At 36.5% G+C, this 132,299-nt stretch overlaps 11 protein-coding genes across 26 annotated transcripts in view; 8 read left to right on the top strand and 3 right to left on the bottom strand.

Moving 5' to 3' along the window:
- The first annotated feature begins 3,202 nt into the window (after positions 1–3,202).
- c25h11orf96 (chromosome 25 C11orf96 homolog) lies at positions 3,203–4,998 on the top strand. Its single transcript, XM_058767855.1, has one exon. The coding sequence runs from the start codon at positions 3,852–3,854 to the stop codon at positions 4,218–4,220; it is 369 nt and encodes a 122-aa protein (XP_058623838.1). The 5' UTR covers positions 3,203–3,851; the 3' UTR covers positions 4,221–4,998.
- An 8,607-nt stretch (positions 4,999–13,605) lies between these two features.
- Positions 13,606–26,525, top strand: ticrr (TopBP1-interacting, checkpoint, and replication regulator). Of its 2 annotated transcripts, none has more exons than XM_058767364.1 (22): positions 13,606–14,677; positions 14,774–15,026; positions 15,879–16,105; positions 16,440–16,668; positions 16,784–16,928; positions 17,717–17,853; positions 18,005–18,196; positions 18,334–18,479; positions 18,783–18,883; positions 18,999–19,089; positions 19,222–19,304; positions 19,398–19,625; positions 19,710–19,797; positions 19,880–19,955; positions 20,038–20,175; positions 20,260–20,350; positions 21,356–21,414; positions 21,501–21,635; positions 21,781–21,926; positions 22,037–24,068; positions 24,151–24,264; positions 24,533–26,525. In XM_058767364.1, the coding sequence occupies exons 1-22, from the start codon at positions 13,991–13,993 to the stop codon at positions 24,625–24,627; spliced, it is 5,493 nt and encodes a 1,830-aa protein (XP_058623347.1). In that variant the 5' UTR covers positions 13,606–13,990; the 3' UTR covers positions 24,628–26,525. The 2 variants fall into 2 exon arrangements, with proteins under 2 accessions (XP_058623347.1, XP_058623346.1); XM_058767363.1 differs by having other exon boundaries at positions 24,530–26,525.
- Positions 26,260–31,387, bottom strand: pdia3 (protein disulfide isomerase family A, member 3). The gene is made up of 13 exons (XM_058767365.1): positions 31,047–31,387; positions 29,919–29,997; positions 29,105–29,222; positions 28,915–29,022; positions 28,669–28,798; positions 28,434–28,550; positions 28,166–28,291; positions 27,596–27,778; positions 27,403–27,511; positions 27,187–27,315; positions 27,020–27,099; positions 26,859–26,916; positions 26,260–26,758 (listed from the first exon to the last, which is right to left on the bottom strand). Exons 1-13 carry the CDS (start codon positions 31,181–31,183, stop codon positions 26,648–26,650), a joined length of 1,485 nt encoding a protein of 494 aa, XP_058623348.1. The 5' UTR covers positions 31,184–31,387; the 3' UTR covers positions 26,260–26,647.
- Positions 31,388–32,494: 1,107 nt separating this feature from the next.
- On the top strand, positions 32,495–37,828 carry LOC131533974 (cation channel sperm-associated protein 2-like). Of its 6 annotated transcripts, none has more exons than XM_058766505.1 (10): positions 32,495–32,768; positions 33,202–33,372; positions 33,456–33,524; positions 33,714–33,796; positions 35,057–35,218; positions 35,298–35,422; positions 35,511–35,686; positions 35,957–36,053; positions 36,341–36,609; positions 37,698–37,828. In XM_058766505.1, the coding sequence occupies exons 1-10, from the start codon at positions 32,564–32,566 to the stop codon at positions 37,757–37,759; spliced, it is 1,419 nt and encodes a 472-aa protein (XP_058622488.1). In that variant the 5' UTR covers positions 32,495–32,563; the 3' UTR covers positions 37,760–37,828. The 6 variants fall into 6 exon arrangements, with proteins under 6 accessions (XP_058622488.1, XP_058622487.1, XP_058622485.1 ...); XM_058766504.1 differs by having other exon boundaries at positions 33,702–33,796; XM_058766502.1 differs by having other exon boundaries at positions 33,624–33,796.
- Positions 37,402–63,562, bottom strand: ckmt1 (creatine kinase, mitochondrial 1). 4 transcript variants are annotated; one of them, XM_058766508.1, is made up of 15 exons: positions 63,443–63,562; positions 55,528–55,610; positions 52,806–52,877; positions 52,504–52,712; positions 52,320–52,421; positions 45,921–46,203; positions 44,050–44,246; positions 43,127–43,325; positions 42,943–43,038; positions 41,604–41,825; positions 41,445–41,530; positions 39,526–39,649; positions 39,073–39,207; positions 38,830–38,955; positions 37,402–37,937 (listed from the first exon to the last, which is right to left on the bottom strand). In XM_058766508.1, the coding sequence occupies exons 7-15, from the start codon at positions 44,199–44,201 to the stop codon at positions 37,824–37,826; spliced, it is 1,254 nt and encodes a 417-aa protein (XP_058622491.1). In that variant the 5' UTR covers positions 44,202–44,246; positions 45,921–46,203; positions 52,320–52,421; positions 52,504–52,712; positions 52,806–52,877; positions 55,528–55,610; positions 63,443–63,562; the 3' UTR covers positions 37,402–37,823. The 4 variants fall into 4 exon arrangements, with proteins under 4 accessions (XP_058622491.1, XP_058622493.1, XP_058622494.1 ...); XM_058766510.1 differs by having other exon boundaries at positions 52,320–52,418; XM_058766511.1 differs by lacking the exon at positions 55,528–55,610 and having other exon boundaries at positions 63,443–63,461.
- ahcyl2a (adenosylhomocysteinase like 2a) lies at positions 48,666–55,790 on the top strand. 6 transcript variants are annotated; one of them, XM_058766495.1, is made up of 17 exons: positions 48,670–49,043; positions 50,932–51,043; positions 51,160–51,303; positions 51,389–51,489; positions 52,334–52,436; positions 52,549–52,643; positions 52,752–52,858; positions 52,985–53,101; positions 53,196–53,259; positions 53,393–53,481; positions 53,568–53,638; positions 53,728–53,822; positions 53,932–54,030; positions 54,252–54,320; positions 54,582–54,660; positions 54,771–54,891; positions 54,989–55,790. In XM_058766495.1, the coding sequence occupies exons 1-17, from the start codon at positions 48,756–48,758 to the stop codon at positions 54,993–54,995; spliced, it is 1,761 nt and encodes a 586-aa protein (XP_058622478.1). In that variant the 5' UTR covers positions 48,670–48,755; the 3' UTR covers positions 54,996–55,790. The 6 variants fall into 6 exon arrangements, with proteins under 6 accessions (XP_058622479.1, XP_058622478.1, XP_058622484.1 ...); XM_058766497.1 differs by lacking the exon at positions 48,670–49,043 and adding an exon at positions 49,085–50,392; XM_058766500.1 differs by lacking the exon at positions 48,670–49,043 and adding an exon at positions 49,086–50,335.
- ppp1r3ab (protein phosphatase 1, regulatory subunit 3Ab) lies at positions 56,462–62,691 on the top strand. The gene is made up of 4 exons (XM_058766807.1): positions 56,462–57,228; positions 57,506–57,558; positions 57,645–57,709; positions 58,536–62,691. Exons 1-4 carry the CDS (start codon positions 56,462–56,464, stop codon positions 60,006–60,008), a joined length of 2,358 nt encoding a protein of 785 aa, XP_058622790.1. The 3' UTR covers positions 60,009–62,691.
- Positions 63,563–64,021: 459 nt separating the features above from the next.
- bmt2 (base methyltransferase of 25S rRNA 2 homolog) lies at positions 64,022–71,978 on the top strand. Its single transcript, XM_058766513.1, has 5 exons — positions 64,022–64,315; positions 67,364–67,505; positions 67,584–67,712; positions 67,805–67,919; positions 68,982–71,978. The coding sequence occupies exons 1-5, from the start codon at positions 64,177–64,179 to the stop codon at positions 69,609–69,611; spliced, it is 1,155 nt and encodes a 384-aa protein (XP_058622496.1). The 5' UTR covers positions 64,022–64,176; the 3' UTR covers positions 69,612–71,978.
- Positions 71,979–72,862: 884 nt separating this feature from the next.
- tmem168b (transmembrane protein 168b) lies at positions 72,863–79,645 on the top strand. Its single transcript, XM_058768089.1, has 4 exons — positions 72,863–74,661; positions 75,874–76,016; positions 76,133–76,407; positions 77,380–79,645. The coding sequence occupies exons 1-4, from the start codon at positions 73,525–73,527 to the stop codon at positions 77,925–77,927; spliced, it is 2,103 nt and encodes a 700-aa protein (XP_058624072.1). The 5' UTR covers positions 72,863–73,524; the 3' UTR covers positions 77,928–79,645.
- Positions 79,646–82,019: 2,374 nt separating this feature from the next.
- znf277 (zinc finger protein 277) lies at positions 82,020–89,114 on the bottom strand. Of its 2 annotated transcripts, none has more exons than XM_058767439.1 (12): positions 89,033–89,114; positions 88,036–88,252; positions 87,831–87,919; positions 86,615–86,697; positions 85,300–85,391; positions 84,432–84,542; positions 83,860–83,992; positions 83,698–83,765; positions 83,526–83,622; positions 83,371–83,413; positions 83,113–83,287; positions 82,020–82,362 (listed from the first exon to the last, which is right to left on the bottom strand). In XM_058767439.1, the coding sequence occupies exons 1-12, from the start codon at positions 89,064–89,066 to the stop codon at positions 82,176–82,178; spliced, it is 1,329 nt and encodes a 442-aa protein (XP_058623422.1). In that variant the 5' UTR covers positions 89,067–89,114; the 3' UTR covers positions 82,020–82,175. The 2 variants fall into 2 exon arrangements, with proteins under 2 accessions (XP_058623422.1, XP_058623423.1); XM_058767440.1 differs by lacking the exon at positions 89,033–89,114 and adding an exon at positions 88,863–89,025.
- A 125-nt stretch (positions 89,115–89,239) lies between these two features.
- Positions 89,240–132,299, top strand: part of dock4 (dedicator of cytokinesis 4) — a 76,278-nt gene continuing 33,218 nt past the window's right edge. The window contains 20 exon segments of the mRNA XM_058767528.1: positions 89,240–89,407; positions 106,232–106,315; positions 107,026–107,066; positions 107,226–107,281; positions 107,765–107,861; positions 109,289–109,437; positions 110,879–110,963; positions 112,883–113,034; positions 114,815–114,896; positions 115,783–115,843; positions 116,515–116,647; positions 116,756–116,844; positions 121,275–121,400; positions 122,329–122,453; positions 123,319–123,481; positions 123,616–123,722; positions 124,004–124,160; positions 127,410–127,507; positions 127,622–127,705; positions 128,295–128,395. Of these exon segments, the coding sequence (XP_058623511.1) occupies positions 89,371–89,407; positions 106,232–106,315; positions 107,026–107,066; positions 107,226–107,281; positions 107,765–107,861; positions 109,289–109,437; positions 110,879–110,963; positions 112,883–113,034; positions 114,815–114,896; positions 115,783–115,843; positions 116,515–116,647; positions 116,756–116,844; positions 121,275–121,400; positions 122,329–122,453; positions 123,319–123,481; positions 123,616–123,722; positions 124,004–124,160; positions 127,410–127,507; positions 127,622–127,705; positions 128,295–128,395 (2,027 nt within the window). The 5' untranslated portion in view covers positions 89,240–89,370.

The following is a 132,299-nucleotide window of genomic DNA, read 5'->3' as shown; positions in this document are numbered from 1 at the left end:
AATTTTAAAAAGCTATGAGAATACTTTTTGTGCGCAAAGAAAACAAAAATAACGACGTTATTCAACAAGTCGTCTCCTCCATGTGACCCTATAGCGCCATTTTGGAGAGTATCACATACGTAAACAACGTATGCAATATATGTACGCGGATACGTTGTTTACGTTCAGATCAAAGCGTAAACGACGTATCTGCGTACAGTGCTGCTGACACAGAACAGCATATGTTGTTTATGTATGTGATACTCTCCAAAATGGCCCTATAGGGTGACGTGGAGGAGACGAATTGTTGAATAAAATAGTTATTTTTGTTTTCTTTGCACACAAAAAGTATTCTTGTATCTTCGTAAAATTACGGTTGAACCACTGATGTCACATGGATTATTTTAACGATCTCCTTGCTACGTTTCTGAGCCTTGATCGTGTTAGGATCCTTGTAGTCTATGGGAGAGTCAGAAAGCTCTCGGATTTCATCAAAAATATTAAGTAATTAAAGACAGAATTTTCATTTTTGGGTGAACTATCTCTTTAACTAATCAAAACGCTATACTTTTCATCTTTTATATCTTGAAGCCAAGCTGACATATTCGAGTTTGTTCAAATAAATAACCTGTTGAGGTAATATAAGTAGCTTATGTTTATGTGCTATCCATTACAGGACTGGAATATTTTGGTGCGTGGTGGAGAAGTCAGTACTATGTTGCCTCTGCTAATTTTGGATGTTGTGTTGCGCGAGTGGCCTTCATGGGAATGTGTCTGTGTTGTGCTATAAATACATGACTTTTCGGACGCTGTAATGTATTCTAGGCCAAGTCCAAAAAAATTAATAGAGTGGCTTGTGGTATTTTCACCTCTTTTTATCATGTTAACAGACTCACTGCTTAATGTGAAAACAAATTTGTTTATCCTACTTACAAGCACAAGAGAAACAAATCAAGCTGCAGTGGCCCTGAGCCAACATGGACATTTATAGCTTTGGACAGATATCACTTTCTTACTGTTACTGTATGTTATTATTTAATGTAATGTATCCACGTATGACTAGTTTGGTCAAACATGACATTGATATGTATGTTACATAAACTAAAAGCAATACTAGACTCCACTTTTGTGGATTCCATTTCCTGTTATTCGCTGTGTAACTCTACTTCTTTGCCTGTGGATATTTATCCCAAAGGAATGGACACAAATATGTTAATTAATAATTTTTGTGCTACATAAACCAGTGTTTTTCCTTCAGTAAGGCCAGTTCTCAAACTTTTAAGGCTCCCCACAGTCAAAGATATATGCTATTTTAAATTAATCACCTTATTACCAGTGAATTTACTTTTTGTGTTTGTGATTTAATTATTTTTTTTTTACTCACAAATTTCTACCCAATAATATACAGTATATGGTTGAAAATACGTAATTTAAAAAACCTGTTTAAAAAACAAACTGATACAGGAAAATATAAGTATTTACAAAGATATTCGTGCATTGTGATTCGCAAGAAAACGTACAGTTTGTAATCAAAGATAAGTGTGAGCAAGTCGTACAACAAAAACGTACAAATGAGATAAAGTTGCCACCAGTTTAGCAAAACAGAAAATAGTTGTGAGTTATCATGAGATAGTTGATTTGTAAACCTTTTGCTTGCTTCTGTGACATTGAGGTCTGAGCTTGAGGATGAAGAGGGGCTCCTGTTCAGTTTGTTCAGGATTGCCCAGCTGTCCCGTGCTGTATTTATTTAAAGTATTCAAAATACCAGCAGCTGTTGCTGATCATGCAGGTATAGAGGGCTATGGCTATAGACCAGTCTATAAAATGGTGTATATTAGTTACATAACAGTTTCTAAAGAAGGTGGTTTATTGTTTCAAAGGCATCGTGTGACACCGGCGCATATGTGCAATTTGTTTTGCAAAAATGTGCGTCTTTGCTGTCTTGTACATCCCTTCTGTATTAGCCTAGAAACAAGCTATTAATCAACTTGATGTGTTCCTGCAAAACGTGGTGTGTGTAGTTGTCCTTGACATCATTACATGATGTCACCTGACTGATAATACCTTAGCGGTTGGATGAATGTCTGCAAGAGCTGGCTTCTCCGTCCCAAAATAGATGTTACTCAGAGCAGACTTTACGGTAACCCCTTGATGTCTGATATATGGGACGAGTAGGAGTGAGTTGAGAGGGTGAGGTGGCACCATTAGTTTCCTGTTTTGCTTCTAAAGGGTCATCCTCAGGGTTCATGACAAAACCGGAGCCACCATGGTGTGTTACGTCACAATGTCCAGCCCCCAGTTTCACACACTGCTCCCAAAATGTCTCTGGGCTCATGGGACATGCCTGGCATGGAGCGTTCGAGGGTTAATGACAAATCTGAATGGCACAGGAAGAGAGTGAGAGGCTGATGAAAGCTAAACTCATTATGATGGTGAGATCATGGTCGTGGCACTGCGGAGAGATTCCTGACATGTACATGATGCTGAGCTTACAACACAGAAAAATAAAAATATAGTTCATAGATCATCAACCCTCCATGTCCTTGTCCTTATCTGGCCGACTTGAAAAGGTGGCATCATCCGTGTGGCATATATATTCTTTTTTTTTTTTCAGTTTTATTTTGTCATTCAGTTTTATTATTTTATATGTTCTTGTCTGTCAACTTGAAAAGCTGGCGTCCTCATTTAATTTCCTTAAATATAATACTAATAATAATATTCTATATGTGAGATTGACCTATTTAAGTAAAAACTAGTCTTTAAAAATCTGTAATAATAATAATAATAATATGATATATAATCTCTGTTTTCTATTTTTAAATTATTATTTTAGGTTCCATCAAATATAAATGAAAATAAATTTTCAGGACCATTGTTTTTTTTTTTTTTTTTATGTTGCATTTTCATGACAATTAGGCACATTTGTAGTTTAAATTATTGTCATAAAAATATCCTTCCCGTAACTGTAAAATAAAAATATATATATTATTCAAATTGTTATTTATAGCAGTAGTTTTGGCACTGGCATAAATATATATATTTTATTTTTATTTTTCACAGTATAATGGTAATTCAGAAAAATGAGAATTGCAAATAAAATGTCCAGACATGTTGCATTAATTTTTTAAGGGAAAATGTGCTTAATTTTAATAAAAATGTTTTTTAAAAAAGATAAAATTTTGTAATGCAAAATATCTAAATGTCTTATAACAGCTTCATTATTATAACGCTATTTTTTTTCTTCTTTTCATTTTGATAAGACCTGAACATGTTTTTGTGAGATTCGCCCCACATGTATTTGTACAGTATGTTGTGTACATTTCTCCAAAGCTTCTGGTCTTCTAACTATCTTTTGTTTATCTCTCCTTTGTCCGTGACCTCTCACTCCCCATTTTTCTGTTCCTGGCCATTTGTTTATTTCTCTCTGTTCTGATCCATCTGTTAGAGCTGCGTGTATCTTCTTCCCTCCAGCCACTCCCGCCTCGCTGTTTTCCCAACTCCCTCTCTGGCTGGCATTTATTTCCAGGATCTGATTCGGAGGGACTGGTATGGCAGCCGGAACCGTGACGCCTCACAGTGGGTGGGCGGAGCCAGAGCGGAGTGGGGAGATGTTAAGGGAGTGAAGCAGTATAAAAGCCCAAGCTGTCAGTGGCACGCTCAGAAACCACAGACAGAGAGAACTCAGATTCCCCTCACTCGTCTTCTGGAAGCTGTCTTCTCCAGCCGCGTGTTATCTTCACCTTCTGTCAAATACAGACAAGAAGGATACAAGGAAAGTGACTTCAAATCCTTCACCACAGGGAGACCTGGAGAACTGCAAGCCTCTCCAAACATCTCAGAAGCCGAACGCCCAACCCTTGCCATCCAGACACATGGCTGCACGTCCGATGGAGACGGTGGGTTTCGCCGTTCTACCCGCACACATCTTGGCATCCGCCATGGAGGAGTTTCCCCAGCAGCTACCCGTCCCCAAGTGTCTGGCTCGGGGCCGAAACCGTCCCCGGCGGCCCCGAGACGCCCGCTTCAAGACCCAGCCGGTGACTTTTGCAGAGATCGCCGAAGTGGAGGAGGAAGGGGCTTCACCTTTGGAGGAAGAAAGAGCGAGGCGGTCCTTCCTTCAGTCGCTGGAGAGCCTCAGGAGAAGCACACAGACTTTGCAACACGCAGGATCCACGCAGAGCTGCCGCACCGCGTCTGCACAGGCTAGTCTGGACTCCAGTGACTCAGACTCGGCACAATGAGAGAGTGAGAAGAAGGTCTGAAGGATGAAAGGACTGGAACTCAATTTATTTCGCACATATCTTCCTGTTAAATTCCTCTTTCACAGCCGTTAACCTACAGTAGTTATGCATTTATGTGCAGATTCCAGTTGAGTAACACTGGCACAGCAATTGTTTAGCTCCTCTGCAAAGAAAAGAGCAAAGTTGTAGCATGCTGGAAGATTTCAGAAACCACTTAAATGCTTACGCAAATTCCTTTTTTTTATTGTATGAGACTCGAGGACTGGTGAGGTTTCATCTGTAATGAACTTGAGAAGAGAGGACGTACCATGTCTGATTCCGTTTTAATAGACTAATGTTACTCGTATCCCTTGTGCCTGCTTACGATTGCACAGTTGAATGGGCTCTTCACTGCTGGGCAGGATGTAGACTGTCACATTTCATTATAACTCATTGCTGTGTTGACGAACAAACTAAAAGAGGTAAAACAGAGATGTATTTTTACAGAAAATAAGGTTGCAAACCCTGATGTCTAAGTCTGCCAGAATGGTGAACTTACTAATGATCTTGATGTGGAGCAAATTATTGTACTTTTCAAATGTATCTTATATTTATTCGCAGATTATTTTGTTATAACATAGTAATTTTAGAGAATTGTTCTGTTGACACTGTGGACTTGTAAAGTCACTTATCACTGTATGTGAAAGAAAAAGCCTTTATACTTCGATTTGACTTTATCTTTCTTAATTTGTTTCATACTTTCTTTCGTAGTTATATAAATAAACTTTTTAACATTGGATTCATCGGCTCATTTGTCTTTTATTTCTATTTCTATTTGAGGTTTATTTGACAGGGACAATGCACATAAATAATACATAAATGTACAATGTGCCAGAATTAGCCAAAAGGCTATTTTGCATCTGCAGTTTGCAGTAAAATTGTCACCCTAAATATATAAAACAATTAATCAAAACATAACGAATACATGCTTCTAAATACATATAAAAGTTACACAAATCCTAAAAAATCTACATCCGTTTAAAAATTATACTATACCTAGAACCAACAGATCAATACCAGCTCATGCAAACACACACATAATCCAACAGTCAAACAAAATAACCAATGTATCACTAATCCATAATATCTATATGCAGACAAGTAACAATAGCAGTGATCATTCAATCAGTACTCAACCAAACAACCTCATGTACAGTGGGTACGGAAAGTATTCAGACCCCCTTAAATTTTTCACTCTTTGTTATATTGCAGCCATTTGCTAAAATCATTTAAGTTCATTTTTTTTTTCCTCATTAATGTACACACAGCACCCCATATTGACAGAAAAACACAGAATTGTTGACATTTTTGCAGATTTATTAAAAAAGAAAAACTGAAATATCACATGGTCCTAAGTATTCAGACCCTTTGCTGTGACACTCATATATTTAACTCAGGTGCTGTCCATTTCTTCTGATCATCCTTGAGATGGTTCTACACCTTCATTTGAGTCCAGCTGTGTTTGATTATACTGATTGGACTTGATTAGGAAAGCCACACACCTGTCTATATAAGACCTTACAGCTCACAGTGCATGTCAGAGCAAATGAGAATCATGAGGTCAAAGGAACTGCCTGAAGAGCTCAGAGACAGAATTGTGGCAAGGCACAGATCTGGCCAAGATTACAAAAAAATTTCTGCTGCACTTAAGGTTCCTAAGAGCACAGTGGCCTCCATAATCCTTAAATGGAAGACGTTTGGGACGACCAGAACCCTTCCTAGAGCTGACCGTCCGGCCAAACTGAGCTATCGGGGGAGAAGAGCCTTGGTGAGAGAGGTAAAGAAGAACTTTTTGGCCTTAATTCTAAGCGGTATGTGTGGAGAAAACCAGGCACTGCTCATCACCTGTCCAATACAGTCCCAACAGTGAAGCATGGTGGTGGCAGCATCATGCTGTGGGGGTGTTTTTCAGCTGCAGGGACAGGACGACTGGTTGCAATCGAGGGAAAGATGAATGCGGCCAAGTACAGGGATATCCTGGACGAAAACCTTCTCCAGACTGCTCAGGACCTCAGACTGGGCCGAAGGTTTACCTTCCAACAAGACAATGACCCTAAGCACACCGCTAAAATAAAGAAGGAGTGGCTTCACAACAACTCTGTGACTGTTCTTGAATGGCCCAGCCAGAGCCCTGACTTAAACCCAATTGAGCATCTCTGGAGAGACCTAAAAATGGCTGTCCACCAACGTTTACCATCCAACCTGACAGAACTGGAGAGGATCTGCAAGGAGGAATGGCAGAGGATCCCCAAATCCAGGTGTGAAAAACTTGTTGCATCTTTCCCAAAAAGACTCATGGCTGTATTAGATCAAAGGGTGCTTCTACTAAATACTGAGCAAAGGGTCTGAATACTTAGGACCATGTGATATTTCAGTTTTCTTTTTTAATAAATCTGCAAAAATGTCAACAATTCTGTGTTTTTCTGTCAATATGGGGTGCTGTGTGTACATCAATGAGGAAAAAAATTAACTTAAATGATTTTAGCAAATGGCTGCAATATAACAAAGAGTGAAAAATTTAAGGGGGTCTGAATACTTTCCGTACCCACTGTATATAGCCTAAAATTCTCAACTAGTGAAACAGACAAAATAGGAAGGCAGTAGAACTTAGTTTCTAAAATTAATGTTGACAATACTAACTCTCAATTAACCACTTCTTTAAGTGAACCTTAAGAGAGGCATAAGTATTCAAATGTGTAATGTTAGTTGGGATTGATTTTCTTAACTGAACAGCAGTTTGATCTGCATACATCTGGATGTTAGAATTAAGACAAACATTTGGAAAATCATTTACATACAGAGGAAATAAAAGTGGGCCCAAGATCGAACCTTGTGGGACACCTGCTGACAAAGAAACAACACCTGATTGATAATTCTTCACTCTAACCAACTGAGTCCGATGCGTTAAATATGATTCTACCAATTTAATGGCATCTACAGAAAAATTAAATGCATTCAATTTAGATAAGAGAATTCCATGATTAATGGTATCGAAGGCCTTTTTTAAATCTAGAAAGATGGCACCAGCAACCCCTCCTCGATCCAACAATAACTTCACTTTTTCTATAAAATAGCAATTAGCTGTATCTGTTGAGTGATTAGTATGGAAATCAAACTGATGTGCATGTAAAGGATAAGCACTGGTATTTAAATGATTTATAATTTGTTCTGCAAATAGTTTTTCAGCCACCTTGGAAACCACGGGCAAAATGCTAACAGGTCTATAGTTGCTGGTGGATAGACAATTACCTCTTTTAAATATGGGAATTACAGCAGCTAATTTCCACTCATTTGGGAACATCCCATGAGTAAATGAAAGGTTTACAATTTTTGTAATCGGGTTAACTAATACTTCTGAAAGCTCTTTCAACATGCATGTATTCAACCCAATGACATCTTTAGCTCGAGATGGCCTGAGGGATCTAATCACTCTCATCACATCTGACTCAGTGATAGATACTATGTTGAAAGCTGGTTCTGTCTGTTTAACTTGACAGAAAGTGGTCTTATATTCAGGAGTAAAATACTTAATGATATTTTCTACTGAATCAACGAAATAATTATCAAGAGCATCAGCTACTTCAGCTGGCTTATTCTGAAGTTTTCCATCAACAAGCAGTTCAAGTGATTTAGGATCTATAGAATTATGTCCCATTAATATTTTTAACTGGCTCCAAATAGACTTAGTATTGCCTCCTGCTTTTTCTATTATGTTCAGAAAGAAGTCAGCTTTAGCTACCCTAAGTTCTTTAACTACCCTATTTCGTAACATCATAAAAGTATATCTATCGCTGCTTACTTTAGATTTGACTGCAACCTTTAGGGCCATATCCAAAATTTGTAAAAATTAAAAATTTGTATGTTCATCCAAGGAATGGTGTTCTTCTTCCTACTTCTTTGTCTGCATGCAAATTCATCAATTAAGCTCAGCAGTTTATCTGTGAATTTTTTGCTGTCTTCTTCTGGTGACTTTCCTAAAAGCACTGTCTCCCAATTGATGCTCTGGACAGCACTTATAAATTGACCTTGCATATTTTTGGGAATATTTAACGATTCCTGATCTTGGACAAATGGAGTGAAACTTTATTGGTTAGCTTCCTTGCTATCAGAATCAAATTATGATCTGATAGTCCAGTCAACAGCAAACCAATTTACAGAGACTTTTATTAAAAAAAAAAAAAAAATTAGCTAAGAAGTGGGAAAGTGTTACATAAATGAACATAAAGTGATGAAAAAGTGTGATTTAAAAAAAAAAAAAAAAAAAATATATATATATATATATATATATATAAAATGAATGCTAAATGAGCAAGAGACGAATGAAAATAAAACAGTAAAGTCATAACTTCTTAATCTAAATATGCATTTGTACGTACATACATATATATATATATATATATATATATATAATTTCTTTATCTTTTATCGTGTGAATAACATTTTAATACTCTAAAGAACCTTTTGTACAATAGAGAGGTTTCATTGATGTTAAACATTTTTTTTATGGAACCATAGATGACAATAAAGAACCTTTATGGAAATAAATTTACTAAAACAAGAAAATATTAAAATGGAAATAAAGTGAGCATAACATGGAAAAGAAAACGGAAGTAAAGTCCATTTATGACTCCTCATTACATAGTATAATGAACGGTCATGGCTTCTCACATAATGATCATGCATAATCTCAGATGTGAGCAGGCGTTTACACTGTGTCCACATCACAGCACAAAAACACATTTCATCGGTCTCTATCTGGACTCCCTCAACGTCTGATTTCTATCAGCCAGTACAGATGCCATGTAAAAATAGCATCTCTCTGACTTGCCTTCTGATCTAGTTACATTATAGGAAATCATGCCTCACCATCCAGCTGGGGATTCTGCAGTGTTGTGAAAGATTGTGCTTGGCACCAAAACGGTGTGTGACTGGGTTTATTTATGTGTTTTAAGGATTACCCTTCAACCCACTGAGACAGACTACTTCATCTCTGTCCTTTCTGACTGGAGAGACAATATTGCAATTAAATAGTATTAACATTAAATGTAAAACCTATAAATTAACCCAACAGATGTGCAAAAAATAACTGTTTTCATACTGGTTTCCTTATAACACCCACTTCTGCTATTGGCCCAACAAACAGATAGCCCCGCCCCCCACACTCACACCATTGGTTGAGTCAAGTGTGCTTACATGCACTCCATTGATTCAGGCTAGTTTTTGTTTTTTTTAATCGCTGTAGACAGCAAAAATCAGACCAGTCCGGTTTAGGCAAAGTCGGAAAAACAGATCTTGTGGCTCAGCTTCATCCAGCATGTTTACACAATAAACTGGAAGTTCATAATTTATGAACAGAAATAATTCAGACACTGAAAAAGATAGAACTTTCTAATGTGTTGAGCGCCTGTGTTTTTGAAAAGCTATGTGTTCGCATCAAATCTTAAGTATACCTTGGTCTTTTATCATACAATTGGCTTCGGCGTTATGCGCAAGCTCCGAAACACAAAATGTGTATTTAATACTTAAAATATTTCATTAGACTTGGTGTCATATATACATTGACAGACTAATAAAGAATATTGCCCAACTATGCAAAAACATACTGTAGCGTAATTATAACAGTGCATATTACCGTGTTTAATGTAGCTGTGTCCTTTTGTGATTGTCAAATGTTATGATAGCGCCACACTGTCTGGTTGGGGAAAGTTGCTTTCAAAAGTAATGCATTACAGTATTGCGTTACTCCCTAAAAAAGTAACTAATTACGTTACTTAGTTACTTTCTATGGAATGTAACGTGTTACATTGGAGTTACTTTTTAAACCTGGGCAGGGCTTGCTTGTTTGTTTTTAATATAAAAAGTTTTTTTCTTTTACAAATGTAAAAGCCCTTTTCACAACAAAAGTGAAATGAATAAGCGTGAGGCTGAAGGAAATGTAAATTCATGTCTGTACAGTAGAGGGCGCACCTCAAACAAACTTCATGAAGAATACGAAGTTGGAGAAGAAAGTTCAACACTATTCAGCAATAACAAAAATGAAACGCAGATGTGTCATTTTTGCTTAGTATGGTTGAATTGGATCATCGAAGGTCAGTAGCAAAGAAATTGATTAATTAAATGGGATTAAATACATCAATTATATTTGTCTTTTTTAACATTTATTTATTGTAAGTTTGTATAATATTCTCAGTTAGCATTTGACTGTTCTTATTCATTTTGAGGAATACGGAATCTGTTTTTGTGCAGGTGAGATGAGATAAATACATGTTCATATTTAGTCCTGAACTACAGTAAACATCGTGTTCACACAGCACACAACGCCTCTGCACTTAATCCCGATTTCTCTCAACTTGGCAACACGAGAGCTGTCAGTCAAGACATGGGAAACAAAGTAATTTATTATTTGTAATGGATTACCCCCAACACTGCGGAAAAATCATCCTACGAAACATACAAAATCACCTTTAACTGTTTTATTCCTTCATAGGAAATCTCCTTGTTCATCTCTCCTTTCTGCAGCGAAGCGTCTCAGTAACCTACTTTGCTTGGTGTGGTTGCCATGGTGATAGTGAGGCCAAAGAAATATGATGTTTTGAAACAGTTTTGGAAAAAAACTTTATGTTCACTTCCACCAGACTTGTCTTGTCTCCTCCTATCCATTCCCTCTCTCTTTCTTAATCAGTCGATTTACATTTAGGCCTTGCTTATTGCATCAAAGCTAAATACACCCTTTTATTGATATGCGTTATTTCTGAAGCTTTATTTTCAGACGCTTTTCAGAACTAACACCATTTTTGTGCTTCATAATTGTTAAAATAAAAATATGACGCTGCAGATTTATCTGAATGCGGGAGTGCTGCCCAATGCGTAATGTGCAGTGAACAAAAACAGCCTTCAATTAAAAACATCATGTTCCCAGCAGGCATTTGGACTGGCCCCACTGTTCTTGGTTATATAACAAATTGGTCTTATGGCTTATTCCTTGCTGAGAGAAGATCTGATGAAAATTTTCCTGAAAAGGGAGTGCGTCAGGCTTAATAGACTCCTTCCAAGTCTATTAAATTAACACAATTGAATCAATTGTATTTTGCAACACATCCTCTTTGTGTTTGCGTCCTCAACTCGAAATATATGTATATAATCCTATTCTGTGAAGACTGTTTATTTCACTGTTGACATGGCAAAATAATTCAAGTGAGTGGGCTTGAAATGTGACTGAATCATTGGAGGAAAACAGTGACTCATGTTTACAGGCCAGTGTTTATTAAATATATTGCTAGTGGCAAGTTTTGCTGATGGGCATGAATGATTAAATACTGAGGAAAATTAGGGATTTGTCCCTTTTCTTCAAAACTATTAGATCCACCTTCACGACATGGCACTCGACAGACGATCATAAACTAGATTTTGGGACAATGGTACAAATGAGGAGTGTTTTACATTCATTTTCCTGCTCGTTCACCTGCTTTTGCGTCTCTGCTTTGCATCACTGAAAGTGTTGCCTGTTCGAGGCTGTCTGGGTTCTGTCTGCAAAAGTATGCGTTTACTGAATCCCTGACCTACATTCTCATACGCTGTGAAGCAGAACCCTTTGGGCTTTGGGTCAGAACCAAAAGGCACATAACTGGAAGTGCTGTGTTGCCCTTGTTCTCCCAGTGTTTGTCTGTTTCTCTCATTGATCTGTCTTAAAATGTACAAGGATACTGAATGAGCAGAGGGTAACCCATTTACACACTCTCATTTCCTCAAACCATCAATGAGGGCGGTTGGCAATTGATGACATGCAAGAAATTATTAATATGTGTGTCAGGGGAAACAAATAGATCGATACTTTGAGTGATTTATGGTGTTGTACCTCATTGTTACCATATAAATAACCGTCTAATTCCATTCTGTGTAGATGCAAGGAGGTTTTTGAGGCTGTTGAGTTTCTGACATTTGTGAGACTGCTGAAATTAATTTCAGATTGAAAATGTTTATCTAAAACCATCTTGTGTCTGTTATTATGACAGGGAACTTATCTGGGCCTACTTTTAATGCGCTGCTGACATTTCCATTTTGTGTACTGACGCAGAGATAGCCTAGTTTGAGAGTTTTGTGCCAAAGCAAACAAGTCTATTCTCCAATGAATTGATGCGATGTAAAATCTTTCCTATTTTACCCTGCCCTTCACCCTGGAAGTCTCTTTACAAGAGCACGGGAAAATTTTTGCGCAGAATGAAAATGATCAAATCTGGAGTCACTGACCTAATTATCCTTAATATCTTATTATAAAATATTAATGTAATTAATGTGCTTATTATAAAGATTGGGTTTGTGTTAAAGATAAAAAGGCAGTTTGTGCTTTTATGCAGATGGTTTTATCTCCACTTTTGGTTTTGTGTATGGAGAAACACTAAAAGCAGCCAGTTATATTTTTTAAACAGTGTCTGGGCTAAAGAGCTATTACTCGGCACAACTTGTTCTCTTTTATGTTTTTTTTTACTTTTTTTCCTTAACAGACCCAATGACTAATGCTGTCTGGTCAAACTAAATTGTCTCGATCATCTAAAGAGAAACACGTAAGAACTTCAATTTAACCCATAAATGGTTTCTGTATCCTGAGTATACAGCCATTTGAGAGGATGGGGGTGAGACAGACCTAATTTCTGAGAAAAATATATTAAAGGAGGCCCTTTCAAATGCTGTTTATGTGATATGGTATAAAAAAAAAAATGGCATCAACTCACCATATTTATCTAAAAATATGACCATGAGCAATAAGCAAGCCACTGTTCTTGAATTCATTATCTCTTACTAATAATAATATCGTTTACTCTTATTTTCATTTCAAGAACAAACTATGAAATTGGAAATTAAAGCAGTACATAAATCCGTAATGCTGGGTTTTAAAACAAGAAATTGTAGTTTTTGATTCCTAATGTGCATCGGTTTTATTATATCACATATTACTGTGATCGCTATACATACAATATTGCCAAAGCATCAATTCAAAAGCTATAGCAAAAAAAACTACTGGAAATTGTGATTAATAATAACACTGACAACACATTACAATACATTAATAAGCATATACAATATATTTTCTGTGGTATTCCACAGAAAGTTGTTCATATAACTTTGACTTCTGTCCAGTAGATGCCAGTAACACATGAATAATGCTCTGCATACTAGGCACGAGAAGAAGCTCTTTTTATTGACGTGACTGTGGACCAATCACGAAGCGAGAAACGATTGACGTCTTTGTATTTTTTTATTGCTGGAGCTCTCTGGTCCAATCACACGACGAGAAATGATTGACGTTTTTAAAGTTCGTTCGCTCCAGCCAATGACATTAAACGAATTCTGAAGCGCGAAGAGTTTAAGGGAGAGAAGAGAGCTATGGCTAACGGAAACTCTGAAGTGTAACAAAACAATACTTTCAAAATGCTGTTTTTTTTAAATAACTTTCCGTTATCATTAACCGTATATTTATATGACTTAGTTCATTTCTAACCGTTTCGTGTTGTTTTAGCTCAACAGCGACGGGAATCATGGCTCGTTCGTTCGAAGCAGCTGCTCTTAAAATGTTTCTTGGTTAGCGTTCAAATGCGTTTATTGACGTTTTAAAAGACTCGATGTCATGTTTAGTGTTTGTTTTCTTTGTCTAATCTAGTTCTAAACGTCTATGCGTGTGACATTTGATCGCTGGAGGCGATAGTGTTTTGCATGACAGCTCTTTAAGTCCAGTTATGGCCTCGCAGAATGTGGTTTTTGCCATCGATGTGGATTATCGGCCAGAAGAGACCAACAGCACGACTAGTGCCTATCAAAACCACCTCAAACAGTGGATACTAAGAGTCCTGCTCAGTTTAGGACACAAATATGGGCTGGAAAAAGTGCGATGGGGTTATAAATTCTTCCATTCAAGGACTGTGAAAAGTGCAACACTTATAACCAGAGGATCTGATTTCAAGGAGCTCCAGGAGAAGGTGTTCAGTGACTTCGAAGAGGAGCTGCTTGTCAAATTTGGCGTGGAAGGAAAGTCACCCAAAAGTCAGGAAAAGTCCAACAAACTGAAACCCAGCCCGGCTAGTTGTGTCCAGAATGCCTTGAAAGAGATCCTTCTAGACTTCCAGTGGGACAGACCTGATCTAACGTCTCCCACCAAAGTCACACTGAGACCAAGAAGATCGAGTAGAAGTGGCAGAAATATCCCTCTGCAGGACTATGACATGTTAAGCGTTGACAAAAATGTCCTTTTTGTTGTGTCTGAATGTCCACGGTCCAAAGCAGAGTTGGAAGACTACATGTCCATCCGTAGGGATGACAGTAGACTTCATGGAGACATACATGAGCAGGTGCTGCCCAAAGGTCTGATAGATATGCTTATGCAACGCAAAGTGTTGCTTCATTGGGCTGATTCGGGTATATTGAAGGTAAGTGGTGCTCTTATAAAGTTCCTATGTATAATTGGGGTTTATATCAGTGTTTTTGACTACAGTATGTTTTTTTTTTTTTTTTTGTTGAACCAGGCTAATCATGTGGTGGAGGACTCCACTGGCATGGAGACATTGGCAGAGCGTCTTGGGCAGGTTGGTGGACGGGTTGTGCCCATGCTGTCTCCTTGTTTGCCATTGATGGACCAGCATTCTGACACAAGCCCTTCACTGGATTTGGGAATAGATGCCTTTCCTATAGATTCAACCAATAGCTACCTTCAGTTGTCGGAAAGAATGCACCAACACGTCTTTCCTCCTTTGGGTGGATGTCTTTCCTGGATTGCAGGTAAATAATAAAATACAAACACACACACAAGGACAAATAATCCTAGTTTTTTATGTTTTTGAAAAAAGTCTCTATGCTCACCAAGGCAGCATTTAAATAATAAAAAGGGAATATTGTGGGACATCATTACAATTTAAAATAATTGTTTTCCATTTTAATATATTCTTCAATGTAATTCATTATTTCTTGTGAAGGCAAAGTTTTCTGCAGCATTTCTTATTATCAATGTTAAAATGTTTGGAGCATCCAGTTGAGTGGTTGAAAACTGCTTCATATTTTTGTAGAAACAGTGAGATTTTTTTTCAGAATTCTTTGATGGAAAGTTCAAAATAAAAGCATTTATTTGAAATAAAAATCTTTTGTAACATTACACATGTCTTTGTCAATTTTGATCAATTTATTGTATCCTTGCTTAGTAAAAGTATTATTTGTAAATCTTAGAAACTTTTGAATAGTAGTGGATCACATTTTTCACAAAAATACTAAGCAGCACAAACGAACACATTTTCTTGAGCAGTAAATTAATATATTAGAATGAATTCTGAAGGATCATGTGACACTGAAGACTGGAATAATGGCTTTATAATTTATATATGTATAATATAAATGTATGTGTATAATATATCTATCTCTCTCTCTCTCTCTATATATATATATATATATATATATATATATATATATATATATATATATATAGATATAGATATAGATATAGATAGTAGATAGAAAGTATTAGGCCTAATTATAATGAATAATATAATTAAAAAATAATTGAATTTCAGCTTCAACTTTTTATTTGGGCTAATTTTTCCAAAATGATCAGTGATTTATACATTTTATTTTTTGTTGCAGATGGGAACAAATGTTCCTATAGTGTGACTCTGGAGCCGGTATCATGCAGGCAGAGGTTCTTGCGAGCTCCTGTGGATGTGGTTCTCAGAGGTGTCCTGCAGGACCTGGACTCCATCTCCCTCTCACGTTCAGCCTCTGAGAGCTGGATAATTCAGTGCACAGATGCTGAACTGGGTCAGGAGGCTTTTCAGCGCTTAAAGCAGATATCTACTGGAGGACCTGCCATGGTAAAATGACTTCATCTATTATGTTGTTTTATATTAGGATGGTTCCAGCTGTGAAATATGATTGAAGTCACATGCAATGCTGTTTTGTAATAGCTAAAATATACAGACACCTGTGTATATATACACACATGCTCCATATCTATGCCTTTGGTCCTTACAAGGTTGTAGATCCTTAATGTAGTGCATGGACTTTTGTTTTTTGCTTTGTGTTTGTAAGTGTTCTGTAAGTGTTTACATTGTCCAAAGATAAAGGCAAAAATAATTTATTGTCCCTGTGTGGGTAATTTGAGTGCAAAAATGTGGAGAACAATATATTTTTTCTTTATTGACATAGCTAGCAGAAGTGAATGAAGGAGGTGTGGTGTGTTCAGCGGTGCTGTCGGTGCTCTCCTCCTGTACGGCTCAACTCACTGTCCTTCAGCCTCTGGTTACTCAGGAAGACCAGCTTCTGCCCACACACGTTGTTCCCTTGGACACCACAGACATCTCCAGTGACCTACCTGATGTTGTCAGCAGTGTTCTGAATGCCATGTATGACATCATGGAAGATGAGGATTGCTCAGGTGTTTGTTTTTTTCTGAAATAATCTGGGTTTTTTTGTGCCTTGTGCATATAAACAGACAAACACAACCTTAAAGTTTTGATCCTGAGCTTAAAAAAAATTATTGCGTTTTCCAGATGAAGGAAAGTTGACAATTGTTCCTGACTGGGCCAATCAAGAGCTCAAGCAAGGGTCTTATTTAAGGAGAAATGAGCTGGTGGAGGGATGGTTTCCTTTGTCTGACCAATCAGGAATCAGCTGCCATTTAATGGAATCAATGAGGTTTGGAATCTTTCACTCGTTTTATTTGACAAGATTATAGCAGATAACAGAGAAACTGATAATCGTGATTATCATGTGAGAAATGTATTTTTACTTAGTATTATTGCATATTCAGTAAGCAAAAATCACGAGAATCAGCTTGTATTCACGGTTTAATTTCCTTCATGTAGCTTCATGATTTATTATATTTAGTTTTCAGATCATCAGCACTTTTTTCTTATTGAAAAGAAAGTGCATGTGCATAGTAGCCAGATTGGTGAGATTAAGTGATACTGGACAGAATGTGTTTCCATTGAAAAGAAAAGCTCTGACTGGAGGATTTAATCTTTTGATATCTGGCAACCCTGAACATGAACACTTGTGGAGGCTTGTTACCAATGAAAGATAATGCAAATGTCAAATGAAACTCTAAATCATAGTTTAATCAAAATATATTAAAAACATATTATTGAACTGCTCTAATATTAATGCATGTAGACAACAATTTTATTTAGTAGGATTTAGCAGGAAAAAGCTCTTTCCTGAAAACGTAGTAGTTTTTATCATATGTACATTTAAAGCATCTTGTGTAATTACAATCTGTTTTATTTTGCTTGTTTTGTTTTATTGCATATTTACAGCTCCTATGTAACTGAAAGAAAATGCACAACACAACTCCTGCCATGAAACCCTTAGCTGCTGAAATGGTGTTAAAAGTTTACCCCCCAAAAATTATCAAAATGGCACATATTATATTTGTCATAGGCTATTTTTATTTTGGTACTAAAAGATCTGTCTTACATGTACAGGCTCCTGCATGCAGCTCCAGAGGAAGAGGAGAGGGAAGAGGAGTACTCAGATACTCAGCAGGAGATCACCAGCAGTCTCTCAGAGCTCTATCAGAGCAGCACAGCTGGATCCAGTGGCAACCTGAGGTCCAAAAAACGTGAGTACAAAATGGTACTCGATGAAGTGATTGTTGCATCATAAAATTTACTATATACTTGCAGTGATTTTGTTTGTCTATGTCATGAACACACAACAAACAAATGCCATGTTTTTATTAATGATTTTTGGCCTAATTTTCTCTTTTTCAGGAGGTACACAATGCACACCAGTAAGGCAGAAGATGAAGACTATGAGTCGCTCTCTACAGATGCTGAATTTTGCTCGCTTGAATGTGAAAGCTCAAAAGACTCAGGGTGATAGCAGTTCTGCTGGACCTGCCAAAGCAACTGAAAAAGGGGGCAAGAGATGCTCTGGGGATCGGACCAAGCCTGGCCTCTTGCGTGAGTATCGAGTAATTTATTTGAAAAAAGCCTTAAGTTATAATGTCCAAGGTTTAGGATCTCCATGAAGTAAAAACAGGACTGTTTTTTAACTTTATTGTAAATAAATTGTTAATGATGTTCATTGACTCAAACAGATTTCAGCAGTGAGGAAGAGCTGCTCTCCCACCTGGGACTCTCTTTTCAGAAAGCTGTGGAGAACAGATCCATGTCTGTTCCCTCTCAAGTCCAGGATATGCTTTCGGTTGTTAAGGCATTCATCAAAACTAACACTGATGTGGAGGTGAGTCAGAGGAACACATACATTAAAATCATACAGCTGTGTTGCCTGGTTGCAGGCAACTGCAAAACATGGTCTCCATGTACGTGTTTATAATAAACTCTGTTTTGCCCTTAATTAGATTCTAGTCTAATTAGTTAATTTTGTGTTTGTAATGTTAATATGTATGCTTCTAAGAGATGTTTATTGTTGATATGAAGGTTTAATGTATCATGTGAAGACCAAAGTCATGTAATCATTTAGGAAACTTGATATGTTTTTTGTACAGTTGTTTTTTTAATTGTACATTTAACCATTTCTCACCAGGCTTCATTCTTGGGCTTGGTGCAGAAGCATCTGTTGAAATCCTGTCAGGCTATTCGTCAGCTTTACGGAAATTCTTCAGATGAAGAGAGTAAAATCAGGGAGTAAGTATTCAGACCAAATTAAATCAATGTCCAGATGAATTGACCGTAAGCTTGGAACATTTTAATAAAGGTAATGATAAGGTAATGGACTCACAAATCATTATTCCTTATACAGATGCCAGCTGCAAGCAGTTATCAGACTTGAATTGTGCAGACAACCAGAACAACAAGAAGACGAGGAGGTTGTGGAACAAAGAGTTGAGGATGTAAGGAGACAATCAACCTTTTAAAACCTCAGTGTCATAACCAATAATTTAAATTTAATGGAATGCAGAAATCTTCTGTGGTTTGTGGTTGTTAAATATGATGTTGGTAATTTTTTATAAACCCCTTTCAAGGTGGCTGATATGCTCCGGATTATCTCCCGGAGTAAAGATGCTGTTTACTTATCCAAATTCATGCAGGATGAAGTTCTGCCAGTGTAGGTTATCAGCAACTCAGGAATATTCATGAAAATGCAAATTTTATCCAAACCCAATTAATAAGATGTGATCTCTGATATGGTATCTCCCAGGTTCCTGAACAGCATCCCTAAAGTCCTGGCAGATGTCTACCACAGTTTAGGAACTCAGTTGCCCGAGGCGCTTGTTGCTGTCCTGCCCTCTGACTTCTTCAGTGATGAGTCGATGGCTAAGGACAGTGTGTCTGTGAGTCCTTCACCTTTCTCTGCCACACAGAGCAATTTATCTAGTGTCGGAGATCATCTGGAGGAACTCCGCAATCGCTCTGCTAAAAAGAGGAGGTGATTTGTCATAGAAAAGAATGTGTGATTATATCAAGTGCTTTGTGTGTAAGTGGTCAAATAAACTCTTTTGTCTTTTTGCAGACAGAACATGCTCACACGCCACAAAAGCATGACTGAGGCTCCTCAGGCACTTCGACAGATAGAGATGCCAAGAAAGTCCTCACGGCTGGTGAGATTTCATTATTTTTATTCTATTACTTTCCATCTTGTCACAAGAACTAAAATACTAACTTGCCTATTTTGGAATGCAGGCAAAGCCGAAACACTGTGTCCCAGTAGAAAAACCTGCTGTGGAAGAACCACCACCTCCAAAGCAAGCAGTTCAAGGTAATTGGCCCATTCCATTTTAATCTTCATGCTGTCCTATAAAGTTGTCATCTGTTGTTGCACCTTTTTCTTTTGTTCACAGAGGTAACAAAGGTAAGGAGAAATCTTTTCAACCAAGTGGCCATATCGCCCTTAAAGAAGTCCAAAATGCCACGGAGTCAGTCTGTGTCGGCAGTAGAGGGACTTAAGAAACGCAAGCGTTCACATATGGACGATGATGGTAATTTTTATTTTTGATAGTGAGATATTGTTTAATTGTTTAATGTAGTGTGTGAACTTAAAAACCTTAACTTTTAAATTTCAGAAAGACACACTCTTCTGACAAAGAAAGTAACTGAAACACCACTGCATAAACAGGTGTCCAATCGTTTTCTTCACCGGCAAAGGACTGGCAGGTGAGTCATGTGTCCTGATTTTTAATTTGTTATATTTGTTCACTGATGCTTGACAATTGACCTATCGGTAAGCCCCGCCCCCCTTAGTTACTGTTGCACCCTCGGACAAACAAACAGAATTGCTCACTGTCTTACAATGACAGCTGCAGTGTGAAAACCTTGTCCCACGATGTTTTTGCTAAATTTTGGACACAGAAGGCCACCAAATGGGAATTAAATATTCCATGGAGGGATTTATAAAATATTTAAAAATAAATATGGTGGGTAACTCGAAGCGATGGTTTACAGATCACAATGTAAGCGGGAGAAGTCTCATATTATGGTCGGTCATCACGATCGCAGATCAATACTGTTCATGTATCACAGGGTATGATTAAATTAATGTACATTTAACCAGTTTAATATGGAGAGGCACTGAAATGTAGACCTTCGTTTATGTGTTTTTGAGCTACACTGTACAAGACGCGAGAACAGTCAGCTATTTAGGTTTGTACATTAGCATGGACTCACTAACTTTAACGTTATTTAGCCAGAGATACCTTGCTAAAGCACAAGATAACATTGACGTTCTGCTTGAGCAGATGAAAATTGTAACTTAATTAGTGTATGACAACCAGAAAATGAACGTTTTTGTTTTCATTTGTATTGGGGTGAATACTTAGGGACATTTTGCTCTGTTTTGTTTGGATTCAGGAAATGTAATAAGATAAATTATATTGGCCATCCTCTCAGGATACCTGGAATCAGTGTTACAAGTACCCCAGGCACATAGTTTTTCCATTTTTGAAGCATAAACCCCATAAAACCGATGCGAGCTTTGGATCTTCCGATGTTTCTCTATGGCGCTGAAACCTAAAGATGTCCGAGGTCCGCTCCCTGTGCAACTGATAATCGACTGCCATTGGCTAGTCTGCGTTTGAGGGGAGGGGCTTACCGATAGGTCAATTGTAAGGGATCCGGTTTGAAATCAAATCTTTTGTATTTCTCTTGCTCTCTTTGTCACAGAAGATCTGTAGAATCTGATGTGTGCATTATTGAAGAGTCTCCTGTCAAACCAACTGCTGGTTAGTGTCTAAGATTTTGCTACAATGTCAAACATAGAAAGACCACTTACTAATAGAAAGTACTCTAATAAATAATTTGTTCTTAGACTTGAGGAGGAGCCCAAGAATTAAAAGCCTTACCAGGAGACATTCCAGTTTGTTCTATTCAAGCTCACAGCCACGTTCCCGAAACCTGGACCGTGCCATCTCCTCCTCTCAACTCTGCCACTCTGAGGGTAAAGGTGAGCAGGAAATAGTGAAATTGTTTCAGTGACACAGTAAAAATAGATGTCATTAAGCTTCTGGACATAAAATGTTTAGTTTTTGAACATTCTGTGAAGGTGAATGCTGGTGCATTCTCTAAGTAGCCTTGTATTCATTTTGCAGGAGGATTCAATGTTAGTTCTGTTAGGTCGCCAGTTCGGCTTCTTTTTGGTGCTACCCAGTCCCCTGGTCACCTACGGCACATTACAGCATCCTCCTCAGAAGATCAAGGCAGCAAAGAGTTGTCACTTAGGTCTGCAGTTTTTGAGGTAATATCCCTTTCAGTTTACAGTTAATTAAAATATGAAATGTTGAAGGAGTTTTGAGTGTATAAGTCCTGTCATCTATTTTGCATTAATGTGATGCATTTATTCTTCAGAATCAAAATAAAACTCCACAGAAGTTAAGATCTGATCCAGTAGGATCTGCAGTTGGGTGCAGAGCCCCTCGGTCCCCAAGAACTCCAAGCCAGGCAGTTGGAGAGAATGGGATGACCCTGCGAGGGAGCCCTTTTCGTTCACCTGCTGAGAAGAGTCTAGTGGTAGAGACACCCACGAAAAGCCCACTCAAGGGGATACTCAAGACCCCAATTAAAAACCTCTTGGATTGTGTTTCTCCTAATGGCGCTTGGCTGAGGAGCCCAAATGGTAAAACGCCAAAGAAGAGTGTGACATGGTCTCCATCTCCACGGAAACGCCTGACAGAAAACCCAATCAATATGCCGGAGTCTCTGACGTTTACAAAAAGATGCTCACCAAGGCTGCTTACACCTGGCAAAAATAGCAGCTCAGGGGAAAGAAATGTTTGCAAAACGCCTGACAAGATGCCCCAAAGGAAATCCAAGGCATCTCCTGGAACGATGCCTAGGACACTTGAAATCCTTGGAAATGTTGATCCAGAAACATCTCAGTCCATTACGAGATCAGGAAAAATGAGGAGGACACTGAGCTTACCTTGCAAGATTACCGAACAGTCTGGCGAATTTGCTTCCATTGATTCACAAGAATCTGATTCCGGGCCATTTCCTCTCTGTGCTTCACCATTAAAACCAAATATACAAACTCCTGTAAAAAGCCCCAGCTTAACACACAGGATGTGCACTCGCTCTGGTAGAACACCTGTAAAAGAGTCCTCGTCGCTTCCTGAAAAGTCTCGAGACGTTGCAGGATCCAGCCCTTCGCCTCGTAAAGGTCTGTCTGCAGCAAAATTAAGTGCATCACCATCCTCTGTTCCTCCTAGATCACACATTCACCATCAAAGTAGTTCACCCACTAGTAATATGGGAGAATTTCCACAGGATAACAAAATGATTGGGCAAAACGAGATCAACCATGGAAAAGCAGAAGAGGCGTCATTTTCCGACTCCCAGCAGTTTGATTGCTCTGAATTCAGCATTACCACAGATGATGAAAGCATTGATATATCTGAGGCCTCAGTGGTGAAGACCCAACTCACAGGGGGCATTAAGATGAACATCGCTTTCTCAAGGAAACCCTCTAGATCCTCAGAGGTTTTCGAATTTAAGGGAAAACAAGCCACCCCCGCCATTACCACACCGAGCCGAAGCTACGGCTTCCGTCAAACTCCAGACCGGCGCCAACGAGAAGCAGAAGCACGTCTTGGATACTCCTCTGGAACACCAAAGATCTCCACCCCAAGAACAAGGCGAACTCCTGCATGTGGAAAGAGGTCCACTCCTCAACCACGTACTTATGAAGTGGAGATGGAGATGCAGGCATCAGGCCTGCCTAAGCTAAAGTTAAGAAGGACCGATTCTTTCAATGCAGGTGAAGCACCTAGTAGTGCAACCAAGGGCGTGGCCTCACATCTTGTGCACTGTAACATATCAAATGTGAAGGTGCCACAAGTCGACATCCCTCTTGCGCAATGTTCTAGACATCCTGGCTGCATATCACCATCACTCTGCAGTCGAGGAACCCCTGCCAAATGTACACCTGGGAAGGGTGTACAGACGTACATATGTCAGTCGATCACTCCCACGCATTATCCGCCAAGTAGCCAATCCCCATTGGCGTCCCCACTGACTCCGTCTCCTCAAAGCAGAGGATGGTCAACCCCGGAGAACCTCAATAGTTGGCCTCGTAAGAAAAGAGCTCGGATTGAGGCTTGCGGGAGCAAAGAGCAGGTCATCAAAGGGGTTCCGCTCCTGGAAAAGCCTGGGGTGTTGGAGGACCCAGAACTTGAAGGTGTTTTCTGTATTCAAGGGGTGGAAGAACTCAAGGAGTCGCTGAGCACCCCAGTCAGTCAAAGAAAACTGGGTTTGAGATCAAGCCAGGTTATAGACCATCAGTGCTCACCGGAAGGCATGGATTGGACTGAGACTGCGGTTCAAGAATGTGATGATAGAGACCCTACAATGTCTGAACAGTTTGCATGGATGGGCAGAAAAGGTACAGTAAAGCTTGTGTGAAATTCATAGTTTGTTCCTTGTGTTTTCTTGTTCGTAAACGTTGTGGCTTGAATCACTTTCAGTGGACACCCCTAAAGTAAAGAAACCTGTGTCGGCCAGTGGAATCTTCGCTCTCACGCAATCACCTCTGTTATACAAGAAATCAACTGTAATCAATGAAGCAACACAACCTAATGGTGAGACAATGAAAAGTGTATGTAGAGCTATAGTTCAGAGTAGATGCCTTAATTAGACATTTATGCATGTGCTTCGATACGTTTAGCTTTGGTGCTCATGCAGATAGCAAAAGATGTATTCTGAAATCTGCGCTCATGTTGTCTTCTAATAGTTATCGGAATAAACGTAGCAAAATGACCAAAAACAAAACAAAGTGAGGAAAATATCAGATCAGGTTTTGTTCATTTGAAGTGTTTAATAATAACAATTTATACTTTCTCCCAGCAGGATCAAAGTCTGAGCTGGATATATCTCCTCTTTGCCAGCCGAGAAGGCGAAGGACACCTAGTAGGACATACAGCCGAAAGAAACTTCTAGACTAAGTCTGTCATTACAAAAAGTACTTTTGGTTGCCTTGTCTTGCACTGTTCCTTTTAGAAAAACAAAAGCTTTTTATAACTATTTTATTGTCTGTTTTAGCTAACTTTATTCTCATTTGCTTGTGTAATAATGCATTACTCAATATTGTATATTTTGTATTATACAAACTCTACACTGTATGTCATATAGCATCAGTTAAGTACAGCATAGCATGTTTTAACTGGTATGAACATTTCATTGTAAAAATAAGGTGGAAACATTTTTTCTTTTGCTTTTTTCAGTCTAATGAAATCAAGCTTTAATTGCTCTTTGTTAGTGATTTATTTATTTGTGCTGCTTGTTCTGTGGATTTTTTAAATGAAGCATGTGTTTCTTAACAGTTTGGCAGCTCGCTCGCGACATCTTTGTCAATGTGAAATAAATGTAAACAGATTATTTTAATAAAGACTGTTGTTCTTAAACTTCCGCATGCCACTTGAATCAATGCTGGTGTTTTAGTAAAATATCTACACACTTAAGCCAGCTTAAAAAGCAAGGTGAAATGTTTTGTATAGAAGGGGCTATTAGTCGTAATGCTAATATATCAGTTATGTTTGCCAGTAAAAGAAAATTCAGTATATAGGCTTTCGATATATAGGCCTCGCAGTTTGTCTTCGGGTAGATTTAAAATTATGGGTCAACTACTGCTAAATGAACTAAACCAGTTGATGCCAAAACCAAATGTGGTACCTCAGAGTTTTCTTGCCTGATCATGAGTTGCATAGCCCTGTGACTGCCAATAACGTAACAGATTTTTGCTGTGATTTGCAGTCTGGACGAGTCAATGCTAGTTGCCAAAATTCAGAGCATGTCTGCGGATATTAGCTTCATGCTATGATTTCATCCAGTCCGAGGATGTTTGATATTTTGATCCGATTTTAGAACACCTTTTCATTTGTCACGTGTTTCCTAGTTTCTGTGTGAATTTGTGATCAGAACAACTTGGAAGTCTGGTAGTGTGATCTTCAGTTGTTCTGTTTGTGATGCCCAGTTATTCTCAATAACTATTTATGTAGTTGACAAGTATGTGATGCCAATTTCCCATGTGCTTTTGTGAGTTGATGTGTAAACTGCACCATCTAGTGCATTACTAGAGCACTATGTGGATCAGTTTCCAGTTCCATTTCATTTAAGTACAATACCATGAAAACCTGCTTGGTTATGCTTTAGAGAAATATGCTTGGCATTTTTTGACAGTTAAGATTTGCCTTCCTGATAAAAGCGAACAAAACTGATTTACAAGAGAGCATCATTTGAAATATGATCACATGTAACAACAGCTCTACAACCCAAGGAACATCCTGGAACAACTGCTGAAAACATTTCATCAGTCTTTAGATGCTTATCTTTAGCTTCTGCAGCTTTTTATAATTCTGGAACAAATACATCAACAACAGATCAGCCACAAAAGTACTTAAAGCGGTGATACAGATTAGGATATGGTCAATTTTCAGTTAAAACAAACCAATGGCTGAAAGCATTGTTAATGGTGGTACAAGATTCACAGTTTCTTGAACTGCATATCTACAAGTTTGTTGCAGCTGCAACATGCAATCATTGTAATTGAATGAAAAAAGGTTCAAACCAGCACGATTGTAGGTTTAGTGGGCCTTTTATTTCACAATCCTTCCAAACGTACAAAGAAAAAAAAAAAAAAGAAAAAAAGTACAAAAAAGGAAAAAAAGAAAATTCACCAAATCCCCCTTTTCCATGAGAAAGAAACATGTAGAATTGGTCTCAAAAGTGCATCTCTCCAAGGTACAGTGTAGGGAAAATCTCAATTTGACAGCTCTGTACCTCTTTCACTTATCTAAAAATCACACGTAGTCTGGCCGTCACAACCTTCCACAGTGTTCCCAGAGCAGCAGGCCCATGAGTGGACCAACATTGTGACGTGGGTCAGAGCACTCGCTTCACTAAAGATTGGAATATAATTTACGTCTCCTGCAAAAATTCTCTCCTTCCTTGTTGGGCTGTGATTGTTTATAACTCAGACTTCTTCTTCTTTGATTTCTTCTCATCCTCTTGGACCACCACGGTGTTTGTGGCCTCTCTTTTCAGGTAGGAAATAAAGTCGCTGACTTCACGACCTCCCTGATGGTGAAACAAGACTGATTACATTCACATTTCTTGGTAGAATGAACACTGAATTTGAGATAAAAATACAAATAAAATAAAAATTGAAAACACAAACCTCATATTTCTTTGGATTTTGCTTCTGACCAGCAGGGGAGAAATAGATTGTGGGGAATCTGAAAGCGAAAGGGTCAGATTGCGAGTAAACCAATTAGCAACAAATCACAGAAAAAGCACTAGCATAATTTCGGCGGAAAAAAATGGATAGTCACTACATACCCTCTAACTTCATATGGAGAGGGGACATCGTTAGCGGTGGCATCCATCTTTGCGATGACAATGTTTGGATTGTCTGAAAGCTGTAAAATAAAGATAATATCTCTGAAATGACCTTTCAGGTCAATATTTCACAGCAAACAATACAACATCAAGCTCTAAAAACTTACCTTCTCTCCGAGTTCTTTGTATTTAGGCTCCAGGCTCTTGCAGTGTCCACACCAGGGGGCGTAAAACTCAATGAGAACGTCTTTGCTCTCATCATTTACAATTGAGTCAAAGTTCTCAGCCACAATAACCTGGAATAATAAGGACGAAGTTCCAGGTTATGTGAACTAGTATTTAAAATGTAAATATATATGTAGAAACAAAATTGCCTGACGCACCTTCACAGGGCCATCATTGTTTTCAGGAATGGGCTCTGATTTGAGGTAACGCTTCAGGTTTCCATCAAAATAATCCTGCAGGAACTTTTCCAAGGCCTTTCCATCACGACTGCAGACAAAAAAGGATAGATTTTTTTTTTGCTGCTTAAAACAAGGTCCTTTGTTAAAGCGAGAAGAAAAAAAAAAACCTTACGAGAACTCCTCCTTCATGACGTATTTGTCTCCCTTGGCAGTACGGATGCCGACAAGAGGCAGCTCTCCACTGCTGCCGTCCAGACCCAGCTCAGACACGTCATGGTTGAAGCTGTTCTTACTGGCCACAGCGAAGCTGAGCTTCTGCCCCTGATCCAGGAAGCTCTTGGCCACCTTCATTACCCTGGAGAGAGAGACACAAGGACGATAAGAGTCTGATCTCAGATCACCATTTAAATACACTGCTTCACTGAAAAGTAATATTCTATAAAACTTGTGTTTTATAATATGTTTGATAACACTTTTCAACATGGAGACCAAAAAATACTTCCATAAAATGGAAAAATTTACATTCACTATAAGAAAAAAAAAAATAAATCCATTATTTTTTTAAATGTAATATTTTGCAACTTTTCCAAGCTTGGGCAAGAAAATAAACAAGTAAAATATATATATACACACACACACCATATTTCCATAGTATTTGAAATGTACTGAAAATAAATGCCACTTCTATATACATAAGTTGCAATGCCCCTGAAACAAACTAATTTGCAAAATAGAGTTGTACCTGTTCCTCCAGTAGTTGGAACCCTTGGGGTTCTTCTCATAATCCACGTCATAGTAGGCCACCAACAAGTCTTTGCCTTTCAGCTGGTCTTTGTTGTCATCAGTCATGTGGGGACAGATGCCAAAACTGTCATATGGGGAAAAAAGACTTTAATATGACATTCAACCACCAAATCACACAGACAAACTAATAGTAAACAAAATGCAGATATTAGCAAATGAGTGCCCTACTTTACGCATTGTAACAGTGATCATAAGCTAAAACGTACATGTTATCCTGAATAAACTTCTTGATCTTTGCGCTTGTGAATTTGTCCTCAGCGAATTTCACACTGCCATCTTCAAATTTGTTGCTGAGATGAGGTGGTCGGAACAAAATAACACCCCTGCAACACACATTTAAAAAAAAAAAAAGAAAAAAAGAAAAAGAAAGAATTAGAAACAGGATGAATTTCTGTGCAAAACTGAAACCAAAATCACTAGGAACAGAAAAATGCCACATACTCTCCATCAAAGTCATGCTTCTTCAATAAGTCCTCTACGTTAGTGTGGGCAAAACGGTAGGACTCTCTCAAAGCGCTGGCAGCCTTCAGGAACTCTCCCTGAGCAGCACTTCCTCCATCAGCGAAGAATCCTGGACACACAGATAACGATTACATATAGTCAAGAGCACCGATGCAAAAAAAGTAATACAGTACAACCAGGTCTAATGTGAGACAGTAAACGTTCCTGTACAATACCATCACTTACCCACAACACTGGCATCACGGTCCCCAACGAACTTCTGATATTCAGCCTCACTTTTGAGCTCCACAGAGGCTGGACCTGCCTGCTTCTTCAGGTGGCTAACAATTCCATCTGTCGGATTAAAGAAACAGCAAAGACATTAACATCTGATGAAGAAACTACATACGGCATCACACAGGATACAAGAACACACCTGCTGTCCTGGGACCATCATAGCTACCAGAGTCCTCTCCATCTCTGAAAATCTTCAGGGTTGGGTATCCGCTCACGCCATATTTGCCGCACACGCTGGAACTGACGGTACAGTCCACCTAGATCACGTTAGAGAAGAACATTAAGAGCAATCTTCCACCAGACCCAAGTCAACCCTTGTGAAAAGAAAGTACACTACAGTATACTTTTAGCAGACGAGAATATAAAAGAATATGCTGTGTGAAACGAATGCAATGTTTTTGAAGACTTTTGCGTGTTATTTGCAATTAAAGGGACAGTTAACTCAAAAAGTTACTCACCCTAAAGTTGTTGATTACCAAACAGTTGCTGGTAGCCTTTGACTTAGACTCTAGACAATAGAATTTTTCCCCATACTATAGAAGTCAGTAGCTACCAGCAACTGTTTGGTAACAACTTTTGGAGTGAACTGCCCTTTAATTGCCAATAACATTGCATTCATTTCACACTTATACTCACACAGCATGTGACAGAATTTTCATTTTGGGGGTGACGTTATATTTTGGCATTACTAAAAAGTGAGCTTAAATTTAAGAAATGTTATCTTTCTCCAAGTACACTTAGGTGTTTTTTTATTTTATTTTACTAATATTATGTTATCAGTACACTACAAGTGCACATTGAGTACAATTAAGTGCACTTGTTTTTCAAAAGGGAAGTCCAAATCATTTCAGATAGGTCTTAAAAAAAATATAGCAACCTGAAAAATATGAAAGTCTATAATGAGACTATGTAAAATGTATTCCAGGTAAATTTGCAGGGTTTGGTGAGAATACCTTAGCAAGTGGGACGACGCCTTTTAGTCGAGTGGCGGCTGCCTCATACTCAGGGGCAAGACGTTTGCAATGGCCACACCTAAAAGTAAAGATGACAAGAAGTTTATTACTTTGAAAAATTTGTCTTCTATATACACTCATGACAGACTGGTGGATATATATATAAAAAAAAATTTTTTTTTAGGCAAATTACCTCTTAACTACCTATAAAATCTGAGGCATGGTAAGTCATTGATGAATTAGGTCTGAAGTTAGTCAGTAACGCTGAACTACGTAGTCTGCGTCAGCCAATCACACACGGCCAGCGAAACTTCATCGACCAATCAAAACGTTACAACGGAGGGCCGCCTAGCCTCCAAACATCCTTGTTACGGCCCTTATCTGCGATTACTATCTGATATACTTTCTTTTGCCGCAACTTAAGACAAACATTAAATCCGTTCGACACACTGAGGTTTAATTCTGTAAATCTACAAATTGCTCTAAAAATCCAATTTCACACAGAGAACAAACAACCACTAACGTTGGCCTTCATGTGCAGAGTGCAAGTTCTTAAAGAGACAGTTCACCTAAAAATGAGAATTCATCATCAATTACTCAATCTCATGTGGACTCAAACCTGTATGACTTTCTTTCGCCCCACATAACACATTAAGAGACGTTATGCAGAATGTGAGCGACTGACAGGCAACTAATCCACTACATAGCATTAGCAAATAAGAGGAAAAGCTACAAACAGGAAGTGATTGATATAATTAGTTTCGTCCACAACTATGGAGTTGCATGGATTCATTCAAATCCCAGCGAGCGTTTAAAAGCCCTTATCACTCCATATACATTCCCAGACTCCTTATTAGCATCTCATGACCTTCTAACTTGACTAGAAAAGCAGCTGAAGCAGTTACTTTCGCTTTAGCAAACTAGCTTTGCAGTGTTATTCAAAGCCCTGATCATGCAAGCAGTTCCCTAATACTACATTATAGGGTAGGCATCTAGAAAAAAGCTTAATAATAGACATTTCGAATTAATATTAATTATCTAGAGTAAGTGGTAATGCACCAAATTTTCTAATGTCCAGATTTTCTAAATTGCATGAAGAAAAGCTCGTTTAAATAGTCAAACACTCACCAGGGTGCGAAGAACTCCACCAGGATAAGGTCATGATCTCCGATTTTGCTGTCAAAATCATCATCTGTGTACTCCAGCACATCACTCGCGCGCGCGGCCGCTGCAAAAGCAGCGATAAACAGCACAACCAGCATCATTTCAAACCCTTTTCAGTGCAAAAGTGAAGGGAATGATTAATATTCCGGTAGCCCTCAATTAATTGCTTCTTTTTGAGGTGGTGTTTTGAAAGGAAGGATTGCCCAAAAGAAAGGCCCGCTGGATGTGGCACGCTGCACTCAATGAAAGAGAAAGCGCAGACGGACGCACGGATGTGCAAACCGGAGCTCTTCAAAGCAACCAAAGTGTGGCATCTCACTATTGGATTTTCAGCAGCGTCATGCTGTTGCAATCAGCCAATCAGAACTCGGGAAACACACACTTCCGGGTGAGGAAATCATCTTTGCAGGCTACAAGGAAAAATAGTTGACTTTGTTGGTTGTAAAAGTATATACTGTCTAAACTGTACTACTCAGAAAATTCTAGGTCACTTATCAAATTACCAAATTTGTGAAATGAACTCCATGAAATGACCATGAACTCCTTGTGGATCACTCTCAAATCATGCTAAAAAACATGATTTTGAAATAAAAAAAACTGTATTCAACACAAAATGCAAAATAAAAAATACATTTATTAGTGCTCTCAGACTTCACAATAATTATTCAGCAATTATGCTAGGCTATGTGTATTTTTTTTTCTTTTCTTTTCCAGCTATTTACAATAGAGCAATGATACATTCGTGAATGAATAAGATCTGAAGTTGTTTGCGATTCAGTTCTATTCACTCACAAACTGAATCGTTTTCAGCGGATTCTCGTGCTCAGAAATAGTAACACTTTTAAAACACAGAAGAAAATCCTTGTGTTTTTATCTTTTTATTGGAGAATCCAACATTCCAACACATTGTGACAGTCATCTTATGGAAGAAAATCACTGAAGGGAACAAAATTAATTGTCTCTTTATTGTGTGTGAAGCTTCTGATCAACTTTGCAGGTAAAGACAATTTAGCCTATATCCATACCCATAAAGAGATCAAAATAGGGGGATTTTAAATTAATTATTCATTGTCTCTAGGAGCATTATTTATTTATTTATTTTTGACAGACTGCAGGTATGTAGCCTAAGAGAAGTAACCAATGTTACAGTAATATTTCTGTGGGGAAAAAATTAAACCTGACAATTTGGGTAAATATTTTCACTTATGAAAACGTCTTTGAGTTTATTATTTAAATGAAAAGGATGAGCCCACTCAACCAAGTCACCTCAGTTTGCCAATTTATATTTTAGTGCTATTGACAAACCCGCAAGACATACATACATACATACATAAATAAATAAATAAATAAATAAATAAATAAATGGGTCACGTCACCTAAAGCGATAAAGTTCACATCCTTTGACCGTTAAATGTTGTGTGACGTCATGCTCGCTGCAAATTAGTCGGTTGAATTTAGTTGTACTTTTTGCCACATTTACAATGAGCGGTGTCATTAAAGGTCAGGAAAATAAAACCTGTGAGTCAAACCAACATGAGGACAACATTTCCAGTGAGAAGGAACACCTTTCTCCGAGAGCGCAGATTATTCGATCAAAACTCATCAACATGGCAGATCTCTGCGATCTTCTCCCGGAGCGCGAGGAGCACAAAGACAGACCACAACACAGCGTCAAGGATGTGACTGGTATGTAATACAATCAAATCATGTTTTAACTGTTATTAAATTGCAATGTGTTGACTGAAGCTATATTAATACGCTTTAATATATATTAGGGTACAAATATATTTGTCCTCAGGTAACGTTAAGGTTAAAATTGACATTGTGTGTGCTTCTTCAAATTTAGAGAATTACTTATATTTTTAGAGATTACTATTTAATTAATAGTTGTGAACTGTAAGCCATAATGGTAACAGGTTTCACAAGTTAGAATAAATTAACATAAAAAAAGTGATAAAAATGAGTGCACTTAAAAGAGTTCACTTCCTAAGGGCATGATGGTGTCATGATGACCAACAGATAGATATGATGGTAACAGGGTTCACTTTCAAGGGGTACAATATCAGCTGAAAAGAACAAAGGAAATAATTTTCTTTTTAAATGCATATTTGTGTCTTAGATCTGGAGCGATACACCAGTCTGGAGAATGAATATAATCACTTGGTGAGGTTTGAAATCAGTCGACACAGAAAAGACAGCATTACTCTGGATCAACGCAGACTGAACCGTGTGCTGAACCGCCATTCAAGATACCCTCCTCTGAATATGTTTGCACACTGGATCTTAGAGAGTATCCTTTTATACACTGTTTTAGCACAGTTTTTAAATTCGAGACTGTCTGAAAGTGTACTTTCCTTAATGAAAATACATTAGGTAGTGTGTTTAAAGCTATTATGCTTATCCTTGTCGTTTTGAATGTTTCTTTACTATCAGTAGAAGCAGGTGAGAGGTCAGCTAACGATTTTTAAGTTGGTCCGTATTATAGGTTAAAGGAGACCAATATGTAAATCACTCATGAGCAGTCTCTGTTTGCGTATTCAGAGTTTCATGACTATAAGGATCCAAGCATAAACATCCTTTTGGTGGTTCTACAACTACTGAACTGGTCTATACTACAAGTTTACGTTTTAGAAATCATCCTGAAGTGGCTGGACGATTTCTGGCTGTTTTGGAAAAGTCCGTGGAACGTCTTTGATTTTGCTGTGACTCTGATGGTATGAATGCTTAAAAAAAATCTTCTTTGTCTTCTTTAGTCTGGGTTACAGTGAGACACTTACAGTGGAAGTGAATTGGGTTGATTTGTAATCCGTAAAATACTCAATAAAAGCTATAGCATATAGCGTGATTTTTGCGTGAAAAATTGCTCACTACTATCTTTGTAAAGTTATAGCAAAGTTCCACCTTTTGCAACACTGTCAAACATTAACCCTCCTGTCCTATAGCATTAAAAAAACTGTATACACATTCACGATTAATTTTGACCCATTGAAACGTGAGATTGTCAAATAGTCATAACCCCATATTTTTTTTTCGACTAAAACCATATCTGATCAGTAACACCTTATTAATTATTTATTGTGCAAAAATGTCAAAGTTTTGAATGTTACCTTGTTTACTGTTATTTACTACATTTTAAAACAATTTAGAAATTTTAAATTTGACAAAAATTACAGCAAATATATATAAAATTTATAAGAAAAAATTCAATGATGATTACCAGAATTAACTCCGTTAATGACTAATGACTTGTAATTTCAACTTGTAAATCATGCTGCTCAAAAACAGTCCCAAGTTTTCAAACAAAATATGTTAATTAGTTAATTAATTTAGCTTTAATAAACTTTCACTTTTAGATGGAAAAAGATGATCACCACCTGAATCTGCAATGCTTCATCAATAGGTGGCAGCAGAGTGACATGCAGACGTTTCCTCTTTTTTGTTTTCAAATTTAGACCGACTCTACCCTTTTGGGCTGTGGTTCATTAGGTATAGTTTATTTGTTGTGTCAGTTACATCTTTGTGCATGCATATTCAATTTTACCAACAAAATTCAATTCTAAAAGTTCACGTGAGGTTCAGGTAAGAGGCTAAATGTATTTTGCAGAAGTAATTTGAGGCAAATCTAAGTAAAAGATCATGTGTAAAACCACAGCTCCCGCTACTGCTTCGGGGTTAAAAATGACCCAAATACTGTTCCTTTAAATGAAATATTACTTGAACAGCTTTACAGCTTGTGCTTTTATAAGATAACAATCTTCACGTTTCTGCTTTTAAATCCTCCAAATGTACTCCATTCACTTCAATAGTGAGTGCCTCAATGTAACCTCAATTCTGATCATTTAAAAAAGGAAAGAGATGTTTTTTTTTTGTTTTTCACTATAATCAAGTGCTATCAGTTGAAGTACTGAACCTGGAATACTTTCAAAATTTACACATGTGGTCAACAACTTGACGTAATACATTTTTTCTGTTAGCCTGTTCTTCCAGCGATTGTCCCCGAGACCTTCAGAGGTGCGTTAATATCGCAAAAATTTCTAAAACTTCTCGTCCAGTTTCGTGTCCTCCGATGTTTGAAAATCGTTTCCAGATTCCAGGATATTCGTCTTATGTTGCAGATAATCTACCACGCATGTGGGGTATGCAGTTATCCATAAGCTTGTACTGTGTAAGAAACAATGTTTCATTAAAACTAACAATGCTAACTACTTTCAACAGACCGTGAAATTGATATTTCCAGTGCTGGTAATGAGCTTTTTAGTTTTTGCTGCGTTTGGAGTAGTTCTGTTTGAAAAATACACCAACTCCAACGTTAAAGGTCTGCTCTACAAGAATGATTTCAAGTGAGGGCATTTTCATTGTGAAAACTTGAACAGTTTATTTTATAAGGTGTGGGCTATTCTTAATGAATGTGCTTCTCTTCTTTTTTAGAGATTTATCCAGTGCATTCATCACACTCTTCAGTTTTTTCACCTTGGAGCACTGGCTTGATGTACTAAAAGACATTCAGAGAGTTCCAGAGCTAAACCATCGACTCTGTGGTTTGTTCATTATGGTGTGGTTTGTTTTCGGAGCCTTGATGACCTGTGTGTTTATGACCCTCATAAGTAAGCATTCTTACAATATATAAAGAAATACTGATTGTTCTAAACCCAGTGATTTTATGTATTGCATGATACACTAAATTAAACCCAGAACAAGGTGAAAATAATTAATTGTGTTTTAGTGCATTTCTGGGTATATTTCTTCCAAATTATTTTTTTCCTCTATAAAAAATTCCAACTTGAAAATTACCGACTACCGACCCCAAACTTTTGAATGGTAGTGTATGTATATTCTTAACCGTAACAATTCATTTGTTTCCTTTATGTCCACAGTTGATGATTTTCAGGAAATTCGTAACAATCTCTCCAAAGAGGTGCAGCAATTGAATATCCTGCGCAGAGCAGAGATGTTCAAAGCAAGTCATATGGGGTGAACAAATAATATATTTTGATTTACTAGATGCATGTAGTTTATGTTGGCTTGTCAAACATGTTAAAACAGGGGTGGGCAATTTTGGACTATTGTTTCTGTCACAGTTACACACTCACGTGACATTGCTGTGCTACGTGATCATGAAAACTTTTCGTTTGCACGCATTTTCAAGCATTGCGGTTTAAAAACAATGATTTTAAGCTGTTGAAATGCAATGAGCAGCGAACGAGAACACCTCTCCCCACCCCCTAACACCCAACCCCAACTTTAATTTGTGATTTCAGGGCAATAAGCCAAACAAACCAACTGAAGGACCACAAACCTGCCAAAGATGAGGAAGAACAACCAAGTCAAAATGCTAATTTGGACGGTTATACCTCGAGACGTGAGCTGGAGTGGGACATGGGTCTGGAAGCGTTTATTCAGGCGGCTGAGTTTCAGGATGACTGTGAGACAGAGTGCTGGCGTGAAGACCATCTCCACAGGTACTTCGAGCTGATGGAAAAGCTCCAGCACAACCAAGAGGAGATGGACCGGCTCCAGGATATATTAGGTGGGTATCCATGATAAGCGATTGCAGTGGCAACATTATGTTTGATCATGTCTGGATAGAGATTTTCATACAATGCTGCAAAAATGTTTAACCCCCTTTGTGACTTCCTCTTTAATGGCTTTTAACTTAATCATAATTTAATTTAATATAACAAAAGTCACTAGTTAATTTTTATCTGTTATGACAGTTCAGGGTTTCCTTAACCTGCATGAATGCTGAGAAAAGTAAGAAGAATGCATCAGCAAACCTGCTCTGTGACTTCTGTTCTCCGTCACGAAGACTGAATGGGGGCTTTAATTAAAGATGTTTTTTTTTCTTTCCAGTTCACACTCATTTCTAATAAAATGTATATAGTTTAATTACTTTCTAAAGTGACATTAGTAGACATCAGTAACATTTGCATTAGTAAGATAATAAACCTTTTCATCTTTATGATATATTGAAATGGTACCTGCTTGTTAGCAATTGACTGTTTTTAATTAATTTGATTAAATCTATCAATCTGTCTGTCTGACTTAATGTGATGTGCAAGTCTTGTGACTTCACCTTAGATACTACCTAATTAGCTAAAGTGACTTTGAGCATTGAACTCTCTCAAAAGTCACCTTGGCACTGGCACCAAAAGTTTATTGAGTCGCTTCATGGGGGCGGTCACTTTGAAATCACATAACTTGCTGGACTTGTACTTATGGAATCAATCAATCATGGCTGACTGCAAATAAAACGTTTCTGCCATGCTTCATCCACACCACTAGGTGTCAGTACAAGACAACTCCCAGTGCAACATAAAAATATGATTGAGCACCTTTAATGTGAATTATTTCAGTTATAGTTTTGCTTTTCGCTTACTTCATGTAAAACAACAGTAAAATGTACAATAAAACACTCTCCGAGTCCCTTCAGCAATTTATATCTTCAACATCTTCAGCAAAAACATCTGCTTAATTCTCTGACACCTGAGGCAAATCTTGAAAATGGCTATTATAGTATTATTGCAACACAATCAAGTAAGTTACAATGTGACAAATCAATAGCGCCACATGAACACAATCATGATGTACGATACATTCACTCCTGTTTTATACTAGAGTGTGGTTTGTCTGGCGAAACACAGAGGCATGCTTATGGATCAGAATCAGCGGAATATTGAAGGAGGAAGGAACACACAAGAGGGAGGAGTCAGGAGAAGGGAGGAGCCAAGCAAGACTGCCAGTCTATTTAAACTGGCTGATGGGGGCAGGGATTTTGATGTCTTGTCCTCTCTCCAGTTTCTTCTCGCATTCGATGAGATAGTTCACTCCATCTATCACAGTCTGAACCAGCTGGACCTGAGTATATATTGATAGAGACAAGAAATCATGGTGAGGTAATTGCATATTTTTTTGTTTTTGTTTTTTTCCAGTTTTTAAAGAAAGTTCACCCAAAAATGAAAATTCTGTTATCATTTACTTAACACAATATATTGGTACCCAGGGCCTGAAATTAACACTCGCCAAGTGCAAAATTCGACAAAAAAATCATCTTTGGCGAGTATTTGAAACACCGTTATTCACCAGTTGGCCGGTAACTTTTTTTAAATAATTTTAACAATGCCTGAAAGCGCAATATGGTTTAGCGTGATTATGAAATCACAAAGACTGCATTGTAATTATACAAATATGTAATCTGATGTGCTGTTATCTTTTCACTGTTCACAGTAAAGATGCTTCTCACAAAAATCGATATAAATTAAAATTATGAAATACTTTGCAGTTCAGTAATATTATAGTGATATTTATTTATTCCTTAACTTTTATAATTTGATTAAATAATAATAATAAATTGCAATCTGTTTTCCCAATGTTTTGCCTCTTTTTAACAAAATAATGCACATACAGATATTACATATAAATATAAAAATATTTATGGACTGTAATTTCTCTCACGTCAATGGCCCTTGGCAGGTGTGTGTATATATATATTCAAGCCTTCATCAAGTGTATATTAAGCCTCTCACACTCACTTTAAAGCACTAATAATTTGATAACACTGTTAAATGTAATCTCTCACAAAATTCATTTTTCATATAGTACATTATATAATGTTGTGATGCCTAAATTTACTTGTAACATTTAAAATCTTTTTTTTTTTTTTTTTTTTTTTAGACAAAGTAATGAAGAACTTGAATATCATTATCTAATTTCTTAAAAACTTATATTTATTTATTGTGACTCCACTGACCTCTGATTGGCCCAGCCTGTCCAGATTGGAAATATCAAAAGTGTTTCCAACAGCTGCGGTGTCCACTCCTCCAGTCCCCCTTTTCTGGAGTCGCAGGTTATCCAGGATCTTAGGGAAACGAGGGTCCTGCAAGAAAAAGTGAAAATATATATTGAAATGCATTAATATTACCACGCATGTGACATACAAGGTGCAAAATTGTTAACATGACATAAGTTTATAATGTATTTCTAGAACGAGGACCTTGCTGAGGCGAGGAAGAGTAACATGGACGCCAGCTCGTAGCCCTGTGCCCAGGTTTGACGGACAGGTGAGAATGTAACCCAGGTGCTCGTTCCACATGAATTCCCAACCCCTCTCCTGAATTAGTCTCTCAACCTGAGGGACAAAGAGAGAGTCTTGTGAGAAAGATACAAGACTGATCTGTTTTAACTAAAAACAATTAAAAATAAAACATACGACATATATTTATGATTCCCTTTTAGAATGAGCAACAGACTAAGACAGACCCACACATACACACAGATGCCCATCTGGTAGGACAATGTGTTTACAACTGTATGTCCATAAAAGGGTATTGCTCTGAGCTGCAATAAACACAGCTGCAGCATCTCTGCTAGATAAATAATGGAGGCTTGTGCAGTTTTAACAGTGACTGAGAGCCACACACTACACAATACACATGCATGACCTCACCTCTTGGAGACCCTTGCAGAAACGCTCAAAGACCCTCTTCATGTTGCCCCCCTTCTCCATGGAGATCACACGAGTGTGGTCTTCCTCGTTGACCCACACCAGAAAGGTTTTCTCATTGTTGTGCCTGGAATTGACAGGCATCTCATTATAATCTTCTGCAGAAATATTGAAGCCAATGTCTTTGGCCTGTAAATATATGCATGTGACGACAAAAGTTTTTGAATTGAATGAGGCTTTTGAAGAGATCTCCACCATGTGCATAAATAAAACAGTGTGTGATGCTGAGATTTGAATATGACAGATTTTAATATTCAGTGAGAAGAGTCCTTCTACTAACTGAAAGAACAATTACATTAACATTTTTTGCACTTAAATTGCATTGCATAAATATAAAAATTGCAATGCATAAAAAATAAATGATTAATGACTTTCATTTTTTTTAAAAAGGCGACATACCCATACAGTATATTAAACAATAATATTGACAAAAAAATGTGAAAATATGGTAACACTTTACAATAAGGTGTCATTTGTTAACATTAGTTAATGTATTAACTAACATGAACGAACAATGATCAACACATTTATTACAGTATTTATTCATCTTTGTTAATGTTAGTTAATAAAAATACAGTCGTTCATTGTTAGTTCATGTTAATTCACAGTGCATTAACTAATGTTAACAAGCACAACGTGTGATTTTAATAATGCATTAGTAAATGCTGAAATTAACATTAACCAAGATTAATAAATGCTGTAGAAGTATTGTTTAATCTTAGTTCATGTTAACTAATGTAGTTAACTAATGAACCTTATTGTGTTACCGAAAATATATTACTTATTGCTATTTATAAAATACCACTGATAAAATGTGTATCTTTTGCCACACATTACCATATGAACAATTTGATTCAACATAAAAGAAAGACTCAGAGTCATTTACTTTGGAATTAGACTACACTGCTTGTCCTGTATGTTTTTGATTCAGTCAAAAAGATCTGGAGATCTTTGCATTTGATCTGGAGGCTTGACTATATTGGTTTGAACTGTACATTTCTTATTTTCTAACAACAAATGAGTCAGTCATTCATTCGAGAATCGGACTCCACTGATTGCACTGTATGATTCTGATTCTTTAAAAAGGACTGAATCATTAAATTCATTCATTGGGGAATCGGACTACACTGGTTGCATTGCATGTTTTGGATTCAGTAAAAAGGACCGATTTATTGGAGTCATTTGTTTGGAGTTCGGACAATACCGTCTGTTCTGTATGATTCTGATTCAGTCAAAAGAATCGTCTCAAAGGCCTTTGATCTGGAATTAGACTACATTGGTTGCGCTGTATATTTCTGATTCTGAAAAAGGATTGACTTAGAGTCATTCATTCGGGAATTGAATGGCACTGATTGCACTGCATATTTTTTATTTACTAAAACAACCAATTGATAAGAGTCATTCAGCTGGACTACAATAGTTGCGCTTTTTTGTTTCATGCTTGTTGCGTAATTTAATATGCCAATACGTCCACATTGTCAAAATGGTTCTGTTATTTTTAAAATAAGAATCTGTTCTCGTTTCCCAAACCTAGTTACCCTTGACCTCATTATATTTTAGTCTCACTTTTAGTCTCAAATGGTATCAGAAGTGCTTTGTTAGCTCGAAAACCATCAGGGTATTAAATCAAAGGTAATTTCCAAATTGAGTCTGGCAACACTGGCACACTTTCCCTTGCAGGCAGAAGGAAGAAGAGAAAAAAAGAGGATGAATAATACAGGAGATGTAAGTGAGCCATGGGTACACTCCGTGATCGATATCAAACCACAGCACGTGGCCGTAGAGGTTGCTTCAAACTATTTCTGGATGAAACGCAGTCCTGTCAGAGGACATCATTTGCCATCAAACCACTCCAAACTCACCAGATGCCTCTTGCGTCGGGCCAGTCGCGAGCCATGCCTGCACATGTCAGCAGGGGCGACACAGGCTTATCAAACAGGAAGTGATCCTATATAGCAAAACGAAAGGTCAGCATGAAAACTTATTGAGTTACATATCATCACGTTTGTGAATATACCCACATCAATGAGCTGCTGCTGCTCTTGTTCAGTCATCAGAGTGAGGCTGTAGTATTTTCCAGCCAGATCCCCTTTTAGGCCTGCTAAGGCATCGATCACGACCCTCTCCACCTCTCTGCGCTCAGCACGGGTGCAGGCCGGGGGCAGACTCAGGCCGCGGATGCTCCTACCTGTCCTGACTCGAGACGACAGCACGTACTTATCATCGAATTGGCCTCCCCGTATCTGATGGGATGAAAGTAGGATGAACATAATGGATGTAACTTGAAACTGTAGGACTTGTGTTTGTGACCTGCCTTTCCAGTTAAAAAATGGAAAAGAATGCCAAACTGTCGGCGCCAATAGCCTCGTGGCAGTGCACAGATATATAGTGCTGTTGGCTTCAGGCGTCCCAAGTTCGAGTCCTGGCTCATGGACCTTTCCCTAACCCGCCCCCTCTCTCTCCCACTTTGCTTCCTGTTAATTAACTGTGCTATCCAAATAAAGGCTAAAAATGCCAAAAAGTAAATCTTAAAAAAACAGAAATACCAAACTATAGTGATATTATATAACTGTGTGCACTTTTTTTTTTACCCCACAGTGTAATTTGGTGGTGTAAATGGCATTTTAAAGTTTCAAATTGAATTGCAAATGTATTTTTTCAAAATATTTATTTTTCTCAGATTAAACAAATCTGAGTATTAAATTAGAAAAAACCCAAAGCATTTAAAACCGAAATGTAAAATGTAGCTTTTAAATTAAAATTAACAAAAATAAATATATGTTTCCTTGATTGTAGGTCATTTTCACCAGAAGATCCATTTTTTTCAAAAAGGTAAAAAAAAAAAAAACAGAGATTAATTGTTTACATTAAGGTCTATAACATGCATTTGAAAACAGATAGGGTGAATGTTTATTTCATGCCAACTTTTTTTCATGCAATTTTTAGAAAAAAACTGGTGACATGCCAAGGCAAATTCCATGGCTAACATTTTATGATTCCTAAATACCCACAATTAAATAGTATCTCTTTATTTTTTGATATAATGAAATATCATTTCAATATCATTTTGAAGATAGATAGATATGTTTCCTTGTTAAAGTGTAATTACACCAATGAGTTCTAAGTAATTAATTAACAACATGTACTGTGTTAGTTGCTTGTAATTGTGTACAATATACTGTTATTACTAAAGTAAATACTCTTAACATGTGTAACAATGTTTGCAATGTCTGAGTCTGTGACATGGTTAAAATCATACAATTTATCTATAAATATATTTAAAAATATCTATAAAATCTACTTTAAAAAACACATTTGAAAAGTGTGAAAAATGAATTATGAAGGCATTCCGAGACTTACCTTACTGGAATCCAGGTCAGTGGGATGCTTCATGTTGCAGGGGTCATAACCATTGTGCCTTTCTTTGATGACTGGGTTAAAGATGTCAGCAAAGACCTGCACAAAACATATTTGATTTACTTTTGTGCTCCAAAAATGCTAACCTCTTAATATGCCAAATCTGTGATATATAATATCCTCTCACCTCATATGACTCCTCATCTCCGGCCACCATTCCTACTGTCTTAATAAAGGGGTGGCCTGGGTTGTCCACGCCAGTTTGCATAGCCTGGTCCAAAGTGTAACCATTCGGAGTGGTTTTATCACACAGCTTGGCATATACAGCAGGAGTCAGGTGACTGGCCATACAGTTATTGTGCTTCCGCAAATCTGGATATTCAGCACTGTTGGGATAAAGAACTGAGCTGAAAATCAAGGACAACAAGCTGCCTACCAAGACAGTTGTTCATCACTGCCAGGCTGTTATTGAAAATATAACTTGTTCTTAATTAACTTGCCGGGGCAAATAAAGGTTAAACAAATAAATGCAAATGAAAATTAAAATAGCGCTTAGAGCGTCATAACCGCATTCAAAACCTTTTGAGCCGCTCACAAAAAACGGCGTTCTTGAATCTCATAGACGCGTTCTGTACGCGTTAAAACCTGTTTTTTGACACAGCCAACGTTCAACCACTACATGTGCACTTTTAAGACAAAATGTGAATTATGATATTAAATGCATACAAAAAAAAAAAAAAAAAAATTTTGCATCCATCATCATCATTTTGTAGTAGGCTACATGAAAGGTGTAAAAATAAAAGGGTTCATTCTACTGTATTTAAAAGATCTAAACGAAACGATATACAATAAAATTTAAAAGGTATAATATATATATATATATATATATATATATATATATATATATATATATATATATATATATAATGCTTATTTATCGCTACGAGACCGTGGAACTGAATCATTCCTTACTCATAAAATGAACATATTTGACGCCCACTTAGGCATTTTTGCAATACAATGCATGGTTTGTTTGGCATTCTCTCACAATATTTCATTGTTTTATGTAAGAGATTGTCGTTATAAAACACAGGACATGGCTGTAGTTACCTAGCAGGATAGATTCTCCGGACGTGCGCTCCTGCATTGACATGCTGCTCTCTATTCAGGAAGAATCCCACGGTCAGAGATCCTGCACCGACCAACGACAAGATTCCCACCTTCCTTTTACTGGACAAAATCCGTGCGAAGCTGCTGGCCATTTTAACCCTACAGAAGCAGACGAGGTCTCTCCAGATGAACGTGGACTTGGAGAATGGACAGACAGAAGGAGAGGCACTGGGATTACTGGAGGATGCAGGGGAATGCTGCGGATATCTGCCCTTCTCCCAACACAACAGCCGTCTGATCACCCTCCCCTCCACAGGCAGCAGATGATTCAGATTCTCCCAACCCTTACAGTAAACAACCTTGATGATCCTTACACTTAGGCTATTTCATAAGGGTCCCAGTGTGGTTTAATTTTATTGACGTCTTGAGTTTTAAGGTACCAAAAGGGAACGATAAATGTGTTAACCATGAAGCAACTGACACTGACAGCTCATTTGAACCTTGTACGTGACTTTGAAGCCCATTGGTTCAGCTTTACCTGTGAAACAACATACGCCGTCCGCAGTACGCGCATGCGCGCTAGGGATTGGCTGATGAGTGGCCCCGTTGCATAAATTATATGGTTATTTAGATATGGGTTGAGTTTTTTTTTCTTCTGTGGTATGATACTATGAGTAGTTTAATTGCACTCAGGAGCCTTACAAGTTCACTTTGGGTCTTAAAGTGAAACTAAGAAGGTTAAAAAAATGCTCAAACGGATCCTATTTCTGGTAGGGACTGTGTAGAAGGATGCCACAAAAATATCGTTTTAATAAAACCGTGTCCTTAATGTTATAGCTTAGCTTATAACTTATTTATAATATTGTTATATCTTCATTTTTAAAAAAGCAAGACATTCAAGACTGTGCTATATTGTGAATATTACGCATTTTAGCCGCGTTACAATGTTCGTTTATGATTGCAAATAAATGCATGAAGCAAGTATATTTGCTTAAATATGTTTTTGGTCATATATCACCTTCAATAAGTTTTCCACACAATGGCTAATGAATTTAACCCAGCATTTCACATTTGTGATTCAAATTGCTTTTCAGTTTGAAGGGTCTGAAACAAGTTGTAGCTATTTTAAATATAAGTAAAAGAGCATATTAATTAAAATTTTACAAGTGTGCTGTAAGTCACGTGACCAGATACTGTATATGACCTCTGTCTCAAGACTCCATTAAAGGAAGCACAGATATAGATAGGTTATATAGGATAATATTTGCTATGATATTTAAAAGGACTGTTATTAATATGATATTAAAATTCTCTGTCATGATCACTTGTCAGCTGTCAGATTTATGCCTCATATTGTCATTCCATTGTTGTAAAAAAAAAAATGACATGCTCTTCGTTTCATATGTGCTAATGTGAACTGGAAAACATTTGGGAACAAATGGGTTAACCTAAATTCATCATAAGCCTGCTTTAGGCCTAACCATTATGACAAGTTCATAGCATTTACTGATCTTAGTTGGGATGAAAATCCCTGGTTTAAACCTTTCCCCTAGGATACAATGCAGAAATCATGTGAAAAAAACAAGAGAATTACTGTAGGCAAAACAAACTAAAGCCTGTATAATAATCCCTTACTGTTTTGTACAGCAAGCTGGTCATTATTGTGAGATTAAATCAGTGTTTAAATGATGCAAGGCAGAAATGCTACTGAGTGAATTGCAGACTTTCTATAATACAGGGATATTTCCATTGAAACGTGGAATGTTTGAACAAGTATGTCATTCATCAAATGTAAAAGTACTCTAGCAGCGCTGGAAAACGAATGATACATTACACTGCCTGCATATTTGAAATGAAATTTTAAAGCTTACCAGATACTTTTAATCCGCCGAAGTTGGTCTTATCTTCTGACGTACAGTAGGAACCAGGTACAAGGGCAAAGTTTTTACTTTCTTCAATGCAGCAGAGCAGAAATAGGTGTGTCGTCCTTTATTACAGTGCCATGGCGTGGTTAAGACTTCCTTTTGTTTGACCTGCCACTGTAACGCTCAAGTAGCACTGTGCCATTCATTCATTGGCTGGCTAATGCTGCCTAATGTTTCCTGGGAACAAAATCATGACTGGATTCCTTATCCGTGTCCGGAGTGATCCGAGCTGGGTATGAGATAATGAACCCACAATCAGTTCAAAGGTCACTGGGACGACGGGATAAATGACACGTCTCTTTAAAGTCTACCTTACGACACTGTTACCTTGATGTCGTTAAAATCAACTAAACAATGTAACAAAGAAAATCTACACTATGCAAAAAAAAGGCCTTAAGGCCATTATTGTCTTAATCATCTGTATTGTTTAATAACTGATAAATGTCTAGCTGCTGAACTGTTGAAGGCCCCTGAAGTCTTAATCGGAAGCAAAAATGGAAACTACTTACAAATACACTCAAAGCAAGAATTATATATCATACCAATGTATATGTGTGTGTGTGTGTGTGTGTGTGTGTTAAACTTCTTTCAGGCCTTTAACAAAGAACAGCAAAAAAACAGCAAATTTTCTTTTTGTTCTGTACATATCATTTAACCAGGTCAAATTAGTCATACAAGAATTGGATTAAAGTTCTTATTTCTTATTTCACTTATTGTACGAATAGTTCTTTAGGTAAAATCTATAGCTAATATCAAACTACTTTAGTAGACCTTGAAGCAGTTTGATTTGATTTCTCACATTTGATTTGTTATCTAAAACTATTATAACAACCTTTATTTAGCCAGGATAATCTCCATGATTAAAAATCTCTTTCACAGGAGAGTCCTGGCCAAGAATAGGCAGCAGTTACAGTTACAATCACAAACTCACAAAACAAAACAACAAAAAACTAAAACAACTAAACACAATTGCACCTCATTCTTCTTCAAGTGACCGAATAATAGATTTAAAATGTTCACATTGTATCTTGCTGTATATATATACTGTATCACTGCTCTCCCTGGTGGAATTATTCTGCTATATACAAACATGGAAAATTATTTTGGCCCGTGTTAATAGGGTTTATAGCACAGCTTTATTTAAGAGCTTTTTCGAACTGTATTAAGATCGTCTGCATAGCATGCATGTAATAAAAGCCTGAAAATTAGTCCGGCAAAGAATCCAATTCCAGAGTTCCAAACAGCGCTAAATGAACTCACCACAAGGCGGCGTTACTTTCCCTGCTTCCACTGGAAGGGGGCCACAACTGGAAAAAGTTGAAGCAGCTGTCCATTGATTTTGATCTTAGATATTGTTTTTATACTGATTTTATATATATATATATATAAATAAAAGCTTTTATAAGCTATTATAATATATTCCTTTACATTAATAATTAATGTAGAATTATTGTTTTTTTGAACATTCATTATGGTAGACAGAATGGTTCACCTAATTACAGAACCACCCATATATATTGTTAAGCTTTTTTTTGTTGTTGTTATTGGAGAGCTCTTGGATATGTCATAGTCTGCCTATGCACTGATTTTCAGCATACCATGTGTCCTGTCTGAGACTCATATTTTAGCCATGATTTCATTTAAAATGAAGGTCAGGACATTCAAAAGCCAGCTAGTGATAAGGCAGTATCAATAACCATGAAAGGTGCAATAGAAAGGGGCAGCTACTATTTATTTACACAGCCACCTTAGAATTTAGAGATTTATGGATCAGTCAGTGAAAAATGTCAGTCTTAAATCTCTTATAAGTTAGCAATTTCTAGCAATGAGAATCCAGCCTGTTGCTATACACTTTTGAATGAAACTAAAACGAAAGCAAAAACCTGTTAAATGGGGCAACCTTAATCTCAGGAGACACATGATTTCGGTCACTCTGTATTTAGTCAACACAACAGGCGAGTTTCCTGTAAACAGATCTTTCCTCAAACATTGTATTACTTTAATGATAGTCTGAAATCTTCTGGAAATAAAAAAACAACACCACTATTATAGCTATATTTAAATCATAATGTCATACACAAGCACTAATTTGAAAGTGAATCTGAACTGGCGAGTGAATATAAGTATATTAAATAAAAGGTTTCGTTTACCTCAGATAAAACCCATCACTTTCAAGCAAACTGAGTGAACTCGTTGCTTACTTGAACTACCATTCAAAAGTCTGAAAGTTTTTTTTTAATGTTTTTGAAAGAAGTCTATTATACTCACCGAAAATAAAATGTATTTGCTCAAAATACAGTAAAATAGTTATACAGTGAAAGATTATTACAATTTAAAATAGCTGTAGGGGTGAATTCAGATAAATTAGGATACTTTTTGCTATTGAGATGATTGGGAAAAAAGTAACCCAAAGTCCGATTATAAAATGTAATTTATTCCTGTGATAGCAAAGTGGAATCTTCTGCAACTATTACTCCAGTCTTCAGTGTCACATGATCCTTCAGAAATCATTCGAATATGCTGATTTGCTGCTCAAGAAACATTTCCTATTATTACCTATATTAAAAACCGTTGTTCTGCTTAATATTTAATATAAACAGCAACACATTTTGCTAAAAATAAATTCAAAAAATACTTCATACCCCTCCCCTCTACCTTCATGCCATTCACACTGTTTCCACAAGCAGTTAACATGAAGGCAATGTTTATAGACCTTTAAGACCCACATCTGTTCAAAAGAGAAACAGTCTGTAACTTCAACACTCAACTAAAGACATTCAAATGGACAGCAGTCTCAACAGCAAACCGGAGATTCAGTCTCCAACTCCACCAATGGAAGACAACAATAGCATGGAAGATAGTAGCCATAATGACGAAGCTGCAATTTCTTCTGCTCTGGAAACAGCTGGAAATGGAGATTCCTCACAACCACCAACAATTAGCTCCAAGTTACTGAGAATGCTGGAAGCAGCAACCAACCGGCGACCTGTGCTCACAAAAATGCAGAACAGCGATGAAGTGTTCGATGAAAATGATGGAGTCGTCAGTGAAGCACCAAGAACAAAAAGAGTAAGTGCTACTGAAGCTGAATAAATACAATGGATATTAAAGTATTGTTTAGTGTTGTGCATTATAATGTAAAAACAGACAAAATGTAAGACATAAATACAATGAACTAATTCTATAAGTCTCCCATATTTGTAATATTACTGTGTTCAGTGTGTTCCTGTTTCAAACCTTGGCTTGCATCACAAAAGTAATGTAAACTTAGGAAAGGAAGAATAAGGAGTTATTTGGGTTCTTTACCACCATTTGTCCTTGAACAATGTACTTGATCCCTCATTTTTTCAACAGGAATGTCCCTATAGAGATAGAGCTTTCCTGTTTTATACCAGATTCTGAAAGGGATAAATGTCAGTTCTGGTTATTGGAGGTCATAGAAGTCCTGAGGTCAGACTTTGGAAAGGGAGACCCATGAATCTGAATCCTGTTGAATTCCCTTACTTCCATTTTTGTCTTTGAGCACTTGTCCATAGGTTGTGTCAAGGAGACTGTCTCTGTTAGAAGCGAACTGGTTGATTTTTGTTTTTTTTACAAGGTGGGATGACGGTACATATCTGGTGTTGTAACCTAAATGCGCTGCATGGGTTTAAACCGCAAAAAGCCACGAATCTGAGAGCCATTGAATTTCCATACCTCCACTGTGTCCTTAACAACTGACCCCAGGTTGTGCCAAGGGGACTGTCTCTGTGAGATGCAAACTGGCTTCTTTATGCCACAATGTGGTAGGGTTAAATAGAGTTTCTGGTTTGATAAATTAAATGTGCTGGGTTTAAACCCTGGAAAGCATAAGCATTGAGTTGCCTTGCCTCCATTTTGCCCTTGAACAAGGCACTTGACCCCAGGTTGCTCCAAAGGACTGTCCCTTTAGTAAGAGAACAGCAAGTCATTTTGGATACAACATGCCTGCTAAATGACGTGTAACCGAATAACCTGTTCTTGATCATCATTAACAACCCTGAACAGAGACACAGGCTGAACACAGACCAGTGCTCTTACAAGTAGCAGCTCAGTGGCACTGGGCCAGAATTAATAAATGACTTGTGGGAACTTTTGTGACCTCACAGACTTTAATCATTGTCGAATCACGTAAGCGGACAGAGAGCTCTGAATTTATCGTACAGGCTTTGGTCTCACAGTGTAGGATTTCATCTGACAGCGGACCCATGCTTCTCCAGCCTGCTCATTTAACATCATGGCATGACAATTACTGTTGTGGTTCAGCCTTTAAATGCTTACGTGGGAGTTATTCTACGCATTTCTCAAGAGGATCAGACACCATGAAGAAAGTCTACAGCCTGGTTAGTCACACTAAAAACAGGGAATCAAAAGATGCTGTGTTGTCTCTTAACATCAAGGTATTTCCAGAGAAGTTGCTTTTTCTTAGAACTAGGTCATACAACTTTTTTGTGGGGTTTTTTGTGATTGATAGAAATTTATATTCATTAATTTAGTCATTTTGTCATAATCATGATGCCGTGTTTAATTTCAAGTTTTCTTTCGTTATTTGTTTGTTTATTGTGTGTTAGTGAACAAGTGAAAGTTACTGCATATTTGGTCTCTTAGATCCCTTGTCTGTATCTTAAACATGTGTCTATGTATTTATTGCGTTATAATTTTTCTGCTATTTTGAGAAATTGCTTTAAGATTTTGGTTTTCTGCAGGAAATGGATACATTCGCATTCAAATATCAAGATTTGTAATTAGATAAAAGATTGACAACGCTACTAAAAAATTAAAATGTTTTGGTAGTAATGCATTTGTATAAATCGAATACTACATACAAAAATATATAAAATGCATTTTTATAAAAAATAATTCATATTTGAGGCATTTTAAATTGATTTTATATTAAATATATATATATATATATATAATATAAAAAAATTTTCCTTAGCAAATCCCGTATCCAGAGCAGACACGAGAATTCGACAGTCGATTAACAAAGACGGGACGCCGCTCCCTGTCCCACTCTATTTCTCATTCCTCTACAGACAGCAACAGCTCAGGTAGGTGCTACACAAATTCCCTCAAACTGGAAAATTTATATTTTTGGTAGTTCTTTGCATTTTCATCGCAATCTTTGATCCCATTTTACGTTCTCGTTTCGTTTCTCATTTTTCAGGGGGTTCAGATGCAGAAAATCCAGAAGATGAGGTCTCTCCTCGAGACATACAACAGATTAACTCTAAAGGGAGCAGGGACTTCTGCATCAAAAACATCAAACTGGCAGACTTTGGCCGCCGAGAGATAGAACTTGCTGAGGATGGTAGGCATACAGTAAACACATATAATCATTGTACAATATTCAAAAAGAAATGTAATAAATTTGTGTATTTTTTTATCAATTAAAGAGATGACTGCACTGATGGCCTTGAGAAAATCTGCCCAGGGAGAGAAACCATTGGTAGGAGCTAAAATAGTGGGATGCACCCATGTCACGGCCCAGACAGCTGTAAGTGTCATCCTTTCACTGCATTTTAAAGGTGTACTGCATCATGCTAAAAGAAAAAAACAAAAACAAACAAAACCTGTTTTACAAGGTCAACAGCACCAATGAAACATGAAACCCCCAACACCTCCCATATCCCCCTACCTCAGCTGCTTATACAATACAAAAATAGATAAATAAGTAATAAATTAAAATGCTCCATCGGGACAAGACCACGGGAATCAGATAAGCCCTTTATGCAATCTGACATGGCTGCGGTTGGAATTGAACTGCGGGTTTCGTCTGGTCAGAGGAGAACTGGCCCCCCGGCTGAGCCTGGTTTCAATAATGAAATGCCTTTAACTAAAAATTGAGTGTTTAATCTTATCATTATACATTACTGACACTCTATCCTCCGATTTGATACGGTTAAGTGCTTTGACAATCTGTATTTTTAAAAGCGCTATATAAATAAAGGTGACTTGACTTAATAAATACATATTTAAACTACTGTTCAAACTACTGTTGTACTGTTTGGGATCAGCAAGATTTTGATAAAAAAAATTTTTGAAAAAAAATTAATACTTTAAGCAAGGACACATTAAATTGATCAAAATTAACAAGTAAGACATTTATAATGTTACAAAAGATTCTATTTCAAATAAATGTTGTTTTATTCAAAGAAAAATGATCAAAGTTACCACAAAAATATTAAGCAGCACAGCTGTTTCTAACATTGATAATAAATGTTTCTTGAGCACCAAATCAGCATAGAATGATTTCTGAAGGATCATGTGACACTCAAGATTGGAGTAATGTCTAATATATATATATATATATATATATGCACATACCTTTCCATAAACAGGTGCTGTTTGAGACTCTGATGGTATTAGGGGCTCAGTGTAGGTGGGCAGCCTGCAATATTTACTCCACTCAGGATGAAGTGGCAGCTGCTTTAGCAGAGCAAGGTAAAAGAAACTCTCAGTCTAATTGTAATTCTTTTTTTTTTTTTTTTTGTGGCATGTGATTATTTACCTTCTTTGATTTCTCCCTTGTCTTGCCCTCTGCTCTCCATGGCAGATTTTCCAGTGTTTGCATGGAAAGGAGAATCTGAGGATGACTTCTGGTGGTGTATTGATCGCTGTGTAAATGTGGAGGGCTGGGAGCCAAACATGGTACAAGTGCCTTCAGTGGGACCACTTTCCCTTCAAGGATCAATAGAGTCTCTTATCTTGTGTTTTCACCTGTAAATAGAAGTTTGTTAATGGTCTTTTCTTCTTTAGATCCTCGATGACGGAGGAGATATGACACATTGGATATACAAGAAATATCCTCACCTCTTCAAGAAAGTCAAGGGTATTGTTGAAGAAAGTATCACAGGCATTCACAGGTTGGGTCCCTTTCCAATCCTGGTTATATGTCACATTTGTGGAGAGATGATTACACTGAATTGACACTAGGGTGTTCGACAATGAAACTTACAGCTTTGCAAATGTTTTTGCATCACGTTTATCAGACTTCATCACCTCTCTAAAGCTGGAAAACTGTGTGTGCCAGCCATAAATATGAATGACTCGGTCACTAAACAAAAGTTTGACAATTTCTACTGCTGCAGGGAGTCCATTCTGGATAGGTAAGATAACAATACACGTGTTTCTCCATTAAATTCACAGTATTTATATGATTAAACCTTAAACCTACTTTCTGTCTTATTCCTATTCTCTCAGTCTGAAAAAGACTGCTGATATCATGTTTGGGGGAAAGCAGGTGGCTGTATGTGGATATGGAGAGGTACGTCTCCTGATTCCAGTAAATGATAGTTTCCTATTGTCAATATGCCACTTGAGAGCAGTGTCCATCATCTGCAGTAGTTTAGTATTGGCCTCTGTTTTGTGTGCGTAAGTGTAAATATTGGTGCCCACAGGTGGGAAAAGGTTGTTCTGCAGCTCTGAAAGCGATGGGATCTGTGGTGTATGTAACCGAAATCGACCCCATCTGTGCTCTACAAGCATGGTAAGATATTAGTTATTGAAAGAAACTATCCAGAGAGTTATATTTTCCACAGTATCACTCCTGACAGCCAACTATATTTCAACTAGTATGGATGGCTTTCGACTGACCAAACTAGGTGATGTTATCCGACAAGTGGACATGGTTATCACCTGCACAGGCAAGTTGCGCAATATCATAAAACACAAGTCTTTGCTGTAATATTACCTTACATTGTTTGCTTTGACAGCTGACCCTTTGTCTACACAGGTAACAAAAACGTTGTTGGGAGGGAACACATAGACCTAATGAAGAATGGCTGCATTGTCTGCAACATGGGACGCTCTAATACAGAAATCGATGTTGTAAGTGGTTGTAGGACACGATATAACACACGATTAGTGATGACAACTGTATGTTTGTAATTTAATTGGTTGCATTTCTTTTCATTTGTGTTAACTTTTGAATTTTCAGAGCAGTCTCAGAACCCCAGAATTAGTATGGCAGCATGTGAGACCGCAAGTGGACCACATTATTTGGCCTGATGGCAAGAGAATAGTACTCCTTGCAGAGGTGAGAGAACACAGAATACTATTAAAAATATAAAAGAGAAACATTTACCTTATCTTTCAGGAAGTTAGGAACAATTTGTGCTACAAAGCAGTTGATCTAAGAGCATGTCCTACTTGTGTAAATCATGTTAAGCTTTAATCTACATTTCCTCATTACAAACCTCATGGCATATTGGTCATTAATGTTAATGGCATAGTTACTGTTTTACCATTTGATTCTAGGGCCGTGTCCTTAATCTAAGCTCCTCCACTGTACCCATATACGTGCTTTCCATCACAGCCACCACACAGGTATGAAAGCAGTTTGCTAATACATTAATTTAAATGAGGTTTTAAGTTGATAGCCTAAAGGCTAGTTCTTTTATGTAGCCTAAACATTAGCTGGGCATAGCAATAAAACTTTTAAAAGAACATTTGCATTTAGTACAACACAATGTAAATGGGAAGCATGCCAGTCTTGGGCTATAGTTGGGTTTATTGTTTTGTGGATAGTGAATGGATAGGTCGTCTCCCTCTTGTTTACATGTTTAGCTTTCTGTATACTTTTTGAAGGCTTTGGCATTGATCGAGCTCTTCAATGCCCCTGAGGGCCGTTACAAGCAAGATGTCTATCTTCTTCCCAAGAAACTGGGTAACAACGCAATGGCCAGAATTCAATATTATTCATCCATATTTCATAATGTACCAAATCATATTTGGATAAAAATGACATCAGAAACTGATTCAGCATTTGTGTATCAGATGAGTATGTTGCAAGCCTGCACCTGCAGACCTTTGACGCACACCTGACTGAGCTCACCGATGAACAAACCAAATACATGGGCTTGAGTAAATATGGGCCCTTCAAACCCAGTTACTACAGGTGATGAATGCTTTTAAAAATAAAAATTAAATTATTGCATTATAGATATGTAGTGTGAAACATTTAACACCGGCTTTGTGTTTTGGTTTGTTTTTAGGTATTAAGTCTCAATGTAACTCATCATCATCATCATCATTTAAAAGAAAACAGATGGATCTATGGGCAGAAACCGATTTGACTCAGCGGGGATTTCATTCATCCTGCTCTTCACCAACACATGATATTACAGGCTTGACCATTAAGGGTCAGAGTGTACAAATATAAAGTAAACTATAGCACTTACTTACAACTCTTGCTATTGTACGGCTAACCATTTTAGAGAAGGTGTCCATTCTGGTTACATTACCACTAAACTTCCACAAAGTAAATAAATACATAAAAGGTAAAAGAAAATGCAATAAAAGAACATAGCATGCTACAAATATGTTATTTAGACCCTTGCATGGTTCTCTAATAAGACACTGTATTCTGATAAATTTGTTTACTTCAAAAATATAAAACCTGATAGGGCAAAATCACTGTTTTTGCAACGAATAACACATAACATTATTCTTTAAACACTGAACTTAACATTACACATGAAAACTGGAAACACAAACTGACACTATAGAATGGAAAAGGGCTTGGTGTACTCACTTTAAATCCAGTAAAGGGGTAAAGGGTAAGAATTATCTTCTGTCCTTCAATCTTGAAGTAGGGAACAATTCCTTAATGTGCCTCTAGATGGAAGTCATGTAAAAGAGAGTAAGGCTTTGGCAAACAAGTCAAAGAATGCCAGGGATATTTGCTTGTCTAGCGGCAAGAATCTTGTTGTTTGCTAGACAGAAATTTTGGTGATTATACTTTTCCTCCACTGTATCTTTGGTGTCCAAGTAGTTTAATAAAGGTATTTCAAAGCAGCACAGCCTTTGCTTTCTGAAAGTTGTGGTTTTCATGTGCTACCAAAGCTTTGTTTTAGTTTACTACTGATAAGCAAAAGAAAGGGTTTGGTAATTCATTTTGGTAAGTAATTTCGTGTAATATCACTCTATATTTTATTATATGAAAATTGCTTTTATAAACAGAAATTATAAATATATTTATAAATGACCACAAATCCTTTAAAACATACACAGAAAGAGCATGTGCTTTTTTAACATGCAGAAACTATTTAGCATGTGCACTTCTGACTCAAATTAAAATTCTGTCATTATTTACTCACCCTCAAATATTGCAAGAAAACAGTTTTGGAATGACATCAAGGCAAGTAAAGGGAGTAATCAGTAAGTGATGACAGGATTTAAATTATTGTGTGAAATATCCATTTAATCACCTCCTTAATGACATTGACACATATATTTGCTGTGTCTTTGTATGCATAACAATGTTATGTTGTTTGAAGCGTGCCTCTAACATATTTTTTCATGGGTCCCCTGAGCTCTGACTACATAGCTCAAGCTGTTTCAGCTCTAAATATAGAGTTGGCTTTTCCCTACAATGTCAAATGTAACTTGATTCCATAAGTTAAGTCACAGCACGTCAGTTGCTGGCTGACCGGCTGAGTTCCTCTCACTCTGTGCCACACTGCCTGATGGAGTCTGTGGGAGTGCTATGCAGCCCCACTGGGGCCAGCTCCAACCTACTGAGCTTGCCGGCATCCTGCCCCTGGGACGAGGCTGAAGATTCACTGGGTCTGGAAGGAATCAAGCCCAAATCTTCACCCATACCGAGACGACGGAGTTCAGCGTCCTCCGATGACTCCCTGCTTCCCCCTTCCAGCAGCCGAAGAGTGTCCTTTGCTGACACCTTCGGTTTGAGTCTTGTCTCAGTAAAACAGTTTGATGCCTGGGGAGTAACTGACCCATCAGGCTCTCTGGAGAGTGACTTGAATGAAGATAAGGAGTATTATATGGTTCCTTTCTTCACTCTTCCACAGACCTCTGAGGAACTATCCTTGCGGGTTCATGAGCAGAAGCTAGAACTGGAGAGTTTGGAGTTGCTTTCTGGAACTACCACCATAAAAGGAATCATTCGTGTCATGAATATTAGTTTTGATAAGATGGTATATGTACGTACCTCTTTAGATTCATGGAAAAGTCATTTTGATCTGTTGGCAGAGTACGTACCTGGGTCAAACAATGATGGGACGGATTGTTTCTCCTTCAAACTCACACTAGTACCCCCATTTGGAGAAGAGGGTGCTAGGATCGACTTCTGTTTGCGATATGAAACATCTTTAGGCACTTTTTGGGCAAACAATAATGAAAAGAACTACTCTCTGTTTTGTTGTGAAAAAATGAAGGAGAAACCCCAAAATGAGAGTGAAAACAGAAGAAAAAGCTGTCTGAAAACAACCAGGTGAGAGGTCACCAACACATCTGTTGCATAAATAGTATGAATGTCAAAATAAATTTCTAAAATATTAATATTACTGTACTTTTATCAAATTTAGCAATAATGCATTTCTTGACAACAGTCTTGACAATTTATACAGTTTTTAAATGCAAGTCAGTGACATGCCAGAGTTAATATATGTTTAAAATTACAATACTAAAGTGGAACTCAAAGAATTATGGAACAATATACATACTGCCTTTTCCCCAATTCTTAATTTTATAATTGTATAATTTTTCAGCCCAAATGTCTCTGCTTCGACTGTTTCAGCAACAAACAATGAAGAATTTCCTGGTAACTGACATTCTGAAAATTATTTACAACTAGATTTGGAAATACTATAAAATTCTGATAAAAATACATGTGTTTTGTTTCCCCAGATATAAATCTAAATTCTGGATCTCTAAATGAAAACTCTGAGAAACTTGAAAGCAAGGAATTAGTGGTGAGTTCTAAATTTTACCAAAGATTCATCCACCATCAACTAATTGTGTGTTTTAATGAAAATGCATTTTAGTGTAAAATTATAGTGAAAACTATTTTATAAATTGTTCTGTGACACTGGCTGCTCTTTCTGAATGTCATGTGGTTACTGATGTTAGGCTTTGACAAGTGTTAGTGTAACATTACAGTATGTACTGTCCCAAACAAGACACTTGATAGGTCATGCTGTTCAGGGTCTCTCTGAGACCATCAAGTTCTGTTGTTAAAAGTAAACCCAAGTCAGTGGGCCTCATTCACTAAGTATGCGCATTGCATATGCACAATATTTTTTTCCGTGAAACCTGCATATGAACTTTTTCACAAACAAATCATGATTCTCTAAAACTTTCATAATAAAATTTATTCTAAATTTAAGAAAAACCCCCCAAAAAAAACCAACAACAACACAGGAACAGCTGAAAGCACATTGCACGTCTGAAGACAGTGCGCGTGATATGGGGTTGCGTGGATTATCTTTGATGAGAGTGACGAAAGGCTGTAAGGAAAGCGTGTGTGGAAAGTCCTTGTATGGAGACAGCATGTTTTACGCAAATTACTAACCTTGTGCATGCAGTGGCTCATTTAGAATACTCCAGAGTTCTTGTGAGAAGTTCGAATGGGTGTATAAAATGCGAATAATCTATGCAATTATTAGTGAATGAGACCCAATGTCTTAAAAGTTAAAAAAGGTATTTCAATAAGATCTTAAGAAAAGTTATTATTTAAATTGTATTTACTGAAGTCAGCATTTCATTCGGTATTTTTCACATCCATCTCTTTGGAAACAGGAGGAAATTAACAGAAACCACAGCCGAAGAAGCAGAAGAAAGGCTGCACGAGTAGCAAAAGTCAAGGAACACTTTGCTAAGAGGGAAGAAGAAAAGAAACAAGGGACCAAGACCAAAGAAAGTGAAGGTACAGCAGACACCAGCATGCAGGAATCTGCATCATTGCTGGAGAAGACACCATGCAGTTCCCTATCACAACAAACTGCTCAACCACCAACGTGTAACCAAATATCACCCTCTCCAGCTGAGTCCCTTAAATCTGCTGAGTATAGTGGAGATTCCACAGACATCGTCGGCCAAGCTCTAACACAAGATGAAGACGACAACATAATCCACTCCAAGACTAATTTATCCACAGCAAACACAAATTTACCCCTGGAAGACTCCATCAGTCGTGATGAATCAATTGCATGCTCGGCTTCTGAGGTCTTGGAAGACATCCAACATACCGAGTGCATTATTGACCAAACAGTTTCAATCAATCAGGCTGCTCCTGTATGCCAAAATCCCGACTTGTCTATTAGCAAGAATTTTGAAAAAGCATGGAAGGACTTTGAGAAGGATGCTAAGCAAAGAATTAAAAGTTTGGCACTAAGCTCTAAGATGCATGAGGACATGAATATTAGCGATGAGAAACCAAAAGAGGATGTGAGTTTGAAAACTAATTCAGAGCCTCAGCTGTTCTCCCATGGCTTCACATTTGGGACCATTGTAGCTCCACTTTATCATCAGGTTTTTAAAAACATGGAAACAGAGAGAAAAGACTTCTTTCCGAAAGCTTTAGATAGGTCATTTAGGAAACTAGCGGTCACAGCCCCTGAGACCACAGACATTTGGCCAGAGTCTTGCATATCAACAAAACAGACAGTAGATTATATTAATGTTGGCGTCTGCAAAGAATCAACAGAACAGAACTCACAACTTACAGTAAATCCAACCAAAAATCCTCTTCCTGAGCCAAATGAGAGCAAACATGTTGAAAACACAGAAGCTTCTTACAATCAAAATGATTGTACCAGTGGTATTAGAGAGTACCCAAGAGACATCACATTTACCAAAACAAATCCTCCAAAAGTTACTTCCAGGCAGCCAGATCCTCCACTAGAAGACGTTTCAACCATGTGCACAGTCACACTAGCTTTGACTGAATGCTCTATCCAGGATGATCCTTGCCAAAGTCTGTGTTTATTTCTCCAACAAGGACCAGAAACTTTAGTCACTACAAATCAAACAATAGAGTCAGGTACTGACAGCCTACCTGAACAGATTCATCAATCACCCACAGCAGTTTTGAAAACTTCATCATGTTTGGATAATCAGAGGTCCTGTATAAAAACTGAAAAGTCACAGAACCAAGAGGACCCTACAATTATCCACACCAAAGTGGAGAATATTTCCGAGCAAAGAGAATATTCAATCAGCAATTCTTGCTTTCTAGCCCAAGCTCCAGAGATCCCAGAAGAATCACTTTAGGTTCCCCTGATGATAAATTAGAGGCTGACTGCTGTGAGATGAGATCGAGCATTGAAAAACTTGAACTTTCTCACTTAGCAATAGCAAAAGCTATGCCAATAGAACCATATACAGAATTGGAGAACTCACAGATAAATATGAGCAATATTTTGGAGAGCTACCAAATGAATGAAAAGGAGGAACAAACGCTCATGGGTTTTTCTACAACGACTTTAGAGACCGAGAGCTCAAATATTATTAATTTTGATGCAGAACATAACACATCAGTGATTAAAGAGATGGAAGAAATTCACAAAATGAAAAATGATGAAAGCCTGGAAGAGCAAGAAGAGGGAAATGGAAATCAAATTAAGCAGATGGAGAAGCAGAAACAAGAGAAAGACCAAGAATCAGAAGAACAAGAAGGTGCAGAAGAAAAACATGAAAGTAAAGGAGGAATAAATAGCATTGAAGAGGAGTTGAAATACATAGATGATGAAGAGGACTTGGATGCAATGCAATCTGAGAAAGAAAAGAAACAAGCAGACGCAGATGATCTGCTTTCTCTTGAACAAAATTCAGAGGAACAGAAGAAGATCATTAGTACCAACACTCTTGAATCATTACCACATCATATTGACTTAAAAGAAATAGAAAGTCTAGGTGAGTACTCCGAAAAAGAGGACAGTCACGTCAACCTTGGATTAGAGATCTGTGAGGAAACTGCTACATTTCAAAAGAGTGATATCGAATTCAGTGGAAGTACGCAAGCTATGGAGAATGATTGGAACCGTTTCGAATTTATTGATAAAGAAGAGAATGTGTCCTATGAAAGTATGAAAAGTGACTGGAAAACTATTGATGATGTAAAAAATATGCTGGACAACATGGGATGCCTGGCAAAAGACGGAGATCTTGAAAACGTTGAAGACAATACCTCAACAGAATCGCAGATAGATGACGAGATGGAGCTGTACCTGAACAGTCTGAGGAATTCACAACAGTCAGTATTCAGAGAAGGTGCAATGAGTGGAAGCTACTGCAAAAGACCCTCCTTGAGCAGAGGGAGGCCATTAGCAATGCCTTCAATCTCAGAGTCTGTGGACGAGGACCAGTCGAATAGTTCACTAGAGGATTTAACAAATATGGAGTACAACATGGAGCTGGCGAGAGCTACACTGCCCCAAGTGGATGGGAATGAACATGTCATTGGACGTAATGTCTTGTGGTGGAAAGAGTTTCTGTCCTATGGCAATATGTCAAGGGTGACTGGATACACATTTTTGTTGATAGTGTTTTTAGTCGCAGCATATTATTATGATTTCATTACATGTTTTGCCCTATATATTATTACAGTGTATTGGCTGTTTCGTCAAGGGGAGGAAGAACCACTGAAAAGCTCTCGGAAAGGTGAAAGAAGACTGCAGTAAATGATTTACTCATTAACATTTGTTGGAGAACTTAGAAATGTGGAAGTGAATCCAAATATGTGTTGTACACAGAGTTGCTGTACAACAGCATTGGATTATGTGGGGTTATTTATCACACAAAATTTCATAATGGCAAAGACACGATAATAAGATGACTTTTATATAGAATGAAGGATTGTGAATAAACTTTCACATTAATTTGTCATTTGATATTACACAAGTCAATAGGTATATTTCCTTGCTTTACAGACAACATAAAGTTTACATACAATACCACAATGCTCTTTAAAAAGAGCTGAACATAAAGCAAGAGATCATATGGTGTCTATGTATGTAGAAATGGTTGGGTTCTGTGCTAATGGTGCTTGGTGATGTTTAAAGGACCACTGGGTGAGTGAAAAGTTTGACAGATTCTAGAGGATTAGTCTTGAAAAAAGGATACTTTTATGCATAGCTTTAATTTCATGCCCAGTACCTGATTGGATTATGATTTATATACATATAATGCATATACAAAACACATAACCGGTTAACTATAACCCTTTTTTTTTTTTTTTTAATAATCTTGTTGATTTTTATGTCTAATATAGCTTGGCAAAGAAGGCAAGAAGATGAATGCCCATGTAACATATGAAGTGATGATAAAAATGTTGCAATTATTTAACAAACATTTTTCCTTACTTGGTCGTACAAGTTTACTAGAGTTAATTTGTTTGTTAATTTGCCTGGTCTATTTACAGTAAAACTGTTTGAGACTACCTTTTTCTAAAGACATCAATGTCCTCTTTTGTTTCAATATACCAAACATTCTTAACATCTCCAAACTGACCAGATTTTGCTTCATATGGACAGAGGTGTCATATGACACAGGTGTGTAAACAATGAATAAACCATGTAAAATAAACCATAATTTCCATCAATGTGCATTCAAAATAGATAAGATTTATGGATTTTTTTTTTTTTTGTGGTGTTTGTAAATTTGCTTTGTCCAATCAACAGAGTATTTTATTGTAATTCAATATTGTGCACCTGTTATTATTTTCAAGTTGTCCTTATCTTGTCCATTTATTGTTAGACATCATTCATGGAACTGACTTTCAATGAACAAACAAATGAACTATGATCTCATCTCCAGGATATTAGGCTCTGCAGTCCACAGAAATAAATCTGACCACAGATCTCTCCAAACAGATTCCTTTTTTAGCAGTCGATATTTTAGGAATGTTTCAATTGCTTCTGGCCATACAGTGAAAATCATTGGGATCCATAGCAACATCAGACCCAAATAACTTTAATTGTATGGAGAAAAAAAAAGGCAATTAATTAATTACTTATTTTTCAAGTCATTTTTCAAAATATTGTCTTTTGTGTTCCATAGAAGAAAGAATGCATACATGAGGGTGAGTAAATCACATAATTTTCAACTTTCGGTGAACTTTCCCTAAAGTCAGCTTTAGAACACTATAATTTCGTGGCAAGATGAATGACTGCATATTTATAAACTGATAAAATAAGAAACATTGCAGTTCATGGAGAGGAGTTTGTACAGTTGAGCATGGTAACTATTATGGGATTATTACTCCCCATGACGACATTTTCAAACCCAAAGGGACACACAATGGCATTGTGGCTCCAGGTTTGCTAACTAATGCTTGATGCACCATGTAGAGTACTGACAAGATAATATACTTACATATATGGTTAATCCATTTTTGACATTTTCCCAATGTTAAAAAGTGTCCTACTTTACCTAAATTCACCTATATATATATATCTTTCGCTATAAGAAATTGATAACAGCATCACCAACGTCATACTGTACATTATAGTGATTTTGAATAGTTTTAACATGATTCATCATAATTCGAAAAAACTACTGCAAAATAACTTAACGTAAGTTACTGGGTCATATCAGAGTCGTTGAAAAACGTTTCAACAGCTCCGGGTCAGACTAGTTCTGGTATCCACTGGGTTTAGTGAGTAACCCAGACCTGATTCTCACGACCAAACGCTAAAAAGACCTACCTTACGTGGATTATTTTTAGCAGTGGGACTCCCTTCTCTGACCGCCCTTTTTTCGTAATCCAGTGTAAATGTAAACATCTACTATGGAGCGAAGGAAAGCTGTGAATGAACATCTTTTCTCCTCACGCCACACTAATTTAAACTACAGGTAAATTGTTTACGCTCGGGCCCAGCCAATCACAGCGCGACAAAGTTTTCTTTTAAATTAATATTACGTTTGTTAATGTATAGTCTTATTAGTCTAAATGTGGCCTATAATGAAGGGCCTTAAATTAAGTATTCCTATTTTTAATTATTTTATTAACAAAGTGTAACCATAACGATCATTAAATTATTAATTTTTAAAAATTATATTTCAAAATAATTCATATTACATTTTCAAACACCTATATAATTAATTGCATAGAATAATACATAATAATCATAATGATGGTTATTAATAATAATAATAATTATTATATGTAAAATAATACAAGTTATCATTAAGTTATCAACCCTTCGGAGAGTTTGATTTGAAGGTTGCCAACAGCCAATAAACACCAAAGAAAAAGAAGAAGAAGAGTTTGATTTGAGTTTGAGGCGTTTCATGTTCAGAGTTCACAGATTGGACGCGCACTTCCGGCACGTTCGCTGGAGAGGCGCAATCAGGCTGCGCGTTATTGCGGTGCGTGCGTGCCTGCGTGCATGCTGACGGACTGACGGAGCCGGTGCGCCGGTAGCCTGAGTGCTGTACTATGGACCTGCGGAGCAGCGCAGAGACAGAGTCGGATCTCTCCGTCGCGACGGAGCTGCAGTGCAGGAAGCAGGAGCAGGAGAAGCTGTCGGGGGTGGTGAAGAGCGTGCACCGAAAACTCCGCAGGAAATACATTGAAGGTAACTTACTGCCTGAGATGCGTAGCTGTGTAGCCTAGCCTAGACCAGTTTCTGTTGTCTGGCCTTATCAGAGCTGCGGACATTTAAACGACGGGATAACAACCGTGTAGCTACGAGAACAAAAATGGAGTTATTTTAATGTAAACTTGTGTTTTATGACCGTTGACATGAACTGATTTCATACTCGTTTTAGAAACCATTGGCTGTGGCTCAAAACCTAGTAAGCTGCCTACATAGACAGCATTTCGGGTAACATTTCAATGGAACGTTCCGAACGCACTTAAATAATGTTGTCTAGGTAACAGTTAGGCAGCACATTAGGTATTGAAACAGCCTCTGTCTGTGTGTCTGTCTGTCTTTCTGTCTGTCTGTAGCACGACTTTATAGTCTAGTCAGCAAGCCTGTGCGCGGTCGTTCATCTGTTCCTGTTTTGCTCTTCATTGATCCGATGGCTGTGTTTGAAAGCATAAACAATTTTTAATACACTTTAGGGAAGAAAAAGGCAGTAAAGCAAACATTTATGAGCATGAAGCCTCTGATTTAAGTGTCCTGACTGTGTACAGGTGACAAGTGTGCTGACGTCAGTTATGTTGGTTTCAGTGTGACAGTGTCACTGTGGTTATGAGCACTTGTGGTGTAAATCTGGATTTTTTTTTTTTTTAGTTGCCTAATCTTTAGTATAGCTCACTATAGCTTCTCTCCACAGTTGACTTTCCTATTAGAGATTTTAGCATGTTCTTTTTAAAGTGTACCTAAAAAAACTAACAAAATTCACTGATAGTGTTCTGACTTAAATATCTGCATCCAGTCCTTTTTTGGCAACCTTAGAAGTTTTGGCCTTCTCCACTGTATATAAAACAAACATGCAACCAAACATACAACACTGTCAACATTAATCTGTTGAAATGAGACTAAAATGAATCAGAAACTGATTTTAATTACTTTTGTCCAAAAGTAATTAATCTTGTCACCATGTAAAGAAATGAGGGTGAGTAAATGAAGACAGAATTTAGCTACATTTTTGGGTGAACTATCACTTTAAGCACAGTCTATCACGTTTAAAAATGCCATTTTTCCGGCCATATTTTGTACCCAGTTTTTGTAAAGTGCCTCTTATTATGTCTGATGAAGACTAAGTCCCAAAAAGCGATGCGTGCACATTTTTAAAAAAGATGTAAAAAATATTATCTTGAGAATTGTTAGACAATTCGCTTTTTTATTGATAGAGATAATTGACTGTGTGAAGATGTTATTACATTTCCTGTTACAGTCTTGCACTGCAGTGAGCTTCATCCAAGACGGATATCATGACAGAGATTAGTGTTGTCAAAAGACCCGGTACTTCGGTACCAAGTCGGTACTAAAAAAATGAAAACGTCACGGTACCAGGTTTTTTTAAGTACCGGTGGTACCGAGTACCCGGTCAACCCGGTTCTTGATGCGTACGGCCCAATGATTTCCGCGATGCAGAAAACGCGGACGGAATCTCGGAATCCAGTTATAAAAACGGAATTTACAGTTTAGCACGGAATGTCACGGAATTTGTCAAAGTTTGGATGAATTGATCAAAAGTAGGTCATTACACTTAAATCAAATCGCGACACGGACTAGTATCTGTAAATATTACGCCGCAAAAGTCGGCTCAAATATGAATCCTGCGCGTCTCTGTGTGAGTGAATGAAAGGCAGAGACGCGCGGTTTTTTTTTTTTTTTTAATACATACACTGAAGCGCGTGTGACGCTCGCGGTGATTTCAGCGCCGTCTCAGTGAGGACATAAATACATAAACAACATCTACAGAACTGCTCTGAGAGTCACTTCACGAGCATTTTACCGTTTCATTGAGTAAAACCAGCATCATATCATATAGCTACACACAGAAATTTAAAGGTATTCACGGCAACCCGTCAAAATAAACGTTTATTTTAAAGACACTGTGCCAGAAATATATTACTATTATTTAGTAGAATGTATGTGATACTATTACTACTGTTGAAAAAAAATTAATAAATATTTATTTTTAAAGAAATCACACAATATTTCTTCCATATTTTAATTTTAATAGTAAATCTCCTTTATTTACCCAAAAAATAAAATGTCTTTAAATTTAATTAATTAAAAGACAAATCAAATTTGGGTGAAACTTGTTTACTGTTTTTCATACTTTTATTACTTGCGGAAAAACTTGAAACACAATTTTCATACATTTTATTTTTGTTTGACTTTATTATTAAAAATAGTGCGTTTTTTGAATTAGCATGTGGTACCGAAATTGGTACCGAGAACCGTGGATTTTCACTGGTATCGGTACCGAATACTGAAATTTTGGTACCGTGACAACACTAACAGAGATTATGAAATGTTATATTTTTGCCTGCAATCAGTTGTACCCGCAGGAAGCAGAACTTAATATAAAATACCACCACGTTTATACCGTCTGACTTTAAATGTGTTGAGTTTCTTATGGTTCAGACTAGCTTTATCGAATCTTCCCCCGAGAGGGACGAGCAGCGCTATAAATCCCACACACAGTAGTCTATTCACTAGACCCCGTGATGGGTTAATAAGGAAGGCGTGATCTGGTCGTCTTGGCATTGTACAGCAGCATTCATATGTAACGGCGCTGCAGACTCTTCCCTTCTTGTCTTATTCTCTGTAAATCTGATAAGGCCTGTATTTTCCATTCTGTCATGGGACTGCTCAATTTTTGTCAGTTCTTGCCCTCCCGAGCACTCTTGTAGGGTAGCGGTTGCTTTCTGGTGTCATCGGCGTTATCAGCAAGTTTGTGAAATGTGTGTGAATCGGCACAAAAACGCTTTGATGATACAGTACTTTTGAGCTTGGCGATGGAGTTTCACTGAGTTGTTGAAGAAATCGGACTGTGTTTTGTGAGCCGTTGGAGGCTACGGTTTCAGAATTGAAATTTAGAGGAAGCACAACATCAGCTGACTTCTGAAAGTAGGCTTTGTGAAAATGTTCACTTAGTTATGCCATGCAGAAGGATCAGTCATGACTGTACACTCCTCTGTTCTGTCTTTTCGGCTGCAGTGGGAGATTTCGAGAAAATATGGCGTGAACATTGTGAAGACGAGCAGACTCTTAGCGAATATGCCATGGCCATGAAGAACTTGGCTGACAACCACTGGGCGAATAAATGCGAGGGCGAGGGGCGCATCGAGTGGTGCCGCAGGTATGAGTGCTAATGGTTAGTATTTTATGTTGAGAAGCTGATTTGGTATTTATTGCTGTTAAATCTCTCTTGCCGCAGTGTTTGTCAGGAGTACTTCCAGGATGGAGGGATGAGGCGAATGTTGGAGAAGGATGAGAAGAGTGCTAGGCATGCTGCAGCTGGGAATAACACATCTGCAAACTCTCCACCACAATCTTCCTCTTCAAGGTGCTCTAGAATGACATATTTTAACAGAATTTAACAGATGGTAATGAGTTCATTGACTAAATCTTAAGCTTTTTGTTCATGCTTGGTAACAGCTCAACGTTCCAGCTTGGGAGGATACGACTACTGGATGTGGGCAGCTGTTTCAATCCCTTCCTGAAGTTTGACGAGTTTCTGACTGTTGGAATCGACATTGTGCCAGCAGTGGAGGTTTGTGTTTCTTGAAGTTATATGAGACTGTCGTCTTGTTAATTAACTTAATAAATAAAGTATTGTTGGCGCCAATAGCACTGTGGGCAGTGCACTGACATACAGCGCCGTTACGCAACGGGCGTCCCAAGTTCGAATCCCGAATCGAGGACCTTTCCTGATCCTGTCCCCCTCTCTCTGTCACTTCCTGTCAGCTCTGATCTGTCCTATCATAATAAAATGCCAAAAATAAATCTTTAAAAAAATCTATTTTTTCTATGAATCTATTAATTTATTTATTCAAAACATCAGAAATGTGGCTTAAATATTCCACTTTTCATTTTGATGTTTTTTGGGCATCAATTTCAAAAACCTGTCCAAAAATGTCAGGGTAGTACAACCATCCTGGCAATGAAATATTTTATGCTCACCAGGGTTGCATTTATTTAATCAAAAATACGGTAAAAACAGGATTATTGTGAATATATTATTACATTTTAAAATAACTGTTTTCTATTTCAGTGTATTATAAAATGTAATTTATTTCAGTGATGTAAAGCTGAATTTTCAGCAGCCATTACTCCAGTCTCCAGCGTCACATTGTCCGAAAAAATCATTTTATATGCAAAAAACATTTCTTATTAATGTTGAATACAGTTGTGCTGCATCGATTTTGTGGAAACTGTGATATGTTTTTCTTAGTATTTTTTGATGACTAGAAAGTTTTAAAAAACAGCATTTATTTTAAATATAAATGTGTGTATTAAATATGATAAATGTCTTGACTGATTTTTATCAATTGAATGCATTTTTTTCATATAAAAAAAACTTTTGATTAATAGTATAATGGTTACACCACATTTTATTGTCATTAAATTTAAACTTTTGCAAAAAATGGTATAAATGTTTTTCAAAACCAATATGAATACAAAAAGTACATTTCTAGGAAATTATTATGTAATGCATGCATTTATATCCTTTATCTTGGATACTCTTTCTGTCATTGACCCTTGTACAAATTTTACCTGTCCTGCTGAGTCAAGCTAAATGTTCAGATTTTTTTGTTCCTCTTTATGGTTACAGAGTGTCTACAAATGCGACTTTCTCAACCTGCAGCTGCAGCAGCCTCTGCAGCTGGCCAGCGATGCCTTGGATGCCTTCCTGCGGCAGCTGCGAGGCCCCATCGATGCTTTACCTGCCCAGCTATTTCACGTGGTAGTCTTCTCCCTGCTTCTCTCCTACTTCCCCTCGCCCTACCAGCGCTGGCTCTGCTGCAAGAAAGCACATGAACTCCTGACCCTGAACGGCCTGCTCCTCATCATCACCCCCGACTCCTCCCACCAGGGCCGGCACGCGCTTATGATGCGCAGCTGGCGAGTTGCAGTGGAGTCTCTGGGCTTCAAGCGCTACAAGTACGTCAAGTTCTCCCACATGCACCTGATTGCTTTCCGCAAGGTGTCGCCAACCACCAGCAGCGACCTAGTCAGCCGCAACTACCCAGAGATGCTTTACATCCCGCAGGACTTTAACACGCTCGACGAGGACGGATTCACCGATTGCTACGAACCTCCGCGCTCCGATTTCGAGGACGACCAGTTGGCTTGTAGCTTCACGGAATTGCCAGACACACCGTACGATTCGGACTCGGGCGAGAGCCAGAGCAGCTCGGCTCCCTTCCACGAGCTGGAAGACCCTATTTTGCTGCAGAGTTGAACTTGTTTACTGCCCCTCTTGATATTTAGTACCCTACCTTCGTGCTGCCAAAATTGCTCCGCTGCGTTTGTGTACTCGACCCCTTTTTAAGAAGCAAAAAGTTTGCACAGAGTGAATGAGGACGTTTAAGTGGGCGTTGATTTTTAAGAGCGTGCAAGACATCCTTTTGAACACAAATGTACACACTAAACAATCTTAACTAAGAAATAGAAGTGATGTGGTTTTGTAACAGAAGCAACTGAGTGATTTCAGGTCGAGGAAGATTTTGCTCACCCACTTTGGCTGTTTTCTCATTTAGAATGACTGGACAAACCTTTTCAGACTAGCTTAACTTATAGCTTAGGCGTAGTTATCGTCAGTGTCAATAGATCCAACCTTTTGGTCAGTTACCATACTGCTTTGGACTTTTTCAGCTGTATTTCAGAAAAGGATAGTTCGCCCAAAATGGCATTTCAAACCTGTATGACGTCCGTCTTCTCTGAAATGCATATATTTTGAAAAATGCCTCGGTGTAATTTTGTCCAATTGTAACTTTTAGTAACAATGAAACTCAATGGGGTCCAAAACAACATCGTTGTTACATTTGAGTTACATTGTTACTAAAAGTTACATTGAAACGAAAGTGACAGTGAAAGTTATTTTGGACCCCATTGACTTCCATTGTAAGTTAAAGTAAAAAGGTGAATAAATGATGACAGAATTTTCCATTTTTGCGTGAACTATCCAATTAATAGTTTGATTCTTAGCAAGTTTTCACTGGACATTTTAGATGACAATTTCAGCCATCTGTTCTCTACCGACTTTTTGGAATAGCCTTTATCAATTATATTTGTAGCATTTTAAGTGTCTGCAGAACTTGTGCGTGTTTGGTTATGTGACATTGTAACTGTGAATGTGGATTTCTCGCTTCAACAAGGTACAAATCATGCAAAGTAGACATAGTTTTTCAGAACAAACAATCTTGCAGGTGACTGGATTGGATGCATGTGTTGTGGCAATGTGTTTCTAATCTTGCGATCAAACGGCCTGAAAGTAGCTGCGTGTCTGCCTTCGTTTTCGTTTTAACCGCTATTATAACCAGTAATATCCGATTACTTGTCAGTAGTATGTAGTATGGAACAGGTTAGATTTCTCTGCATTTCGCCATAATGTGACTTTATTGAGTAGGATGATTGTTTACTCTTGACTGTTTACTCTCGAAACCTTCGTTTGCTCTAAATCTACTTCCTGTATCGTTATCTGGCGTATATCCCATTGAGTTTTTCAGTACATTATTTTAGTCTCCTGCTTTCAAAATAAAGCTTTTAAGGTACAAAAGTTTGAAAAGTACTCTGCCAAATGTTGATTTAAAAGTACTACAAAAAGATTGTCGCGTATCACTGTACGTTTTTAGCTTCTATGTGTGTGACTGTAGAATTTGCAGCTTTTTTATTCACTCCAGGTTCTTAAAAACACTATTTTGACTGTCCAAGCACATATTTGCACGTTTTCGATAACACCCTTCGTAGGGTTGGCAAAATATCGATATTGGCATCAGCACTTCATTAGAATAGCAATACGTTCATAATCATAAACGGTCAAAAATTCCCCATATTACTGTAACCTGGCAGTTATATCGAGGAACTGATATTAGGCACTGTTTTCTATTGTATTCACGTGGTTACCGTTTGGTAAACCTGATGACATGAGAATATGCTGTGATGGGTCTTTACTCTTGAAGGAGTGTGTGAGATGTACATTGGGGTTCTGTTGAAGTATCTATGTGAGGTTTTGGTGTTAGGCACTTTAAATGTGTTTTAGGGGTGCCAAAAATAAGTGTGGAAAGATTTGAAATGGTGATAGAATTCAGTATGTGATCTTTCAGGGTATCAGGAAAAAAAAAAAAATCCTCCTCAAGGTGCCTTCAAACCCAAATTGTATTTTTGCATTTGTGATTATATAGATTGGATTCAAGAACAGGCTACTGATTGTCATAAGAAAATGCGATAATTTCTCTCCCACAGTAAACAGTTACAGTACATGCTTTCAGCAAATTAACCAGCACCCGAAAAACAATTACTGAAATACTGCCCTGTTAGCAATAGCAGTTAAAGGCTTTCTTTAGTCTGTACTCGATTTATAAATCTAAGAAAAAATGTTTTAAAACATTTAAAAAAAATAAAAAAAGATTTGTATTATATTGTTTACTTGGTGGTGTGTTCAGATATTCACATATCAAATGTCTTTGTCTTCCCCAGGCTCTAATCTGCTGTTTGCATGATTGATTTTCTTTATCAGTGTTAAGATGGTTGACTCCCACAGAACCGGACTATTTGTGAGGAATATTGTTATTCATCTTTTATAAATAAAGGTTTTTGTCGCCTTTTATCTCTGGTCTTTCATTTGCCTATAGCAGGTCGCTTTAAATGCTTTACAGCTATTCATATATGATTATATGTGTTTCATATCTGACAGAATACATTTTAAATGTTTATTGTAGTGCTATTTAATGTACACAAAAGTTTGGGGTCAGTAATATTTTTTCATTCAGCAAGGAAGAATTGAAATTTATCAAAGGTGTCAGTAAAGATTGTTAAAATAATTTTCATATAATGGATGGATATAATGTTACGCAACTGTTTTGATGTTAAGACACTTTTTTGAGCAGCATATTGGAGTAATGGCTGCTGAAAATTCAGCTTTGCATCACAGGAATTACATTTTAAAACCAGCTATTTTAAATCGTAATAATATTTCACAATATTGTTGTTTTTACTGTATTTTTAATCAAATAAATGGTAAGAACAAAACATTTCAAAAACATAAAATCTCACAATAACACTTTACAATAAGGTGTCATTTGTTAACATGAGTTAATGTATTAACTAACATGAACAAGCAATGAACAATGCATTTATTACACTATTAATATTTGTTAATGTTAGTTAATGAAAATACAGTTGTTCATTGTTTATTCATGTTAGCTCACAGTGCATTAACTAATGTTAACAAACAACTTATGATTTTAATAATGCATTAGTAAATGCTGAAATGAACATTAACTAAGATTACTAAATGCTGTAGAAGTATTGTTCATTCTTAGTTCATGTTTACTAATGTTGTTAAATAATGAACCTTATTGTAAAGTGTTACCCTTTATATAAACAAAAATTATACCCTTGTACAAATTTTCCAGTATTTTTAATATTGTAAAAGCAATAAATAACAGTGGTGTAAATCAAACATTTTATTCCATTCATCCCTGTTTCACTGAGACGCTTTGTGTGTCCTGTCAGGGACTCCGTAGCGGCTTAATACCGATGTGCAAACATGGCGGACATTGAGCGAAGTTTAGGCGATGGAACGGGATATTGTGCTATAAATTTCCAGTTTTAGTTGTTTTTCAGTAAACGACAACGATCAATCAGTTGTATATCCACTGGCGTACTTCTTTTAGCTTGATTTAATCGATGTTACTCTCGTCGTGAACAGAAGAAACACATTCTGTCAACTTTCTGATGCCGGTAAACGCACTGGAATCTGCTCGACTAAACCAGACTGACAGCACATCAAAACTCCTCACCTCTTATATTTACCCTGATTTAATAACTTTTGATGAGTTTAGCACATCTACTTCACGCCTTCGTTATAACATGACCTTGAGTTGAACAGTTCGGTTCGTTCAGCAGTAACAGGTGGATATTGACAATCCACTATTTCATTGTTGATGTTACTCTAACGTTTGCACTGAAATGTCTCTATGGACGGATTAGTTTTAGTTTGACCTCAAATCCACCATACAACATGCCCTTCTTACATCCTTTTTGCTGAATAGTTATGTCGCAAATAATTGTTCCTGTTGTGTAAATTATGTGACTCGGGACGTCGAGTCTGCAAGTTTTTCTGCTGTTGTGCGAGTTTTAACTCTTGAACGATGTGCAAGCTGCTCAAGTATTGCTTCAGTCACTTCCTTTATGCTGCCATGACCCGCCTGGACGAAGCCAACAAAGGGGTCAACATGTGGTCATCCATTCGGTACCTCGGTTACCTGTCCAGCCTGAACTCCCTTGTGGCTATTTGCCTGGGAATTTACGTACAATGGGAGAAAACTGCAGACACTATCATCTTGGTCATTTTCATTTTGGGCCTCTTCGTTCTTGGGATTGCCTGCATTCTCCACTATTACTTCGGTATGGAAAGCGTCAGCCTATTTCTCCTGCATCTGTGGTTTGGTTTCCTTCTGGGTTTGCTGTGCTTCATCAACGTCCCGTCCAAAGAGCCCGATGTTAAGGAGCAGGTGGCCAACTATATGTTAATAGCGAGTATTGTGATACGAACCCTATGGGCTTTGGTTGGAAGAATGTGCGGTTATACCCGACATCAACCTGCTTTCCTCACCTCAAGGGAAGCTTTGGAGCTCACAGGCTTCGCTGTGGCCAGCACAACCTTGGTCAGCCAAAAATGCATAAGCCTTGTGGTCCTGTCACTGGCTTTGGCGGCTGTAGTTGTGGATTTGCGCATGAAGTCCCTCTTCGCGATCCCAAACCTGGTCTGCTTCTCGGTTGTTGCTGCGTTCTTCTTCCAGGAGTCTTTAGGAGTGTCCACCAACCCCTTCGCCTTGTCTTGCTTCTTCAGCCGTCTCGTCTGCGACCCAATACTGGACGTGTACTTCAGCGGACTTTCGGTCACCGAACGCTGGTCACCGCTGCTGCTGAGAAGAGGCCTGTGGAGACGCTTAACGCTTCTTCCTCTGGTCGTCATGGAGGTGATGTTTTCGGTCGTGGCCGCTCTGAAGATGAGAGATCTGGATCGGTGGTACCTGCTCATCCCGGGTCTTTCAGTATCTGCTGTTTTCTGGATCATCTGCCATCTGGTTTTTCTCGTCACGCTGTGGGGTTTTCACAGCAAGCTGAGTGACTGTCAGAGGATGTGCATGCTGCACACGTCAGAGGCTGGAGAGCTGGACAGGGTCATGGCGTCTAAGGGGATGCGGCACTTCTGTCTCATATCGAAACGCCTAGTGCTCTTCAGCCTGATGTCCACCATCATACTCGGGGCTCTGGGTTTGCAGGTAAGGCTTCCTTTGAAAATCTTTCTTAGTTCTTGTGTTCATGGTGGTTTCACATGGTTTGAAATACATTTATACAATTTTCAAGAAAGGTTTAGACATAATAACTATAAATAAGTAAAAGTAACATGTTTTTCTTATACATTGAATACACGTGAGTGACTGTCAGTCCTTTCAAAAAAGCTTACAAAATATTTTAAAGGGATAGTTCACCCAAAAATTCTGACATTAATTACTCACCCTCATATTGTTCAAAACCTGTAAAGTCCTTCATTCATCTTCGGAACACAAATTAAGATATTTTTGATGAAATTTGAGAGCTTTCTGACCCTGCATAGACAGCAACGCAACTGACACATTCAAGGCCCAGAAAGGTAGAAAGGACATTGTTAAAATAGTCCATGTGACATCTGAGTTCAAGCTTAATTTTATGAAGCTACTAGAATATTTTTGTGTGAAAAGAAAACAAAAATAATGACTTTATTGAACAGTTTCTTCTCTTCTGTGTTAGTCTACGATGCGCGTTTAAAAGAGTACCATGATGAGTAATTAATGACAAAATTTTCATTTTTGGGTAACTATCCCTCAAGGTATACAGTATAGTTATTTATTCATATATATATATATATATATATATGTGTGTGTGTGTGTAATATATATATTTTTTTACTAATATCAAATGAATATTTCATAAATATTCCACATTCTTTTTTGGAAGTCACACCAGATGATGGTGTACATCTTATCACCCATAAAAAGATCAAATTACAGTCACGAGGGTTTACAAGAGTCCTCTCAATGATATCATTTCCTGTTTTATGGTTATTTTTCATGCTTATTGGTTTCACACCATGACTTTGATTTGGCACACAAATATCTTTCAAGCAATAATATGTGGTAATGCACCTAACTGTTATAAATAACTTTTCTATTTTGTAAATGTATAGAATATAATTTATCGAATATGAATATTGCCTGAATTTATATTCAGTGACACCTTCAGTGTCACACAATCCTTCAGAGATCATTCTAATATGCTGATATGCTGCTTAAGAAACATTTATTATTATCAATGTTGAAAGTTGTGCTGCTTAATATCTTTGTGGAAACTGTGATATATATATATATATATATATATATATATAAAATCTTCGTCAAAATATTCTGCCTGGTGATAATTTTCTTTGGTCCTTGATGTTTTGTTTTCTCCTACAGCCGTCCAACAGTCTGTTTATTGCGTTGTTTCTGCTGGTGCTGCCTCTGGAGTCACTAGCCCACGGTCTCTTCCATGAGCTGGGAAACATCCTCGGAGGAACCTGTGTCGGCTACGCCATGGTGATTCCTACCAACTACTGCAGGTACTGGAAACATATACACTCACATTTCACTAACTCAGATACTTCAGGTCAGTTTATTAGTCAGTAACTTACACAGAGCGTCAGTATTTCATCCTCATCCTCTCACTTTCTCTCAGCCCAGATGGTCAGCCCACCCTGCTCCCCCCAGCGCATGTGCAGGAGCTCAACTTGCGTTCCACAAGGATGCTTAACAACGTGCAGCGCTTCTTCTCTCATCACATGATCGAGACCTACGGTTGTGATTACTCCACGAGCGGCTTGAGTCTGGAAGCCCTGCAGGCCAAGCTCCGCATTTTCATGGAGGCACACACGGCTGACGGCCCACGACACGACACCTACGTGCTGTATTACAGCGGACACACCCACCGCAGCGGAGAGTGGGCTCTAGCAGGTGGGAGAATCATTACATAACATTTTTTCCTGTAGAAACAGACACAACAGAACTTGAGAGAATCTCATAACTTAAAACTCAAAACCATTCACCCAAAATAAGAAAAAATAAAAAAGAATTGAGAAAAATATATTTTGTGTACGGTACATTTTTAAAAATGCATTTTCCTTAACAACAGTTTTTTTTTTTTTTTACTGTATTAAGATACTGTATAATAGTAATGAAAATAACAGAATTTGTGAGAAGAATCATCTGTTATATATCATCTGTAACATCTGTCGTGTATTTGAATAAGCAAATGAATTAAAGGCCTTAGCAAATACAACCATAAAGTATACTTTACAATTTAAAAATATGACTTTAGTTTTTTCAAATAGCAGCAATACAATTTTTTTATTTTATGGAAAATGAAATCTAATTTAGACCAATTGCCATTTTTTTTACATTTTTAAAATGCTTTTTCCTTCAATTCCTATTAGTGTAATACAGAAAATCTTCGATCATTAATTTTTGATCATTTTACTTACAGAAATCACTAAAACGAATAAATGTTTTAAAGATACTGTATTATAGTAATGAAGTCACTGTGGATATGAGAAAAAAAAACATGAAATTAAATTTAAAAACCTGTTAAATGTATTAGAATCAGCATAAATTAAACGTCTTACAACAAATACAATCATAATATATAAACACTTTCCAATTTAAAAATATGATTTTTTCCAAATGGCATCTATCTATCCATCATCCATCCATCCATCTATCCATCTATCTGTCTGTCCCTCCGTCCATCCACCTGGATTTTGCAGATTAATATGATCTGGAAATTTGTTTGGAACTAGCTCCCATATTAGTTCAATTTGCATACCATTTACATAAAATGCATTAAAAAAGATAATATGCATATGGAGCTCAGCCAAACTCTGGGAAACAGTTTTATACAGGCCTTTTTTTGTCTTTTAATATAATTAGGTGGAGATGTTTTACGTCTAGATGAGATTGTGCAGCTCTGGAGAGAAAAGAACGCTGGATTCTGTTCCCGTCTCATCATTATTCTCGACACCGACAACTCGCTCCCCTGGGTGAAGGAGGTGCAGAAAATCGAGGGACTTTATGTAGCGGTTCAAGGAGCAGTGCTCTCTAGTCCCACAGACCCGGAGGTCCAGGACGCGCCTCAGCTCGGGGACTTCACCTGTCAATGGGTTGATTTTAACTGCAACCCTGACAGCATAGTTCGGTGGTCTGAGCGTGGGCGGCCCGTCCAAGCAGCCTATGGCATCTCCAGACACTGGAGCGACTACAAGCTTCACCTGCCCACTGAAAGCGACGTCACCAGGCACTGGAGACTCTACTTCCCACGCCTGACTTACCCTGTGGTTCAGCTCGCACACTGGTGCGGTGTGTTGAACCTCTTTTGGGTTTGCGGATACTGCGTTCGACTGCTCCGAAGGATCAAACTCACTTGGTTCCCACCTTCGGTGCTGGATACGGGCCAAGGTTTCAAACTGGTTAAATCGTAGAACAGGAAGTGAGGCGATACTGTAAGCAGCTGCCGGTCGCAGCAGGTCTGAGCTGTATCTGGACATGGATAGGTGACGCTCATCTACGGCAGCTTTAGGTTGTATTGACCAGCACAGCAATTTGTAAAATCTCAGGTGTGAAAACACTCCATGTGTGTGTTTGTGATTGAAAAAATTGCTAAAAATTGGCCAACTTGCATACAAGAATTTCATATTCATTACTCAGCGAGGGTGAATTTTGTGAAACCAATCAACATTTCTGGGTCATAGATCACCTCTAAATCAAAAGATAGATGAACATAAGACAGTATATTTTGCATAAAGAAATAAAATCAATTTTTTATTAAAAAGATTATTTTAGTGACAATTAAGTATATTTTCTTGTCAGAATCATAATGAAAAGATTTGTATTTAAAATTAAATGATCTTATAATCCTTATTGGTAAAAAACAAAACTGTCATTACCGCAGTGTGAATTTCCCCCACATTTTTATATTATATAAAATTATTCAACATAAATAATAAATACAAAAACTATTTTATTACAGTGAATAAAATCCCTGATTACATTATGAAAAATGTCAATACCATAATGCAAAATGTTTTGCTGATTTAAAAATTTTGAATTATTTTTATATTAATTATATTATTGCTGTTATATTATACAACATATACAGGATTATTTATTACAGTAAAAATATCCCAGCGATTAAATGATGAAAATTGTCTTCACCGTAATGCAATTTATTTATTATTTTTTTAATTTAAAATGATTTTTATATTGCATAAAAATGCAAATTTCTATCCTTAATTGTCATGAAAACATGACCTTAAAATAGGTTTTAATTTTTTATGCAAAATTATTCTTTCCTTTTGATATTAGGGTAAAATATGGCCTGGAGATTTTTTTTTTTTTTTTTTTTTTACAAGATTCACATACAATATGTTACTGATGGGCCTAACAGCATTGCACCCTCTAACCAATTCAGCTGTTGCTGCTTTAACTTGTATTTTTTAACTCCCACTTCCATTTTAACACTTTTTCATGACTTTTGTAAACTCTGTTACACTAAACTGTAGAATGCAGCTTTTGTACACAGATCCGGCAGCACAGTGTGAAACCCATTACCAGCTCAGCCATTTTGCAGTGCCTCTGCTTTACTGCACTAGACAAACCACAGCCTTTTATTTGGTGTCTATACAAGGGACGTAGTGTCCGTTTAACACTATAACCCACACATTCAGATCTGTCCAGTCTGTGGAGTGGTGTATTTATGTATTTTGTTTTATTTGTTTATTCAGAAAAAGATTTTCTACTGCCCTTTATAAATTGATAAATTCATACTATTTTGTATAGTTTGGTTGGTCTCGATTAGTTAAGTATATTTGACTAATATTGCGTGTTGCTAGCACTTACAACAGTTTGGGTTGAGTGTTTATACTAGAGGTTACATGTTCTGAAGTGCCTTCGGTAAGATTAGTCCTCACCAAAAGACACGAGGATTTACTCCTTGTGAAATATGCAATATTTATTGATTGACTTAAGACATGTATGATATGAAGAGGTTTAAGGCTTTGTGTTTTTTTTAAAGGAACCTGTGAATGGCTTCAACAAAGAATGAACGAGACACTGGGATGATTTCAATGATTGTTTGCGTGTTTTAAATCAGACATGAGAATGAATTCGATATTTTGATAATAAAAGAGTGGCTCTTTTACTGCAATATTGTGTATTGAATTGTTTTTCACACACCAACAGACAAAAAAAAAAAAACCTACTAAATATTTCTAAATTTAGGTTACTATTAAATTTATATTCAGTGAATTGCATAATGTTTAAATAAGTGAAATAAACGAGAGAAACTAAAAATGCAGTCACACTTACCTCTGTTCTGTGAGTTTCCGTGGGTGAAATTCCATACAATTCGATCGGAATTTACGCAATAGTATGGAAGCCTGTTTCTGACACGAAAAAGGTAAATGCGGCATTTTATTTTATGATGAAGACTTTTTTTTCCTTGCAATTCCGAGTTTTTTTTTTCTTCTCATTATTCTGAGTTTACATCTCGCAATATTTTTTTTGGTTTTTGCCATGGAATTTAAAAAAAACAACTTTTTATCTTACAATTACAAAGACTTTTTTCTTGAAGTTGCGAATTTAATGTTATATCTCAGAATTGTGAGCTTATATAGCGAGTTATAAACTGTTTGGATTGAAAGTGAATTCATACGTTTCTACAATATTGACAATAGACCAACTTGCCCCCAATTGTGCAAGTTCTCCCACTTAAAAAGATGAGAGAGGCCTGTAATTTTCATCATAGGTATACCTCAACTATGAGAGACAAAATGAGGGAAAAAAAAAAAAATTCAGAAAATCACATTGTAGGATTTTTAAAGAATTTATTTGCAAATTATGGTGGAAAATAAGTATTTGGTCAATAACAAAATTTCATCTCAATACTTTGTTATATACCCTTTGTTGGCAATGACAGAGGTCAAACGTTTTCTGTAAGTCTTCACAAGGTTTTCACACACTGTTGCTGGTATTTTGGCCCATTCCTCCATGCAGATCTCCTCTAGAGCAATAATGTTTTGGGGCTGTCGCTGGGCAACACGGACTTTCAACTCCTCCAAAGATTTTCGATGGGGTTGAGATCTGGAGATTGGCTAGGCCACTCCAGGACCTTGAAATGCTTCTTCTGAAGCCACTCCTTCGTTGCCAGGCGGTGTGTTTGGGATCATTGTCATGCTGAAAGACCCAGCCACGTTTCATCTTCAATGCCCTTGCTGATGGAAGGAGGTTTTCACTCAAAATCTCACGATACATGGCCCCATTCATTCTTTCGTTTACGGATCAGTCGTCCTGGTCCCTTTGCAGAAAAACAGCCCCAAAGCATGATGTTTCCACCCCATGCTTCACAGTAGGTATGGTGTTCTTTGGATGCAACTCAGCATTCTTTCTCCTCCAAACACGACAAGTTGAGTTTTTACCAAAAAGTTCTATTTTGGTTTCATCTGACCATATGACATTCTCCCAATCCTCTTCTGGATCATCCAAATGCTCTCTAGCAAACTTCAGACGGACCGGACATGTACTTGGCTTAAGCAGGGGGACACGTCTGGCACTGCAGGATTCGAGTCCCTGGCGGCGCAGTGTGTTACTGATGGTAGCCTTTGTTACTTTGGTCTCAGCTCTCTGCAGGTCATTCACTAGGTCCCCCCGTGTGGTTCTGGGATTTTTGCTCACAGTTCTTGTGATCATTTTGACCCCACGGGTGAGATCTTCGTGGAGCCCCAGATCGAGGGAGATTATCAGTGGTCTTGTATGTCTTCCATTTTCTAATAATTGCTCCCACAGTTGATTTCTTCACACCAAGCTGCTTACCTATTGCAGATTCAGTCTTCCCAGCCTGGTGCAGGTCTACAATTTTGTTTCTGGTGTCCTTTGACAGCTCTTTGGTCTTGGCCATGGTGGAGTTTTGAGTTGGACTGTTTGAGGTTGTGGACAGGTGTCTTTTATACTGATAACGAGTTCAAACAGATGCCATTAATACAGGTAACGAGTGGAGGACAGAGGAGCCTCTTAAAGAAGAAGTTACAGGTCTGTGAGAGCCAGAAATCTTGCTTGTTTGTAGGTGACCAAATACTTATTTTACCGAGGAATTTACCAATTAATTCTTTAAAAATCCTACAATGTGATTTTTCTCTCATAGTTGAGGTATACCTATGATGAAAATTACAGGCCTCTCATCTTTTTAAGTGGGAGAACTTGCACAATTGGTGGCTGACTAAGTACTTTTTTGCCCCACTGTATATAGCACCATATTTTGATTTGATATTCCCATTCTCTACCTTGTTTTTAAATTTCTTCTATTCTTAATAATTTAGCATTATTAGTGTTAATGGACCTGTAAATTGTACTGACTATTGATACTGTTCTTTCTGACAATATTAAAACAAATGTTAATATTTACAGTGACAATACACTACTAAATTGCCCTGTCAGCCATGATCCAAAATTTCTCAACAAAGAGGTTATTTTCAGTCAAATCCTTTCAATTAGGGATTTCCATTGATCAGCCCATGACATGGGTAAATAAATAAAGTTTATTTGATTGCTTTTACACAACGTGAACATTGTCAATATACTGTAAACCCACATGAATAGTCACATCATTAATCTCAAAATTTTTACACAAAGCAATAGACATAATTTGAGCATAATTCTCTGGGTGTCCCTCATCTTCAGTTAGAGCCGCCTCTGTCTTTGAGCAGTTTATTAAGCACACTGGTCTGTTTTATAACCTTGAGGTTTGAAATGTCTTCAGCAATAACGGGAACTTCAGAGCTGGGATTTTGACCCTCAGATTCGCTCTCGCTGTCTGACAGAGCTGTAAGAAGAGCGTCGTTCTCATATGTAGGAAAGTAGTATCTGAAAAAGCAACACATTATATTTTAAAATTTTTCTTTTTACAGTATAAGAGTCAGTGCTCATTCTAATGTCCAAAGCCTATATTATATAAAAAAAATATTGCTATGTCTAATGGCTCATTTCAATTCTACAGACTTTACTGGGTCTAATATTTAACATAAAAAAAAAAAAAAGGTAATAATAAAATAATATACAAATAAAGAAATAATAAAAAATAAATAATATTAAATAATTTTTAATTGTCCAGATGGAAACTCGATTGAATACTACAAAAAAAAGTGATGTGAAGATAACAGAATAATATGGAAGAGGATTAGGGCCAAGCAATAATAAAAAAATAAAACAATCTCGAGAAAAAAAGTCATTAAATTTTGAGAAAAAAGTCAAAATAAAATGTTGTGAAACTCGTTATTTAAAGACTTCTCAATTTAATGACTTTTTTCTCGTAATTTAATGAGTTTATTCTCAACATTTCATTTAGACTTTTTTCTCGAAATTTAACGACTTTAATCTCAAGATCTCAAGCTTTTATTTTTTTATTATTGCTTGGCCCTAATCCTCTTCCAAAGAATAAATAATAAAAAATAAATATTAAATAATTTTTAATTGTTCAGATGGAAACTCGATTGAATAATACTAAAAAAAAAGGTCATGTGAAGATAATACAATAAATAATAAAAATAAATAATATTAAAAAAACTCGATTGAATACTTTTAAAAAAAGGGTGATCATGAACGCGTTACACTTACTGTGGTTGGTCCCAGTGCGAGACCTCAGGCAGCTGCGTCACATGACCTGTGTTAACCAGGTGTTGCACAAGTTCCTCTTTGGTTTCAAACTTCTCCTGACAGCAGTAGCACCGGCACTGGTGAAGCTCACGGCGGATGTAATTCACCAGTTTCACTTGCTGATAAAACTTCAGGCCTGGACAAATGACACACATGATATTAATGACCCTCTGTGTGGTCAAGGATTCTTCTTCTCAAAAACATTTCTGCATTACTCACTTAAGTCTGTTTTTAATTTGTGCAGGTCAAATTCATGAGTTTCCTGGATGAAAACAAATCATGTTATTAATGATACTGATGCGAAAATGCATAGAAATGTCAAATACCTTTTCAGGTAGTCAAATATTAAAATTTTGTTCAGCAGCATCATATACCTCCATGTGTGTGTACATTTTCTCCATTGTTTCGGCTTGCTGCTCGCAAAACAGACACACGGCACACACAGGATGAGCCTGCCAATCTGACCAATCACTGCAGAGAGTGCAGAATATCAGGAAGGAGAATAAAACTGAAAATGTGATCAGAGTAAAAATATAAAGGCCTTACTCATCTTCATCCTCAAAGAGCTCCCTGTCATCCTCGGACTGTACCTCCTCCCATGTCTTCCCCAACTCCTGCAACATTACAACAGCACAATAGGGTGATTTCATGTTGACTATTTATTTATTTGTTCAGATGAGAAACGTAAAAACCAACACATGGTCATACCAGGTAATTGATGACATAGAAGCGATCGTATTCATGGTTTCTGGCGTTTATTCGTCGATGCTGCTTTTTCCTCATGTGATCTTTCAAGGTGGTTTTGTCCCTGAATGTTTTCTCACAGTACAGGCACTGCATGCTATATAAAAATAATGATATAGTGATAATAGTTTTAGTGATTGAAAACAAACAAACAAACTTGCTTGAAAAATACTAAGAATGAACGAACAAATTAAGAAATAAAAGGACATTTTCAGTGAGTAGATTTAATAATCAGTAGAAAAACTTCTATACAAATACATATTATTTACTACAACAAAAATACACAGTGTAAATTAATTTTCATTATGCCTTTATTTTTGCATCTTCTATTTATTTGTCACTGACCCAAACACTTACCATACTTAGTGATTTTGGATTAATGCAATGACTGCAAGCACCAAGAGGGGGCGTTCAAACCTTCTCCATTTCCATTTTTAATTTTTTCAATTTGTAATAGTGGTTTGACCATTAATAATATATAGTGTATAAGTGTGTAAGATTACATGCAGCGTTGAAGCAAAATCTCAAACACTCACTTCTCCAGTTTCAACTCCAGAGTGTCGAGAAACTCGTTGCAGTAGACGATGTTGTCAGGCAGACCGATGCTAAAAGAGTGTTCTTTAGCCATGTGATTCAGCAGTGAAGACCTGCAGTGAATCCACAGTGCACAAATACATCATGTTACATAAATATGCAGTGCTGTTTGCTACAAATAATAAAATAAAGCAAAAATAGTGGTTTATATCTAGATAAGCTTCAGAGTGGAGGCCGGAGATGGGTGGCTTGTGACATTACTATACAATGAAAACTGTATTCATGAATATATACTCTGACACTACAAGGCAATCTGCCTAGGCCTTCAGTCAAATGAGCTAATTAATATTCATGAGTAAAGTTTTCACCTTGGTATGATTTAGATTTTTGATTTTGAAACTTGTTGAACAGCCTTGAAGATGCTCCATGCCAAATATATATATATATATATATATATATATAAAATTTGACATATAATGCAAATAAATATTTTTAATGTAAAAATATTTATAATTTGTATAATGTAGAAATATACTATTTTTATTAAATACTAAATAGGACACTATATATATATATATATATATATATATATATATATATATATATATATATATAAAATATTAAATACTATATAAATTTTATATAAATTATAAAACATGTTATATATTAATAATATATATAATTACTATTATAAATATTCTTAATAAATAATTCAGAGATCGGGTCTGTTGTAGAGGTCATGTACAAGATGTCAAAACTCAAATGTCCACAATTTCACATCAAGACATGATTTGAAGTCAAATATACTGATTCTAGAATTAGAAATTCATCAGAAATGAGTTTTTAATGCAAACGACAGTTGTGGGTCACCTGTTTCCAGTAAACTCCTCATTGCAGAACATACATGCGCGATGAAATGTTGTGTCATCCCTCTCTTTTTGCTGCTGATCCAGAACTTCCTCCTATCAAAATATATCAAAAATCATTAAAGACTTTGTGGCATTGTAAGACATTACCATAGCGCACATTATAAATATGGTTACATAATTGTTGTGAGTCTATAAACAATATTTATAGTTGGTATGAATCTCAGTGTGGTGTGTTTTTAATCATTCTGCGTTTCTGAAAACCCGCTGTTCGATTGCCATAATCATCGATAATTATCCCAGACGCAATCTGCGAATGATTTGTGTTTAATAAACAGTGCTAATCCTCTCAGCTCGAGTTTCATCGATGTGCAGCATGTCACCGAATGATTGAGAAAGGTCACAGCTGCACTGTTAAACAGCTGGTCGCCACACTGCAGAGCCCACTGCAGAGGTGCTGAGAACGCTGGTTGCCTAGCAACCACAATCGTAGATTTTTGCCTGAGATGAAATGTGTGTGAGATGATTATGTTGACTCATAATATCTCTGCAAAAACAATCTTGGAGGGGGGGGGGGGCTTTGTTGGCTTCTCATTGAATGTTTTTATCTCATTGTGGAATTTCTGGCAACCCAATTTTTTTCTTTTTTTTTTTACTTTACAGTTACACAGCAACAGTATTTCAGCTGTATTATAATCAAAATGCTTTATAGTTAAATATTAAAAGTGATATACATATTCAAAACAAAAAAGTTTTAACTCTCAATAACATTTTCAATCTATAAAATGACATTTTCTATCTTACATAATTGGATTTGTGGGTAGAAAAAATTTAATTAATTTGATTTGATTTAATTTGATTAATAATGAAATAATTATTAACCAAAATATCTCTTCAAAATCATTTTCATTACATATGAAAATACATACTACTACTACTGTACTGTCATTACATTAATCTCTTTTAATACAATTTTCACAATCCAATCATTTTTAGTTCAGGACACAAAAATCCCTTGTTTTATAATAATAATAATAATAAACAAAATAACAATAATATAACTAAAACATTTCTTTTTTAATTTCCAAATTTATTTTAAAAAAAGAAAATACTGTTTGAAAAAAGAAAACACAAAGTCTTCTCTTATGATTGCGTTACTCATATTCCAGGTTTCTACATATTAATTTGATTTTGGTTTGTGCTACTGTTGAATCGGTTTTGAATACTCATAACCTCCTGTCAGACAGGATGGGAGCTGATCCCAGAGCAGTACTCCTAACCTGACCGTGGCAGGTCCTTGTCTTTTTATAGACACTCACCAGTCGTCTCTGTTGTAGCTGCTCCCTAAGGATCCTGTCCTCTGGCAGAGCATCACACAATAGGAAGTAGTGCTCTTGTTGTTCTAAAATGACAAAAAGCAGCTTTTTGGTAATTGGAGTCTAAAAAGGACACTATCTGAACAGGCCTTCATAGATTTAGACTTCACTTTTAAATCAGAGAAGTTAAAGGGCTATTCCCCAAACCAGTATTATTTTAGTATTATTTATATGCTATTATAATATTTATTGATATTTTGAATTAGCTTTTATTTATTATTATTAGTGTTAGTTTTATTAGTATAAAATTTTTACATATTTCAGTTTAGCAAATTCTAATTATTTGTATATCACTTTTACTTTTAGGATTGCAAGTAGCAATTGTATTTCAGTTAGTAAGGCAATATTTCAAATTTTCCCTGGGGGTGGGGTAATCTTTTCTGATCTTTTAAATTTAGCTTCATTTCAATAAACAAAAATTATATTTTATAGCTTCAGTTAACAATAACCTTGAATTTTGACCTGGAATCCATAAACAATTATGGTAAACTAATGGCAGATCATCACCAATATGCCATTTTTAGACCAGGTCATAGCAGGCACTTAATTTATTATTTTCAATTTATTTTATATGAGGTTTACACTTTTGGAACCTTTTTACAAAAATTTGTCATGTCCACATATAGCTAAAAAAACATTATTTTGTAACAAAAAAGGATTAAAATTGAATTAATAAAATCTCAAAATAAAAAAGGCAGATTTTTAAGGTTTGTAAGTCACAGAGTTCGATTTTTTGTTCTAAATTAAACTACATGTTTGGAAATGTGAGAAAAAGTTCAAATGTGCAAAATGTGGGACAATAGTAATTAAATATTATGTTTCATGTTAAATATTAGTAAATATATTTAGATAATTCAATCTACAGTATGTGTTAAATATAATGTTTTGTTCATTAAAATTAGTTAATAATTAAACAGTATAATAATTAAACATAATTCTGCGATTTTTATATTATATAATTTTAAATGTTGACTACAGTGGGACAGAACAAAATCACTATTTTAAGGGGTGGATATATATATACAAATTCAGTTTACAACAAGAAAAATGCTTTTAAATATTTTAAAAATAGTTTTAGCATTAGTATTGTAAATTCCATGGCTATTACTTAACTATATAAAATGTAAATACAAGATTGTTCAGCTCAAATGCGTCTTACCTACAGGACCTTCAGAGTTGGTCTTGATAACACTGCAGAAGTCTGTGATGGGCTGTTCTGCAAACCGTTTCTTCCAGTACAACATATACCTGCAACAAAACAATTATAATTTTTTCATTATTTTGTGTTACTTGTATTGTGCTTGATGAATATCTCTTTAAAGAAATGCTGACACACGTAGGTTTCAAATCTTGTGAATTCTCACCGTGGAAAGTCAGCGATGAGTTTGACATCAGCGATAACCAGTTTGTGATCCAACACCATGTGCTTGAGAAGCTGCTCTTTTTCGGAAGCGGGAAAGGAGTCTGAACAGAGCGCACAGGTCACCGGACGGCCATCGCTGGAGGAGGTGAGAGAAGCGCTACCACACAGGTGCTCGGGGAAACAAAGCGGCTCAAGAATACAATCCTGCTTAGCTAACACTGAGAGAAAACACAATATTCATACATTTAATCAAATATGATGCAGAAATATCTTTGTGCAAATCCATTCTGGGTCATTAATTCAGTCTGAAGTACTCCAGCTAGTGAGAAACCCTTGTCTCATAAATCCCACGACCTTTCAAGATATGCAACATTCACACAAACAAGCAGCTGATTCACACAAAATGACAGTGTGACTCATATAAACAGCAGATTATCCTCTAAAATCCTGATACATTTGTGCTCCTAAGTGCACTTTATGAGTTGTTTTGCCTCTTTGAAATAAGCTTTTGCAGTGACAGATTAAAGGGTCGTTGATCATCTATTAGAAGATCCATATCAACAAACTTTACACTTTAACCACCCACTCCTTGCTGGGAAAAACAGCTTTAGCTAGTCTAATATGGTCTGCTGGTTTCAGCTGGCCTTGTTTGGCTGGTCTGTTGCTGGTTTTAAAGTGTTTTGGCTCCTTTCCAACTGGAAGACCAGGTAGACCAGCTGAAAACCAGCTTTGCAGGGCTGAGAGATAAGTTCAAACCAGTTTGACCATTAAAGTCCAGAAAAACGGATGACAAACTTGCATTACTGTAATAATTTTGTGCAGACTTACTGTTATATCTAGCCATAGCTTTAACTTCGCAATAGCTAGTTGCCGTAGTTTACGGACATATTCAGAAAAATAAACATATAACCTGCTAGATATTTAAAAATTAGATATAAACGCAAATAAAGCAATATAATATAAAATCTCTGCCAATATTAATAATTCAGTTAACCAACCTGTCAACCTAGCGTTGTGCATCTGAGCGGCCATGTTTTTTTTCTTCAAATCACGTGACCTGGTGAATAACTCACTGACCAATCAGAGTTAAACCGCCGCTGTGTATGCGGTTACTGGGTGTTGTAGTTCTCCATCCAATTTTTCTCATTCATTTCCTACATCTCCCATGAGGCAATGGTGTTTTTCTTCAGGGCTGAGAAGTGTGGTGTATGTGGGATGCTGCTGTGGCTCTGCCCTCAGAACAATACAGTGCAACCCTGTGTAACAACAATATGGATAGTATCCGCCGTAATTGCCCTGTTTTATAGCCCACTTTCTTTTACTTGACGGGGAAAAAATGTGGATACCGACTGAACATGAAAAATATGGCGTTGGTAAGTAATATATTTACATTATATTGCCGCATCGTTAATAAAACGCAAGTTAGATCGCTGCAGGTGCGATAATGAGCCGTGACATTACAATCTGATGGCAGATGAAATGTCACATCATTTTGCGCTGATTTAACAAATTTGAAGGCAAGTGACAGAATAATGCATATCGAGTGTGTTTTATTATTTTTAATTTTTTAATTATCCGACTGGAATTATTTATGTTGTTTTCCTTCATTAATTTGAATGGTCATCTTGAATAGCCCTTATATGCAGCAATAAGAAGAAATAGCCGCAGTAAAGGCTGATCTTTTGTTTTCCTTTATATATACGCTCTAATTCATTTACTGAGCAAATGATTTTACGTCTAAAACCGAAGCAATACTGTTTTATTTGAGAAATAGCATATTCATTATCTGTCTATTATTACATCAACAGCGAACAATAACGTATTCGACTTACGTTCTATTTGTATTTATTTATTTATATATTATGTACATTTTTGTTTACATTTTAATAAATGTTTACATTTTTACATATCTATCTATCTATCTATCTATCTATCTATCTATCTATCCATCTTTGATCTGTCTTTTTCTCTGTTTTTTCACACACACACACACACACACACACACACACACAGAGAGAGAGAGAGCCCCCTTATGTACATATTGATAACTGATTAATTATTCACTAAATTGCTTAAAATAGTGCTTGTATTAAGTGCCATCAAATTTTCAGGGCAAGCTGACTCAAATGATATTATTTTGATTTGTTATTTTTTTGTAAGTTTGTTGTGACAGCAGCTGACAGTTTGAAGGATGATTTTTGGCAGAAGAGCAGTCTGGAATCTGCTCATCTCTCATTGGCTGACGGGTAGAGATGGACATAAAGTCAGTTGGGTGGTTTTGAGGAGTCCAGCAGTACAGGGGAGTTCACATGGGCTTCAGTGTCTCCTGTGATCTTGTTCACTACGGCTTTACTCAAATAAACAGGATGACATTTGGTCATTTCTTCACTTAGAAGGAGAGAAGGTCAGAGCAAAGAAGAAAGGTAGTTTGAGGGGGCAGGGAAGGTGGGACAACAAACAAATCCTCTGTTTTTATGTTCTTAAATTGCAGAATGATATTATAGAAAATAATTTTTTTTTTTCATGTTAGCCACAAACCACATCTGGAGCATATTGCAGTGGAATATGGCAAAATGGCTGAATATTACAGTTCTGCTCTTTGGAAAGTGTACACAGCTACCGAAACCTTTATCAGTCATGAAATATGGATGGAGTCCAGCCGGGATGGCACACACACACATAAATGCATGCATACACATTTACACACTGGCGTGCACTGCAATCTTGGCCTCTCAGCCCTTTTGGTTGCAAATTCAGCTTAATGAACCATCTGCTATTTACAGTAAATGTATCATTAAATGCAATGGCATTTCAAACAAGAATGGGTCTGTTGATCATCTTCCCACACCTGGCTTTTCCTTTTAAACCAAAGCTGATGGAAGGAAATGGGGCTATTAATGGGACTAAGAGAAGATCGCTAAAAATGAACATTTTGTCATTATTTACTCACCTGCATGACTTGTTTTTTTTTCTGTTGTGGGATTCAAAAGGAGAATATTTTAAGGTCTTTTTTGTCCCTGCAGTTAGAGTAAATGGGGAATGCTTCAAAAAAAGGACCCAAAAGTGCAGTAAATGGGTGCCGTCAGAATGAGAGTCCAAACAGCTGATAAAAACATCACAATAATCCAGAGGGAAAAGACACGAATCCAGTCCATCAATTAATGTCTTGTGAAGTTAAAAGCTGCATGTTTGTAAGAAACAAATCCATCATAAGATGTTTTAACTTCAAAACTGTCGCTTCCAGCTAAAATATGAGTCCTCTATCCATAAGTCCATTTCTCCAGTGAAAAAGTCATGAATCAGGAGATAAGTTTTCACAGTTCAAAACAGTTCTAAACAATTCTGTCAGTAGATTTTGATGTGAGAGGACAACAGGAGATGGACTTTTTCACTGGAGGAAGCGTTGTAGATTATGTAGAGGTATTTTGGTTAAAATGCCTTAATTATGGATTTGTGTATAACAAACACACAGCTTTACACTTGACAAGACGTTAATTTATGGACTGGATTAGCTACTTGTAGATTATTGTGATGGCTTTATCAGCTCTCATTCTGATGGCACCCATTCACTGCAGAGAATCCATTGGTGAGTCATCTGTAGATTTCTCCACATCCATTCCTATTATTCAAGCAGTTCTGCGTGACAAATAAATGTAAATTTAAAGCAATAGTTCACCCAAAAATATTTACATTTAGTCACCCTCTTGTCATTCCAAGCATGTATGACTTTCTTTTAAACATCTTCTTCTTATAAACATTTGAACAAAAACAAGAAATTTTGAAAGTCGATGAAGTCCAGTGTTGTTTTGGACACCAGTGACTTTCATTGTACTGCATGGATGAAAACCGTTCCAAATGACATAAGAATTTTCATTTTTCTCTGAATGTTCCTTTGAAATCACGTCATTCTGAATGTCATCTCTGCATCCCTGCTGAATTTGGACGGTGATCGGCTTGTGATGAAAACCACCATGTGGAATCTGCAGGGAACAGCTGGGAACAGACAGTTTGACAAGTCCATATTGGTTTATAATTACGCCATAATGTTCTGAACATTTAATAAGTAAAGTGAAAGCTAATGTCACCAGCACATAATACTTTTCTTGTTACTTCTCGTTCCAGACTCCCACATGCACATCAGCACCGTGTCACATCTCTTCTGATTGGCGAAGAATTTAGTGAAATTGAAACATCCAGCACTTCACTTACCACCAGCCCAAAAACTGATCTCGGTCAAACTATTTAGCGATGTAGTCAGGGATCGGCACATCCCGTTCCCGTGCTTCTCAGCTCGGATTTATGATGCCAGCGCTTTCCGCATACAAATGAGGCTCTTGCTTTTGTCACATGCTGACTGGGCGCCTACTGTGCCCTGGTCAACAGGCACGCTGCCACTCCGAGAAAGAGATAAGATTGACAGATAAAGCTAGAAGAGGCCTGGTCAGCTGCTAGATCTGTGAGGCGTTGGTGGGAATTAAATGAGACTTCTAGTGCACACATAAGCTCTGTTCCCAAACCTAGCATTTTAAGGCATCATGGGATGCAAAAGCTGTTTCAAAAGGTTGGCAGCAACATTATGCAGCCATCTAGGATACCTAATTTTGGCCGAATCCTAAGGAAGCACAGCATGTGTCCTTAACAGACAGGGCCATCCCAGAATTCATTGCAGCAGACTAAGTAAAAAAATCTTCCAGGAGTCGAAAGAAATGTTTAAGCAAACCATTTGCATTCAATACCAAAAATTATCACTAAAATTAACAGTCTACCTCAGTCCATGTTTGTGTGCGGGGTATTTATTGCGTTATTTCCCCCCCTCCCCCCAATTTCATTGGTCAACTCAATCACGCAGGCAACAAAAGTACGGACTTCGTGGACTTAGTTAAGACTTCATAAAAAAATCATTGTTGCAATGTTGCGGGACAGTCCATTTCTTAAGTTGCTATTTTAATGAATATTTGTATGCTATTTCTTTTTACGCTTATTAAAGTAACACATTCTTATAGCAACATGTTAACGTCAAACTCTTTTGGAATCAGCTGTAAAATCGAGTCTTGTATACGCTTACTGTGAGTGAAAAAGATCTTTGAAGAACAAAAAATGTAGGGATGGGAGTCAAGTCTTGTCCATATGCATCCATAGGGCATTTCAAATCAGTCACTTAATACATAAGTTTCAGTCCAGTTAGGATGCTGTCTATGTAGGCAGTAGATGGCAAGACAGTTCACTAGATTTTGGAACACAGCTGTACTTAGTATACGCTGACATATACTTAAAGATTTATGAAAGCTTAAAGGTTTATTGCCCATAGCGAGCTTTCGCTGTTCAAATATCTGCATGTCGCAACAAGGTGTAAAAGTGTCAGTTGTGAGCTCTTTGAAACCGGTGATGTAGGAGCGTATTTTTAAAAATATCCTGTCACTGCAAAGACTCAGTTTAGAGAGAGAGCAGGATATAGATTTGAATCATTCATGCTTATAACAATCTCAGCAGCTCTTTTTGCATAATTCATTGTCATGTGTGCAGAACTCATTTCTGCATGTTACCACTTCAATAACATACTATGCTCTACGTTCTCTGTCAACTGCCAAAACAATCGTTAGGTTTTATTCTTTGGTAAAATCAGCTCATCCAGCATCCTGTTGCTAGTAGCAGCACTCATATTTTACTCACTCCCATAATTCCTTGCACCCTCCAGGAGAAAGCAAAAAGAAGTCAATATTGGATTCATTTTTCTATGGCCTTGCCAGGAACAGGAATCTCTATGGATTTCAGGCTTTGAGCTTTTGATTCTTCAGAGCTTTCTTCTAATTTGTCTCATGGGTTTAAAATGATTTGTTCACCCAAAAATGACAATTCTGTAATTGTTTACTCACACTCATGTTGTTCGAAACCCATTTTTTCTGTGGTACACATTTTTGTTGCAAATACAGCTCATTCTAAACAACGACTGGTCATAGTACCACATCTGAAATAAAAAAGCACAAAAAGTGGTCCAACAAAGTCATATTTTACAGTATAAAAAATGGTTATTAATTTTGAGATTTCCTAAAGATTATATTTAACTGTGTTATTAAGGTATTAGTGTTTTTAAAATGTTAGCATGAAATGCTAAGTTTACCCTATATATTTTGTAAATGCGTGTTATAGTGTGTACATTGCGAATGATTCATCTATGGAAATGTTTCTTGTAAAAAAACAAACAAACTAGCTTTAGCTTTGATAAAAAAAAATTGTACTCAACCTCAGGCCATCCAAGATATAGATGAGGTTGTTTCTTCATCGGAACAGATTTGGAAAAATTTTGCATTACATCACTTGCTCACCAATGGATCCTCTGCAGTGAATGGGTGCCGTCAGAATGAGAGTCCAAACAGCTAATAAAAACATCACAATAATCCACAAGTAATCCACATGACTCCAGTCCATCGATTTACATCTTGGCTGTGTGTTTTGTAGCAAACAAATCCATCATTAAGGTGTTTTAACTTCAAACATCTTAATGGATCCTCTTTCCATAATGAAAGCAACTCCAGTGGAAAAGTCATCTCGTCTGAATCAGGAGAGAAATATGCACAGATTGAGCACCATTTACAAGCCAAAACAGTTCTAAGCAATATACGTGGGTGGATTTTGATGTGAGAGGACAAAAGGGATGTACTTTTTCACTGGAGGAAGTGTAATGGATAATGGACATGTATTTTGGCCAGAGGCAAAGGTTTAAAGTTAAAATGAGATTTGTTTCTTATAAACATGCAACTTTTCTCTTCACAAGATGTTGATTGATGAACTGGAGTTGCATGGATTTGTGGAGTAATGGATTAGTACTATTACTGTATATATTTAAAAAAAAAAAAAAAACATTGTGAATTGGCCAATTACTAATAAAAGCATGGAAACAGCTCTTTGTTTAGAGTAGTTGAGTAAAGTTTTTTTTTAGTCCTCAACAACAATTATTTACAGTTGTAGATTTCATATAACATGTAATTTTTGAAATCTTCAAAGATAAGAACTGACCGTATGCGCTTGAGCCTGTCTGTCAGGTAGTTTACAGTGTGACTTGAACAGTTGTGCTCGTCGGTTGCTGTCAAAACGCATGTAGAGCATGGCTGTCTGTGTGGGAAGGGTTTGAAAAGGGCACTCGCTCGCCAAACTGCTGCCTTTGTGCTTGTTACCATCTGTCAGAGCTCGTCGGCTGTTTTTCATAGCAACCACGTTGGTAGTCAGGTGAATTTACTCTCACCTACAGGTTGGAGAAGTTGCATATGGTTTGTTTTTCTAAGAGAAACCTGTGAGGCTGTACTTGACATGAAGAATGAGACCTTAGAGTTATGTCAGATTTATTTTTGCCATGCTGTTGGACAGACCCATTTGACAGGCTGGAAATATGGTGCAATCAAGTCCTCCTGGGAAGTTACAGCATCAGAGGAGTTCAAGTAACTTTGGTTGGAGCAAAATAGCAATGTATGTTTTCTTAGAAACAGCTGTCTTGTTGCGCCGCAACAGCTAAAGTCTGTCTACTCAAGACAGATTCACATGAACACTGAATCCCATTAACTTCCACGTGTAACTGCTTCACAGCAGTTTAATATTCCTGTTGTTTGTGTGTCATGTTAATCAAACAGTACAAAGCGCATAATATTACAATAATAATGCTGCCTATTCTCGCTCAGTCTGCAGTAGCGTAATGGAACGTGCTGATGACGTATTGTACCATGTCTGCATGAACTGGGAGGTATGCAAATAAATGTTGACAGGCAGGTAGGACAGCCTATCGTATCCATCAGACCAAGGAATATGATTGGACGGACATTTTATGGTCCTTTGTCTTTCACAAACTATATAAAACCACATAAATACATTTAGACCATTAACTTAGTGATTGCTATCGGGATGTGAAGAGACTTTCAAATGACCTACCTTGCCTTTAATGAAAGTTCAGATTTTCACATTTGTAATCATGACTTTGTGGTGACGTTCACGTGCACTCAACCTATAAGTATGATCTTTCCAACTTGCCTTGAAGGCACCAATATTGGCTAGAGAGAGTTGGATTTAAACCTACATCACCTGCATGAGCTCCATAACTCAACGTGTCTGACATTTTTTGCTGAAATCAAGTTGTCAAGTGATAATTCTCTCCTCAAAGCGTTGATCAGATTGATGGCGCAAGGCGATAACGCGGTACTGAAATGTGTTACATGCTCTTGGCTTTCTCAGACTGTCAAGTACAGTTTCTCTGTCTTCTGTAACATTAGAGAAAGTGACAGCCGAAGACAAACAATTCCCAAAAGTGAGTTTGCTGTGTGTTTTCCACCACTCTCCTCCAGTTCTTTCTCTCCGTCTCAGTTGTTCTCTCTCTGAACATTCTGGTAATAACGGCCGTCCTGTGCTCCGTGGAGAATAGCTATAAGACATTCCCATCTGAGTGCCACGCTTCACTAATGAACACAGACTACAAACACATTTAGGCTCTATTCAGTTGTCAGAAAATCATCTGAGAATGCTTCCTTATTTAATTTTGAAACTGTGAAGTAATATTATTGTTTCTTGATATTCACTTACTTTTCTTCACTTAAATAATGACTCTTTGCAAACAGGTTTCCAGAACACTTATCCTGCCTGTCATTGGTCTAACAAACAGAAAGCTACGCCCCCAACTCGCGTGATTGGTTGAGCCACTGTTGCTATGTCAGGGTGGTCGGGATTCTTAAACAAATAGCAATGTTTTGATAGTGCCTCAGAGCCTCATTTTACACTTTTGTGGGGGGAAAAAATGTGTTTTACCGTGTCAGAAACATCTTTTGATGAAAGTCAGTTACTGTTATCAAAGAGTCTTTGTCAAAATGGCCCTGACTTTCAGGAGAAAAATCAGTAGTCTTCTTTTAATAGCTTTGAGGTCTAGGAGAAACAGTTGAGATACCTCTTTTGTATTTCTCTTTTTTAAGTCTGCTAATCCTGCAAATTTGATTTCTGACAGAATTGATTTGTTAATCTAAACGTTCTTTGTGCATCATAATGGCCTGTATTTATTTTAAGTGAGATGTCTTTATGGTGATGACGTTTTGTTATTCTAGAACTACAATAGAAACTGCGCTGTTTTATATGCAAATAAAGTGTTAATATAGAAAGATGTTGCACTCTGGGAGTGAACAGAACAAAGCAAAATATGTGAGAGATGTAATATCAAAACTAATATTCTCATTACTGCACACGAGGGCTGAGTCTGGGAATGATTACACATCAAATGAGAAAACTGCACTGCTGGTGTACCTCCGGTGCTTGATTTTTATTAAAGTTGTTTGTTTTAGAGACTGGCTGAGCCATTTTCGGCCAATGTATTGAACTTGCGTCTCTGCTAATGCCTGGTGTGATTAAATGAACCAAAAGCTTTATCAGAATCCTGTATTCTAAGCTTAGAAAGCCTGAAGTATCATATTTGCTTCAATAATAATGTCTAAAGGTTCAATGAAATGTTTTATTTAAAAAAAAAATTCTGAAATATACATTTTTCACGTGTCAGGGTTAAATCACATGAAATAGCTTGATGAGTGTAGATTTCTTTATTTCGCTTACGTATTTCATATTGAAACATGAACCATGATTTGTTAGTGAGAAAACATGTCGAATGCAACGTATGCAGCATCTGTATTGATGGTAAATTACAATTTTATACATATATTTTTTAATTTACAAAAAAACTAAGCACTTGTACAAAATGCCATTGTATTGTACAGTTACAGTAGAAAACATATTACTTTTCAATTAAATTAATTACATTTATTATTCATTTATTACGTAATTACTTTATTATTAATTTATTACTTTTCAATTCAATTAATATAACCTTCATAAATTGAATAAAAACTAAAAACAAACCAAAACACACTTTAAGCATGTTTTTATTCATCATGTTTAGTTAAAAAAAAAATCTTTCTGAATTTAATGTAGAAATGGTACCTTGCCATCTTGCTCTGACCAGGGTTATTAAACAATTAACTAAACCTGAAACAAAAACCTCAACCAAAAAATACATTTTCTTTACTTGAAATAAAGTAAACATTAACTGTTTTTTCCCAGCTAGTTGACAAGGCAGCATTTCTGATTTCATTGTGTTGATGCACTAAAATAAAAAAAATAAAAAAAATGGAATAAAAATGTATTTAAGATATACAAAAAAGTATATTGCTAAAATTTAAATTAAAACAGAAAATATAAAAATCTTTTTCAAAATATTAATAAAAAATAAGTGTAAGTTTAAGTGTGTGATACTAAAACAACACAGTTGTAGCTGTGTGGACTAATTATAATTGTGTATACAAGTCAAATTTATAAATGATTAAGTAACAAACAACAATAATAATTTATGATGAAATAATAAGAATTATGATAATAACAGATTGATAGAAAAAAAATTACTCCTACTACTAACTATTATTATTATTATTATTTAATCATTTTATAAATTCAAATTATATACGCGTATGTTTAATCATTGTTTTTAAATTCAAATTACAAATTGAAGTTCCAAAAGAAGCAATCAAATAAACAAAAATTGTGTAAAACACCTGAAATATTTGTGACTTATATTTTGCTTCCAAAAAAATTCCCCAGAATTTTACAGCTACTTTTGAACGGCTGTCATCGGAGAAACCGTAATAATTGCAGTGAACAGGCTGTGCTGTCCAGCCAATCCTCAACTCATTGTGTTTAATAGTTGTCCAATCCTAGCCTCACTCACTACAAGAATAACTGCAGGATCCCAGATGTACCCATACGAACATCCCTCCCATTAGCAATCTAAGTGTTGTGTTGGTATTTCTGTGTATCAAGAGTATGTCTGTTCGCGCTCTGCCTTCGGCTGGTATTGTCCTCTCTGGAGGCTGACTCAATACAACATTACAGCTAGCGTCAAAAAGCAATATGAAGAGAGGTTAGTGAGCACGCCCATCCATCACCCTGACACGCAGACAGATATCAGCGACTGTCTACAGGGGATTCTGCTGTGGTTTAATGTCCTGACATCAGCCATTTACGGTCTCTGGTAACACTGATAAATGGCATTTGCAGTGAATACATTAGTGCATGTAAAATATAGTTAGTAATGATGGTTTTAAAAATACAGAATAAGTGTTTTGTGGTAAGTTGTATTGCATCAGATCAGTAGGATTTGCAGCTGTTCTTTCTATGAGGACTGCAGGTGCGAGTGTTTCGGGTCAGTTGATGGTACCTTCAATTGCCGAATCAGATCAGTTCTGTGTTTTTCAGGCAAACGTAGATGAGATCTTGTGAGAATGATAGTCGTGGAAGAATCAAACTATTGAGTAATGTTGTGCATCATGTGATTGTATTCTAACAAAAGTCTGCGTATGAATTCACAACTTCCATTCCAGTTATATTTCAGCTGATGCAATTTCCAGTTTTAAAACATTATTATTTGTAGTACAAAATTATTTGTAGTATTTTTGCAAAGAAAATAGCCTATAACATTAAAATTGAAAAATATGTATATATAAATATTATATAAACCATATATATATATATATATATATATATATATATATATATATATATATATATATATATATATATATATATTAGTATTATACTAAAATGTAACGTGTATATAACAATAATATATTTCAAATATATATAAACATTTCAAATGGACATAATATATTTATATATAATTATGTACATATACATTTATTTATTTATATATATTTATTATATGTTAAATATTTATATGTTGATATTTTTATTATGCAAATAGAATATTTTGAAAATGCAAGATATGCTTAAAAATATAAAATAATGCAATTTGTGTAATGTAGCTATGAAAATCCTGTCAGATATGATAATGATTTTCATGTTATGGTTGCAATCAATAAGTAATTGTTATTAAAATGTTACAATTTTGTCTAAATAAAAAATAAAATAAAAACAAAAGTAAATAAATAATAATAAAAAATAATAATAATTAGTTTTAAGTGAATTTAGGCATTACAACATTTTAATGTACAGTATGAAAAACTAAATATTATTTTTGAGATTATACTCAACAGTGATTTAAATAAATATGATTTTTATTTAAAAACAAAATAAAATTAATAAATAAAACTAAATCATTTATTATAATATTTATATATTAAATATTATTTTTGAGATTATACTCAAGCATTTTAAAATTATTAGTGTTTTTAAATGTTTACTTTAAGTGATCATAAGATGACAGCAGATGTAATATAAATGTAAATAAACATTCAAATATACAATACTGTTTGTTGATTAAAACAATCTGTAATATCAGTGATAAACCATAACTATTACCCATTAACAATATGTACATTTGACTGATTATAAGGTGTATTATAAATGCACAGGCTAGAAAGCTTTATACAATTGTTACACATTATTCTTCGAGTTCGTGCCAGTCTAACTTGAGGAAAACTGATTTCTGTGGGTAACCTTTGAGCACAGCAGAGAAAATGTGCCAACACATCAATCGGAGTGATGCAATGAGCAGCCGCGCAGTCCATCACGACCTTTTTCCCAAACATACTCAACTCAAAAATGTGCGATGTGTGATATTCTTCATATCCACTGAGATTTAGAAGCTGAACATGCATAATATTATGCAGTCTATAAATGTGGCCACATTAATTAATGCTACCTTAACCTTTCTAAAACGCTCCGATGTGTAATAGCAGCCGCGTTACCGCAGAAGCAACTTGACTGAACCTTCCTGCAAGGTGACTGTAGATCACAGCCGTGCGATTGAGTCACAGGCTCAGCGTTATAGGAGTCCGGATGGCTCTTTGCACCTGGTAAGGGTTATGCGAGACGGGCCTCTGGCTGCCCTGTCTCTCTGCCAAGCAGCAGTGTGTGTCCACAGCACTGACAGCAGGACCGTGGGAAAGCATTTAGCACAAGTGCACAGCTCAGACGGGTCCGCCCGTCCTATTACAACAGAGCTTTTGTCACTCCCGTTGGCAATGGCTGAGTTTCAAATAGGTTTAAGCTGTAATCAAATTTAATATTTGACTCTGTGAACTGTGCATTTACTGAAGACAATGTGACTGCTGTTTGCTCATATAAAATGTATTGCTGAGATGCTAAGGTGTTGTGGGTGGTTGTCAGGGTGTTGCTATGCGGTCACTAAGTGAAGATCAATTTGTTGTTGTTTTTTTGTGTTTCTGCCTTTCAGTTAATCGCTCATGCTAGTTCACAAAATAATCAGATTCATTAGCTTCATCTGAATCAAAATTAATATTAAAAATCCTTAAACCAGTAATCACTAGGGCTGCCCTGGACTAAGGATTTTTCTGGTCGACTAGTAGTCGTTCATTTTAAGCATTAGTCGACTAATCACACGTTTATTTATAAAACATTTAAATCATTATAATGAACCTTTAATTGCCTACGTGCATAAAGCTTGCCACATAGCACCGGCAGAAGTAATGATTATGATTGTGTCAGGGAAAAACAGTAAGGAGGCTGCATTAACATTTTAATAATTTGATTAACTAGTGCTTTCTTTGTTTTGGCAACACTGACTCGTCATCTCCACAGTGATGTGCCTGTATGCATAATCAGATTACATAATCAGAGAATATTTGTTTTCCATTTGAATTGGTTCATCAGAAAGTAGACATTTCACTCTCTATATGTTTTTAATGTCTGTAAGGCAAAGATATACACAGAATTTTGCGCTCATTCATGGAGACTGAGACGGCAGAAAGCGCATCATGTTTGCTTTCATTATTTTACAAAAGCACAATGTTTTGTTGTTATTGTGAGTGCACACAAATAAACAAAAGATATATTACTCTTATCTGTATGAGCAAAAATGACGGAGTATTTTAAAAGTAAGTACCTCCATCTGTCCTGTAGTGAGCTACTGTTCAGCCTCACACTCCGCACAGACACTATAGCGCACATTTCTCTAAGTTAACATTAGATTGAGCGGCTATGTAAAGTTGCTAATACTTACATATTTCAGATGATAAGCCATATTTGAGGCCGATGAATGATAGGCGAGTGTTTGGATGTCCTGCATTACCACATAGACTAGCCGTTTAACGATCTGTCCGTCACAGACTGCGTGACTTTGCCTGTGGATTTTTTTTTGTTTTTTATTTTTTCTGTGACTAAGCGACTAATAAAATTTTGGTTGACCAAGCCTTTTCTGGTCGACTGACGATTAGTCGACTTTTAGGGGGCAGCCCTAGTAATCACACATGATTGTCATGGAAAAGAATGCAGAAATCCATTTGTTAAATAAGATATTTATATCTGTAATATTTATAAAATATTTTAAATATTGTATATACTAGACATGTGCCGGTATTCGGTAGTGTGATATACTATGATAATGAACATGCTAGTGTTGGGCAATATGGTCATTTTTCATATCGTCATATGGCCATCCTGTGAGATCGCCGATACACGATATTATATCGTATATGGGTGGGTGGGGGCAAGAGAGAGACTCTCTATACTTATCATAGGCTATTTCATAACTATTTGGTGATTTTTAAACCACGTGTGCATGAGAGAGAGAGAGCCTGGAAGCACCAATAAACTAAATAATACACTTTCAAACATACTGAAAAACTAACATGTTAAATATAAAAATATTTAAAACAGCTAGTTCATATATTCGTATACAGCAGTCATACATCGCTATTAGGACCGCGCGTCCTACTGTGACAAGTTTGCCGCATCGGCGCGGAAGTTATCAGTCTAAAAATTAGTCAAGGAGAAAATCAAAAGTAGATTTATTTTAAAAACCAACAGTTTAACACTAAATATTGGACATAAACGAACACATTAAAGATAAAAGTATTTTCAGGTAAGTTCATATTTTTGGAGTAAAGTTAAATTAAACGGATACATCAGTGATACAGTGCTCCAGACCGCACGCCCCATGATGAGCCCTGTTTTAGACTGATAACTTATTAACTGCATATTTTGTATAATAAAATGATGATGAAGAATAATCATTATTTTTTTTATGTTAATGTGCATAATTGTTTTTCCGTATTGCTTTATTGTATTTAAATGTTCAGTTCTTTTTCTAAAGAAAAAAATTACTGTTATACTGTATTACAACACTTTTTAGCAACCTACTTCAGTATCTTGATAATACCGAATACAGTGATAAAAGCTTAAGCAATTATCGCAACTCGAAAATTTGATACGTCACATGCTTAATATATATATATATATATATATATATATATATATGTATATATATTAAAAGTTTAGTAAAATAAAAGTGTGTGTGTGTGCTGTGTATAGTTATGTATATACAGTATAAATGCATGTATATATTTAAGAAAAATGTTACGTTTATATAGTAGATATATTTATATATGATATAATTTGTATGAATATAAATATATACATGTAAATAGATGTAAATATTTTGAAAATATATGCTGTATGTGTGTGTCTTTATGTATATACATAATAAATATACACAGTACACACACATATATTATACAAACAAAATGTTTTATTTTGGATGTGATTAATCATTTGACAGCGCTAATATATATATTGTGACGGGGTGGAAGAATCACGCGACAAGGAGAGCTCAAATAAATACCTTTATTACACACAGACTGATATATTTCAAATGTTTATTTCTTTTAATTTTGAAGATTATAACTGACAACTAAGGAAAATCCCAAATTCAGTATCTCAGAAAATTAGAATATTACTTAAGACCAATACAAAGAAAGAATTTTTAGAAATCTTGGCCAACTGAAAAGTATGAACATGAAAAGTATGAGCATGTACAGCACTCAATACTTAGTTGGGGCTCCTTTTGCCTGAATTACTGCAGCAATGCGGCGTGGCATGGAGTCGATCAGTCTGTGGCACTGCTCAGGTGTTATGAGAGCCCAGGTTGCTCTGATAGTGGCCTTCAGCTCTTCTGCATTGTTGGGTCTGGCATATCACATCTTCCTCTTCACAATACCCCATAGATTTTCTATGGGGTTAAGGTCAGGCGAGTTTGCTGGCCAATTAAGAACAGGGATACCATGGTCCTTAAACCAGATACTGGTTGCTTTGGCACTGTGTGCAGGTGCCAAGTCCTGTTGGAAAATGAAATCTGCATCTCCGTAAAGTTGGTCAGCAGCAGGAAGCATGAAGTGATCTAAAACTTCCTGGTATACGGCTGAGTTGACCTTGGACCTCAGAAAACAGTGGACCAACACAAGCAGATGACATGGCACCCCAAACCATCACTGACTGTGGAAACTTTACACTGGACCTCAAGCAACGTGGATTGTGTGCCTCTCCTCTCTTCCTCCAGACTCTGGGACCCTGATTTACAAAGGAAATGCAAAATTTACTTTCATCAGAGAACATAACTTTGGACCACTCAGCAGCAGTCCAGTCCTTTATGTCTTTAGCCCAGGCGAGACGCTTCTGACGCTGTCTGTTGTTCAAGAGTGGCTTGACACAAGGAATGCGACAGCTGAAACCCATGCCTTGCATACGCCTGTGCGTAGTGGTTCTTGAAGCACTGACTCCAGCTGCAGTCCACTCTTTGTGAATCTCCCCCACATTTTTGAATGGGTTTTGTTTCACAATCCTCTCCAGGGTGCGGTTATCCCTATTGCTTGTACACTTTTGTCTACCACATCTTTTCCTTCCCTTCGCCTCTCTATTAATCTGCATGGACACAGAGCTCTGTGAACAGCCAGCCTCTTTTGCAATGACCTTTTGTGTCTTGCCCTCCTTGTGCAACTTGTCAATGGTCGTCTTTTGGACAACTGTCAAGTCAGCAGTCTTCCCCATGATTGTGTAGCCTACAGAACTAGACTGAGAGACCATTTAAAGGCCTTTGCAGGTGTTTTGAGTTAATTAGCTGATTAGAGTGTGGCACCAGGTGTCTTCAATATTGAACCTTTTCACAATATTCTAATTTTCTGAGATACTGAATTTGGGATTTTCCTTAGTTGTCAGTTATAATCATCAAAATTAAAATAAATAAACATTTGAAATATATCAGTCTGTGTGTAATGAATGAATATAATATACAAGTTTCACTTTTTGAATGGAATTAGTGAAATAAATCAACTTTTTGATGATATTCTAATTATATGACCAGCACCTGTATGTATATATAATATATATATACATATATTTAGTTTATATATATACCCATTTATTAAATTATTTTATATTTAATCCAGAAGTTGTTAAATTTGATCATTGAACTGTAATTACCTGTTCTAAAATTGTTGTTAATTAATGGAAAACAAAAAAAAATCTCAACTTAATTAGATTTTTTGACCTATTTAATGTTAATAGTAATAATAATAATAATTTGTTAAATGGCTATAATTACCAATTTTGTCCTTAGAAATCACTCAAAATATCCTTTAATATAAGTATCAATATTGATAATGGTGATGTTGACCTTGATCGTGCTTTGGTTTGGATCTGTTTGGAAAGAGTCTTGCAGCGTCTCTGCTGGATTCAGGCCGGATGCTGTGTGTTTGTTTCAGCATGTATTAGTGCACTTCACTGACAGGCAGCGAGCACAGCAACACATCCCGTCTTTAAAAGCTGACACGGCTGTTTCGGCAGCCTGCTTAACCTCTGAGCAGTGTCAAATCTCTGGCGGGTTTTGTTTATGCACATAATTATTTATTTATTTCCATGTCAGAATATTTCCTAACCCACTTGATATGCAAATGAGCACTCCAAATTAACATATTTGTGCATAAAGAATCTACGCATATGAATGCAAAAAGTAGCTGATGGGTTGAGCCTGTGCGCTCCTGTGTGGAGAGATCTTGTACTTGTTATGTAACTTATGCTTAGGGATGTGACTCAGGGTTTATTTAAGAAAGCAGTGAGATAATGTTAGAAGTGCAGATCTAAGCATAGTGTGGTTTAAAGTTTTTTAGGAAATGTGTGGAGTGCTGGGTTGTGTGTTATTCAGAAGTGAATTGAGAATGATTTTAAAGTCGTTGTTCCTGAATTCAGGGGTCAATATCAAACATAATATTGATATTACTTCACCCACTGAGCCAAACTAAAGATGGTTTCCATCTCTTCCATGCAAAGTTTTGAGAAGACAGATGGTTTTGTCACATTGCGGTCTGTCAGAGCTGTTACTTTACTCAGGAGCCGCACAATTTTTTTTTACTTACTGTTTGCTTTTTCCCCTTCAGTGCTGGCAAATTTTCGAGGGATGGTTCAGCATGGACTTCCGCTGGAGATCGGTGACACAGTGCAGATTTTGGAGAAATGTGAAGGTAGTCGTTGTTGTTGTTGTTGTTGTGTAGCTGACAATCAACCTCTTTAGAGCTGCATATCCTCAGCTGTGGAGACTGATTCTGTTGAATATAATAATAACTTTATAAAATGTAATTCTTACTATTTTTGCATTGTTTACATCTTTTTGGGTGTTTCTTCAACTAGAAGCCGACACTGCTGGAAAAGAAGCCACTGACATGTTTTTTGTTTTTTTTTGGTAAAAATCCTTTATGCCTGAAACATGTTTTATTAATCCATGCTGGGTTTAACCACTGCGAGAAACCTTTTTATTTTCCATTTTTTTCATTTTTCATTTCAATTATACTAATAATTTTAGAGTATTAACAAAAATTGATTTTAAAAATCTCATATAATTTACTATATATTTTTCTTTCCATAAAATACCCACAGAAGTTGGCATGGCAATAAAAAAACACACATTTTATATATATTTTTGTTTATATTAAATATTTTGAAATATTTATATATTTAAAAATTCTCATAAACCGCACTTTCCACACTGATCGCTGGTATATTTTCTAGAATTCCACAGGGTCAAAGTGTCCATAGCTGAAGAAACACCCTCAGTGAAACCAGTTAATTTTTGTACCACATACTTAAAATTCAAACGGTTGGAAGTGTTTAATACGCTTTGCATTCTGCTGTTGAAATATGAAAGTGTGAGATTATTACAAATGCCATTTTGCAGGATGGTACAGAGGATTCATCACAAAGAATCCAAACGTAAAGGTGAGAACAATCCTATATCGCTTTAAGTTTGACTCCGTAAGTGGAGTTTATCTGTATTTTCATCCTCTGTTTTGACTCTCAGCACATTTATATACATATGATATTGCATGTTTGTTTACTTAATTGGCTCATTAAATAACTGTTTGTTGTCTCTCCCAGGGAATATTCCCAAGCTCCTATATTCACCTCAAGAATGCCCACGTCAAGAACAAAGGGTATGAGTCCATGAAAAAAAAAAAGTATACAGTATATGCATATCTGTGACAATTAAGCCACACTTAAAAACGTAAATCTAAAATTTCTAAAATGCCATTGCATTATATAATGAATAATATATCAATCCAAGTGGCATTTATTTTAAAGAAAGACCGTTTTGAATCTGGTGAAACTGGTGACCCATGAATGGACGGCTAATGAAATCTCACCTTTGACCTGCCACCAATGCCCTTGAGAAAAACACTGAGCTGCTACTAGGGGCCGTCCTTGTGCTTCAGATAAAATGCATTTGCAAAATGACACATCTGCTCTGTTGAAGTGACAGGAGCCTTCACTATCCCACAAGCCATTGCAAGTGTATTTGCGGACACGTCCTCATGAGTCAGTGTTACTCCTCAGGGTTATGCGAGGTCACTGCTCTCCATCCTGGACTCGTTCAGATGTGTGTGTGTGATTGTGTGTTTGTGTGTCTTGCCCTGCAGGCAGTTTGAGACCGTCATTCCCACCGAGGACTCGGTCATTACAGAGATAACTATGACCTTGAGAGACTGGGGCACCATGTGGAAGCAGCTCTACATGGTAAATATCACTCTTTGTGCTGCACTGAACAAATGCAGTTGCTTTAACTGTGGACATTTCATTTGTAAGTTCATATTTTTTTATTAGTCTTGTCAATGATACGTGCATTTATCAGAAATAAATATTTGTACATTCTAAACTCATTAAAAACCTGGAAATCTGATTTTTAAAAATATTTAATGTTATATGAATATTTAAAATGTGGTCTCTAGGCCTGGAAAAATCATGGAAATTAATAATCAAATATAAATATATTTTATTATATAATAAATATATTTAAACTAAACTGTTATACTTTAAGTACAAAATTATTTAGCAGACTTTATGCACTTTAATACTATCATGCATACTATCTTCATCAATAGATATTAAAACACATTTTATGCTTAATATTAAGAAATGTGCATTGTGCACAAGTAATACTCCAAATAAAGTTTAATTATATTTTTATATCAGCAGGTCTCGAGCGTTCTAATGTCAGTAAATATGTTAATAAATTTGAACTATTCTTAATATGAAATAAATGTATTTTACATACACTATATTACTTTTAACTAGGGATGTTTTTTTTTTACTTATCTGAGAATTACAAAAAGAAATGTGTCAGTTAAAAATTGTCTGGTAACCCTGTATTTGCCAAAACTGTATTTTACACTATTTCCTAAAAATAAATAATTAACTAAATATTACCCCCATATATATATTTTTTTAATAAATATTTGAATAAATTAATATTTTTATTCAGCAAGGATGCATTAAATTGATCAAAAAATTGCAGTCAAGACATTTATAATGTTACAAAACATTTGAAATAAAAAGCTGTAGTTTTGAATTTTTCTATGCATCAAAGAATTCTGAAAAAATGATATAGATAGATAGATAGATAGATAGATAGATAGATAAAATAAAATTGTATTTATTTATTAGTATAGTTTATTATTTAGATGGATAGATCGATATAGATGTGTTAATAAAAGTGAAACAAAATATGTAAATATATATATAAACATAAAATACAATATATAAATATAATATATATGAATAGAGTTGTTTTGCTATTCACCATTGATGGAAAAGTTGTTACATGACTGTTACTAAATTTTCTTGTTTTTTGTTCTCTCTTTGATTCATTCATGTTGCTTGTGTGCAATCTTACATTTTGATTTGTTTTAACCATTGCAACCATTGCAATAAAAAAAAGTTACCAGGCAACTGGCCAGTAATTTTGTTTCATTTACCCAAAGATGAGTTTTATTCATTTAGAGCTTGGCATGTATTAATTAATAAGATGTAGTCTGAAAACTGTTTCTGCCGAAACTGTGCCAACTATATCATTTTCTTAAACTCAGTTTTTTTTAAAGCTCATTTAATTAAAAAAGGTGAGCACACTTTCTGTCACCCACTCATGTTTGTTCTGTGTCTCTCAGAGGAATGAAGGGGATCTTTTTCACAGACTGTGGCACGTGATGAATGAGATACTGGAGCTGCGGCAGCAGGTTCTGGTGGGCCACCTGACTCACGACCGCTTGAGTGACATCAAACAGCACATCACGGCACGGCTGGACTGGGGAAACGAGTGAGTTACAGTCACATACACCACAAATAAAAATACTGTCATTGTCATGATGGTATTTGTATCGACTACTGCAAATTTGGGTTGTGTGACAACTTTTCAAAGCCTTGCAAAATCATTCAGTTTGATTCATTTATGCCATTAGAGTTTGGCTTTCCTGTCTTTGCCACATTGTGTTATTTTTTTCAGCGATTGCGAATGTATTGTGCAGTACACATAAAAACAGTGGGTGGAACGCCGTGGTGGGGACAGTGATGATGAACTGCCGGCAAATGCTGGCCAATCTGTCAGCCATGTGCTTGAATGCTTATATGCGGTTTTTCTCTGAAAAATAAATCGCAGATGGTAGTAACGAGTGGGACGTGTTACGTATGGTTTTCTGGTGTCTTTCAGTACATAGTTGTTTTTTGGAGGGTTTACAATGAAATGGATTCTTCTCACATTTGATTCATGCTTTGTGAGGGTTACTGCAGATTGTTCTCTGAAAATTACTTGGGTTATTGTTATGGGCGGAATCATGGAATCTGGTCATAAAAATTGAATTTACTGTATAAAGTGGAATGCCACAGAATTTGGCAAAATTTAGATGAATAAAACAAAAGTGGAGGCGATATTTTAAGGAAAATCACTCAAAATCAAACTATTTTACATCCTTGTTTTGGTTTAAAAGTGCAGCACTTTATTTGACAAAAGATTAATTAAACTGTTAATGTTCTTTGATAATACAAAAAATATATTCATATATTGTGCATATTGTGCAACACTAAATTTCTGCAAAAATAAAAATTTCATTAACTACCATTTGTTAAAATTGTTATAAATGTTTACATTGTTGACGTTTTATTAATTCAGTTGATTAGACATTTTCATTAATTAATTAATCATTAATAAAACCATTAAAACAGAATTCAGAAAAATCAAATCAGAAAACATGGAATTTTGGGGAAAATAAAATGGAATTTGGGGGGAAAATTAATCGAACTTCATCGGGCCTGATGTTTATAACAACTGAGAAAAAAAACGTTGATTACAAAACAATCAAATAATGACAGAAAAATAAACAAAAATCTGTGTTTATTACACATTTTTTTCAATGATGATTTATGTGTTTAATTGCAATTAATTAAATACATTTAATTTAATTAATTGAATATAATGTAATTTAATGAATAATTACAAATTGGGTTGTCACAATTGTAATACTTTTATTATTTATATATTTAATATTTTTGATAATAAAAAGATCAATATATTGTGTGTATATATTTATTTAATATAAAATGTATATGTGTCTATGAAATAAAAAAATGTGTCACTAACAAATCTGTATTTTTATATGTTGTTGTAAATCAGAAAATAGTGCTAAAATGGAAAATGCTAAATTATAATAACCATGGTGGGATTTGATGGGTAGAATCAAAATGTGTGTTTTTGTGTGTGACAGGCAGCTGGGTTTGGATCTGGTCCCCAGGAGGGACTTCGGCATGGTGGACCCTGATGAGATCAGCATCACAGAGCTGTATCGGCTGGTGGGTAGTCATACATTCACGCTCACGTACATGCATACACACACACACACACACACACACACACACACACACACATTCCCATTACCCATGAGTCACCTCTCCTCCCTCCTCTGCCTCCCATATTCTTTGCTGTGTTACTATGGCAACTGCAGCTCGACCTGACGCCAAGGCTCTCTCTCAAGCGCTTCGTCCTGTGTTTTAACAAAGAGACACACACACACACACACACACACACCTCCAGTCGCCTGTGTATAGGGAAATGATAGTAATTAAGGACAAGAGAGAAATGCTAAATGGCGCATTAACAGGCTGTTTGCAAACTGCAGAGACACTTCACGCATGCAGTTTCCTGCCCTTATAATTTGGCATACATGCAGCATCATTGGTGCAATTGGTTCATATCTTTCAAAGCCACAACAGTGCCTGTGTACAGATCTTTGCAATATAATATCTGTTCCAAAACCTAGTGAGCCGCCTACTGCGGCCATAAGCAGCTGCCTGCTAAGGGAACATCTTAACTGACGTAGAACATTTTATGTTATTTTTGTTTTATTTTATTTTATTATTTTTTTTATATATATATATATATTTATTTATTTATTTTTTTTATAATTAGTTAATTAATACATTTTTATTTTATTTGATATCTTATTGTTTGTATTAGATTTTATTCATTTTTATTTGACTATTTATTATTATTTTATTTTATTATTTTAAATACTTTTAATCTTGTTTTAAATAGACTGCTTTTTATTAAAAACACTTCTCATTATTAAATATCCATAGCATCCTTTATTATTTGGCAAATTTTGCATATTTTACTACTTATTTTGAATAGTATAAATAAAAAAATTAAAACAAATATTATTGTATATTCAATTTAAATACTATTGTTTTATAACTATATTTCTCAGTATTGAATATACATAGCACACACACATTTGAGGTAATATTTGGGGGTAATAAAGTCATAATATAGTCATAAAATATATATTTTTTATTTTATAATTAACTTTTAAACTATTTTTATGTATACTTCTCAGTACTGAATGAATACTAGTATAAAAATATTAAAAACTCATAGGTAATTGCAATGGAGTTGCATTCTCTGCAAAGGAAACATACATTTCTGCATTAGAATTTGGTTAGAAGAAAAGAATCTTTAGTAGGCTGCATTATGTAGTTAAGCTTTTGTATCAGGAGAGCTTCTGTAATGTCTTGAAATGCTGCCTAGCTCACTAGATTTTTAAAAGAGAGCTAGTAAGACAATACCAGTATAGTCAGAATTCACCAGTTTTTTCTCTCAGCTGCAGGCCTGACCACACGTGTCCCAGTTTCCACTGGTCCATGGGTGGGCAGAGGTGTGGGGGTAGGGGTTAAAGGAGGAAGGAAAGAAACAAAAGAGAACAAGATGTGGGTGTGGATGTACTAGACTAGAGAGAGCATTTAAAGAGAGTATAGTGGGAAGTGAGGGCACAAGCAAAAAAGACACTAGTGTGGCGTCCCCAGGGTCAAGTGCCTTTTTGAAGGATCTTTCTGTTCAGAAGAACACAGGAAGGGTCCAAAGTTTAAAGATGAAACCACAGTGCTAGGGTTTTACTGATCTGGTATTACATTATATAATGTAATAATGTAGTAAAAGTTATTATAATTTGATATGTGTGGTTTACAGTGAAGAAATACATAGGTTACATAAAGCTTTAGTTTTACTTACTACATTCAATATAAATTATGCATTTTAGCAGTATTGCATGATTTTTATTTATGTATTTTTACACAAATATACAGTATGTGCTACTGTAGTGGTGGTTAGATTGGGGGCTGTTAGATAATTTATGGAAATTTTGAGTGATTGTGTTGTTGTAAATGTCTTTGTCATTATAATGATTAATGATTATATTTTGGTTTCTTTTGAATAGATGGAGAGACGTCATCGTAGACGCGAGGCTCCCCCGCAGGCCAGTATGCACCACCTGTTCCTTCAGATGAAGAGCATGATGAGTTCAAACCTGGGGGAGGAGCTGGAAGTCTTCTTCTCTGTCTATGACAGCAGGGAAATGCGACCAATCAGGTGCCAACTCCGACCCTAGACATCCAATTGCAAGTCTTAAATTGACTGGAGTATAATTAAATCACCCAAAAATGAAAAATCAGGCATCATTTAATAATCCTCATGTTGTTTAAACCTGTATGACATTCTTTCTTCTGTAGAACACAAAGATATTTTAAAAAACGTCTTCCATACAATAAAAGTAAGGTGGGGTCCAATGTTGACTTGTTTTGGACCCCATTGACTTTCATTGTATGAACCTCTGAAACATTCTTCAAATATCTTCTTGCATACTTAAAGGGATAGTTCTCCCAAAAATGAAAAATTCCCCATGATTTACTCACCCTCAAGCCATCCTAGGTTTATATGATGTTCTTCTTTTAGACGAACACAATCTGAGTTGTATTAAAAAATTTCCAAGCTTTATAATGGCAGTGAATGGGGATCGAGATTTTAATACCCAAAAAAGTACATCATAAAAATGCTCCACACAGCTCTGGGGGGGTTAATAAAGGCCTTCTGAAGCAAAGTGACGCGTTTGTGTAAGAAAAATATCCATATTAAAAACTTTATAAACCATAATCTCTAGCTTATGCTGACTGTCGCACGTGCGTTCACGAAATACTGGTGTTCCAGCGGATGACGTAGGACGTAGGCATAGCATAAACTCTGGTAAGAAGTGACAAACGCAGAAGCGCAGAGGAGAGAGCAAAACAAAACACCAGTCACAAATTATAAGTACAAAACGAGGATTTGTAAAGGAAAATGTCAGAAGATTTCGATTGCTGTAAACAAAACTTTGTTCTCGCAAGACTAGCATATTCTTACTGGAGTTTACTCTGGACCTCCGTCATTGGACTTCAAAATCTCGACCCCCATTCACTGCCATTATAGAGCTTTGAAGAGCCAGGACATTTTTAATATAACTCTGATTGTATTTATCTGAAAGTAGAAAGTCATATACACCTACTATGGCTTGAGGGTGAGTAAATCATGAGGTAATTTTCATTTTTGGGTGAACTATCCCTTTAAATACATTTTCGTTAAACATTTGATTTGGTGATAAAAAAGGTTATAAGTTTGAATGCAATAAAAGGCTTTCGTGTTGACTACTCACTAAGTTGTCCATCAGATCCGGCGATAAAAATTCCAGAAAACATGCATCGATTCAGTCTGACCACGATTTCATTAATTATGAATCGCTATACTCTTTCTAGCTGTCTGAAAGACGTCTCCAAGCCCAAGCAGTCATCCATCAATGCGTTTACCTAGAGCATATATGTATGACGCTATCAGACTATTACGTTGATTGCGCTGCTACTGGGAACTAATATCTGAAATTCAGTTCGGCTGTGTACGTCAATGCATCTGATTACCTCTCTCCATCCTACATACATCAGCCTGAGGGATGTTTTAGTTTCACATCCATGACGGAACTACGGCCTTGATGTGTTTGTTGAATTTTTCATTGGTTTCTGTCTCTTTTTCTCTCCCTCCTTCTCTCTCGCCGCTCGTGTTAGGGGGTGTACTGTTCAGGCACCCCTCCTCGTTGTAAATTATTCAGAACGAGTGGCGCCCCAGGGCACTTAGTGAAAGTGAAGGAGAATCGAGGAGATACCCAGCCTCAATGGGCCTCTCCTTGTAATTACCTAGCACTAGTGTCAGAGGAGATGCACTAACACATGCAGTTGCGGACGCACACATACACACTCTAGCTTGCACCGGTCTTGCTATGTTTCCTTATGCTTCATGGCGTGTTTGTGGTGAACCTGACGGTCTCTCTCTCTTTCTGTCTGTGCAGTGAGAGGTTCTTTGTGCGCCTCAATAAGCAAGGGCTACCGAAGTCTCCAGAGAAGACTGAGAGGCAGTGTACACTCTTTGTTGTAAGTATGGACTTTTTTTGGGGTGCACCAAGGGCGTGTCCTTGGACCTTTTTCATTTGCTTTGGCATTGAATGGATCTGGTGCTGTTGTAGATAAAATAAAGTTTCCTTAGTGGAACGCATATCCTTGACTGAAAATTTTTGATAATGGGGGAGGTTTTAAATTTAAATGTGAACAAAAAAGCATTGTTTTGTGAATCTGAACAGGAATTTTTGAATAAAATAAAATAATTTTAGATGTGTTTTCTCAACAGTTATCATTTGTGAATATCTAGAGTAAGACTGTCAGTCGATTAAAAATTGTAATCAAATTAAATATATGACATGCTGAGTTATTAATTACGTTGATTGCAATAATCACATTTATCACTACTTACTTTGAAAAGCCCCCAAATTTAGATTATGTAAGGAATTCGATTTTTTTGTGGCAGACAAGCAGATCATTAAATCGACATTACAAAAAGTGGCTTTGGATATCAAAATATTTTATTGTTTCACTGTTTATCAGGATGTCAGGAAATCCTGTGTTTTGTTTTCCTTGTTTTGTTTTGCTAGTTCTTTCTGGGTTTTTTTTGTTCTTTTGTTATTTGTTTGTTTTGTTTTAGTACTTCATTTGTTTTGTTTTGTTAGTTCTTTCATGTTTTGTTTTGCCAGTTCTTTTGTTATGTTTAGTTTTTTGTTTTGCTAGTTCTTTTTATTTTATTATTTTGTTGCATTTTACTGCATTGCATTGTTTCTGTGTATTTAATAGCAGTAAATTAGCATGTTAAACTGACATACTTTATTTGATTGTTTAAATAGTAATTTTTAACAGTGTAGGTTTAGAGAATGTTTGGTACATGGAATCTAGTAAATACTGCTCAATAAAACATTTGTCTTTTTTTAAGGATTTGGGAAGTAGCGATCTTCGCAAAGATGTGTATGTTGTAGCTCATATTTTTAGAATAGGTAAGAGCTGTTGGATACACATCAATTTTCTCGCCGTGTGACCTGTCATAATGCCTTAGTGACTCTATCATAGGAGTCATATGGATTTCACAACTTGATAGTGCACTGCTTGATAGTGCTTTAAGATTTTTATTGACAGATTACGTCAGATGTATTTGTCAATAGTAATGGCAGCATTATAAGGGCTGAATGACAGGCCACTTCAAGTCAGTTGTGACTAAGATGGTGTCTTTGTCTGTAAACGTCACCTTTGTGTCTGTGTGGCAGTTGTCGCTACATGCATGGCCTGCACTGGTACAGATCCTGTGATGTTACAGTATAGATTAATGCTCATTTGCATGTATGTAATTCATGTCACTGTTGACTGGGAAGTGTTCGTTGTGTAACGGTTGTTGGTATGTCTATTTTGTGTTTCAAGCGTCATTATAAAGACACAAGTGTTAATCATTCTGCCATAAGAGCTACATAAAACTGACAAGTCAGCTAGAGTTTCTGGGTAAGACGCGGCTGTAATGCTTAAGTTGTGTCACGTGACGCATTATGTCAAGCTTGTGACAGTGCTATGTGTTCTTTGAGGCAGAATAAGAAAACCTCCGTTACACCTTTTTGTATTAGCTTATATATTTATTCTCATAAAAGCAGTGTGTGAGCCTCAATATGTGTGTCCGCAGGGCGAATGGTTGCAGGTGAGAAGAAGAGCGTGAGTAACACGCAGTACAAGCGTCCATATGGTTGTGCCGTGATTAGCGTGGCTGACCTGTTAACAGCAGACTTCAAGGACGATCACTTGCTGAAGATTTACTCGTGAGTATTCAAAATTTCTCAAAAAATATATTGATGATATTCAAATATATCACACAGCCTATAACTTGTTGAAATATATAGAAAACTTATGGCACATTATGTTTACAGATGTAATGCAGAGAGTGAGTGGTACCAAATCCATGACAGTATTATCAGGAAGGTCAGCTCACGATACAGCCATATTGGCTCAAATACAGGTAAGATTTAATTTTGCTTGTCTTCTTAAAGGAATAGTTCAACAAAAAATTATACGTATGAACACAATGTCATGTCATTCCAAACCAGTATGACCTTTCTTTCTACAAAAGGGGAAATTTCAGTCTGTTCCTCACACGGTTTTTGGATAACTTAAGAACAGAAGACATTTTTGGGTGAACTTTCCCTTTAAAGAACATTTTGTCTGTCATAGCAACAGTGTTCTTCTGAAAATGTTGAACCAAGCGATTTAATTAATTGAAATATTCAAATTGTACCAAATCATGCTGAAGAATTTCTTTTCTTCATGCTCTTTAGATATAAATAGCAGAACTCTTTACAGAGAAATGCCGGGGTCTCTCCTAGCAACAGGTTCTGAGCAGCAGCAGAAGCCTGCAGTCAAAGCATACGCCAGTGTGAATTCAACAGAGAGACTGAGGAGAGCAGTTATTCAGGCGCTTTTGTTTTTATGACGTCTGCATGACTCAAAGAGTCATGGCCACTTTAATAAGACCAGCATTTCAAGAAGACCTTTACACCAAGCTTATTTTAGGGTTGGGCATTTGTCATAATAGAACGTATGTTAATAGCTACTTATTATCATTTATTTTAAAAGTGGTGGTGTCTCTTACTTGCAGTAGATTAAAGGTGAAGTGTTTAATTCCTGTGTACCACATCAGCTCGCAAGAACAACTTTCTTTATACATTTTCTGAAGAAAACCTGAACGGTGCTTATCTGTTCTGTTGTGGCTAGTTGCCAGGGCACTTCTGTACGGTTGCTAAGGTGTTCTGAGATGTTTCAAGCAAGTTGCTCAGGGCTCGTAAAATTGCTAGCCCAACATCCCGGGCTTTTGTGTTTTCCAGTCGGGCTGCCAAAATGCCAGACGAGCTATCTTGAATAGTGAAATGAAATCTCTTGCTTGGGGTAATTTGTTTATTTGTTCTTATTTTATTACTGACGGTTAACTTTTCTTTAATAATGTTTGACCTTTTAGTTATGTTACTAGTTTTTGGTCATCCAAAAACTGATCCAATATTTGACTGAAAACCCACAATACGATCCAAACCATGAGATATGTGATCTGTTGCAGCCCCACACTCTTGATTTGCTATTTGAAGAAGAAATACAATCACTGAAGTTTTCAGTCATGCTGATTTTTTCCGCAGTGAAGTTCAGCCGAGATCTTTTTTTTTTTTTTTGTATTTGGGCTAGTTAAATTCATTTTGGGCTACCAAAATCTGAAAAATGCCTGCCCGAAGGGCTGCCAGGGATTTTGAAATTTTGCAAGCCTTGATGCTACAGTACAGTATGTGGTGGCTGTAATGTTTGTTAGGTGATTGTTTACTGTTTTGCATGGCTTGGCTTGTTTTTTTGTTTGTTTGTTTTTTGCCTTGCTTGGCTTGTTTTGTTTTGTTTTTTACTTGGTTTTGTTTTGTTTTAGTTTTTAGTTTTTATTTTGCACTTTGCATGGCTTTTTTGTTTTGTTTTGCTTGACTTTGTATTGTTTTTTTATTTGTTTTGCAACACTTGGCTTGGCTTGTTTTTTTGCTTTGCTTGGCTTTTATTGTTTTATTCAGTTTTTTGTTTGTTTGTTTTTTGGTTATGTTTTGTTTTGCTTGGATTTGTTTTGTTAGTGTCAGTCTTGAATTTATATCAATGCCTGGTCTAGTTTTAGGTCTACAGACTCTTTTTGGAAAAATCCATACACTGGTTTACTTATACATGTCTCAGCACTTTTAAATGGGATAGGAATTACGAACAACTTTAAACACAGGAGCCACAAGCACAGACCTGTAATTCATTCCGCTAGATCAGAAAAAAACCTGATCTCAATCAGCTTGTAAACGCCATCCAGTCCTCTGCAGTAATTCAGTTACGCTAAATGAATGTCATTTTAACTGATGACCATTAGTAGCTATTTATCAGTCACACTCATCGGCTATCCATGTGGACTAGAATGCCATATTGATCTTGTGCACAGAGAGCAGTTGACCCTTTTCATGACATTGTTGTCACTCGAGATGTTTTAATGGCCAAATCGCCAGCTCTTATAGCTAATCACTTGGATAAAAGCCAAATTACTGTTATTGATTTTCTTGCTGGGTTAAAAAAACGAACAGAGATAAAGAAACAACAATGTTCGTTTTAGGTTTAAAAAGGCAAACAGATGAAAGACGAAGTCGGGGTCTCTGAGTACATGGTGTTGTGTTGTTGATGCCATGTTTTGTGGAGGTGGTGGAGTAGTAGTTATATAATCTTGGTGTGCATCATCTCGCAAGTGGTTTCAAAATGAATGGACTGCTGGTGATTTCACTCGTGTGGGCAGCTTACTCTGAATATATTATGAAACCATAATGAAGCCATGGCTTTATAGATGCTTCCAGAGCTTATAAACCCATCAAACCTCATCTAAGCAATCTGAAACTGAAAAATGTACCTGCAATTTTGTTGTTTGTGAAGTATGGGACAGTTTTCCTGCAGAACGAAGGAGTCCTGAGGAAGACATTGGAGGCTTAAGCTTGAAGAAGAGGGCAAGATAAAAAAAATGGAGGGAGTCAAAAAAGCCGATCAAGCAGGAAGGAGATTACGCAGTTTCTCTCATGTCAATCTAAACTGCAGGCTGTGTCCCTCAGCAGATGTACAGCAGGGTTATACTTGAGATGAAAGTCGTTTAGACAAATGAAGGAATGGGAATGGGTGAAATTTCCATCTGTAAGAACTCAACATCTAACTGAGCTTTGTGATGAAATTACTCGAGAAACAAAGTGTTTCTTCAAAGAGACTTTGGACTTTAAAGTGTAAATCTAGTGCATGAATGTCAGAATCATTGGCTTTCATCAGTCGGATAAATGAGGGAGGCAGAGAAATGCTTGTCATTAAGTGTGGTGGAACACAATAAGATCTATTACTGATTCGATGGTGAGGTTATGGTAACAAGCACAAATGTTACAAATGGGGATTAAGGCACTGGATTACCCATAATTCATTTAATCAAGAGGCAGCTGGGTCATTCCTGTTATGCAGGACCTTTTGAACTCTAACTTTAGAAAAATAAATGTAATTCTGTGTTTGTTTGTTTTTTACTTAGTAATTGCAAATGAACAGGGTGGAAATAAAACACAAATTTAGCTGTTTAGAGGGACTGACTTTCAAGTTAATTTTCATTGTTTATTTAGGGATATTCCCACCAATAATTAAAATTCAGTCTTGTGTTGTTCCTATATGAATTCTGTGGAACACAAAAGAAGATATTTTGAAGAATGTTGGTAACCAGATGGTTTCGGGTCCTATTAACTTCTATAGTATGGACAAAAAATACAATGGAAAACAATGGGACCCCAAAGCTTTTTGGTTAACAAAATACTTCTTTGCATTCCACAAAAGAAAGAAAGTACATGTTTGGAAAGACATGAGGGTAAGTAAATGGTGACAGAAATTTCATTTTTGAGTGAACTATCCCTTAAAGTGGGATAGGGTCTAGTGTGGCCTAATGGTTAGGGAGTCGGGCTTGTAACCTGAAGGTTGCCGGTTCGATTCCGGCAGGCTGCCCACTGCTCCGGATGTGTTCACTGTGTGTGCGTGCATTTGTTCACTACTCACTGCTGTGTGTGTGCACTTGGATGGGTTAACTTAACTTAACTTAACTTAAGCGTGTTTTGAAATATTGATAATATGACGGTGATAATGTGATCAAGCAGGATGTTTTAAAGAGAGACAAACCAGCAAATACTACAAAATTTACCATATTATTGCTAATACTTACTGATGAGTGTGCTGTTGTTTTCCCATCAAAAAATGATGTCACTTCCTGGTGGATGATGTCATAAAAAGAACTATCAAGTTGAAGGGATTGTACAAAAGTAACAGGGTGGAAGTGATATTGAAGACAAAGGGGAAAAAACATATAGATTAGTTACAGATTAAACTTTTTGCAGGTGAAATCTAAGTAATTTACAGGAAATTTTGCATAATAAAGAAACATTTCCCACACTACTGCTCATCACTACACAGTGGACAATATTTGGCAAATTTTGCTGAAATTTCACTAATGTGACTGTGCCTTTAAACTGTATTCAGAGGGAAATATGTGTCATTGTGAGATCCTTGTTATATTTCATAATAAAATGCTGGTTTTATAAGTTGTGGAACTATTTAAAATGTATGACTGAAACTATTTTTATATATTTATTGTTTTTTTTTTTTTTTTTTACAATATATTACCACATTAGTGAGTGAATTGTGAGACTGAATGATACATATTCTGTTAGGTTTATGTTCTCTAACAGACTCTCTCTACATGCAGTACAGTAAAAGGAAATCCAGCTGTTTTTGTTGGCAGACACTTATGGTTTTTATCTGTTAACATATGGTATAACACTGTCAGATTTTACCGCAAAGATTAATTGAAATGCATTTGTGTTTATTTTGTAGGCCTTAATGTGTCTCTCCAGCTCCTGCATGGGGATATGGAGCAGATTCGCAAGGATTACATGCGTCTTTTCACCCGCAACGTCTCTATTACTAAGAGGCTTGGTTTCTCCGATATCATCATTCCAGGTGGGATAATCGTGTTTTGTTGTCATTATGCTGCTTTTATTCATCACATTACCATTGAATTTATGTTTTGCAATGTTATGCAAATGAAATCTGTAGCTTTACGATATCTTTTGTCATTCAATCATATCATATGGTAATGTGGCCGCTCTGTGCCGTTTGTAGTAATGGTTTAATCATGTCATTATGCAGTTAAATAATTGCTTAGCAGAGTAAATACAGGCTTTACAGAAACAAAATACTGGTTTTATTGAGTTACCATGAACTTTGAGAGATAACATTGTCATATACAGTATATCATAATTTAACACAGACACATCTAACAAAGATACCACAGTCAATATTGTACAAAATAGAATTGATTTTTACAGGATGTTCTTGTTTTGCTCACTGTCACATAATGTACATGTACGACTAAAGAACAAAATCAGTGGGATTTTTTCATGTGTTCTTTCCCTTTGTTTGACTGTAACAAAAAAATGGCTTGTATTCTGTCCTTTACACGCAATGCACTGGTGCGCCCACATTTTATTTGATATTTGCTTTCACACCCTCAGTTGGCGATGAGGCACCTTTGAGCCACATGTGTTGACAGAGTAATTAGAAATGTTTTATGGTGTTTCTAACATCTCTGAGGATCTTTGACAGATTTAGCTGAAATTTATTCACAGTTTTCTTGTCCTGCTCAGACTTCATGTATGTATAAAGGAATGTGCCTTATATAAAAAATACATACAACAATATTGTCTCGAAGTAATACTTGTAAACAAAGTATTCATGGTCAGTTATCAATGTATCTGCACACAATAGAAAAATCGACTCCATTTCCAGCTACTTCTCCTGATAAGCTGATTTCAACACCTGATAACCGACTGGAAGTGCTGTGTTGGTGGAAAATGATTTCTGAGATATGGTTATCTTCCTCCTGCAGGTGAAATAAGGAATGACCTGTATGTGACCCTTGAGAGGGGTGAATTTGAGAAAGGTGGAAAAAGCGTGGCGCGTAATGTGGAAGTCACCGTCTATCTGCTGGGAGGTGATGGGCAACTTCTGAAGGTGAGAACTGTCATTGGATGTCACGTGTTTTATGTTACCATGTCATGTTGCATCTAAATTAATAGACGTTTCTCTCACACTTTCAGTTTTCAGATGTTTTTGTTTTTTTTTCTCATTCTTTTCATCCAGTTTATTAACGTAATATGCATTCAACTTTGTGTCCTTTTCCTTTTTTTATTCCTCTTGTCTTAAATTGAAAGTTTAAAAAAAAAATAAAAAAAAATATTAATATAATTTTCATGTAGTTTAATTGATGTACTAAAATAACTACAACTGAAATAAAATTAATAAAAATTATATAGACATTTAAAAAAATAAAAATATATAAAATTGTCAAACTAAAATTAAAATGAAAACGGAAAATATCAAAATAAATAAAAATTCTAAATATTAATAAGAATTAGAATATCTCAATGAAACTAAAATCTAATAATAATATAATAATGTTATTCAAAAAATAACTCAGTATTATTCAGTTTTGAAATAAATACTTATTTGTTTACATACGTCAGTAAATAATGACATACTAACAGTTTCTTTATCAAAACAGTAAAATATTTTAGCATAATTCAAGTAATATTAATGATCTATGATTTTGCATGGTTGTGATGTTAAATTACCTGCCAAGTAATTATTATTATTTGTTTATTAATTTATTTGGGAAGTTAAAGCCTTAAAAAGAGCATTTTTGGTATTCAGCTTTTGGCCCAGTGGATCCAAAATTTATAAAATCATTGATCATTTATGCTTCATGACTATTTCAAAATAACATACTCTGTTGACTGGTTCACAGTACTATCAATATTTATTAAAAATGTTATTGGGGTCAATTTCATGTTCTCCATTTCTCCATTTTCTCTCTCAGGGTCTGGTTTGTTGCGGCTCCGGGGAACCAGGAGTGGATGAGCACCGCTCTTTTGTCCTGTATCACAGTAACAGCCCTCGCTGGGCCGAACAGATCAAACTGCCCATCCCTCTGGAGATGTTTCACGGCACACACTTACGCTTCGAGCTCAGGCACTGCTCCAGTAAGACTCCACTACGCTTGAACTTTTTTCTTGAAAATTGATTTTACGTCTACTTGCTATTCCATCTTCTGAGATTTCAGACTTTGCAATTATTGACTCATTTCACATAACTACTGTTGCCTCTGTTCATGCAGCAAAAGAAAAGGGTGAGAAGAAGCTTTTCGGCTTCTCTTTTTTCCCTCTGATGCAGGACGATGGGAGACCATTGCCTGATGGGACGCATGAGCTCATTGTCCACAAGGTACTGTCTCTTTGTGTATCAGTCTGTTTATATATATATATATATATATAGACTTTTGTCTTACCAGAATTAACAAAGGAGAAAGCTCTTTCCAATTACTGAATGGGATCCTTGCTACAAATAATGTTTGATGACGGGAAAAACTTACCCGATTATCATAGATAATTAGATAGTTAGATAGATAGATTTTTTAATACAAAATGATATCCATGGTTTCTTTGTATCTGTTGTGTGTTCATGACATTTTTGGTCTTTGAACTTCACTGTCTCCCTCACAACAGTGTGAAGAGACAGCTGATCTCCAGGATCCTGCTCGGTACCTCAAACTGCCATTTTCCAAAGCCAGCCTCCAGCCGGGCAACAACCAGACAATAAAGAACAGCAAAGAGTCTTTCTGGATCCAGTCGTCTCTCTGCTCCACTAAACTCACTCAGAATGGTGAGACGATGTTCCTCCTTACAATATGCCAAAAAACTAAATTAAGTTATCTGGATTTGAGATATGAGATTAAGTTAAACCTGATCTGGCATAAACACATCAAGAAGAAATTAGGGGCTGGTGATATGACCAAAATCTTATATTATGATATGAGTAATTTTATTTCACGGTAACGATATATATCACAATATAGTTATTTTTGCTTTAAATAAGGTCTTTATGATATCAAAATTTTCCTGGCACCAGTGTCAGTATCACACAAAAAACTAATACTATCCTAAAAAAAATAACTCAAGCTCACTGAAGACAAGTAAATAGCGATAAAATAAGAATAAGAAACTATTTACAAGTAATAGAACAAAAAAAAAAACTACAGTAGAACAAATAAATAAGAAATGATACATACATTGTATAAAGTAATCAAATGAATAAAAATACTGCATTTAGTCAAGAGCAGTGAGAGATTTTCTCACTTTTGTTTGATTAACATGAATAACAGACAGCAGGAATATTAGACTGCTGTCACTTTAAGAGCTGCCCGATCCAGAATACTGTTACACATGTGATTTTTTTCTCAGCTGCTTGGTTTCACTTAAGACGTGAATTACTGTGTTTACGAGGATACTTGCAGATATGGGCATTTTGACACATAAAAGTGTGTATTTAACCGTTCAAGGTTTCAGAAAAAAAAATCAGTTAAATTTGATTCTGTTGCATAGTAATGAATAAAAATAATACGGTATTTTTACATTTAATATTAATATATTAAATGTCCAATTTTATTGTTTTACTTTCAATAAAAGTAGTGTTATTTAAATGGCTTGTATTTTTTAAATTTAGTTAAATAAAATTATTGAGTTAACTTACAAGTCTTACAAAATTATTTCATATTATCTAATAAAATAATAAATAATTATTAAAAAGCATTTTTAACAAACCGGTTTCGATTTTTGGGAAAGTGCATACAGAATTTTCGGTTTCGCAATTCTTAAAAACACATGCAAACGATAAGTTTTTCGTGACCACGTAGCACAGCAACGTCACGTGAGTGTGTAACCGTGATAGAGATGACATTTCTATCAGTTAATTGTGTCTACCAGTATATCGCCCACCCCTAGAAGAAACACAAAACACAAACAATAAGAATTTCTATCAAGTAAATGGAAAATGGAAATGATTGTCTCAGTCAAGATCTCAGATCTATCCCATCCAGTCTGATGTCTGTTAGAGAGCGGTGATTTCAGAAATACCTTCTCTCTGTGCCATATGGCCCCGTCTGCACCATGACCTTGATATTGTGATATATTGATCTGAGCCCTTCAGCAGGTGAATGTCATGGTAACAGTGGCAGAAAACAGAGAGGTCTGCGTTTGGACCGGAGATCACAGCGGGCTGAGCCCACACCTGCCTCTGTTGACCTTGGAGCTTCGCCCAGTGTCTCTGCGGCTCTGCCGCGCCTTCGCCCAACTGCACACATATCAACGGCCATCTGGCTGTTATTTAATTGAAGGCAATGAACCAAAGTTAGATTCAGTTTATATTGCATCTATACTCAGTCTTAAGCTTCAGGCTTTTTAAAGTTTAGCTGTTTATATTGAGCTTGATCTTTGAACTATATCGGTGAGATGTATGAACTATAGACAAAGCCACTTTTGTCATGTTGTAAGTTTAAATATTCAGTTGAATGTCTTTGTCTTTGTCATTCTTACATATGTAGCTATCCCACATATTAAATGTCAATGTTTGGAAGGCCCCCCTGAAAGGTTTCACCGGTGATTGATATGAAGACGGTTGATTAACGTACAATTGATTTGCCAACAGTTGATTTTCCAGTGGTTGACTCCATAGTGTTGACAGTTGATTCACCTACAGTAGCTGATTTGCCGGTCATTGATTCAGTACCAGTTGATTCACCAGCGGTAGATAGACTAATGATGATGGTTGATCACCTATATTTGATTCAACAGTGATTGATTTACTAACAGTTGATTCACCTACAGCTGAATCACAAATGGTTGATTTCATACCAGCTGATTCGCCAAAAGTTTATTTGCCAGATGTTGATTCACCAATGATGATAATTGATTGATCTGCAGTAGTTGATTTATCAGTCATTGATCTGGTACCAATTGATTTCGCCAACAGTTGATTCAACATTGATGATGATTGATTGACCTACAGTAGTTGATTTGCCAATCGTTATTTCGGTACCAATAAATTTGCCAATAGTTGATTCAGCATTGATGATAATTAATTGATCTACAGTAGTTGATTTGCCAGTTGCTGATTTGGGACTAATTGATTTCCAACACTTAATTCACCATTGATGATGGTTGATTCACCTTCAGCAGTTGATTCGCCAATCATTGATTCAGTACCAGTTGATTCACCAGCGGTAGATAGACTAATGATGATGGTTGATTCACCTATATTTGATTCAACAGTGATTGATTTACTAACAGTTGATTCACCTACAGTTGAATCACAAATGGTTGATTTCATACTAGCTGATTCGCCAAAAGTTGATTTTCCAGATGTTGATTCACCAATGATGATAATTGATTGATCTGCAGTAGTTGATTTACCAATCGTTGATCCGCTACCAATTGATTCGCCAACAGTTGATTCAACATTGATGATAATTAATTGATCTACAGTAGTTGATTTGCCAGTTGCTGATTTGGGACCAATTGATTGCCAACAGTTAATTCACCATTGATGATGGTTGATTCACCCACAGTTGATTCGCCAATCATTGATTTGTTACCGGTGGATTCGCCCAACAGTTAATTCTCCAGTGATGATGGTTGATTAACCCACAGTTGATTCGCCAGTTGTTGATTTGGTACCGGTGGATTCGCCAACAGTTGATTCACCAGTGATGATGGCTGATTCACCTAGTTGATTCTCCAGTGATTGATTCAGCAACATTTGATTCACCAGCAGTTGAATTGCCAGTGTTTAATTAATCAACGATTGATTTGTCAACAACGGATTCATCAACATTTTATTTGCAGACAGCTGATTTGGTAATTGTTAATTCTTTAATGGTTTATTCAGAAACTACTGATATAAAAATGGTTGATTTGCCAGCATTTGATTTATTAGTTGTTATTTTGCTAGTGGTTGGTTCATTAATGTTTATTCTGCCAGTGGATTTAACGGATCTGCCAAAAGACTGATTCAGCTACTTTAACACAATTTAAATAGTTTCTATTCAAAAGTGCATGTTTCTTATATTGTTTTCAGGTGACATGTTGGACCTGCTGAAATGGAGAGTCCATCCGGACAGAATCATTGACTGCCTCTCCAAACTGAAGGACATTGATGGCACTGAAATTGTTAAGGTATAAACCGCACACAGCAACTTGCTTTTACAGCTGAAACTGCTGAAATAGCATAGAATATTTCCCCCAAAAACTTTTTTTGTCTCTCTTTAACAATTGATTGTTTCTGTATAGTTTTTACAGGACACACTGGACACCTTGTTTGGGATTTTAGATGAGAGTCCCCAGCGGTACGGACTAAAAGTGTTTGACTGCCTGGTGAGTGATGCCCTGTTCAAACTTTATGAATGTGAATGTATGAAATGTAGACACTGCAATGCTCTCAAGTTTCTAGTTTCCACAGATACTCTACATATTTTGACTGTGAACTCGTACAAATTCATCCATCTCTTCCGCAAGGAGACGGTTTCTTGCCGTTAATGAGTACAAGATGCTTTCCACATCTTTCCTGCACTGTTTCCACGGTTACATGCCAAGTATGGCAACTCATAAAATCCATCTTAGACTTCTCTTGCTATAATCCAACTCCTGTCCTCACATCCTCTTTATTTCAGGCAGAACAAAGTACCTCTAGATCAGAAAGCAGATTTTAAATAAACTCTGCATGATTGAGCGTTCTTTAGGGCTGCGTGGGAAGTGTTTTGTACAGTAACTCCTTTTTACATGGTTCTCTGGAATACCTGATTCTGATTGGTCAGTTGCTGCATTCTTCAGTCTGTTAAAAACAATTGTTGTCTTGGGCAAACCGACTTCCTACATAGCTGTGCTATTTTTATGTGTCGTATATCATTCCACGGCCTCCTCCTTTACAGCTTTATTGAAGTGATGATTTTCATTTTCTCCTCAGGTGCATGTTATAAATTTGCTGCAGGACAGCAAATTCCAGCTCTTCAAACCTGTAATGGACAACTACATCGAGAACCACTTTGCTGGTGCCCTTTCCTACAGGTAAACACTAGGGGTTACAAATTGCAATTTATAAGACAAATGGTTTTAAACTGTCACTGGTTAAAAAAACTTTCTGCAGCAGTTGGTATGTCAGCTGGCACAAAATGTTTTTCTTTTCTATTGTTTTTTGCGCTTGATTTCACTGTAGTTATGTCTTTTGTGGTGTCTCGAAAACAATATATCTGTGTGGCGCAGCTGACACAGAACAGCATACGTTGTTTACTTACACTATATTGCCAAAAGTATTGGGTCACCCCCTTCTAATGAACAGGTTTGACTTCTTTAGTAATTTCCATGAGTACAAATCTTAATGTTTAAGCATATAATGATATTCTAGGTAACTGTGTGTTTCTAATTTTATAGCAACAGTTTGGACAGGACCCTTTTCTATTCTATCATGATAATACCTCTGTGTATAAGGCAAGGTTCAAAAGAAATAATTGATTCATTCAGTGTGGAAGAACTTTACTGGTCTGCAGAAAGCCAAGTCCTAATCCCCGCTGAACACCTCTGGTATGACTTTAAATGCAGTCCTTGAGCCAAAAACTCATCACCAAACACCAATGACTTGTACATATGGGTACAGTAATTTTAGACACTTCCAAAACTGTTGCAACAGAGATGGAAATACAGTTTTTTAAATATATAGTGTATGTACAAGTCATTGGTGTTTGGTAAAGAGTTTTTGGCTCAAGGCCTGCATTTAAAGTCACACCAGAGGTGTTCAGGACTTGGGTTTCTGCAGACCAGTCAAGTTCTTCCACACTGACTAAAGCGATCATTTCTTTTTGACCCTTGCCTTATACACAGAGGCATTATCATGCTCTGTACTGTGATGCGCTCAGAAACCAGATTGAAAATTGTCCAGGTATCCATTTGAGATTAAGTATTTGTTCAGCTGATTAAAAACTACCTTTTCAATAATCTTACCTATGAAAGGAAGATTTGATATTGGTCTATAGTTACTCAACATTGTGTCATCAAGCTTGCGCTTTTTCAGAAGGGGCTTAACAACTGCAGTTTTCAGGGAGTTTGGAAAAGTCCCAGAAAGAAGTGAGGCGATCACCACTTCTAAGAGATCTGCTTCTAAACAGTTAAGCACACTTTTGAAAAAAGATGTGGGAAGTGTGTCAAGATAGCAGGTTGACGATTTAAGGTGCAACCTGTTAACATGGTCTTCTTTTCAATTCAATACCAATGGTTATATAGACTCATTATGCATTCTTTATAACAACTTGTTTACCATATTCTTTATTCTTTCAAGCAGACATATTTATTTATATAAATATATTGGTAACACTTTACAATAAGGTTCATTAGTTAACATCATTAGTAAACATGAACTAAGAATGAACAATACATCTACAACATTTATTAATCTTAGTCAATGTTAATTTCAGCATTTATCAATGCATTATTAAAATCATAAGTTGTGTTTGTTAACATTAGTTAATGCACTGTGAACTAACATGAATAAACAATGAACAACTCTATTTTCATTAACTAACATTAACAAAGATTAATAAATAGTGTATTAAATGCATTGTTCATTGTTTGTTCATGTTAGTTAATGCACTAACTAACGTTAAGAAATGACACCTTATTGTAAAGTGTTACCAATATATTTAATCTTTATTAGGTCTACTAAAGTGATTTAGTCAAGAGCAGAGTTATTCTCCCAACTGTTTACTTTCACCTAAGACGTAACCGAGTGTGTTTACTTGAATACTCATCAAAACTGACAATTCAACATTATTTTGTGTGTATTTCTCAGTTCATGAGGCGCGAGAGAGCAGGCTAATCGTGCGCTGTGGGTGAGGCACTGCTTTGTTGTCTGCGCTCGTAAACCGCAACAAATTGAGTTCTCTTTTGCGTCATCAAATTTATCCATATGTCTGCTCTTCTCTTACTCCCAGATATTGACATTTTTAACTTTTTGTGCGACGTGCAGCAAATGTATGCCAGTTTATGTCCCGCTGGATAGATCAGTAGGCTATGTTACAGTTGAAATGTGTGCATCTAACCTCGTAACCACGCAGCAGATTCGTTCTGAATTAATCTCTTCCTAAATCATCCCTCCCTAACATTTTCATGCCGTTTTTATTCGTTGACGAAAATGTCAATAGATTTTAGTCATAGTTTTTGTCATTCAAAACAAGTTTTCGTTTCGTTGTCATCTCGTTTTCGTTAGTGAAAAAATTACGTTGACCAAAATTATGATGAAAATTATGACGAAAGTTATTCGTCAACGAAATTAATGCGGAGGAGACGAATGTCAAATGGATTATTTTAACAATGTCCTTACTATGTTTCTGGATGTTGATCGTGTTAATTATATTGCTGTCTATGGGAGGGTCAGAGAGCTCTCAGAATTCATCAAAAATATCTTAATTTGTGTTACGAAGATGAACGGAGGTCTTACGGGTTTGGAACGACATGAAAGTGAGTAATTAATGACAGAATTTTTTTTGGGTGAACTATCCCTTTAAAAGTAGATGTGATTTTTTTTTTTTTTTTTTTTTACTTTGTCAAAACAGAATGGGGGCAGGACATTAATATCAAAATAAAAGTCTTGCAACCTAAACATATAAAGGATAATCAAACATCATGTTGGTGAAAAAGAGAAACCCCGCTGACTGCTTTTTTTGGGGGGGGAAATTTTAGTAGCTTAAGCCCTTTGAATGAAACCACTCTTTGTGTTTTTATTTGTATTTTGGAAGCTATTAAGTGAGTTGTTAGCAAATATTTTAAGTATCTAAACAAAAATCAACATCCTGGACATCGAGAGCCAAAATGCATTTTTACAAATTGCGTATATACTTAAATTGCAATAGAAATCAAAACGACAGCTAAATATCGCAATATAGAATTGAGAGATCTAGCAATTCCCAGCCCTAGTAAGCATGCTACACATGTAAAAATGATGCATCAGAGAATTGTATGAGTTTTGAAACACTCAAAAAAATCCTAGTACTCCTCTGGTGTTCATCTGAAATTGCATGTCATGCTTTTGGGAGAGTTGTGTTTGGTATCATAGAAAGATAAAAGGTGTTTTATGTTGAGCTCCAGGCGTTGTATACTGTAACCCGTGGAGTTTCTCTGAGTCTCCAGGTCTTGTCAGCGCTGAGGGAGATGCAAAACACAGCGTAGTCTTGCTTTCATCTGTCATAACCTGTTTCATTTTACTGACAATGCCGTTTTTGCACTAGATGTGTGGTCAGGAAGGTAATGTGTGTTGTCAAATAGTGTTTCAGATCTCAAGTATAATTCAATAGGTCGATGCTCCTCAAAAGTCCTCTTTTGACTTTTTGTTGTTCTTTGTCTTTCTTTTCCTCCTAATGTTGGTTTTATCCTCTGCTCTCTCTTTTTCTTCTGAACCTTCTGCTTTCTGTCTCTCTCTTTCCCTGTCATGTTTGGCTGTGTTCTGTGTGTGCGGTGTTCTGGCCGTGCTGTCTGTCAGTAATGAGGCGCGTGGTTGTGTTGTTGTGTGTGGGCAGTGATGTGGTTTCTCTTCTGTAACGCACTGAGGTGTGGAGCATCATGTCAGAGTTGAGGTGGATGTGGGCGGCTTGCAAAATACTCACTCTTGTGCTGTTCCCGTCACCCAGTCCCTTAATGATGTCCCTTGTTTCTGTCTCACCATGTCTTGGTCTGTCTCGGTCTCTATTCTCACTCCTTCTTTCTCTTTTTCGTCTGTATTTTATTTTATTTTTGTTTTTTGTTTTGTTGTGATGCCTAAATTCAAACATATATTTTTTGTTATTTTCTATTATTTTATTTTATTTTTGTTTAGTTTTGTTGTGATGCCTAAATTCAAACATATTTTTTATTATTTTATTTTTGTTTAGTTTTGTTTCATTTTGTTGTGATGCCGAAATTCAAACATATTTTTATTTTGTATTAT

Source organism: Onychostoma macrolepis, chromosome 25, assembly GCF_012432095.1.
Source record: "Onychostoma macrolepis isolate SWU-2019 chromosome 25, ASM1243209v1, whole genome shotgun sequence".
Classification (NCBI taxonomy): Eukaryota; Metazoa; Chordata; class Actinopteri; order Cypriniformes; family Cyprinidae; genus Onychostoma; species Onychostoma macrolepis.
Note: the sequence above shows the minus strand (reverse complement) of the source record. Positions and strands in the feature narration are given on the sequence as shown.

What these genes read in the sequence shown, in the direction of transcription:
- LOC131533974 (XM_058766502.1), top strand. Translation starts at nt 32,564, where the DNA reads ATGAGCGGTGTCATTAAAGGTCAGGAAAATAAAACCTGTGAGTCAAAC. An exon ending in TGCACACTGGATCTTAGAGA is followed by an intron (nt 33,373 to 33,455) that starts GTATCCTTTTAT and finishes AAAATACATTAG; the next exon opens with GTAGTGTGTTTAAAGCTATT. An exon ending in ATTTTGCTGTGACTCTGATG is followed by an intron (nt 33,797 to 35,056) that starts GTATGAATGCTT and finishes TTTTTCTGTTAG; the next exon opens with CCTGTTCTTCCAGCGATTGT.
- bmt2 (XM_058766513.1), top strand. Translation starts at nt 64,177, where the DNA reads ATGGACCTGCGGAGCAGCGCAGAGACAGAGTCGGATCTCTCCGTCGCG. An exon ending in CCGCAGGAAATACATTGAAG is followed by an intron (nt 64,316 to 67,363) that starts GTAACTTACTGC and finishes TTTCGGCTGCAG; the next exon opens with TGGGAGATTTCGAGAAAATA. An exon ending in CCACAATCTTCCTCTTCAAG is followed by an intron (nt 67,713 to 67,804) that starts GTGCTCTAGAAT and finishes GCTTGGTAACAG; the next exon opens with CTCAACGTTCCAGCTTGGGA.
- pdia3 (XM_058767365.1), bottom strand. Translation starts at nt 31,183, where the DNA reads ATGATGCTGGTTGTGCTGTTTATCGCTGCTTTTGCAGCGGCCGCGCGC. An exon ending in GTCATGAAGGAGGAGTTCTC is followed by an intron (nt 27,512 to 27,595) that starts GTAAGGTTTTTT and finishes TTTTGTCTGCAG; the next exon opens with TCGTGATGGAAAGGCCTTGG. An exon ending in AAAATCCAAAGAAATATGAG is followed by an intron (nt 26,759 to 26,858) that starts GTTTGTGTTTTC and finishes TTTCACCATCAG; the next exon opens with GGAGGTCGTGAAGTCAGCGA.
- tmem168b (XM_058768089.1), top strand. Translation starts at nt 73,525, where the DNA reads ATGTGCAAGCTGCTCAAGTATTGCTTCAGTCACTTCCTTTATGCTGCC. An exon ending in ATTCCTACCAACTACTGCAG is followed by an intron (nt 76,017 to 76,132) that starts GTACTGGAAACA and finishes ACTTTCTCTCAG; the next exon opens with CCCAGATGGTCAGCCCACCC. An exon ending in CGGAGAGTGGGCTCTAGCAG is followed by an intron (nt 76,408 to 77,379) that starts GTGGGAGAATCA and finishes TAATATAATTAG; the next exon opens with GTGGAGATGTTTTACGTCTA.
- znf277 (XM_058767439.1), bottom strand. Translation starts at nt 89,066, where the DNA reads ATGGCCGCTCAGATGCACAACGCTAGGTTGACAG. An exon ending in AGCTACAACAGAGACGACTG is followed by an intron (nt 85,392 to 86,614) that starts GTGAGTGTCTAT and finishes ATATTTTGATAG; the next exon opens with GAGGAAGTTCTGGATCAGCA. An exon ending in TCTATGTCATCAATTACCTG is followed by an intron (nt 83,766 to 83,859) that starts GTATGACCATGT and finishes GTAATGTTGCAG; the next exon opens with GAGTTGGGGAAGACATGGGA.
- ticrr (XM_058767363.1), top strand. Translation starts at nt 13,991, where the DNA reads ATGGCCTCGCAGAATGTGGTTTTTGCCATCGATGTGGATTATCGGCCA. An exon ending in TGCATGGATGGGCAGAAAAG is followed by an intron (nt 24,069 to 24,150) that starts GTACAGTAAAGC and finishes AATCACTTTCAG; the next exon opens with TGGACACCCCTAAAGTAAAG. An exon ending in TGAAGCAACACAACCTAATG is followed by an intron (nt 24,265 to 24,529) that starts GTGAGACAATGA and finishes ACTTTCTCCCAG; the next exon opens with CAGGATCAAAGTCTGAGCTG.
- ppp1r3ab (XM_058766807.1), top strand. Translation starts at nt 56,462, where the DNA reads ATGGAGTCTGTGGGAGTGCTATGCAGCCCCACTGGGGCCAGCTCCAAC. An exon ending in AAACAATGAAGAATTTCCTG is followed by an intron (nt 57,559 to 57,644) that starts GTAACTGACATT and finishes TTGTTTCCCCAG; the next exon opens with ATATAAATCTAAATTCTGGA. An exon ending in TTGAAAGCAAGGAATTAGTG is followed by an intron (nt 57,710 to 58,535) that starts GTGAGTTCTAAA and finishes CTTTGGAAACAG; the next exon opens with GAGGAAATTAACAGAAACCA.
- c25h11orf96 (XM_058767855.1), top strand. Translation starts at nt 3,852, where the DNA reads ATGGCTGCACGTCCGATGGAGACGGTGGGTTTCGCCGTTCTACCCGCA.
- ckmt1 (XM_058766508.1), bottom strand. Translation starts at nt 44,201, where the DNA reads ATGGCCAGCAGCTTCGCACGGATTTTGTCCAGTAAAAGGAAGGTGGGA. An exon ending in AGCAGCAGCAGCTCATTGAT is followed by an intron (nt 41,531 to 41,603) that starts GTGGGTATATTC and finishes TTTGCTATATAG; the next exon opens with GATCACTTCCTGTTTGATAA. An exon ending in ACAGGCTGGGCCAATCAGAG is followed by an intron (nt 37,938 to 38,829) that starts GTCAGTGGAGTC and finishes ATATATACTCAG; the next exon opens with GTCCAGCTGGTTCAGACTGT.
- ahcyl2a (XM_058766495.1), top strand. Translation starts at nt 48,756, where the DNA reads ATGGACAGCAGTCTCAACAGCAAACCGGAGATTCAGTCTCCAACTCCA. An exon ending in GATAGAACTTGCTGAGGATG is followed by an intron (nt 51,304 to 51,388) that starts GTAGGCATACAG and finishes TATCAATTAAAG; the next exon opens with AGATGACTGCACTGATGGCC. An exon ending in CATGGTTATCACCTGCACAG is followed by an intron (nt 53,639 to 53,727) that starts GCAAGTTGCGCA and finishes TTGTCTACACAG; the next exon opens with GTAACAAAAACGTTGTTGGG.